A 144179-nucleotide genomic window follows, 5' to 3' on the forward strand; every position below is an offset into this window, starting at 1 on the left:
CAGACGTCTGGATGTCTTCATTTGTCAAAGGCGATTTCAGCAAGCTCATAATTGTAATGAAAAGAGCACTGACACTGGCAGTGATCAGAGCAGCACACTGTGGTGTCTTTTTCACATTTCACTCGCTGAAAGTAATTTTCGCGTAAAGCCGTTGTATTTAAAGTGAATAAAGAGCTGTGATCTTGGGATAATTTGAAATTGGACCATAAAAACAGCTTCTTATGTCAGCAGGCTTGTTAATTAGCACTTTAATTAAATTCAGTTTCAATGATAATACCAAACTGAATTTAAAAGGGTTGTCTTTACATGTGGCTCCGTTTAATGTGGATATTTCAATTACTACAGTTGTGTTTTATGAATAGTGAGAACATTGAGTCATTTGAGGCTCCATTGGCCCTGTTTGTTTCTCATATTGCACTCTGGCTCTTGTTCTTCCTGTAATTATAGAAAACTCATTTTTGCCACTGTACTGTGGCAAAAAATGAGTACTTGGTTCATTCTGAAGCTCCAATATCACACATGCTGTAACCCACTAACTAAGATGCAACACCTCAAACTTCTGCTCTATCTATGCAACCAAAAAAATAGAGCAAGACAGAAATGTGCTTAACAAATAAAAGTCCAAACTTCTCTCTTTGAATCTCCTAATTGGATCACAAAGAAATGCAGATTTCTATTGTACTTCCTTGTTTCCTGATGAACCCATTTTCATAATTGTGACCCACGGCACCTCTGGGGGGTGGGGGGCTTGTGTGCAGTGATTTGCTTTTGATGATGCACTTTCTCTGGTGGTTTGCATTTCAAAAAGTTGACTACAGTCACAGACAGACTCCAGCTGGAATGTGATCATATCAACAAAAAGGTGTCAGGTGCAAATGGTTTTGAGCTGCTCCACAACAATACCAGCTGAATTTTCAACACTTGAGATTTCCTCCGAGAGAACTATTCCATATTACCGATCTATAAAAAGAAGCAAATTGCCTGCTTGCACAACCAAACTGCCATTTGACAGGGCCTCTGGGCTGCTTCTCATGGTCGCTATTAAAGCTCTGGGTGGTGTTTTCCTCTAGGGTCCTGACAGGCAGACTTCAGACTGCCCCCACCCAGCTTTCTCAATGCCAGGAGCAGACTGCTGCTGGATCTGGAAGGCTTGTTTGCTACTTACTGACAAAGCCTGAGAGGTGCACGGAAACAAGAGTGTACAGAAGTACCAACTTCTTTACACATCTCAGCAGTCTGTGTAAGATGTGTAATTCGAGCCTGGAGGGAGGAAACACTGGGAGAGGAGTTAAGTGCTGCCTGCTGATGAGGACGCTTGGCGAATGTTTAACAGATTTCTCTGGAATGGATACAGGTTGTGCTTTTATCCTTCATACACGTTTCCTCGCCTAATGTGATTTGGGGAATGAAAATAGCCTTAAACAATTTGGAACAATATGGGGCACTAAAACTTTCCACTGACCGCAGGTGTGAAAACATTGTTTATGGTTGGTTAACAATACCATGAAGCAGGTTATTGGTACCGTAGCACTTCAGATGTACAGTGTGAGGGATTAGAGCCAAGATTTTGAAAATATGTGTGTCAAAAATCCAAATACCAGTGTACTGCACACACCCTGAGAGAAGTAATGGGCAATCACCCACTGAAAAAATAAGCTTTTTAATTTTTGTTTATATGCTTCAATAAAAAAATTAAAAATCAACTGTTGAAAGCAGTCCAAGACTGCATGCCTCCAAAGGCTGCATCTAGAAGGATATTTGAATCTGAATTATATCATATGTAACTTAATTATTGTATATATCATCACTTTGAATTTTCCCATTTTTTGCTGTAAACACAGTAAATAATCACAATAATCCTTCAAAGCCTTCCAGCTCCAGTTATCCATTTGAATTACTCCTAAGATCTACTGAGTGATGCAGACGCTGAACTTCTACTTGTTGGCTTTTGTCTGACATTGCCTTTTATTCAGAACACTTTTCACAACTTTTACACATATATGTTTATTTATTTTCAGACAGACATGTTTACATTTGCCTTGAAATGACATCTATTTGACCGTAACCCAGGAGGCAGATCAGGTCATCTACTAATCGGAAAGTTAATAGATGACTCGGGATGCAAAGTATCCTTGGGCAACATACTGAACCCCAAGCTGTTTTCCAGTTTCAGAGAAAACACACACAAAATGCTTGTGTGAATGGGTGAATGAGGTAAGCACTGAGTGCATAAGTGGAGTAGAAAATTGAACTTACTAGTTTTTAATCTCTGGCTCTCTTCCACAGCATGTCTTTTATCCTGTCTTCCTTCTCTCACACCACCCGGTCGCAGCAGATGGCCGCCCCTCCCTGAGCCTGGTTCTGCCCAAAGTTACTTCCTGTTAAAAGGGATTTTTTTCCTTCCCACTGTTGCCAAAGTGCTTGCTCATAGGGAGTCATATGATTGTTGGGTTTTTTCTCTGTATGTATTATTGTAGGGCCTACCTTACAATATAAAGCACCTTGAGGCGACTGTTGTTGTGATTTGGCGCTGTATAAATAAAACTGAATTGAATCGGATTAAATTAGAAAAGCACTATATCAGAACCAGTCCATTTACTCATTATGTAACTAACATCATATGATTTAAGACAGAAATGTCAGATGAAGAGCAGAGATGGTAAAACGTTGAGCCCAACAGAACATGAGCTGTATTAACTTTACTAATAATACATCGTGCACAGAGATAAAAACTCAGACATCCATTAGCCCAGCTGATCTCAATCAGCAGACTGCACTGTTGAATGATAGAAATTTAAGCCAGCACAGTAGATTTCACTGACACATTGTGTAATATTAATGTGTTTTCTGTTACCAGTTCACTGTCTTGTTATGCTACCCAGCAGAATCCATATAATATATTATGCACATCTTTTCTATTTAACTGCATAAGTTACATTGTTTTGTGTTTTTCCGTGTGCAGACGTAATTGAATTGTCCTAATATATACGTACCTAAGACTCTTTCCAAAGGAGCACTGATACAGAGTGGCTCATCCTGTGCAACTTGATTAGGATAAGATAATTAGGATTATAGTGTTTCTCTAACCAGTCAAACACAGAGGAAACAAACAACAAAGAAGCATACTGTGGTTTAGCTCAATGTGAACTCTGCAACAGGTTGTTGTTGTTCAGTAGCCAAAAAAAGGTAAACCTGTTTGCTTCCCATGCCTTAAGTTGTATTCATTGCCATTAAAATATTTACAACTGTTAATACTATATCACAGAAAACACTGACTTCATTAGATTCGTCAGTCCACAGTCTGCAGCAGCAGTTTGTCTCAGTACATCATGTTGCAACAGCTGTGTGTTCTTGCAGCCACTCCCTCCAACAAGTCATTGTTGCCTGTTGTGGCAGAGCACCTACTGAACCTAAATTAGTTTAAAAGGCTCTGCTGACAAAGAGCTGGTGCATGCAGTCATGCAAAGTCTCACAGCACTAACTGCCTCAGAATAACCTTTTGATTCATCGCGGACGTTCACTTATTTTCTGTTAGACTATGATTTTGTCAGAAACAAGGCCAGACAACAACAGCTTCATTACTGTCACATAATACATCTGATGCATAGTGTCACTTCCACTTGAGGATAACGGGAACCTTTTAATTAACAAATGCCATGGCAACAGTGAACATTCTTAGGTTATGTACAATCAGGTGAAACAGACACCTTCCAGTTTAGGGAGATATATCTCATTAGTCAGGCTCTTGCAGTGTTGCATGCAGCTAGATAGCCAGACTGTTACAGCGAGACAAATGCATGCATCTGATTTCTAACTGTTACACTTCAAGCATGCCTTCAATTTTTAATGCAACTTAATATAACTTACATTCTTATCCCACAATCAGGTGGTGTACATGCCCCTTAACTGCAACTTCAAAAGATCAAGAAAAGTACAAAGACTTTTAACTTTATTTCTGAGAGTGTACTCGCATCATACTTTAATATCTCATGATAAAAGTTTGAAAGTGGAAAGAATGACAAGCAGCTGCAGGATAATGAGCTCCCATCATGTCAGTCATTTTAGAGCCCTAAACTTTTCTGGACATTACATAATGAAAGTACTTAATAAAACACAAATGTCTCATGCTCAGAACGGGCATCAGAAGACTTCCTGTCTTCCTCCCCTCACCCCCAACTAGTGAAGCAGATAGCCACGCCTCCCTGAGCCTGATTCTGCTCGAGGTTTCTTCCTGTTAAAAGGGACTTTTCCCTTCCCATAATCATTACAATATCAAGTGCCTTGAGGAAATTGTTGTTGTTATTTGGTGCTATATAAATAAAATAGAACTGAATGCAAATTAAAAGTATCATTTAAATTACATGATAATTAAGGATATTCACAAGACCTACCCCAATTATACAGTTGGATCTTAAGCATTGCGTTAAAATTTTGCTTTCGCTGTAAAACCAGCATAGGGTCTGTATCTATGTATAAAAACTGTAGGGAGAGAAAGAAGCATTGGCTTACACGCAGGAGGTAAGAAAAAGAATCCTGGGTTGGTGAATGGACATATTACACACTTCATGTTTTGTCACAGGTGGCCACAGCTGCCATGTTTATGAACCTATCAGTTTCTAGAAGAATGTGATGCCAGATATCAACATATGGCTTTGCAGTATCTACAAGCAAGGCACAAGGTTTTTTAGTTTCCATGTGAACTCCCAATGGAATTTATCAATCACTCTGTGAGTGCCATGATGTAATGTTAATTTCATTTTAAGAAAAACTTTTTAAAAAATTCTATGTGTATTTAGAAATTATAGGAAATCTTATCCCAGATACTGACTGCTTCCAGCGGACATGCCAAGATACTGACGGCGCACACTGTGCTATGCCGGGATGGCTCAGATGAAAGATGGCCACAGTGAAAGATTCAGTTAGACTCACAAGGTGAAAGAGATTAAAAGTTAGCTGTGGTAATGTGATCAGTGTTTGTCTCATAACGTACTGTGTCTACAGCTTGTTTCTATGAACAGGAGTGCAGCATGAATCGACACGCTGCATTCTATAGGACATGGGACATCATTGAGATTCCCATGCAAATGAATTCATCAGTATATATAAATATATTTTCTCTTATTATAAAAGCACAAATGGATGGATTGTTGCCCAGTGTCACCTGGGATAGACTCCAGCCCACTCATGACCCTGGACTGAACATGAAAATGGATAATCATGAAGCAACTCCACTGTAAGTCAGCTACAGGGTCATCAGCTGTGAGCCACATGATGCAGATGCTTGCAGATGTTTGGCCCCCTTTTGCAGCAATAGGGATTTTTGCTCTACTACTTCCTGCAGCTTGCTGTATAGATCCTTTCCTGTCCCACTTTGCATTTATTCCTGAGCCACAGCCAGAAACTGCCTTGTCCAGACTCTTTAGCCATTCTTTCACTTTCGTACTCTGCATGGCTCCGCTAATGCCAAGAGCCTTAGTTGTTGCATGGATTTTCCAGTGACACCTCTGTAGCCACTTTCCATTGGATAGGAGAAGGCGTTTCACCCTGCTTCTGTATCCCAACAGCTTACCTGATTAAGTGACTCTGTGATTGGGATGTTGATGCACTCGTGTAATTTAGTTGTGCTCTATGTGACTCCAAAACCTCTGCCAGCTTGCACAGAACCAATCATGATGTCATCTGTATCATACCTGATTTGTGCTCTATTATAAGAGTAAACTGGGGTTATGGATGCAGTTAATGGTGGCAGTTCATTTCTGAGTCACTCAAAAGATCAAATTTACATGGACTTAAGATACATAAATAGATACATTGCTCTATTAAGGAATCTCAGACTTTCTTGTTAAATCTTCCATATGTTGGCCCATGGCATGGCCCTGCTAGTAAATATACCTCAGGTTTATGTATTTTTTCTAATGCCACTGGCTTACAACTGTAATTGTGAACATCTCGTCCTCCATACTAGTGACTTCTGAGACCTCAAGTTGTTTCCTCTCATTTGTTTTGACTTTTGGGGAGTTGGTGCTCAGCTGAGCACAACACTTCTCCTGATAATAGCGTATGTTGGTTGATTCTAGTTGTAGTTGGAGAATGTGTTTTCCAAACAGGGCATGGAGGGAGAACTTACTTCCAGACATATTTGTTGGCATCAGGGTAAGCAGGTAGGACCAGAGCTTAATTTAACTGTGAAGGTCTTCAGTCTATGTTCTCCAGGCCTTCATAAAATTATGTAATGACTGAGGAAGTCATGTGCTTGGATGAGCGCTCCAAAGACTCTTCACTGGCTGCCCTATCAGCAGTGGGATCTTTTTCTTTTCACTGAAGAAGGAGATGTTATCAGTCCTGATCCCTTTCCTAACTGACAGGCCTGACTGGTTTGATTTTCATCCTTGCCCATCTAAGGTTCAGGAACCTTGTTGTGAAATGAGCTGTTTGCAGGGCTGTGGTGATGCTGTCCATGTTATCCATCTTATGGCTGGTAGATGCCTGATTGGGATTGCATTCCTTGAACATCAGTCAAGATTATTTTGAAAACTGCTGTGAATGAATAGATGGGCACAAAAGATGTTGAAATATAGTATGAGGATTCAGCCGCTAATATATGTAACTCTGTGTGTGTGTGTGTGTGTGTGTGTGTGTGTGTGTGTGTGTATAAAAAAAAGGTAACATTAATCCAGATGAATTCAAACAATCTTCTATGAAATACATACATGCAGGACTCCATTGTGTATCAAGGACAAAATGGATTAGGTGCAATTTGCATAATAAACAAACAAAACAAACGTACAAAAAAAGCAAAAGTAAATAAACCTTGAAGTGAGTCCTTGTCTGCTTCCGTCCATTTTTATGTACACAGTTTATTAATCAATATTTGTGGGGCATAATTACAGTTGTTTTGCTTGTTGGGAGGTAATGGAGATTAAGTGACCTGCAACAAAAGCTGTATGTATAAAGGGATAATGAGCGCCGCTTTATGCTTTAATTTTTAAGTGATATGCCAAGTCATCTGAGAAAGCGGGAAATTAACTTTAGACTTTTTAATTGTGTTTTATTCTTTGTTTATGGTTGTTTGTTACTTAAAGACCCCCGGTGGGTCCATCTTTAAGCTGAAAGTCTCTGAAGCACGGGAGCAGTAATGAAACAGGTCCTGTTGTGTGAGTGGCCTGTCTCTGTGGGACTTTCTTAAGGTGACCTTCCACAGATTAAAAACGCCATTTAATGTCTCTCCATCAAATGCTATATTTGGCTCAAACATTAAAGACTCCTTTACCTATAAGAACCCAGGAAGCAATGGAAACCCACTTCCACTCAGCCTGAAACGCAACTTTTTAATTATACTTTGATTTTCTTTTAATCTAGTCATTCTGTTTTCCTTCTCCACATCTGTACATAGCACATTTATCAAAGCCTGGAAAAGCCACCCTCCCTCTGTTCTTTTATTTATATTACAATTGTGGATGTTCTCAGTAATCTTATCCAATGTTTAAAATAATGGGGTCAAAGCATGAACAAGGAAACACATGAACTAAAAGTTCAGAAATGCTCAGACAGCGTTTTTCTACTTTTGGCTGTGTATGATGTCACAGAGAAAAGATATGGAAAAGATATATATAAATCTTATAAAGTTTGTATCTGTCTTGTGTGAAACTTGTATGAAAAGCATACAAGAGTGAAAACGGATATAAGATCCCTTGAAGAATCATATAAATGAAACTTGTATGTTTTGGATACTTACTAAAACAATATATGAAAGTAATGAGAAAGTGGCCACTTTCATGAGTAAATCATGTAAGCCTTATATGATTCACTATATGAAGCAAATCTGATGCAAGTCTTTTATAAGTTTTTTCTATTTCTTTTCCATATGGGTGGTCATCTTAGTCACACGTGGAAGATGGAATTAAAACTAAATGTTTGGGGCAGAGGGTTAACTGATGGAGCTGTGCCCAGACCTACTATAAGACAGTCATAGAGGGTCTATTTTGAACTGTGGATCATGCAAAGCTTGTCTGGATAAGTCCAATAATGAGAAATCTGGAGTTAAGAAGCAGACGTCCTCTTTGAGTTTAGCAGTACGAAACAGTAAATGGCCAAAAAATAAAATAGTGATTCAGCCAGAGGTGCATTTAACAAAACACAGTAATATACAACAGACACTATATACAGTGCTGTTGGTTTAACATGTAAATTTGGCCAAATCACACACACACAATGCTGAAGCCTTTTTGTGTTGCTTGTGATACATCCAGCATCCACATAGCCAGACAAAATCTTGTTTGAACACAAATGTGGTGCTTTTAGACTCTAATAAAATTCTAACTGAATGAAGCTGAGCTGAAACAAAACATTGCAATCACATATAAGTCACACACTAGGAAAAACCAGGAAAACCAACTTTAAAGAGACACACACTCTAACTGCATTATCTCATGGAAAAGGCATACAGTCATGCACTCGGATATATGGGCTAATCAATATACACAGCTGGAAATGAAAGCACACTGGGAAAGGCAATCTGTTGAAAATCAGTAACATAACAATTAAACTACATTATAAATACTCTTGACTTCGCCCACTTATCTTTTCTTCACTTGAATAACATCATGATGAAGGATTACTAGTACTTTAACACATTATGTGTCAGCACTTGTTCAGAGGCTGTGGTTGCTTCAGATATTTCTTTGTGGTGAGGTTGCTTCAGACCCAGGGGGAGCGATGAAATTCATTTTTAAGCATATTATTGTTTATAATTGAAATAAAGTAAGTAAGTAAATTTTGTTTTTATAGCACCGTTCCAGATAAAAATGACAAGTGCTTCACAGAAGCTAAAAAAAACAACAACACAAAATAACAGTTTTTAACTGAAGGTGAAGATTTATTACGAGTTTACAGATTAGATGTTTGACTGTCTCCTCTCCACAGTGTCTGAACTGATTTCCAGAGGACCTTTAATTAAAAACAAAATCAACCGTGACATCATCCGAAAAATTAATAAAAGTTTAAATCACCAAACGCCGCGGAAGTCTGTGTTTTTCACTAGAGCTGTATTGTGTGAGTGCGTGTAGAGTTCAGCTGAGACATCCACTATACTAAAAAATCCCTTGCCCTTTTCCTGACAACATTTCCACAGCCGTGGACCTCCAGTTTGCTCATGCCCCTTAAACTCCACCTCCATCTTCGTATTGGCTCTCCATGTCTGTTGCGTTCCCTTCTTCGCGCTGCTGTTGGATAATGCCTCTGTCCGTCCGTCTAACTGACACGAGTGGAGCTTTAGTCTCCTCCCAGCGGCAGCAGACGATATTTGAGTGGAGACCAGTGGATTGTTGTACATAGAGCAGATTCAGTGTCGTCAATGGGAAGCACGCGAGACGGTGGCAAAGCTAGTTACGGTCTAGATTGAAATCCACAGCTGCACCATGCTCTCCAGGTCTCTCCCGTGTCTGTGGATTACGTTTTGCCTTCATTTATGCTTTTATGTAGACAGCGGTGAAGCACAGAATGCGAAGGAAGGTAAGTTCCTAAAGTTTTCCTCTCTTCCACCCCACTGCAGTTGGAGACGACATTAACATAAATATGTCAAAAATCAGCACATCGCGTCCTGACATTGAAAGAAAAATATCTCTTTTTGCTTTTAGTTACTCGGAATTTTAATGTCAGGTGATAACTGAGCAGGCATAACAGAATTGTCTGCTACCAGGCTTTGGTGTAAGCGGTCTCTTGGTGTTTTTACGCACGGCAACTAAACGCTGTAGAATAGGCGCAGAGGCTCTAGTTTTTTTTTTTTTTTTTTTTTTGTTCCAGCATCAGTGGGTAATCGGTACAAATAACCTGCTTGTTATAGATTAACGGTCTGTCAGGCGTAAGTGGGTTTATATCTCAGCAGCAGTCTCGCCTCGCTGGAAGTGAGTAAGCCTTCTATCAGGACGCAGTTTCGGAGCGTTATTTCCTCCAAAGTGTCCTCGGCTTTTGACAGTCGTGTCTGTTCTTGTTTCCTGGAAGGAAAATCCAGTGGAACGATGCGGAGACATGATCTGCCTTAGACTTTCAAGTCGTCTAGAGTCAAGGCAATCGAAGACTAAAATGGAAGGGAATTCAGATACACGATAACAGCTAATAATTGGCGCCTTCATTTAGCCAGAATTGAGTTAAATGACATTTTACGATCGTGTTAGTAAAAGCATAAAGTCAGCCGCAGGAACTGGTGTTCATAGCGGAAAGTACAGTGTAATAACCGTAGATGCTGGAATGGTGTGAGGAATTGTAAATCACAGGTGAATGCGGGATTTCGTAGACCTCCATCAGACGTGATTTATTTTTTTAAATATGCAAAAAATAAACAAATAAGTAAATATTCATTTTATTGATTGACTTTTCCCCCGGCGGTGCACCGTGGCCGCTTCCCTTCCCCGTCGTGATGTAAATGTCTGCTAATATTAAATACAATTGAAACAACTTCCTCCATTTTTCGGGAAGCCGCCGCGGTGCCGCTCTGCGCTCTCGCACGCGTCCCCACTGCCCTCTTCGTCGCCGCCGTCCTTTAAAATTGCGGAGACGCCGCATGTCACACATTGTTTCGCTGTAGTTTTGTGGCCGTCTGGAGCTCAAAATAGCCTTCATCTTTTTGCACTTGTAAGTCCAGGGTAATAAGAGCTACTTTCTTCGTAAGGCAACAACTTTCATGCTAAAATTACTTTTAATTTTAAAAAGGAAAATATATAAATTAGATACAAATGCTTATTTTTTTTGTAGTGATTCCTATTACATATGTTTCGTTAGTGTTTTTCATAGTGAGCTAGAAAGTTCCAAGCATGAGGACCTGTCTGCTGCAGTGTATACCTTCCTTTCTGCGTTTCTATTTTTCTGCTGGCAGAAATTAGGTCGCGGGTTTGTGCTGTATAGACGTGTGGCCTATCAGTAATTCCAAGGCCCGATGCCCTGGTGAGATTTAACCACCTGCTTCTTGGTTTCCTGTCACTAGTGATTCTACTGGACTCCAAGGCACAGCAGACAGAACTGGAGTGGATCTCCTATCCTCCCAATGGGGTAAGTCTGCAGAACCGCATCGAGTGCATGCGGATGTGCTCCATATATCTGGATTTTTTCCCCTGCTATCTGTGATGTCTCACATATGTGATAGGAATAATAATATGTATGTGCTATAGTCCTCTGCTCAAGAGAGGTCTGTCCTGAGGAAAGATGGAGCATGCAAGAGGCTGTTTTCTGCAGCTAAACTCTGCCGGCTTTTGGCATTCAGAGCACAAAGGCCTCAAGCAAACCACTTCTAACTTGCTGATTAAAGTGTGTGTGTGGGGGGGGGGGAGACTTTTTAAATAAATAATGTGAGCACCAGCAGATAAACTGAGCACCATCATTCTTTAAAGATGTGCTTGTGCGATAAACGGATAATCTACCTTCTCTGCAGTTTTTTGTATATAAAGCTGTCTGAAATGACTATATTTCATAAACCTTTGTCGTATTCGTTACAGTGTAATCACCTGCAGTTTAAGTTTCTTCATTAGACACCTATCTCTGTTATTGCTTTCACATTCAAGTTTGTTTCTGTGTGGATGCATTCATGTACAAATCTGTGTTGTGTTCTTTCAGTGGGAAGAGATAAGCGGCTTGGATGAGAACTATACACCCATCCGAACATACCAGGTTTGCCAAGTCATGGAACCCAATCAGAATAACTGGCTTCGGACTAACTGGATAGAGAAGGGCGATGCCCAGAGAATTTTTGTGGAGCTGAAATTCACCTTGAGGGATTGTAACAGCCTACCTGGTGTGGTGGGCACTTGCAAGGAGACATTCAACTTGTATTACCAGGAAACAGATTCAGAGGTAGGACGAAGCTTACGGGAGAACCAGTACGTGAAAATAGACACAATTGCAGCAGATGAAAGCTTCACTCAGGGTGACCTAGGCGAGAGGAAGATGAAGCTGAACACCGAAGTGCGCATAATTGGCCCCCTGTCCAGGCGGGGCTTCTACCTGGCCTTCCAGGATGTAGGAGCGTGCATCGCCCTGGTCTCTGTAAAAGTTTATTACAAGAAGTGTTGGTCTATCATCGAGAACCTGGCCACGTTCCCAGACACCGTGACGGGATCAGAGTTCTCCTCACTGGTGGAGGTCGAGGGTATGTGCGTGAGCGATGCCGAGGAGGAAGCCGATAACTCTCCTAAGATGCACTGCAGTGCTGAGGGGGAATGGCTAGTGCCCATTGGGAAATGTATATGCAAAGCTGGATTTCATCAGAAGGGAGACGCATGTGAACGTGAGTCACTTTCACTCATTTATTGATTTATTTTTTATGTAATTTTTGGGAGAAATTCTCAGACTTTTTTTTATTTAACAACATTTTATAAATAATTCAGTTCATTTTATAAATGAAAAAAATAAGGAAAAAAGGTAATGAACTTAATAGTATTTGTGATTAGATTATGCAAAACAGGTGAATGACAATTTAGGCACCAGTGGACGTATAGTTATGTGTGATAGTAGGATTACATGAGCTGGTTTGACAGGAATAAACTTGCATAAAGTCTAATAATTTGATTTTGTATTAAGCGATTATGAGGGTTTTAATTTATTGACATGACTCTGTTGACACTGGGATTAAATAATATCTTGAGTTTAGCTCCGCAGTTCCCAACACTTCCCTCTGTGTTACTGGCTGGAAGCCAAGACAATCACTAGCAGAATATACAGGTCTAGAGGAAGTCCAGCCAGTCACTCAGTATTCTCTGTGACCCGGCCAAATGACCCAGACAGAGTGGGAAAACAAATTGCCGCTGTCCTGTGGCATTTCGGCCTCGGGATATTTATGAAGGGAGGCTGGTTTTTGGATTGTTGTGGTGCCGAGTGTTCCACTACAATTACCGATAATGTGCTTTCTGTCACTCTGAACTCCCAGAGGATTACTTCCAGTAGACACCTGACTTGAGCGATAGAAATCACTGCAGATTAAAAGAAGGGCGACTTAGGTACTTGGGTCACGGAACCTAAGCAGCGCCCCTTATTAGCCAAACTTTTTCTTTTTTGCAAAGCGAGCAACCTCAATCTAAGCAGCTTATAAGGAGCAGCAGCCAGTAATAATTGAACGGAATGCGTCTAAGAACAAATTAGTGTCCCTGGCAGACAAGCTTTTATGCCATGCTGTCATCCATTAGGGACCCCTCTGAGGGAGGTGTGCTAATGAAATATATTAGACCATGTAATTTAGAGCAACACAGCCTGCCTCAAGTTGTGCTAATGTTAGGAGGCTATCGCTTATCCGACCCCACAAAACCCCTTCTTATTGTTCTTTTGTTCTTATACGCACACATAAGATCCGATTGTGCACTCAGGTTGAAAGAAAGCACACAATTTATTTCCATGGGGAGTGTGGTGCAGCAGAACAACCAGCTGCTCTGGGTTGTCAGAGTCATTTTAACTACCTTTTATTACATCTTGGTACAGAGTCCTCACAACAAAAGATGGTTGCATGTCTCTATTAATTAATCTGTTAAAGTGTCAACTACAACAAATAACCTGCAGATGTGGGCAACAGCACAATGAGTCTATCCTTTAGTCGTTAAAAACCCGAGGGATGGAGGCACCTTAATGCGTGTGCCGATCAAGATTCCAGTCTTGACACTGCACCTTTATGAGCTTTATCTCTACTGAGGCACGAGATGCTTTTGTATTAAGGGGTAGTTAATCTAAATAAAATGAGAATCACAGTGCACCATCAGCACTTCTTCCAGTTGCTCCACTGACATCAAATTGTCCATTCAGTAGTTTCCACATAGAACAATCTAAAAGCTATTCAAAGTATTTCTATCAGCTGAACAGCAGAGCAATAAGTCCAAGTATCTGTGACCGTAGGAAGAATAAGTGAGATCCTTGAACCAGTTTGTCTTAGTGCCGTAAAAGTAGCCTACTTTATCTTGTGACTTTATCTTTTTCTGTTGATATGTTAACTCCTGGGCTTTTAATGTGAAGAGTTAAAATGAAGCATTGCCAACATATGTCTGTTTATACATTTGGTACATTGGAAAAATTTATTATACAGAGGGGCAAAGCACAGGGAAGTTTAGTATTTTCTGTGTTGTACTACTAATAGGTTCAGTTTTTGCTTTCCCAACTCCTGACAGAGCAAACATCTGAGTGCTCGTTCATTTTAGTGGTTTGGAAAGTTTTAATGATTTTTGCAAATCTAAATGATTCTGCTGTTTAGTGAAATACACTTTGCCTGTCAAGGTCAACCAGTCCTAATCCCGAACCCTGTGATCTCTGAAGATCTTTCTAGTTATTGTTTTTGGCTGAGATAAAGCCCTATTTGTGAAAAGGATACATGTTTGAAATAATGTTATCCTTCAATTAAAGTCTCATACATGTATTTTGGCTTTCCTTTTATTCTGCTATAATCTTTTCATTTGGGTATGTTAGATAGGGACAGATTGCATAAAAAGTGACTGACACTACACCTAACCGTTAATGGGTTGTTGACATTCTAGTTGTTCCTAACAGGTTAAAGCCACTTAAGGATCTAGCCAGGATTACAGTGGTCTTGTAAACACGTGAAAATAATTTCCATTACATTCAATCTTTGCTGAGCATGTGTTGCCTTGAATAATGACAACCAAAAGGTGACTTTGGTTTGTAGTTATCTGACAAGCACTTATTGTAAAGAAAACTGACTCCTTAACACACTTCTTAACTGGCCTGTTTTAGAATGAGCAACTGTGCTATGATTATAAAGCGGGCACTGGGAGGGTGGGGGTGGAGTAAGCGAGTTGAGCTGTCACTCATGTAATTTGAGGAGCCTCTGTGTGGATGCAAAGGCCTTCTCCAAAAGTTGTTGTGATCCACTCATTCATCATCTCTGCCCCCACCCCCATCCCACCCCACCCTCACCCACACACATACACACACAAAATCCCCCCCCCTCGGTCCGTTGTTAACTCTTTTGTGGCAATCTGCGCCGTGTTCGTTCAGTGATCTCAGCGTAATGGCTGTTGAAAAAGGCCAGTTGAAGTGTCCCCGCAGCCTGCGAAGGCTTCATTTTGCAAAGAAGTGCGTGTTGGGAAAAAAGCGCCCATTCATCTGCTGGTTCTGTTTAGCGCTGGCCACTGGTGGCAATGGAGCCACTGAGTCGTTTAAACAGAAAGAGGGCTCTTGTGGGAGGACACTGGTGTCTTTGTTTCACTCAATCCCGGGAATGTATGTTGTCCAATTTTGACACATCGCATCATTGTGGTACTAAGTAACCAGTGCCTGAGAAATGATTAACTGTTGACCCTGTCCCAGAAAAGGGAGAGACTGCGGTCTGGTGGAAAACAGATAAAACGGGCCATATCTCACTGCTATCGGTGCATGCTAACTAGAGAACTAATGAGAGGATACAGCATCCTGTAAATGCTGGCACCATCCATCTTGACTGTCAGGGAGTTAGACAGAAGTTAGTAGGAGACTGATTGATGATTAAACCCCCTGAGGGAAAGGGCTGGGATCTGACCGCGACAGCTTACGTGTATGGAAGCCACCAGGCAGCCAGGTCTAGCTCCAGGCTTGAAGAAAAGGCTGTATTTAGCATTTCAAATGAGGCCAAGAAGTCAGGAGGTCCTCATACATCTTGATGCTCCCTTGATTGATAAGATGTGAATTTAATACACCAAATGGCTGTCTTTTGCCACTGCTCTGGAGCTTAATTATGCAAATGATAGGTATGTGTCGAATATCACAAGAGACCCAAATGGACCCAAATCACTCAAGATTGAAATAAATTGGTGATGGATGGGATTGCATGCTGTCACTGCCAGTGCCTGTTTCCTGTGAATAGTAGCATTCTTTCTCAGCCTCGGGCTTTTTCCTACTTGTTGTTTTGGCCTGGCAGGTAGCAGTCTGAGATAAGATGTATTATTTTCTGCTCACAATGTTTCCACCAATCCTGTTGGCACTACCTTAAAAGTGATCACTTAGGGAAGGACCCCGAGACAAAAACAAAAGCATTCAGCGCTGTGCCCAATAATAACGTAATAATTAAAGTCATTTATCAAGTAAAAAGCTAGACATCGATAGAATAGCTGATTTCATACAATCGCAGATGGAGCCATTTCTGAACTTTTGATTGAAAAAGAAATTTTTTTTTTTTAATGCAAGGTAATTTTGAAAAATGATCTAATAATTAAATTAGACCATGTCTGGAGGTGTTGTGCTTCTTACTTTAACCAAATTTTTTTTTTTTTTTTTTTGCATGAACACTCTACTCCTCATTTCTATTTTCTAGCATTTTGAGGCTCTTCAGTATTACCTCCAAACTCTGCTTCTCTGTGCTTTATATAGGTGGAGAAAATTATACAAATAGGAATTGCAGGTTCCGTAGAAAAGAAAACAGTGCTTTAGGTCAATAAAAAGGGCAATATTGTGCTACATTTCAGCTAAAGTTACACTGCTGAAAACAGATGTAGAATTTACTTCCTGACAATTCCTATCCAGATGTTCTGCTTTAATTCCTGCTCATTAGTAGAGACTAAACCACAGTTAAGGCATGAGTAAGGAAACTATGTTTGAAAATCGTGATTTGCCAAGCTGGAATAAATGGTACTTGTATAACGTTCATATCCAGAGCCTCATTTTTAAATATCCACTACAGCATGAGAAGTGAGAGCCTGGGTTAGTAAATATTAGTTTGAACATTAATATTCCGATTACTTAACTTATTCACACATCCTGAAAACTGAGTGCATGCATTAGACTCTTTGAGCAGCATTAAAAACAAGTTTCATGAAGATATTTAAGCTTTATACAGGGAGTACAGAATTATTAGGCAAGTTGTATTTTTGAGGAATAATTTTATTATTGAACAACAACCATGTTCTCAATGAACCCAAAAAACTCATTAATATCAAAGCTGAATGTTTTTGGAAGTCGTTTTTAGTTTGTTTTTAGTTTTAGCTATTTTAGGGGGATATCTGTGTGTGCAGGTGACTATTACTGTGCATAATTATTAGGCAACTTAACAAAAACAAATATATACCCATTTCAATTATTTATTTTTACCAGTGAAACCAATATAACATCTCCACATTCACAAATATACATTTCTGACATTCAAAAACAAAACAAAAACAAATCAGCGACCAATATAGCCACCTTTCTTTGCAAGGACACTCAAAAGCCTGCCATCCATGGATTCTGTCAGTGTTTTGATCTGTTCACCATCAACATTGCGTGCAGCAGCAACCACAGCCTCCCAGACACTGTTCAGAGAGGTGTACTGTTTTCCCTCCTTGTAAATCTCACATTTGATGATGGACCACAGGTTCTCAATGGGGTTCAGATCAGGTGAACAAGGTGGCCATGTCATTAGTTTTTCTTCTTTTATACCCTTTCTTGCCAGCCACGCTGTGGAGTACTTGGACGCGTGTGATGGAGCATTGTCCTGCATGAAAATCATGTTTTTCTTGAAGGATGCAGACTTCTTCCTGTACCACTGCTTGAAGAAGGTGTCTTCCAGAAACTGGCAGTAGGACTGGGAGTTGAGCTTGACTCCATCCTCAACCCGAAAAGGCCCCACAAGCTCATCTTTGATGATACCAGCCCAAACCAGTACTCCACCTCCACCTTGCTGGCGTCTGAGTCGGACTGGAGCTCTCTGCCCTTTACCAATCCAGCCACGGGCCCATCCATCTGGCCCATCAAGACTCACTCTCATTTCATCAGTCCATAAAACCTTAGAAAAATCAGTCTTGAGATATTTCTTGGCCCAGTCTTGACGTTTCAGCTTGTGTGTCTTGTTCAGTGGTGGTCGTCTTTCAGCCTTTCTTACCTTGGCCATGTCTCTGAGTATTGCACACCTTGTGCTTTTGGGCACTCCAATGATGTTGCAGCTCTGAAATATGGCCAAACTGGTGGTAAGTGGCATCTTGGCAGCTGCACGCTTGACTTTTCTCAGTTCATGGGCAGTTATTTTGCGCCTTGGTTTTTCCACACGCTTCTTGCGACCCTGTTGACTATTTTGAATGAAACGCTTGATTGTTCGATGATCACGCTTCAGAAGCTTTGCAATTTTGAGACTGCTGCATCCCTCTGCAAGATATCTCACTATTTTTGACTTTTCTGGGCCTATCAAGTCCTTCTTTTGACCCATTTTGCCAAAGGAAAGGACGTTGCCTAATAATTATGCACACCTGATATAGGGTGTTGATGTCATTAGACCACACCCCTTCTCATTACAGAGATGCACATCACCTAATATGCTTAATTGTTAGTAGGCTTTCGAGCCTATACAGCTTGGAGTAAGACAACATGCATGAAGAGGATGATGTGGACAAAATACTCATTTGCCTAATAATTCTGCACTCCCTATAGATGCCCTGGGCAGTTTTTGTTTCGTTTCCATTATTCTTAGCTCAGGTTCATGCCATTTTCACGGCTTGTCTTAGCTAGACATGCCATACATTTTTAGCCTAATTTAGTCTCTGTAGACACAGGACCAGATGGAATGCCAGTTGTACTCTACCACAGAAATTCAGACATTTTTCATGAACTGCTCATCCTAGAACATGTAAAGGTTATCAACACTTGGCAGGCAAACAACTGTGGGAAAGTGATAGATTGACACAAGAACAAGGAATTAATTAATTAATTAATTAGATCACATTGTTTCATTTAAAATGGATGCAGCTGGATCCCTTTTGATACTTCTTTTTTGTATTTACCTCTAGCTTTGATGCAAACAAGATGGATTTCTAGTTTTACTGGCTCACCATTCTGAATGGAAGACATGTGTGATTATAAGTGCAAATTGGACCAACCGGCTATTTCATGTCAGCATGGGAAAAAAAAAAATCTGACCTGCCAGTTCAAATTTGAGACCCTGCGTTGCACTGCATGAATAGAATCCGAGTAAACATTCCTCATTCTCACACAAACAAAAGCATATGGTCAGTTAAAGACTTTGTAACCACCAGAAAGGGAACGCTTTGTGATTTTGCGACAGATAGCGTTATTTCCAAGGTGACACTGGGGTCCACATTTGGCCATGCGTGAGGTCAGGGAATATTAACTTCATTTACACATGGCTGCAGACCAGCACAGCACCACAATGGAGGCCTGCCTGTTGTGTTTAGTAACGTGAGCACCCAGGCTGACAGGATCCTGTCAAGAAGAAGATGGATGTTTGCACAGTTGACCTCTGCTCACCAGCAGAGTCACCTCTCTGGCTTCCCTCCCCCCTGCATGGCAAAAGAGCCCCCCTCGCAGTGCAGCGGCCTTCATCTTTTCTCGCTCTTCCATGCTGTTGTCCTGCTTATCTACCCAAACTGTGGCACAGATGTCTTTTTTTTTGTAATTGCTTGGTGCTGACTGCTAGAGAGGGATGTGGTCAGACAGGAGAAGTCCATGTCAGAAGACATTGTCTTTGTTGTTCTCTGTTGTGTCCCCGTGGCATGAGGGTGAAAGTGATATATGACGAGGCCTGGGGTCTTGCCATCTTAAGAGGCAGCAGGGAGGGTAGTGTTATCAGTGGGGCTGCTCCTCTGGGAGGCTTCAGACCACTGGCTCTTTGGTTCAGTCTCCCTTTAAGAGGAAAATCAATAACTTATTACATAACTTCTCACTTTTTCCCCCACTTACACCCAGAGGAAGAAGAACTTAAGATGTGCTGAGGATGGCTCTGTTTCAGGAAATTCAGCTGTTTCTTTTGGATCGTTGTCTGAAAATAAACCATTCTCTGTGAAACAGGAGTTGACATGTTTAGGAATGCAACTGCTAATTATGTTCATTATTAAATTATCTGATAATTACTCAGATTACCTGATTAATTGTGCGGTTTACAAAAAGAGTCAGAAAATAGTCGTGATTCATTTTCCAACTGTTGATACAAAAGTGAACCAGCCCTGTAGGAGCAGATCTGTACAAGCACTCATCTGAGGCCAAGCTACTCCCTTTGTTTCAAGGGAACGCTTTGGCCACAGACTAGTGTTTCATTCCTTTCTGTCATAGCTCTGGAATTGGAGAGGGGTGGGTGGGGGCAGGTTAGAACGGTAGATAATGCTCAGTTGCTGACTGGGGACATTTTCAGGGCTGATTTCGCTTGGGCTCCTGGGGGGCTTTCGATCGGTCAGACCTCTGGACCCCATGTATTCATCCTGAGAATGCAAAGTCTTGGTCTCATCTGCAGTGTCTTTTAGCAAGGCTCCTTTTTAGAGGTGGCCGCCTCCTTCGTAAAGGTAGCCTGCACGGCTGGGCTTAAGGACCCACTCTCTTGTTTCCATGTGAGTTAAATGAACTAAACAAAAGACGATTAGGCAGGGACATTTTCCATGTCACTGAGAATCCATTTCAAAAGCTCACTCCGCATGATAACTTAAAGAAGCAGAGGCCTCTTAGGAGGTCTGTGTGCAGACTCACGATGCAGGCCAGGCAGTTTGAGAGACCATTCACTGATGTAATGCGTTTAATCTTCAAATACTTTTTTTTCTACCAAGACCACGAAATAAATTAGCAGTTGCAATGAAGGAGAAAACAGGTGATTGAGTTTGTTGTTTGCCATTTGTATAGCTGTCGGTGAGGGCTCTGATGAAGTCAATTCCTCTGTGAGGTTCAGCTTAGAGTTAATCTGAAAATGTAATTCTATGTTTCCTTTTCAGCAAGACAAAACCAACTACATGCTTTCTATTTTGGGGATAAAAAATAGACGTGCCCTGTCCTATAATATGACAACAAATGAATGTTATTTCTCGTGCTCAGCTGCTCAAAGGGGGAATTTTACTGAGAGTGATCTAAAACAAATATTAATGAGTTTAAACTTTGTAAAAGCATTCCTTTAATTGCCACTGTAGGAGAATTGGCTTAGATGTCTCCTGCACTTTTTAACTTTGATTTTTGTGACTTAATCAGCATCTGGCTTTGATCTTTGATGTGAACAACCAAAGCAGGCACTTTCTTCAGGTTTTCTCTGCTTTTGGAGGGCAAAGCTGCATGCCCTCCAACACAGCGTACGGCAGAGCTAATCTTCTTTTTGTTTCTCGTGGAAAGCTACTTATCTCCCACTAAGCACAGGTACCTCCGATGAATGGGCTGGTTGTGCAGATGTGTTGAGAGCAGCAGCAGCCAGACATAATCATTCCAAGTATGTTGGGGTGGGAAGGGTTGGTGGGGGAGAACCATCATAACATGACATCATATTCTTTAACCATTTTGTATGTGTTTTTATGTGGCTCCTATTCATTCTTTTTTGGCTCCGATTGTTGAATGCCCTTGCTTCCCTGCTTCTTCCAAAGCCTTTGGGAGGTGTCACTGTTCAAAATGAGCTTGTTTGAAAAGGGTTTGACATTGAAACTCTATCTCTGCCCCATGAAGAGATTTTTTTTTTTTTTACAAAAGACTTTGTTCTCATCCTTTTCTGTGTATTTCTGCCACTGTTTCCCCAGGCTGGGCAACTGCCTTGCCTCTCATAGGTGTGAGATTAACATGTCTGTGGGCAAAACCCATCTGCTGAGCGTCTCTTTTTAACTTATAAATCACTGAGGTGTAGAGTGGTGCACTGGACTCAGAGGAAAGAAGAAAAAATTCAAGAAATGCTTGCTGCTCTGCTTGTTATTCCTGTGATCACACTCAAAACCAAAATCATGTTTGAACTGGGAAAAATACAATAAAATTACAGACCAAAAAAAATTGACAGTGTTTTATTAGAGGACTTTGGATACCTCATACCTAATAAATAACGTATGTCATCCTTGAAGGTGCACTCGATTTTTCCAAAATCTTTGCAGCTAAAAAAATCCACACATCACTTCTGCAATGAGATCAATTGAACTGTCCTTTAGCTTTTAAAGTAGACGAAATATACTTGGCTTGGATTTTTCCAGGTCTGCATGTCTGCGTAGCTCTCAGATTACTCTAAAGATATACTGCCTCTTACATTGCGGCGGAAAACACCACAGGCTTTAGTCCATAAAAGAGATGCAGCCATAGTTCAGCATGCATAAAGCGCCTGATGAAAAACAGAGCCTGATGAATTCCACGTCGAGGCCTACTATTTATTGAGGCAAGGAACATAAGTCACATCTAATCACAACAATGCACGTAGACCCTGAGCTATATCAATGCATAAGAAATAAGCTCAGAGAAGGACGTCATCGGCCCGCTCGGTTTTCCGAACATGTCATCATCCTAATTGCATGCCTCGAAAGTAAAACTTAAAAACGTGTAGTTGGATTTGGGTTTTTAAATAGCATTTTATGGTTCCCTGAATATGCAGCTGAAATAGCTGACAGACCATGTTTCTGACAGTATTAATGTTAGCAACAGTAGTGCAGCGTAACAGAAGCGATCGAGAGAGAGAGAGAGAAGAAGAATTTGTTTTACAGGTGGCTCTTGGCATTGCACCACCCAAAATATGGCGGTAGGACAAGGTTAGTCAGGGGATTCAGTGCCGGAAAAATGTCTTTTACTTAAAAAATTTTATTACATTACTTGTAGAGTTGGTAGTTTTTCATCAGCAAATATATTGTGTTTAGGGAACATTTAACATGTAAGCATGGGTAGATTAAACTGCCATGGAGAAAAAAATGAGCAGTCAGTCCTATATTAAAGCCAGTTCCTCACACTATCTGGGAAAACTGTCTGGTGTTTCTGTCCTTAAATATTTTAGCACACCCATTTAGGAGTACAAATCTTATATCCACAACTCTTATGAAATAAGGGCCTTGAAAACAGATTTCAAGCCATATCCTTAAGAAAGAAGGTGTGAACAGACCACCTATTTAGGGTTAGGTTTACAATTATCCCCCAAACTCTGTAATCAGCTGCAGAATATAAATCAAACTTCCAGCAATACACAGCCTTGTGTGCCAACTGACAGTGAATGTCAGAATCATGCAGACAATGGAAAAGACACTCGGAGGAAACAGAGTCATAAACCAGAGGCGAAAGGCGCCACATATGGTACCATACCGTGCCTGTGTTTAGAGTTGATATTTATAAAGACATTTCCCTATCGCTGTGGCTTCGGCCACAGAAAACAGTGGGTTTTTTTTTTTAAATAAGAAAATAAACAGTTTCCCTTATCACACTTGACCCGTTCCACCTGGCATTCATCAGTGGCTGTGCATGTTGGTCCTGTCGGCTGCTTTCCTCCCTCTGGGTCTTTTATCACTCTAATGGGGTGCTATCTCCAGGCTGCTCTCTCCGGGTCTCTGCAGCCCAGCTCGGCTCACTTCAGCATACATTCTTTCCACATCCATCCTGACACACGGGCGGATTTAACACATAATCAGGCCGGATGGGAGGGCAGTCGAAGAAGAAAGGGGGAAGGCCTGGCCCTGACAGGACTCATCATGCGAAGACTGTGGAGACAGAAAGGCCCGCACTAGTCATTCTCACTTTGGCTCTGGCAGTGTGCAAAAAACAGACAGAGTCTCCCACATTCCCACACTCCAGCTCACTTTTAGACCTGTCTGCAGGAATATTGAGACAGATGGGGGGGAAACTCAATATCCCAGCTGCCCTGTTTGGACCAAGTTGTCCCCTCTTTGCTCAGTAGGAACAAGGATTGTAACCTTAATTGGATTTGTGGGTTGTAAGCAAGTATGAAGATCAGTTTCCAATTCTTTTAAGACAGACTATCAGATTTTTCTAATACTGGCGGAAATATAAGATATTTTTGAAAGCAATCAAATATCACATATTATTGTATGGTATACATACCTTATATGTAAAGATCCCATCTATTCACATTGATCTGCTTTGTCACACGAATCTGTATAATTATCATTTTTCCTCTATCCATATCCACACTAGTTGTCATCAATACCTTTACAGTAAGTCCTAAATACTATATATACATGGATCAGAAACAAAATATGACATTTATAGCTCATTTATCTGGGCAAACACACAGAGCCACCTACCTCATTCCTTAGAAGGACATACAGCACTAAAGATCTGCCTCTGTCTAGGCCTGTCATGGTGTCTGGTCCAGTTTAAGGGCACACCCAAACCATCATATGCAACAGTGTTTGAACTCTTGCACCACACTCTGCCTCTCTGTCTTCTTGTATAAATCCTCATTTCAGATCTGTTTTGCTCGGAATATTTTTTGTGCATCAATAATTAAACAATCACATGGGTTTTTGTACTTCATCCTAAATGAAACTCCGAGTGCCTGCATAGTAACACAACATGTATATAATGCTGCACTTCCAAAGTTACCTCAAACAAAACTCTGTCAGATTTTGACCAGCTGTTGATACTTTGCTCTTTTTAATTATTGATCTCAGAGACTCATTTCAGTTGGCACTTTACCAGTCAGCCAATGCAAACACAGCACAAAAAACAAACCCAGGAAAAGCACTAAAGGGCCGAATTTCAATTTCAGTTTGTCATCAAAGTCAGAAGATTAAGTGGAGAGAAAAATAACCATTTTCTATTTTGGCCAAAGAGGGATATGTCAGGCTGCCGAATAAGGAGCCACTACCACCCCCACACCCCCGTCTGTCACCCAGAGTGTCATGACACTGCTGAAGCCTGAGAAAAATTGGATGTAATTCAGGAATGTTAAGAAGCTCAACTTAAAGGGAAAAGGAATAAACTGAGAAATTGGAAAAATACAGAAATCTGTTCCCCTGTCTTCTCTTGTATATGTGTGTCTGAATAAGATAAGGAGACTTTGGTTTACGCTCTGGGCCAGTGTCTGCCCTGATAGAGACGCTAAAGTCACAAGAGTGTTTGATTATCTACACCCCACCTCTCCGAGGACCTTTCCTTTGTCATGCCCCTCTTCCTTGCTCTGTGTAAAATTGCTGACTGCAGCTTGCCCCCCCCCCCAAAATCACATCACTGAATGAAACTTCTTGACCACTGGATAGGAAATTACAGATGCTGGCTCTGTATACACCCGAGGAACCGACTGGAATGTAAGACTTTTCTCTCTCTCGCTCTTTCTTTGTGCTAAACCTCAGCCCAGTTCTCTAAGGACTAGCTAATTTCTTAGAGTCGTAAATAGGCTTGCTGTTGTGTCTGCTGCTCAGCTTCTTTAACGGGCCCTGTGTCAAGCTGGCACTCAGCCTTTATCTGCGCAAGAAGAAAATCAGACTTACATAAATGGGCCCTTCCCCAAAGAGTCTCTCTAAAACACTTCATCCCTACAAATGTAATTACACGACGGACTGCGAGTCGCCTTGTCAAAGTCACTGCAAGTTGTAAAGTGAACAGAGTCCAGAGTTTGTGCAGTGTTTTTACATGTTTGGGTGTCAGTGTTTGCCACTAAGGTGTCAGTCACATTGTCAGTTAAGAAAGCTACTTGGTGAACAGACTCAGTATAATTGCTTCACAGCTATATCCTTCCAAAGAAAGTGTTGCTGGAGGGTCAGTGGAGAAAGAATGTCTCACTCACTATCTTCCCAAATAAGAATGTCTCTCTTTGGCATCTGGTGCCAGGAAAAAGGGAACTTGCCAGCAATGAGTCACCGTGCTGCTGCTGGGACAGGAAAGTTGGGATAGGATGGCTGTGTTTGTACTTGTCACTCATCTCGCTGCTAGTGATGGGAAGAGCTGCAGAACCACTTAGTTGCCCATGTCATACAGGCATTCGATTTTGAGGCCTCATTTGCTGCCTTGTTGCTTCTGTAAATGCTTATGGGTGCCAAACCTGATCAGGCACACTGGTAAACACACGGGTTGTCACTGAAAAGAAACAAAAGCAGAGAAACCGAACCAAGTCCCGAGCACAAAATGCAAGTTGAGGTTATTACAAAAAAGAAAAAAATTGGGAATTATTTTTGTAGTTTGATCAGGATCTCCTCTGTCCACATTTGACATACTTAAACCCTTTTACTGTTACTTTTTCATGTGGAGGATAGCGCTACAGAATTACTTGTTGAAGACTGGTAAAAGCCCACATTAGGACCGTAGTGTCCACCTAAAATGTTAATGTCCTCTTCACATCCTGTAGTTGCTATTTTTAGAGTCTTGATTTGCTTCCTTGGTTAGGTAGTCCATTAGGTACGGGTAGAAATATACTCCCAACGAGTAAGGGAGAAGAGAAACTTTTTCTTGAGCATTAAGTCTCTATTTTCTAGTTTCTGTTAAGGTCAAGTTGGGCAATGCTGCATTGTACACAGTGCTACTAAAGGGAGGGGGTTATTGCAATGGACTTCAACATGAAGCAAAAAGAAATAAAAATTAAATCCAGAGAATTTAGAGATACATTGATGCATGATTTGGACATCTGTCGGTGTCTACATTACGACTTAAATTGTACCCGGGAAGTCCTTTTAACCCTATGCCATAGCCTTCCACATAACCTGACATGCACCTCTTGAAAAATGTAACCACTTGTCAGGTCGATGCTGCCCGCAATGACTTGAATGGCGTACAGTGTAGCTGCAGCATAGGGTTAAAAAGGTGTTTCCAGTTACGCCATAGATTTCCTCCAGAAGTCTAGATCTAGCTTAACAGGCAGTTTATGCTTGCTGTTGTCATCAGTGCAGTGTGGTGCAGTGTCCCTTGGTATTGTTTTGCCTTGTGATGCACCTCACAGTTTTTTGTAACCTGGCATACGCAGTGCAGATGGACTGGAGGCACAAGCGCTCAGGTCAGTCTCTATGGGAATTTCTATGATACAGTTGGAAAAGTGCCAGTGTGTTGACCATGGCATTTACTTAGAGGCCTTGATAAAACATTAATAAACCATTCAAAGAATATTAAGAAACAGACTTTTAAAACAAAACTTTCAGCTTTGATGGATTATAAACATGGGCTGACATTTTTATACGGTGGTTCAGGAAAATGTTTGGAGTGTATTGTGAGGCATTTTGCTGTGAGTTTTGGAAGAAACCCAAACAGGTTAAGTGGTTAGTAAGTTTATATAAAATCTCATAATGAGGTTAAATATAGTTAAATGTTTAGATGTAAGTATAGAGGGAACACATTATGATTTTTGCTCACATTTGAGCTCCTCTCACCTTTTTGTGCTTGTTTGCCTCTAACAGTTACAGCAGCTGAGTGAGACTGCTGCGCTCACAGACAGAGCTCTGCGCTTCACATGACTATATTTACGATAGCGCCTCTCTATGAAATCACACAGACTGAAGAGTCAGGGATTACTTTTACAATGGGCATTACGTATTACTCTGTCAGTATATAAATATATATGTCAGAAAATGTGTAAAAATACTGTTATAACCTCAGAACATGTTCAACTACCAACACCTTGAATTTGGGAACTAGAATCAGTAATAAATTCTAACTGATAAGAAACACTGTAACATTAACATGTGAGTCACGTTACAATAAACGAGTTATCCAGTGTTTAATTTTGAAAACTGTCCTCTTTGAAGGCCCGCATTGTTATTCTGTACTCTGGAGGGGAGGGAGGTGGCTGTGGGGGTCTCAGTCCAAGCTGGGTGTTTCCCCCTCTGCACACAGGCCACCCAGCAGTTGAGCTCTCAGAAACCAAAGGCAAACAGACACGCTGGCTTATCAGAATGTTAAAAATCCCAGCATGCTGAGCAAAGGCGCTGAGCTCTAGCAGTTTTGAATCTGCTGTAGAAAGCATCATTATCAGCATTTATGGGGAGTGTTTACACTGAGGATCAGGTACTAGACACGGTTTATTCTGCTGTAAGTCAAGTGTTGTCATGAGAACAGTACATTAAAACAACATCAACAACAATGAAGAACTTACATATGAAGATTAAACACTTCCATTGATATGTTTTGCCTGGTCAGCATTAAAGGCCCACTGCTGCCAGCCTTTTCATGGTTCTGTTTTCAATTACTGGCCAAAAAAGGTAAAGAAAAAAAGATTAAAGATAAAATCATGTTGTTTTTCATCTTGGGAAAACAACAAAAAAAAACCTTTGTTTCACAAAACTGTGGCACCTTGATAAATAGAGAATGACAGGGCTTTCATGTAGCTGAAATGGGGATACCCTGAGCCTTGGCCTCTTTTTCATGCTGCATTGGAAGTGTTAAAACCAGAAAACTCTGATTTATCTGTCTTCCTTATTACAAATCTGTCTCAAGAGACGTTGGCCAAAGGAAATTAAAAGAAAGAAAGAAAGAAAGAAAAAGCTAGCGGAACAGAATCAAGATTTGGAATAGGGGCAGCAAGCATGAAAATCATCGCTCATTTCCCCCCGTGGCTCATGAATCAGAATCAGAATCAGAATCAGAATACTTTATTGATCCCTGGGGGAAATTATTTTTTGTTACAGTGCTCCATTTTAAACCAACATTAAGACAAGACAGACAATACGCTAACTAAGAATAGTACAATATATACATATATATACATACATACATACATAAGTCACTTATAAATAAATATTTGGAAAAGAAACGTGTAGTTGTAGCAGCAAACAGTGTGTTAAGTGGATGCGTTGTACAGGGAGATGGCCACAGGCAGGAATGATTTCCTGTGTCGTTCAGTGGTGCTTTTCGGTAATCTCAGTCTCTCACTGAACGAGCTCCTGTGACTGACCAACATGTCATGGAGTGGGTGGGAGGTGTTATCCAACATTGTCTTTATCTTGGACAGCATCCGCCTCTCCGACACCACCTGTGTGTTTCTCACTGGGTTGGTATGAGTCACTATAACTGGTGGCATTACTTGGAACCAGAAAATCATTTTGTATGTGTGAATTAGTTAGGGTTAGGCGCATCATTCTTAATACCCCACAACACAAATAGCGATCAGTCATATCAGCAGCCTTCTTTGCTTACCTGCTCGGTCAGAGGTGAAGCACTGAAATGATCAATTTGCTCGAGCTTGATACAGTACATGTTCTTATCTGTCTACTGAAGAATATTTCCTCTTACAAATATGAGCTGTTGTAAACAAGTGAAACCCCTTCGCTGACCTGTGGATTCATCGGAATAAAAATGGTCTTGTTATTTCCCTCTCAGGTAGGAGTTCATCTCTGGGCAAAAGCTTCAACTTGAGATTTGCAGTGCCGTTTCACAGCTAAGCCTGCTTGATGAAGCCCGAGGGGGCAGGCTCGCTCAAATTCTGGCTGCATCGAGATGTGAACGCAGTGGTTTGTTCTGTCATGCCCCCTCCATGATGGGAATTCAGCTATGAAGCTAAGACTCTTTGAGGCTCTGTTTGCACAGGACTAATATCACCTCGAGACATTCAGTGATTTGTAATGACTGCTGAGATCATCAGTGAATATGATCCTGTGTGAACCTGGCTCAGCTGGGACATAGCAAATCAAATTCTGAGAATTTCAGAGAGCTGTCGACTTTATGGTTGGGGATGGTGACAGGTTATATCTCATACCTTGTCTTTAATGGATTATGCAGTATGTTACTCAGGAGTTGTTTGCATTGTCAGACATATAATTGATTATGTTAACTCTCAGAGGCCTAAGTCCCCCTAACCTTAATATGTATATAGTGCTGTATAAAAAGTAGTATCTATCTATCTATCTATCTATCTATCTATCTATCTATCTGTCTGTCTGTCTGTCTGTCTGTCTGTCTGTCTGTCTGTCTGTCTGTCTGTCTGTCTGTCTGTCTGTCTGTCTGTCTGTCTGTCTGTCTGTCTGTCTGTCTGTCTGTCTGTCTGTCTGTCTGTCTGTCTGTCTGTCTGTCTGTCTGTCTGTCTGTCTGTCTGTCTGTCTGTCTGTCTGTCTGTCTGTCTGTCTGTCTGTCTGTCTGCCTGCCTGCCTGCCTGCCTGTCTGCCTGTCTATATTAGCACAATGCAGAATTATAGTTACTTGTCGCAGATGGTCATTTTAATGTCTTGTCTGGTGGTAATATAGCTCAGTACTGTCAAGTTTGAATAATTATTCTATATCTGATATTACAACTGATCACACAACCTTGGTGATGACGGGTAAAAATCAATCACCTAATCCCGGACATAACTCTAAACTGGTATCTGTGATTCATATGGAAGTTTTTGAACTGCAAATATAGTTGGAAATCAGTCCGCTGAGGAGATCAGAGAGCAAAGCCCAGTCTTTTACATTAATGTGTAGCTACCTTTGCTTTCCAGTCTTGGATATTAGATATCATATATCTAGTACTGCCTTGAAATACAATTTTATAGGCTTTGGAGCTTCAATAGTAATCTACAACGAATAATCAAACCTGCAAGTGAGGAAGGACGAAGAGGAGGGGAAGGGTGTTTCTATGTAAAATGATCATTCAGAGAAAAAAGTTAGAAGCAGCAGAAAACATTTCACTTTTTCTTCTCCCACTGTCCACTCTGTCACACTCTGAAGCTTTACTGTTTGCTCACACAGCAGAGATGTATAGAGAGAGAGTGAGAGAGCTCTTCCAATCCAATGACAAAGACTGAAAAGATTATGAAAAAGGGCTGATTTTTGTAGCCAAGTGAGCAAAGATGCAGTATACTTATACTGTTCACAAAACATACTTATTACAAACTAGTCTGTGCATTCAAAGCAAAGGTAGGAAACATTGCATGCGTGGGATTTGTGTGAGACATCTCAGGTGCAATTATCACTACCCCTCCCAAACCTAAAAATCTCTGGTTTAATCTCAATTAGTTCCGAAGGAAATGGATTATAAATTGTTTATTGTTACATTTTCTTACATCATCTGCTTGCATGTGCAAAGCACAGGCACAAACAGATAGGCACAGGCTGTACTTGCATTTATATAACACTTTTCTAATCTTACTGATGAGTCAGTCTCCATCCAGTCACCTGTTTTAGTTTGTTTGAAAGAGTTAAACATTATTAACTGTCAGCTGTTTAGATTACTCGTTATTTTTAAAGCCACATATTTGCTATCTATTTAAATGTGATGTGATAACAATACGGTCTGTTCTCTGTTTTTACTGCTGGTTGGACAAAATAAAACACCTGAAGCACTGCAGCTGTTGCCCTGGGCAGCAGAGCATTATTAAGACCTTTCTGAGCGTTTCCTGACATTCTGTACAGGAAATGCATTCATTAGTTTATGAAGAAAATAACCTGCAGATCGCCAGACTTCTACACTTCACACTGTGTTTTTGATTCAGTGTTTTTTTCGCTTCCTTCCGCACAGCATGTGGTCGGGGTTTCTACAAGTCTTCCTCGCAGGACCTTCAGTGCTCTCGCTGTCCGGTGCATAGCTTCAATGACCGCGAAGGCTCCTGGCGCTGTGACTGTGAGGACGGCTACTACCGAGCACTCTCTGACCCTCCGTCTGTGGCGTGCACAAGTAAGTCTGCCATGCTGCTGTATAAACGCAGCACAGATCACATGCATTTAAACAGCTACTAATGCAAGTGGAAAAACAACACACTCCAGAGCCTGATTTAGTCCTGTTCAGTCAGCCTGCAGTGGCCTCATGAAAGCCCCAGATGTGTTCCATAGCAGTTCCTCTGCAAATTATGTTTGCAAGCTTGCGTGTCTGTTTTGTGTCTTAGCTGGTTGCTAATGATGACAGGAGCAATTTGCCATTTCCCGTCTGAAAGATTGCAATTACGGTCGGCAGTGGCAGCCCATGCAGCAACCTGCATCTTCATTTGTCCTGGCCAGTGTAACAGCTCTGTGACAGCCATCGATGGCTTATTTACACAGGCTGGGGGATGCAGTTTGAATGGGTGGGGCTCATTTGCTTCCAGAGCTGTTCTCAAACATGTTTTTTTTTCAAAGTGCTACTACTGGATGTGTATTTATTTTCTTATTTTTTCTCCTTTGCTTTGAGCTACTGTGCATGGGAGAAGGCCATGTTAGCACTGTGCTTTATCTCTGGAGGTAAACTGGATCCCTAAACATAATCTGTGCACCTTATCTGTGTGCCTTCTTTCTGCTGATAATGTATCACTGCACAGGTTCACAGTCTTCTGGCTGTTAGATTTACACTTGTGCTGTTCTTCCTTTGCTGTTTCTATTAAGGAGACCTGATAAGTTAACATTTTAAAATGCTTTGTGCATGTGTTGGACAATTTGCATGCCCAGTCAACATCCTGAACAGCATTGCATTTTTGCTGCGCACCTAAAGTAGGCCAAGTCAGAATATCTAATATCTAAGTGTGTGTGTGTGTGTGTGTCTGTGTGTGTGTGTGTGTGTGAGAGAGAGAGAGAGAGAGAGAGAGAGAGAGATAGTTATTATGCAAATACAAAGAATTTTATACCATTGCATTGGCTTCTCTACGCATTAAATCAGAGAATCAAAACAGGGATTTAAGGGATTGGAGTTAAGATTTAATGTTGCAAATTCCATATGACAAAAGGATTCTTTGTTATTTATGGGCGTCTTTAAAAGCTCAGGCTCATTGAGCAGAGCCTCTGTCTCTGCCTGCCGCGAAAGCCTTTCCATCTATTTCAACATACAGTACTGTATTTACATTGCCAAGAGGGTGTGTCTGAGTATGCAGTCCATATAGTAATATAGTGGTAATTAAGTGCACTTTCAAAAGCTAGAATACTCAAAAAAATCATATGTTAGATATTACTGGCTACAGCTGCTGCATACCACTCTTACTCTTGCACACTAAATTGGTGTGACACAAGCTACAACATCAACAACAAATGATACTGAGTCATTGATAAAAGTATTTGACGCACTTAAATTATAAATGGCTGCTTTTAAAGTTGCTGGTTTTATTAGTATGTGGCTCATGTCATTTCCAAGGATGATTTACTGCAATTGCCTCAGGACCCCAGAACTCCTAGAGACCCCCCATAAATCTCCGCTCTCAGTGTCTTGGATGTCAAACAATGAATAGCAAATTTGTTTTTGAGTACACACATCCAAATCCAACGACAGGGGTGGTGGGAACACGAGGTTAATAAGAGCCACAAGCAAATTTTTCCCTTATTCCCGTGTAAAAATGGGAATTGTCATTTCCTATTTGTTCAAAAAGGGAAATAACAATCACAGCTTGATTCTCAAAAAGAATGGGATACAAGAGGCTAACTGCTACAGAATATGAGGCAAAATGCACCTAAAATCTGCTGCTGACCTACCTACCTGCTGTCAAGTAAAATGTAAGGTTAAGACTGCACAATATTAACCTAATAATGGCCAAATCTGAAGTATGGTGTTGGTGGAGCTTGAGAACTAAACTAAACTAGGCATGTCACTGTAAATGCACTGTAAAGACAAGGACTTAACTCCAGACCACAAACCACCAATCTTTCCATGTAGCACGGAGGCAACCATATAGATCTTGTTCTAAAAGACAGGTCCATTACTCTATTCTCCAACCATCCTAATCGGACGTTAATGTTTCACTCTAACATCCCCGACTGAACCGATCGAGAGCAGGACACACAGAACAGGGGAAAGTTCCTACTTTTTTTGAGTGTCCTCTGGCTGTTCCCATTTGGGCAATCACCTTGGCCAAGTACCGAAGTAATTACTGAAGTTGCCTATTGCACACTTTCCATTATTCATTTTCATTAACTTTGGGTCTACACTTAGTGACCCCATACCATTATATGTAAATATGTATTTTTGACTTCCTCCTCCTCATTTACGCAGCACAATTTTTTTACAGCTTTGTACGTGCATTTCCTCATTCATTGTTGGATTAAGTCACTGTGACCAATAGTCACTATGATTTTCTTTTTTTAAGCCTTATCCAGACCACGAGTGAATAGTAATTGAAAATGAATTTGCACTGCCTGAATAAATAGCTTGATTGACAGATTTTTTTTTTTTATAATAAGAGTTTGCTTATAATAAGCTATCGTATTGTAGGCCTTGGTAAAACAGTGAGATGGATCTCTGGCACACAGAGATTAAGGATGTGTCTATGAGGATTTGAGAGGAAATGAGATAAAGATGTAATATGGGGACATGAAAAGCCAAATCCATGTTGAATAAAGATGAGGGAACAAGTTCCAAAAACACAGCCTCAAAAACACTGTTTCCCATGTGGTATTTGCTAAGAGGGGGGTGGTATAAAGACATGCTTTTGTTTGTTGAATATTTGTCCACGCTATTCATATGCAAATATACATATACGTGTGTGTGTATATATATATATACATTATATATATATATATATATATATATATATATATATATATATATATATATATATATATATATATATATATATATATATACACACATACATACATACATACATACATATATGTGTGTGTGTGTGTGTGTGTGTGTGTGTGGAAGACCATCAGGAGCCTTTTTCTCCAGAGGCATAGCACACAGTGGAGTTGTTGACAGGTCAGAGTACTGGGCATCAATCATGCAACAGCTGTGAGCGGTGCTGGTGCAAGCAGGGACTGAAAGGAGCATTTGTGACTCGTTTCCTTCTCCCACCCTTACCCCCCACCCACTCCTCTTAAATGTGACACCTCAACAAGTTGATTCCATCTGAGGATCCATTCTAAATAGAGTTGCTAGGGGACAGAGAAAGAGCTGTTACCTGATATAAACCTGGCATAAAGGCATTTAGTGGCATGGGGCTTTGGTAAAATGCCCTTCATTGTCATGTGTGCAATTTTGTCATTACTCAAAGAACAAAAGGTGAGAGATAATGAACTACACTTTTCATTTAATGCCGTTAGAACAGAGAGGATGATTTAAAAAAAAATGTGTAGGATTGGAGTTGGATCTACTTCACTGAACCGATAACTCGGACCGAGACGCACGTCTAAATTCCGTGCCATTATTCACTTTTCTCATCCTGGCCCTGCACATGTAAATTCAATGTAAATCTCTGTATGTGTTTGGGTCCATGCTGTAATTAGAGGAGGCTATGTAAATACAGCCTGTTTCCATAAAATAATATTCTCAAACGCTACCACGTGTAAGGACATCTAAGAGAAAGGTTTGTCACCATTGTAGTCTCACAAAATGTTCAAGCTTTTTAGCAACTGAACAGTGAAATCCACGAGCCCTGCATTTGTACATCTGAGACACACCAAAACATAAATTGTTATAACGTAGACTTAGTCATTTGTCATTCATGTTGACATGCCATCATACACTCTCCAGATACTTGAGCCAAAAAGGAGCAAATCCAATATTGAAATCTTGGCAGTGGAAGTCGGAGGCCCCAAAAAACCCTCTTCTCTTTTCCTCTTTAGCATGTCTTCCCTCAAACAGGTTCTACTGCAGCCGCATCATTAGATGGAAGGTCAGAAGGTCATAGCGCACATTTGTAGAGTGACGAATACCTCATGGGTGATTTGAATACCACTCACCCCTGCCGTTCCTCTCTCCTCAGCTCCCCAATTAGAGCACAGCCAGGTAATAGGCTGTGCTATTAGCTGTTGAGGGTTAAGTTAGCCCAGAGCACCTCTCAAGGCTGATAAGCGGAAGATTCTTCTCTCCTAAGCCCAGATTTACTTGGGTCTTACAACTCTCTCCGAGTGGAGATGAAACATGACCTAAATTCATCTAATACTATCCTGTGCTTTCTATATGGTAGTTTAATAGCTGTTGTAGACGCATTTGCACAACCGAAGCCTTTTTCCTCTTACAGCTTTTTAGAGTGAGCGGCTTTTGTTTATCCTATAAAATGTCAACTTCTGCTTTAAAATCTGTGCCATGTTGACATGCAAATGTTGTAGGAGGAAATTTAAAGTGTGCTTGTACATATTTATGTAGAACCCCCCTCCCCACCCTCCCAAAACAGAAAAAAAACCCAGCAACAGAACAAGACACATGCACGCACTTACACAAACACTCTCACCGCTGCTTGGTCAGAGTTGGAGGGCAGCTAGCAAGTGATTGAGACATTTCAGGCTGTGGGGGCTGTGGCAGGCTAATCCGTGAAATGAAACTTGACTGGGAGGAGGGGTGAGAGGAGAGAACATGAAAAGATAAGACAGAGTGGGGGAGTGAGAGACAGAAAAAAAGAGTAAAAAGAAGAGGGAGAGTGACAAACCCCTGAGCTGTAAGGATGAGCAGACAGGCTGACAGTGGTGGGCTCTGTGCTGCAGGTGAAGCTGAGGCCAGAAGAGTTTGGTATTTCTGAGTGCAGACAGAGTACACTCAGAGAAACAAAGAGACGGCAGGGCAGATGAAGTAGAGCTGTTTCCAGGCCAGCCAAAGGAAGTTATCACTGGGTCTCCCCATAGAAGGCATGCTTGGTTCCGTAGCTCCGCACAGGCTGGCTGTTACAAAAGATTTACAGAATGTAGCCATTGAAAGGACAGTTTTAGTCACTGCTACTCGATTTGAAATATAGCAAGGTGTTTATAAGGGAAAGACAAAGCTCTTAGTGTAGTGTGCATCTGAACAAGACGACAAAACAGAAAGGTCACACACATCCAGGGCGAGTCTGATCTAATTTCCTTTTGCTTGTTGTTGCTGAAAAAATCATCACTTTCACCTGAGACCTGAAAGAGAGTGGCACGAGCAAAATGAGATGTTATCATGGTAGAATAAAAGATCCCTGAGGACTGGTCTGGAGGAAGGTTGGGGAAGTGTGTTTGCATGCACATGTGAGGGGGTGTGCGTGCGTGAGTCACACCCCCTCCTTTTGTGCACAAGGAAGATTGAGAGTGTGGGTCGAGTGTCAGCGCCAAGGCTGAAGTCGAGTGGCACTATTGGCAGTCACTCCTCTCCACTTCACCTGCCACAGGTGGCTCTTTCATCTTCCCAGCCCATAGCCTGGTTCTTATCTCGCCTGGTAATCATGAATATAGACGTTTCAGTCGAGCTGTTGATTCTAATGGGTAGAAAAAAGAAAAACAACCCAGTGCCGATTTAATAAGCTTGAATCTTGTGATGGTCCATAGGTTTTGCACTGAACGTATCCATTTTGTTAGGTAATGTCACAAATTGAATGAATCGAAGCGTCACCTAAGAAAACAGCACAGAATGAAGATGTTCACTAAAACATTCATAAACAAAGAATACAAGTTATATCATCTTTACTATGTCAGGGGGGATTTATTTATGTCAGCACCTGGGCCATAAAACCCAATAGTCTGGAATGTGAGAGGATGAAAGCAGCCGTTTGTTATTCATTGTTTTACAAGATGAGCTAATCTTTTCGCTTGTTATGTTAATATTTATGGGGAAATGGTCTGTGAGTGCTGCAGAGGTAGTCGTTATTCTAGTATATCAATTTGATTGGTATGCGACAGTTACAGGGTGGTAATAATCCAGGTTTAAATCTCGTTAATAAACGTTGTGGGTGAGTCAGGCTTCTTGAAAGCCACTACGTTTTATTGTGCTGCTGTCTATGTGATATAGTTTTTCAAAGGAAACCCTGGAAAGCCACTGTCTGCGGCTGGGATATTGGCTCCACGGCTTCTGATTTGCTGCTGAGTCTGAGGAGTAAACCATGCATCAATCATCAATCATGTCAGCAGCAGGTTTATGCTGTCACCAACAATCATTGTGTAATCAAAGCATTAACAGGGACAAATCACCAGCTATGAATGTGTGTTTTACAGCTAATACAGCTAATGCAGCTATACGACTTTAGGTTGATTCAAATTTAAAATAGGACAATTTGTTCATTGTGAACACATTGGCAACTTCAGAATGTTTGTAGCTTTTAACAATGGAAAGTGGTGAATACCTTGATTAATTATAATCAGATTTGCTAGCAGTTATTTAAACAGAACTGGTTAAAGCGCAGTCACAAAATCGTTGGCACTTAAAATGCATATTCTCCTGAATATTCTGAGATAAAACACTGATAGTTTGAACTTCTGATATTGCCATTTTTATTTGATTGCTGGAGAACACAAAAGGAAGAGGAGACTTGAAACCCCCTCACAATCCCACAAAATAAACAACAAGCAAACAAACCCAAGAAAAACCCAGTGCTGTAATATATCCTGATCTATTTGGATTGATCAGGATTGGACTTGCCACTTCACAGAGTCAACAATGCTAATGAAATAATGAAATAAAAGTGAAGTAGGTGTGCGCTGCTGCCGGTGTAGTAAGGAAAAAAGGAAGACATAGAAATCTGTCAAACGATCGTCTGCTGCTTGGATTCTCACTGACCTGACCTTCACTTCCTTTCATTATACCTGAATGACTTTTTCTAGATCTGAGTCTTATTATAATTGAGTGTCAGTGTTTGGATCTGGGGCTGGAGCTGGCCGTCCTCTATTAGCTATTTTTTCAGAGAACAATTAAAGTACATATCCAGCGAGTACAAATGCTTGACTGTCACTTTCCTTGGCACTCACTTGCTTTCTTGGCGTCCACCTCTGACAGGACCTCCCTCTGCACCACAGAACCTGGTCTACAACATCAACCAGACCACAGTTAGCCTGGAGTGGAGCCCACCGGCTGACACCGGCGGTCGCAACGACGTCACCTACAGGGTTATATGTCGCCGCTGCAGCTGGGAACCCGAGGAGTGTGTTCCGTGTGGGCTAAATGTGGGATACTCTCCCGCGCAGTCAGGATTAGTGGACACTTACGTGACCGCTGTGGATCTGCTCGCTCACGCCAACTACACTTTTGAGGTGGAGGCTGTCAACGGGGTGTCTGACCTCAGCCGCACGCAGAGGCTGTTTGCTGCAGTTAGCATTGCTACTGGCCAAGCAGGTAAAGAATTTTATTATTTATTTTTAATAATGCTGTCTTGCATTTAAACAACTTTGAACTGTGAGTTTTAATTGGTTAAAATTTTATGGAAATGCTGTGGAAAAAAATTTGTAGTGTTTCCTTTATTTAAAGATACACTCATCAAGCACCTAACGCTTAAATATTGTATCCTGTTTGTTTATAGTCTGTTGACACACACAATAACAAGTAGAAACTCTGAAAAATCTTTGTTTTACAAATGGTCTGATTATTTTCCCAAAATGTGGAAACAATTTCTTTTAAACTCAAGTTAAAAGTGTTTGTCTTCCACTAGCACGGAGCTCAGCCTTTGCTCCTACTAAGAGTGCATTTGACATTAGTACCGTGACGATTGACAGTATTAATTCTGAAAACCTCTCAAATGCTAACTACGTTAATGATTCCCCATTAACATTAATGGTCCCAGTCTGATATAATCCATAATATTTTTCAGTATGCATATTACCAAGATTAATTTAATGTGTATATCAGCACTACAGTGGCAAACGCTATTAGCTTAGCAAGGATGCTGTCTCCCAGCGGTACCTAAAGAGCTAGTCGTGTCTTTGCAGCTCATTCTCAAGGGAATCAGCCGTAATTAAAATGCTGTGTTTTGTAGTGACAAACTCTTAAGCCTTTTTTATTCATTATTTTTATGGATCCACTCAACAAGATTCCTCTTTCATGCTCGAGCATCCGTGAAACACAGTTGGCCCAAAAGACTGTAGTAATAAAAAAATAAGACTGCAAAGACAGTGTTGATGCTTTAGCTGCCAATATAACGTCTTTCTCTGGATAACTACACCTGCTGCTTTTAAATCACCATCATTTTAGTCGTTAGGAATGCTGCATATTTATCACTTCTCTCTTTGTAAATGCCTGCCTGCTGTTGTCTGCTATCAAAAGCAGAATCTTTTCTCGTATACAAGCTCTAGTGACAGAGGTGATCAGCTGAACGCATGTGCCCAGGTTTGTCAAAGAGACCTAAGCTAGAATGTGCCAGGGTGTTGAATGGCCAAGGACACAAGGACACCAGGAGGAGGATAATCACATGCTCCTTTGGACTTGCCCGTAATTATACGTGGCATGTTGACAACACACAATTACTCAGTTAACCTGGTGGAATATTAGGCCATTAGCTATTGTGAAAAAGAGCAGTGTTCTTTGCCAAGATGTTGTCATGTTCATAATTTTGAGTAAGTAGCAGCATTTAACATGCCTTAACTCTATAAACACAGCATTTGGGCTATATGAATCGACTTTTGTTGGTTAATTCCTTGATGTTTCAATATTAAATGCTTTTTTTGCCTTTGTTTTATGGCTTGGGTTTGGAAAAGTCTCTGAAATTTTATTTCAGCCATGACGCAATACTAAAAGTCTTCTTTGAAACCCAGACTAATCAAATTCATTCAGGGTTAGCAGTTCTTCATGGCAAGACGACCCTCTCCATCTGTTCAATGGTAGGACAGCAGGACAGAATAATACCTTTAATATGAAGGCTGGAATTACAGAAGACTGCACTGAAAAGAATAAATTAAGTGTGCAGAGGAAAAATCAGCACTGGTTTAATATGTTTTTTTTTTTCATTCACAGCATAACTGAGTGATGTATTTAATAAGAAGTCAGTATTTGTCCAACATTTATCTAACCCCAGATGACTTTTTTTTTCAACAAGTGTGCCAGAGTGATAGAATGACTGAGACTGAAGTTTGTTTGTGTCACGTGACTTCATTTTACCATTGAAACCCAACTATTTAACTCTTGTCTGGCCATTTTGTGAAGATTGGGGTAAGAAAATAGTATTTATTCTCTTAATCAGTATTAATTAAGGACATGAGTAAAGTTCATGTAGAAATTAGATCCTCTATGAGATTTATTGTCTCTGGGATGTTTAATGGAAGCTCTATTTTTGCTTGGTTTAATAGAAAGAGGGTCAAAACTTGCATTAGTTTAAGCCCATCCTGTCAGCACTTGCTTTAACTGGGAGGCCTTATATAGATGTGAACGTTCTCATTTACACTCTTCAGCAGATGTTAGCTCCTTTTTGCCAGACTCGCAGTTCCACTGCTCTCTGGACTATTGGGGAATGCTTAAGATTTCAGAACTTCTTAAAATAACTGGCAAGCAGACATGGCCACTTATTAGAGAATCACTGCGATATTAGAGTCATTAGAGTCTGAATCATCATTCAGAGTCGACTAAACTTTAGAGAAGGACCATATCAGTGAAAGAACCTTGAAAAGGAAACGGCCCTCTCTCCATCCCTCCCATTGCCTTCTGCTAAATGATAATCAGCAAGCACATAGACTCGTAGCTAGGGACTGGGGAAATGAACGAGTCTGTGAATACAGATGGTGATCCATCTGATGAGGAATTCACACCTCCCGTAATTATACCAAAGGAAGTGTCTGGAGCAAGGCTGGAGCTACATAAGATTCTGACTGCTTATTGTTCCCAGAAACCTAATTGCCTCTCAGATTTGTCTTAAATGAGTTTAAGTAGAGGCTGTAAGTTAGTAAGCTTGATTTCTTCAGCTCCGTCTTTGTAGTTTCAATAGAAATTCTTCAAGTTGAGGATTTTTGCTATCGTTGCTGCCTGCTTTATGCTGAAAGTTAAGAGTGTGATTCAATCAGCACTCCATTGTGAGCTGACTGTGCTGCACAGCCAACCTCAGAGGCCCGCAGAGGTCCTTCGTGCCTTAGCTTTCCTCGAGCACACTTATAAACAAGGCCTTTTGTTCTACCAGCCACTTGTAAGTTGGCCCTGTTCATAGAATTACCATTAATATTTATTCAAGCGAGGTGTTCGCATGTCTGAGCTAGAAAAATCCACAGTAGAGAGGGGCACAGAAATAGGATCGAAAATTGGTTATGGGAACGGCTGCAGGACCTGCGTTTGTGTGTACATGATGTGTACACCTGTTCAGCACAAGACCAGTGTAATGGGGTTTAGGTGCAATCAGTTACTTGTATAAACACTATGGAGTGGAAGGAAGAGCCCGTGGAAATTGATTTTAATGTCGAATGCTTGCCAGCAGCACAAAGCCTGTTACCCTCATACAGAAGCTGTTACAATAGTGCTCTAAACTATTCACAGGTTTATTCATAGCAGGGAACAGGGAATGCTACTTAATGCTGTAATCTTGACTGCCATGAGTTTACCTAGAAATCCTTTAATGCCATCTAATAAGAGACATTTCAAATATCTGGTGCAGATACAGACAAACATAATGATTAAGACATGTTATTTTGATGCTTGATAACATTTTATTTAGACATAAGTATTTGGTATTAATGCAGATTTAGAAGGGTTTTGTTTTTAGCATACCTCCTTAACAACAGAATGTCTTTACTTTGAAGTAAACTGCACAGAAAGCAAAGTAACAGTTTACCTTTTCTATATACGGGGCCCAATGCTTACAGAAACCAGGTCCCAGCAGTATTAATGCATTAGTTTAAATGAATCAACACCTTCAAGTCATTCTGTCAAAATCCCTGAATCACAGGTTGAGGATGAGGAGTGGCTGCAATCTTTTACTCTAGCTTATCAGTCAGCCAAAGACCTGGACAGTTTTTAAAGCCTGACTGTTAAGGCCTTTACAGAAAATTGAAAATATTTTTTTCGGACTCCCCTGCTCTTAATGCAGCCATTTACACCAACTTCGTAATTTTACTGGACAGTAGAATTAAGATAAGATAAGATAAGATAAGATAACTCTTTATTGTCATTGCACAGTCATACATAGTACAGTAGTACAATGAAATTGGAAAAACTGTCCTACGTCGGCACTACATATAACACAACACGACACGATATGACACATCACAACGTAACAAACAACACAACACAGTATATTAACTTAGTATAAAAAAGAAGAATAAGTGTATGTGTATTGCACACTGTTATTATTGCACATTAATTATTATTGCACCTTGTTATAAATATAAATATAAATATTAATATAAATTAACAGATATAACCAATCAGATTACTGCATTTGGCAACAAGTGTGCTTGTAATTCAAAAAATGTGCGCCAGTATTGTATACAGAATGAGATGGAAGTAGTAAGATAATCCTATTTTACTTCAGACACAGCTATATGCTGCTCCAGGTCAGTCAGCTCGGATGCAGTCCCTTCAAGGTAAACCGCTAAAGTTGAATCACATCATTATACAGCAGTGTTTTGTTCTACAGCTCAGTACAAAGGTCAGCTTATTAGGGGGGCTAATAATATTTTCTTTCGGAAAAAATTCTGCTATTGTGTGTATGCCTTCTGAAAAATGTGTGTTTCAAAAAGCTATGTTAAAAAAAAAAACACTTAATATTTCATATGGGGATTCATAATTTTGTCCTCATCTTTAGATGGGAAAAGCAAGCACAGGCTTGTAAATAATAGCACTTAATTTTTATTAGGGTTAACTTTAACTTTGTATTTACCTGAATAAACCAAAGTCCTGCTTTGTAGTACACACCTCTGGAAGCAACTGCTAAGAATTAGCATTTTATAAAAGATATTAAAATTCAGTTTAAATCAAATTGAACTGGATGCTTGAAATCTTATGTTGCATACAACTTTAACTGAAAGAGTTCAACAAAACGAGGCATCCCTTGGGGTCCCGATTACTCTTTCTGCCAACTGTCCAGATAAAGATAAAAGAAGACCACTCAGAATGTTTCACATTGATTATCAGACTTTATGTTTTCTCAATGAATAAAAACCGATACTTACGAATTGGTGTACTAAGCAATGCTACTAATTCCATGTCAAAAATGGCCTGTAATGAGGTGCAGGTGATGGGATTTCTGCTCTGTGCTCTAGTGACTGTAGTTCTGGCAGCATTGGGACGAAGCATGAAAACATCTGGGTGTTTTCTGCATTACGAACTAAATACAAACTAAATGTGAATTCTAGTGACTGTGCAGTGCACAATTTGCACTGTTATAGCTTTGCAGCTGGGCACAATGCATGGGATTTGCTCCAGTAAGTGGAAGAATTGATGGGTGGATGACACTTTTTGGGGCTGTGGCTCGGAGCCTGGCCTGGTTCGGCTGTGCATTAAGCATGGGTTGCCACAGTGATATAGCAGGGTGAAGGGACTGAAGGCTTTGTGACACTGAGGATTTTGACTTTCCGCTCGCCATGCTTGACTCATTGTTTTTAATTTGTTTTAACTGTGCTTATTTTTCTGTTTTGTAATCAATAATAATAATAATAATTATTATTATTATTATTATTATTGCTGTTGTTGTTGCTTGAATGCCTTAAAGGAACTTTGAGATTGACTTTAAATCCCTAGAATATTATGATCATCATTGCAAGACATCGGATGAGACTGACTCTTAACTTTTACAACAATCACACTTTTCTCATTACACGAGAAGCTGGGTTATCTTCTGTTTATTTTTAGCCATTCTTCGGTTCATTTGTTGTGCAACACTGTGTGAATGTAGGATGATGTTATAGTCCCCCTCATGTACAAACCTACTTAAACATTCAGAGAGAACAACAGGCTATTTCCTTTAGTACAGTCTCTCAGCACAAAAGGAAAAAGAAGAAGAATTGCAAAGAGGCACATAAGAATGTAAGCAGAGCATTTTACTTTGATCTGAAAAGGCTTTGTGCCTTTGCACTGCGTGAGAAGCAAATATTCCCATTTAGTTTGGCCGTTTTCTGATTCACTGTCCTCCAGCAGTTTAGAAAGGACGATAGCGTTGTTTTATACATGGTTTGATAATTGTTTACAGCTACGAGGGATGCTTCGTGTGCAAGGAATCGATACTCAATGGTAACCTATATGTCCATTTTATATGCATTCAATCATCACTAAAAGGATATTGTTCAGCGCATTTGTGAAAGTAACACTTGGGGAACAATAAGAGCATTGATTTATCCCTTTTTGTGTTCTAATCTGCCGTGGTGGCCTTAAACAGAAGGATTGATTGATTCTGAGGAGTCCCCACTGACCAGTGCCAGCCAGTGTAATTTTCTAGTTAAGCGGATCCCCCTTTGTAGCATTTGTCCCCGGTTTTACGTTACCTGGGAACCCATTCTTTTTAAACACGGCCCCTGCCCCCGCCCCCCAGCATCCAACATGCTTGCAGTAATTTGATGAGAGCCAGGCAAAGCACTAAGATTCAACAGCTGCAATAAAACTGCGGTGGTCTCAATGCAGCAGCTCAGAGCACTTAACCTGTAGCTTTTCTGTAAATGCCTCCTGATTTGTCTGTCACCCAATCCGTCAGCAATGAATAATTTTCATGGAAGGTGCACTTTAATTACTTTCCCATTTTAAATGGCATTATCGTGGCCTATCTAGGTAATTAATCTCACCGAGTATCCTGTTTCAGCCTTTTATTGCTGGCAGACGAGCTCCCTAAATCCCCCCCGAATCTGCTGTGCTTGAATGAGCCCTCCCTCACAGAAGCTGGCGTCGCCTCTTTCCCCTTCACTTGGTCCCTATCGGAAGCGTTGGACAGTTCTTTCTTTCGGAGCAGGCGGCCTGTCAGAGCAACTGGCTGTTTCGCCACCTTGGAAAGGACACAAACAGACACATCCATGCAGGGCTGCAGGAAAGAACTGGCCACAGTCACAACGGATTTAGTGAGCCGATTCAATTTTATGTTGGTATTCAGGATCCGTCAACAAATTGCGTGAAAACTCCCAACAATGAATATACCCTTTTAACAAGTCTCCTAAATCTTCCTTCTGTGTGTGACAGAATTTCACTTTTGTCTAAAACGAATAAAACCAAATCATGGCAGCATCTTTCTACATTACCTCGAATGCACAAATTGCACTCGATATGGACTATGTCTCACACAGCTTTAAGTATCCACTTAATCACCAAATATAGATTCTTGCGCAGCCAAAAGTAGTTCCTGCAATGTTTTTCTTCTATTGGTGGTACCCAGGCATTTAAAGCAATGGTGGACTCAGGAAATGTAATGCATTGAGAGCAAGGCTAAAACAAGGAATCAGCTGAATATATAGAAATCTCTCTATAACAGCTGGCTCATGGGTCTCAGATTATTGGAGGTGAGGCCTGGCATGCAGTGGTTGTCTTTTAATGCTTTTTTGTCAAAACTTTACCCCGAGTTAGAAAAAGTCTTCCCAGTTAAAGTGGATGTTTTGGTTTGACAGCATCATTAGAGGAAAGGTCACAGAGAGTCTGAAATAGAGAGGCTTTATTCCTTGGGGAACATTAGTGAATTTTAGAGAAACGCTGAATTTTGGGGAGTGACTAGAACTTAAATATAAGTTCTAGGTGTCCGCTTCTATTCCTGGCTAATGTCCTATCATTTTCTACATTCTCTGTTATAATAACATTTCAAAGAAAAACATACTGAAATTTCCTTTCTATACAGAAAGGAAATTTCAGTATGTTTTTCTTTGAAATGTTATTACTTTCTATCGATTTTGTTTCCATACATGCTCTGTCTGCTTTTCTGTCTACTTTTGAATGCAGCATTATTAATTTGGTACATTTGCAGGGAGAGCAATGACTTCATCCTGAAAATTCTGATGTTTTAGGTTTAGCTGGAGTGCTGATTCACATTCATTTTCATCCTATAGGGTCCTTTCCCCTGGAGCAGACACAGAAACACCTTAAATTATTCAGGGCTATGCAAGGCACCAGAAAGAGATTGAGGCAATGTTTTTGTGTTTATTTTTTGGCAGTCTATCTGCGTTTACCTTCCACGACTTTCAGTTAGACCCTCACCTTTCTTGAATCACTTCTTTTCTTCTCACAGATGGCGGCTGCTCTCATTTATCCGCTGAAACATTTGACAGGTCTTTCTTGGCCACTAAACAACTTTCTGTACACTCGCACTTATCAATATTTAGGGAGCATTACGTTTTTGCTTCTGTAGTCTATGATATCTTAAACTCTTGTGCAAACAAAGATTTATCTGGCTGCATAAAGCAGGAAGTTTGGACGTGGACGTGTTTGACTAGACTCGGCTGCACATTTATATTCTGGCGACGGGCTGGCCAAATGACAGGCCCCAAAGTTAAAGGTTGTGAATCCAAGTCGCAGAATATTCTCTTGAAGTGTCTTTAACGGTTAATCTGCTCTCTTGCTGTGGATAATTGAGGCAAAGTATTCAAAGTGTCAGCAAGGCTCAGATTGTTATGGTCGCTGTGTCAGTAGCTCTGTCTTTATGTCAAGCAAATCTAATCTTCTCATGGGAAAAGAAAGATTCTTTGGCTTTGTTTTTGCATGTGAGATGCGACGTTTTTGGTATTTTAATTGCAAACAATTAGTTGATAAAGGAAGTTGATAATATTACCTTATTTGTGGGAAAACTATCTGTTTATATATATTTATTCCAGGGAAGAGGCAGATTTGGCATATGACATGGAAGCTATGATTTCTTGTTGAATTCAGTGTTTGCCGGGCATTTTTATCAAATGAAAGTACATGGTACATGGGAGTGATAGCAGCCATACTGAGAGATTGTACAGACCGGTCGTACCATCACTGGAAGTAGCCTTAGAAAACTCTGAATTTATGGGGGACTATGTTACTGTTAAGGCTGTGAGGATGACAATATCCAGTTCACCTTTTTTGGGGATGCATAAGAAAACTGATTTTTAATATAATGCTTCATTAAAGTGTAAAGTAAGTAATTCATTTAAACAAGCTTAAAGAAGCCTTATCTAAATAAGGCTTCTTTAAGCTTATATAAGAGCAACAGAAATATGTTTCAGCCTGAATTTTCCAGATTAAGTCACCTCGGCCCTGTCTGTGCCACCTCCACCTCTGTGGTGACAGATCACGAGCAGAGTATTCTCTCTGTGAAATTACAGACCTGAGGGGCAGCTGATGAGAAATGTCACTGTCGACAAAAATGGAACTCTAATATATTCCATCACAGGTTTGTTGGACACTTATTAATGTCTCTCAGTGAGTGCTACTAATTAAGGCAGTCAGTCTGGTGCAGCAGATGAGGCGTGGGACAAATAACAGTGTGACCTGAGAACAAAAGAGCTGTGATGAGACTATACATATTTAGCAGAGCTATGAAGCACCCAGAGCACAGTGTTCAGGCTGACAAAAAAAGCCTTTTCCTGTGGTGGAGCAACACACCTGATATTCATAATCTGTCTTAAAACGTCGGTCTTTGTTAGATGTTTTCATTTTTTACGACCATTATTGTTTTTCCTCTCTTATTAAAGAGTTGTATTGCTACCACGTGTTACTGTTATTTCCTTTATTGTGATGAGATTTAGCTGCTTTAATGTGGTTTCAAATCTGAGATGCTGACACATCGGAATTAAAGAAAAGAGATGGGAAATTCATGGAAATTCACTTTCAGACAATGCTGGCTGCGGTTGCAGCGCTGGCCGGTTGCTGTGTGCATTATTTTTTATAGAAAGTTACAGATACTGCAAGTTCTAACATTACAGTTCTAACAATATTTTAAATTAATTCTGATAACATATTAAACATTTGAGCAAAGCCTAGTTCTGGAAGACGTGTTGATTCACTGCTTTCCTTCTCTTTGATTTTATAGTGAAGCATATCTTCAGTGTTTACCCCACGGCCGCATGCAGCAATCAATTTGTAGCTCACTCTAGGCTGAATCAACCTATGATTGAGGCTTTACAGACTAAACAGTTCATCAAGTAATCAGGAAAGAATTTGATTGGTTACTGGCAATGGTGCAGCCAACCAGTTTTAAAAATGTGAACTGGAGTTTCTATATTTAAAGCGTCTGTGTTTTCGAGTGCTGATCAGCCAGTGAAGGCAGCCTGCTTTGACTGTGGAATGCAGCTGCCCTCTGTTTAGTGCCCGTGGGTTGCCGTAATGCCTCGGTAACTTCCCAACTTTCCCTCTTTGTCTTTCTTTATCTACTCACTTGCTTGCACTCTGTCTGTTCTCTCATATGTATTCTTGCTGAAGTGCACAAACCTATCACACACACCCAGTCAGCGTGCACCTGTGACTCCTCGAGCCTCTCTTTATATGGAACACATGCTCAGGAATGTCACAGCACTGGCTGCAAATGGCTTCGGCACTTTGCGATAGAGCCATTTGAGTGTTTCATTTCCTGCCGAAGGAGTTAAAAGGACTTCCAAGGGTAATAAAAGCCAAGTGGGATTGCATGCCGTAGGTGCCCATAGCAGAGAATTCTCCTTACTGGACAAACACACAGCAGGAATCTTTCATCAACAGCTAAACTTTGATCATAAGGGAGGGGGGGTTGTGTGTGGGTTTTTGTTTTTTTAGGTTTTTTTAGATTTTTTGAGTGTTTACAACCTTTTATCTCATTCTTTTGATTCTCTACTGTACATTATCCCCCTACTATAAAGGCTGGCAGAAGAAGATGGCACATTTAACACCTGAAGAGTGATATATTTATTACCAAGATGTGTTGCTGAACAAAGCATGCAGTTTGTCGTTTGTCTGGCTTACTTTGAACAGAGTTATTTATCACCTGTAGGCATCACAGCTGTGGCAGAGAAACAAGAACCTCTGTAAATGTCAGTGTTTTGGGTTCCATAACAATAATAGAGAATCCACTTGAGCATATTTTTACATTTATTTTCAAAGTATGGCGTTACAGTAATAATCCAGCTATAGAGCATTCGGAAACATTTTGGAATATGTTAAAAATAAATGTTATGTGAATAGCTGAAGAATAATATGTCACTGAAACAATGAAAGAGACAATAGGATAGGAATAAATAGTGGAGCACTCGTTTGGGTCTGTAAGTAGGAATGAATAAACATAACCTTTGTAGAATCAGTTGATATTATTTTGAGATGCATTTATATTTGTGTTGACTCCCTTCAACATGCTTGTTTTTCCTTCTTTCATAAAGTCTATGAAATAGTTTGCGGTTGCAGTGCTGGCAGAGGTCGGCATTGTGTAACACAGTCATGCATTGTGGTTGCAGGGTGGGTGTGTGAGGACTTTTTTGGGGGGTCTGTGAGCATTGCTCACTGGTGCTTTGTGAGATAAAAAAGAATGGTGGGAGACTGACAGCTCGGCTTTTTTCCGTCTTTCATTGTCTCATCAGCATACTGTCTCCTGCAGTGAGGAAAACTAATTATGTCTTCAACCCCTGCTTCACCCCCCTCCCCTTTTATTCAGATCATCACACTTGGAAATCATAATGAGTTTGTGTCAGACCACTTTGCCTTTTAGAAAGGAAGAGGGGGAAAATTCCGAAAAGTCCATTTGCCTTCGCTCAAACAAGCTGCCGGCAATTACAGGCAACCTTTCAACCCTCCGAAGCTGTCGTCTCGAATTCTTTCAGGCCCCGACCAAAAAAGTTGTGGACCTGCACACCTGCTAGCTTCCTTGTCTGCGGTCGTACGCCTTTAAACCAGAGCTGTACCAAAACCTTTTTGTTATCAAAGCAGAGGAAGTGTGTGACAGCCATCTGGCAGGCTGCTTTTAATTATTTATATAAAACAACAGGAAAAAAGATTATGGCAGCTGAGGATTTGAAAGGATGCTTGGGCTTCACATCTGGGCTATGGGAAGTAAGCGAGGGCAAGAGGGATGTTGTGTCCAAGAGCTTCCCAGTGCCTTTGACTCAGATGATTTCCTACTTCCTTGGACAGCTGAGACAAAGACTTTGTGAGAAGTCTTTGGCTCTGCCTGAGACAGAAGTCATAGTGCTGGGAGAAAATAATTGCTCATTCAACCTTGTGATTTCAGAGATTGAAACAGATCAGTCACCTTCAGAGAAACAGCACACGGGCAGGTGTTTAGGCAGAATATTTGCTTATAATACATTTGGACATTTTCCCAGGGCTACATCTTTGCCATTTGTAATACTTATTGGCTCTTTTCTTTAACCTGCTTTTTTACTTTTACCTCATTTAATGTATTCCTATCTTCCCACCACACTTAATTTGGTGTGTAGTTTAATGATCTATTAAGGCTATAATGAGTGTAGAAATAGATTCTAGTTTCTGCTGTTCTTGGATTTCTTCCCATAAAATTGAACGACGAGTCTAGAAACCCCCCGCGCACCTTTTGTTGATCATAATTTGGTTTTTAGGGTTTATGTTTGAGATTACTGAAGCATTTTCTTGTGTAATTGTATGGTTGGTTATTTATTTTTAAGGATAAGAAAAATAGAGCACTAAATAAAAAGGGACGAGGGCAGCCAGGCCTGTTTTTAACCATGCTAAACCTTCAGAAGTATATTTATCTTTTAATGAAGATTTATTTAGGGGTGGAACGGTGTAAGCATTCGTCAGTGCAAGACATTCAGTGTGGCAGACTTTTTCTTGGTTCACTACACCCTCTGAAGCAAATAATTACTGTCAAGTGAGCCCAATACACTCTAATTAGGCCAATTTCTTAGCACTTGTAGAACACAGTAGAGCTGCAGTTATTAGTTAATGAACAGATTAGTCAATCGACAGAAAATAATTAGGCAATAAATTGAAAAATGGATTCATTGTCGTCAAGTCCTTTTCTCTAAATCTGCAAAATGCAATCATCTGCTATTTTCTTTTGATTTCATAGTAAACTGAATGTATTTGGCTTTTTTGTTGTACAGAAGAGCAAAATAAAGAAAATCACTGATAAATGTATATTAGAAAGCCATGTGTTTTAATCATGCAACACTCTGTTTTTTTTCTTGTCTTTTTTTTGCCAATTAACTGAAGTTTTTGGTGAAACAACAACTGTCTGTGAAAAATGAAGAGTGTTGCCCATTCTGTTAGCACGCTCTCCACAAACCATAAATGTTGAATATCATCACGAAACGTATTCTGTAACATTTCCTTTTTATTGTTTTATCTTATTTAAGTTACATTCACACTCCAACATCCACTTGTTTAGGGGTTTTGAAGATGCATTGGGTTAAAATACACCCTTTCAACAATGCACACATGCCTCGACAGCCCGCCTGGCAGAAAGCTTTCTTTATGTTGCATTTACACTCTCAGGAAGTGAGAAGCCACGTTCTATTTCTTGTCATCGGGTAGTAAAGACAGAGAAGAGCTCTTCTTCTGTGACAACTGTGTGCTGAAGTGTATTCTCAGAAGAAAGATTACATCTAAATGAAAGTTCGAAGAGCCTGTATCCTCAGAGACTGAGCTAATTAAATTTGTAAATTCCTCCCAAATCATCTCCCTATCACGCTGGTAACTCGATGCTGCCAAAAAGCGTGTCACAATGTGTTAAGACCAGTATACTGGCAGAAGATATTTAGATGAGAGATGAAATTAACGGCCTGCAGAGACCCCTGTTTTTTCAGCAGGTTTGGCTTTTATAAAACGACTCCTTAAGAAGAGAGATACTCGCTTATTAATGTCATGGCATTATTTGATTTAGCCTGCTTTGCAAAATTAAATTACATCGAGCTTGTGAGATCCACTGATTTAATGCATTGAGTTGATGTATTTCAGCTGTATGGGGTTGTTAATCTGACATATTACAGATAACATCCTCTGCTTTCTAGCTGAAATGAAATCGCTGTTGATAACATGAGATGAATTCAGTCTGGAAGCTCTGAAAGTGTACAGCATCTGACAGCCACTGTAGACAAGTGCAAGCACCCCACGTACCGAGCGAGTACACGCATTGTGTGCTGCTGTAGGGGAAGACTTATTCCCAACACTGCTAACACAGTTTTTTTTGGCCACCTTAAGCTAGCTAAAGGTGGCTCGCTTTTTATTGTATGAACGCGATGGCATCTATTTTGGAATAACTCATTAACTCTCCAATTAACTGTGGACAGCGTGGGTGGAGGATCCCTAAGTAAACATGCCGGATGTCTGAGACAAAGAGGCAAAAGCCTTTGCAGTCTCGCATTGTCCCAGGAGTAATTGGGTTGGGGGTCTGGGAGAAGCTCGGCACCCTGAAAAGCAAACTCTTACCAGACCCTCCCACTAAGTCTTAAGCCTCGTCTCCCTGGCCTCCCTATCACACAGAAATCACCAATTACAGTAATGGCAAATCCAGCAGCCGATACACAAAAGCTGACAATGATGTGACACCTTGCTGGCCTTAATCAACATGTCAGGCTTCATCTCTCAATTTGCAGGGCCTCTGCCACTTGCTTTCCTGTGTGACTTTAAGCTGCTTTGGCCCAATTTCACATGGACCTATTATCTTCTCTGGGCTTTGTTAAGAGAGAAACTGCCCTAAAGACAGTATGGCTTTGTGTATTCACAGCTATTAACTCTGATTGTGTAAGTGTCATGTTAAAAACTTTTTTTTTCTCTTGACACTTTTGTTCCTAAGTTTGCTGCCAAGTATTATTATTAGTATTATTATTATTGGGCTTAATGTTAAATACTTTGGGGAAAGTATTTTAACCTCCTAAGGCCCGAACTCTTCCACAGCATGCATTTTTAATTTCTTTTTGATATTTGGGCTGATTGGGGCCTGATAAATGTAAAAACAAAGAATTAGGAGGGGTTTTTTTTTAACCTAATTTTAGTTTCTATAATATCCTCGTAAGTGACTATCAGGCCCTTGTAGAGCAAAATTGAGTGTTTTGGTCTAAATAACCCAAAATGTGATGTCCACATATGTGGACGCCAGGTCCTAGGTTAAGGTATATTAAGGATTAGGGTATAGGGTGAGTGAGGTTTAGTGTAATGAAATTCATAACATTTTAGGGTGAAAATATAGTTTAAATAGAACTTTTATACATGCATACAATAAGCAACTGAACTGACATCAAAAAAGTATTGACAGTTTTTCCATAAAAAGGTTTTTGGTTTCTCTCTAAATCATACAGGCTTGGCAGCTGATGGGTTTTAAGTGATAATGGCCTTGAATGGACCAAAAACAGAGGATTGGGTCTAATTTAAACGACTTATCATTTATCAAGATGTGCAGTACGTGTCACATGTCAGACGTTGTCTCAGTTAAACTGTCCAAAATTGTTAAACGTATTATTTCAGTTGGTCAAAGAAAGAATGGAGGCTTATGAATTTGACCAGGAAATGATAGATTCATTTTGTACAGATTCCATTCTGAGCACCGATGGCCCATCTAAATTTACAGCAAGATTCACTCAGCCCTCTCATAACTTTGTTAATGCAGGCTGAGGCAGATTGGCATCTCTGCAGTTCGCTAAAACACTAAACCTCCTTCCATCACATCGGCTGGCTGATGTACGACTTATAGTACAAGGCCACGGGATAAAACGGCATACTGTATGAGCTGTGGCGTGTTGTCTGCGTGTTTGCGCTCTACACTGCCGGTGGTCCTTCTCTAGCAGGGAATCTGCATCACAAACAGCAAGCATGCCGCACCCCCACTCCCACCACCCCCACCGCCCCCTGCTGCTGCTTTCTGAGTTTGAATCCACACGTCTCCACTAAGCTACGGCACGGCTCAGCCGCCCCATATAGATATAAATGATCTCACCATTTATTCTTGAGTTTAATAGTGAAGGATTAAGGCAATTCAGGCAGATTACAAAGCTGGGCCAGCTTCTTTAATTGTCTCTGTGTGACTAATAGGAGTTGTATTAGGCCAGGCATTTTGAGAGACAACACAGTGCGTTCATGGAATTGACTGCTGATTATTTCCATGTGGAGGCTGAGATATTTATGTGACCGGCGCACTTTTTTTTTTTTTTTACTGCGGGGACAGATTAAGAAATACCTTTCTTTTTCTTTTGTGCATAGATCTGCTCTGACAGCATCTCTTTACCCTGTACCTGTTTCTTTTCTCCCTTTCAACTAAAACAGAAATAAGATTACCAGCAAAAGAAAGAAAGCAGTTAGGGTGCAGACTGAGCTCTTTTTTTTCTTTGTGTCTGGCCAATCTTCAAACCTTAATCAGTGCGCCGACTTCAAGGAGGTACAGTGCTTTCCACGCAGACTTCTCCACCCAGTAGGGAGAGCAATTTGTCTGCTCTCAGTTTTTATGTGGCCATTCCCTGCTTCTATCGTCTTAAGCAGCTGAGCTTACCACAAAGCCACGGAACAGCCAAATTGAGAAAACATTATACAGCTAATAGAGCTGTTGGAAAAACTACCTCGCTGGATTGCTTAATGCCATGAGGTGCCACCTTGAGTGCACTGGGAGCATTATGTTGCTTAGCTCATCGTAGTGTTTTGAAATCCTTTTCAATATCACTGTTATTTTCTTCCCAGCTTCACTGATGATCTCTGACATCCCATTAGATTGTCTGTTATTTGTATTACCCTCACTGAGAAATTGTGGTGGAAATTGTGAATTAAATTTCTGTAACCATCCAAAGAAGAAGAGAGTCATTATCAAGTCCAATATACAGTTGGCAGCAAACAGGGAGACTTTGCTTGAAGGAGAAAGTACAAACTATGAGATTGTTTCCCAAGATACATTTTCAAGGCTAATTATCTTGCAATAATGACATCATTAAAATGATGGGAAGCCAGGGCTCAGGCTGTTGAAGAATGGAGCTTTGCTCGCACAATACTTACTCATACTTCCATGCACAAGAGTTTTAGTCTGCTGAAACCATATCATTAAACAGATAATGACTGAAAAAAAAACTGATTTCTAAATTTTGACATTAGAAAATATTCACCACTTTTTGGTTTTTTGGACATGGCTCAGACTAGTAGTTAACTTCACTTCCCAGACTTTTTGACAGCTCACTGAGAGCTTGTGAGAACTTTTTTGTTGTCAGCTGCAGGTTTTGTGCACAGATGGAAAGAAAGTCAAGACAACGTAAGAGTCACGACCGCAACTGAAAAGTGACTGAAAGATTCTTGTATTCTTTTGTGGCTGGGGAGACTGGCATCCACTGCCTATTCCATTGCGGAATAGTGAAACAGTTATTTGGTAAGGTGCATACTAGACCACTGTATTCTGTTTGAATAAGAAAATAAGCCATGGAACTACCGGAACACAAATTTTCCTAGAGACAAGCCACTTGAAGTGTCCTGAAAAGAAATAAATGGGGAAATGGAATTTGTTCTAATATGTCCCCCCTTAACCCCCATATTCACTGACCATAAACTGTATTAGAGTTGGACATGACTTCTAGATCCACATTTATGAAACTTGACATGAAACAAGAAATTTTTCTAAGTAAACGGTTTGCTTTTTTGTTTACAGTCTCATTGCCAGTTTGTAATGTAATGTTATATATATATATATATATTTGTGTATTTGTGTATTTGTGTATATATATATAGATATGAGCTCATTAATGCGTTAGCGCTGTGCAGCCCCTTGCACAGGCGTTCCGCGTTAACTCGCTAACGGAGATTTGCCGTGTTAATAAGGTTATGGTATTAACGTCATTTTAACGAGATTAACGCTGACAGCACTAGTACATACTCAAGTACAGATAGCTGAAAATTCCACTTAGGTACAGTAACAAACTATTTGGACTTCCCACTTCTGTTCACCGTCGTTATCAGACATATCTGTGTCCTGTACAGGATTACTTTTATGGATGTCTGAATTGATGGTGGACAATTCATATAAATAATCTTTGTGTGGTTCAGACTACATTAAGTAAACTTCACACTGAGGGATGCAAGGCAGTGATTTAGGGAGCACTTGATTTACTTTTGCTTTTCATTCCATTGGCGAAGCACACGTTTTCAGTATTGGTTGATCGTGTTCGTTTATTATGAGAAGCCAAAATCATGATTGCGATTAAAATTTGATCAGTTGTGCTGCTCTAATAAGCGTGAAGTCTCCTCGGTTTCCCCTCCCACCCCAAGGTCATGATGTTGATCTGTCACAGTTTGTGGGACTAGAGCAAGCGCGATATGCAGCTACTTAATGCGAGCTTGTTAGTGTTGTGAAACATTGCTCATATGTAGTAGCAATAATCCTATGGGATTAAAAAAGCTTTTTAAATTTTATCCTTGGTAAAGAACACAAATAAAACACATCTTTAAAACACACTTGACTGGTTATACATTCATTGGTTAGGGTCTTTCTCAGTTTTTATAAAGGTGCATGGTCTCATCAAAAGGACTACAGTATCACAAAATTTGCCTGTAAGGATTTTGATATAGTATGGCTTGCAATTTATCAAAATAGCTGGGGCCCCTTTGCATAAGCAGTCTCTCCTGCACATAAGGCTGATGTAGATGGGACAAAGGACAGTGTCCATGCCTTTGAAAGGCAAAGACAGAGAAGCTGGGGGCAGATCTGTGCCCAGTTCAGCTGGGCAACCTGAGAGCTGGCTTTGTTTCCACAAGCAGCCGATCACTCAGCGCAGTTTTGGTTGAAAGCTGTTCGAATGTTCAGGGTAGAGGGCAGTCTGGGAATATTCAGCTCTTCTTAGACTTTGCAACCTTTTAGTAGCATGAATGGCTTTAACATGACACTTGATGATAAATCACAGTTATAAATTTGATTAAAACAAACTTTTAAATTGCTTTAAAAGCATGAAAACACACCCACATATAGTGTCTGTCTCTGTTCTTAGAAGTCATCAATCATAATGAATTGGCCGTTTTCATAAGATAACATAAAATGTAAAAGAAAAGTTGCTCAGGAGGTCAGCCATTGAAAAGATCAGCTCGTTCTGTGCGCTGTTGCACATGAGCAATTGGTTCAGAAATGACTCTTTCTGGACAAATATACTTGGCATGCATTTTTGTTGAGCACAAAGTGACACGCCCAGCTGTAAGGATTCGTGCGCTGCCGTCTGGTTCCCTTAACATCCTGTCATTTGGTTTTTGTCTGAGCATAAAGAAGACATCAAGTGAGCTCATAGCAGACAGTTGAGTGATAGAACAGCTCATCCCGATGACAGACACAAAAAGCCAGTCCCTAAAACTGTAGTCAACTGCTAAGTAGGCCTTTGTGCAATCTTATTTTTTTCTTTCTCCCACATGCTGTCTGGCTGGAGGCCTGTGTAGAGTGTCTGGCCCGGGGGTTACTCATCATGAGTGTAGCTGCCAGCATCAGGCCGTCCCCTTGATTACAGGGCTGCTGCTGACTCGGTTGGGTGTTCCAGTCTTATCCCTTTATCACCAGGTGCATTTATGCAGGCTTTGCACCACTCGGTTTCCTTTAGATGCACTTGCTTGACTGAAACTGCGTGTGCAGGCAAATGAGTTCTGCATTTTCCACGTAAGGTTGTTGCCAGCATCCAGTGTCTGGTTGCTCACACAGAATTAGATGGCGCTACACAGACACGGCAGATGTAGACTGGATTACGTTAACATTAAATGCACCTACTGGCATATTAAATGTGGCATCTATGCAGAAATAACTTCAGACACAAGGTAGTTCTAAAATAGAGACGTCAGTGACACGGGCATCAGGAGTCACTGCATCGTTAGAAATGTCAGTTTCTACTAATTTGTTATCATTTAGGATCTACTTTTTTTTTTTACCCTCAAGGCTTTTCAATAATTCTGCTCCACATTGACTGGCTAATTCAAATATATTCCATATCCTTGTGAGCACAGTGTGTGAAATGGAATACATACTTTGGAGGGTTGCATATATGGATCAATATGTATATGTGTACTCACTAGCTGGGCTCACATCCTCGTTTTAGGTTTGACAGATAAAGGCGAATGCCTTAAGCATGAATTGAGCTGCGGTTTGGGGAAGGCCTCGGAGGGGATTGGCGCCGGGTCCTGGGCCTGGCAGATCCCCATGTAGTAATGAAAAGGGAAGAAGTGTAAGAATTGCAAAAAGGGAGGGAGGGTGGAGCCCAAAAACGAGAAGGAACAGCTTGTAGACCTGGGAGTCATATATACATAAGAACCGGAAATTCAGATCATCTCCAACATATTGATCATATATGTATACATCAGTATCTATCAAATAATCTAAGCCCTATTTTCACCTTCACATGAAAAAAGAACTGAGAAATAAGCTGCAGAGCTCCGCAGCTTTTACATAGTTTGTGTTGTTTTAAGAACCTAAAGCTCTGTTTTTGTGTTTTTCCAATCTGTACTGAAATATTCAACCATTTACTATTATTATTACTACTACTATTATTATTTTCTCTCCTTGCAATACAAACCTTAGCTTATCAGCAAGACCTGACAACAGCAGTGCTTGTCGTACTTCACTTCGCACCATCATTGGCGACTTGGCAGTTACTGTACTTTGATACCCTTTAACACTGTCTTTAACAAAACATCTATGGGCAGTCCAGCTTGGCTTTGCATTACCGTTTCTCCTCGTATTGCTTCACCTCTCTCTCTCTGCTTTGTGGATTGGGTGAGCAATGGCAGTTTCATCTTTTTCAAAGCTGGAACCAGTGGTTAGATTTTTGGGAGGGGTGCGCATAGTCACATTTGGGACAGTGTGGGATGAGCAGCTGATCCCAGATGAGGACTTGATGCCTGTCGTGCTCCTGCCTTTTAAATTAAGAGCAAAAAGCCTGAAAATGTAAACTAAAAGCATCAATATTTCATGTTTACTGAACAACACTTAATAATTTAGAAAGATAAGTCTCAAAGCTAGATATGTCATAGTTACTTGGTTGACAACAAAAAAACATTCAATTAAATGGAAATGTGCAGACACATTCCCTTTATATCCACACTGTAATATATGGTATCATTGAGATATTCAAAGAAAATATGAGACATTTGTATAAGCTTGATTGCAGAGCTTGAGCTGAGGCGTTGGTGGAGTTAAAGAATTTAGGATTTGCCTATTTTTTCTATTTGTCCTGGTTGTTTTTTGGGTTTTTTTCTCACAATGAAGGTGATCCCCTTTGAATGACATGCATTAGCACTCATGTAGATTTGTTCCACTTGCTGTGTGGCACATTGTTTTTCTGTACTCTTGCAAAATGAAATATCCAAACAGAAGTCCAGTGCTGAAATACCCAGACATAAAATATGCATCTGTCACTTCATCTCGTGGAGTGCTGAACTTAAGGTTCTTGCACCAGGGGAGCACACATACACCCTCCATCGCTGTCCATAACAGGGGAGCAGGATCATTTTCACTTCTATTGCGCTGCATGCTAATTTAATTGTGTGGTGTCTTGAGGAACTGCAGACCTGGACTAGCTCCACTGGCAATCAGCAGTGTGTAGGGTGAGAGAGCGCCATATAAAAATTACAGAGGTGGCTGGAGGGGCCTTGGATGTGATTTCCCTCAGATGGTGCCTGTCCAAGACTGTGATTAAAGAGCACATGAGCACTGATTAATATGATCATTTTCCTAATGACAGATGTATTTCTATAATAGATGGATGTTTTGCTGCTGTGACAAAACAAATTTCCCACGTGTGGGACTAATAAAGGTTATCTTATCTTATGTTTATGGTGCCAGCCCTGAGCGATCATATGTCCCCCCCATTTTGCAAAACAGCAGCTGTGGGTCTAATTTGAAATTTTAATATTTCTCATTCTGGATGCCAAACATTTGGTTTATTTGTAGATGATAAGGAAATGAAAGCAGCGTTAGGAGCAGCTGCCTCTGTGTGAAACCACTGATAAGTGACTATAGGGGTTGCAACCTCAAAATAATAGCACAGCCTCAGGATTCTGACCCGGTGAGTGCCATCAGTCCACAGCACCACTTTTTTTTGTAATTTATCTCACTTATCAATTCCTGTGGAGCTCAGATGTCCAATCAGGCTTTCAGATTGGAGCGCAGGGCCCTCAGGCTGTGCTTTGACATTTAAGCAAGGCAAAGAGGTGGAAGGCCGTTTGGCTGCTTAGCAGCTCCAGTAAGCATCCAGATTCACCACGCTGTCTTTTTCCCTCAGCAGCCTTTGTTTCATTAAGATAAATTATAAAAATACTGCGTATGCTAACGTGGATTTCTGTTTAGCCTGGTCATGTATTTGAAAAGACATGCCTTCCAGCCGCTTGTAGCAGAAAGGTCAGCGAGGCAGCGGAAAAGCAAAGCCAAGCTTGTACATTATAACGAGTACCAGTGCTTTCATTTCTCATCTGGCCTGTGCCTGTTTGTTTTACCGTATATTCTCACTGACAGTCCATGTACTGGGCTGGAGTTAGATAGCATCATTATAACACAGCTTACCAGCAAAAAGGGATTTAGACAAGCGTGGCATATTTTCATGACTTCATCAGGCTGTCTGGGCAATGAATTCTGCTGATCTCAGGAAATTCAACAATTAAGAATGAGAATATCAGGCTCTACATCACGCAGCCAGGCAGTTCCTGGGGATTTGTACTGATTAAGTGGTTTCAGATGGAAACAAAACTCTGAGCGTTTCCTTCTGTTTTTGACTGTGTCGTGTCTTTCCAGCATCCTCCGAGAAACAAGCCTGCGTATCTTGAGTGTTCGTTTGCATCCTAACACTCCTCGCCACCTCACGTTACGTCACATTACATCCAGCACACACATGCGAGCCTGTTGTGTAATGTCACGATAATTGCAATTGCCAAAATAAGTCAACAAACATTCGTATTTGGCAGCCGGGGACAGTTATTACAAACGACCGGTCCCTGTGATTCTCATGTGAGCGGCTAAGGATTTGAAATCAAGCAGCACAGTTTTATGCCTGTGGTAAATACATGGTTTTGGCACAATCAAGCTGCAGTACACATTTAGTTTATGTTCCATGTCAGTGTTCTCTGAGTCACACTGCCGTTTTCTTTCTTTCCAGCTAATCGTTATGGCTTTCTAAACATGACCTGATTTCTGTGAGGCAGAGGAGGAAATTACTGTTCACACCTGGCATTATTAAAACAAGTCTTGATTTGATTGCATGCGATCATATCTGCTTCACTGCCTATATTTTATATAGGAACTTATGGGGAAAAAGAAAGGAAATGCACACTTGTAGTTGCAGAGAGGATTGCTTTGGCTTTGCTAAATCTGGTCATATGTGTCCCTGAGAATTTGGCCTCAGCCTTTGAATCTGAATTAGTCCAGTGAGATTACAGCTATGAGGCATGAGAGGAGAGGTTTCTGACTCACTGGTTTGTTTTTCACTTTGAACTTTATTTTCTGCCACTGCCACTCGAAGTACCGTTTGAAGTTTTCTTGACCCTCATGTAAACACCAGAAACAAGCTGAGGCTACTTCCACTTTGACAATCAAATCCTGTCATCTTTACAGAGTTTAAAGCTCTGTTTATAGTTAGCTGTTTAATAGCTATATTAATTATATTATTATATTATACATGTCATATATATATATATATATATATATATATATATATATACATACATACATACATACATACATACATACAGGGAGTGCAGAATTGTTAGGCAAATGAGTATTTTGTCCACATCATCCTCTTCATGCATGTTGTCTTACTCCAAGCTGTATAGGCTCGAAAGCCTACTACCAATTAAGCATATTAGGTGATGTGCATCTCTGTAATGAGAAGGGGTGTGGTCTAATGACATCAACACCCTATATCAGATGTGCATAATTATTAGGCAACGTCCTTTCCTTTGGCAAAATGGGTCAAAAGAAGGACTTGACAGGCTCAGAAAAGTCAAAAATAGTGAGATATCTTGCAGAGGGATGCAGCAGTCTCAAAATTGCAAAGCTTCTGAAGCGTGATCATCGAACAATCAAGCGTTTCATTCAAAATAGTCAACAGGGTCGCAAGAAGCGTGTGGAAAAACCAAGGCGCAAAATAACTGCCCATGAACTGAGAAAAGTCAAGCGTGCAGCTGCCAAGATGCCACTTGCCACCAGTTTGGCCATATTTCAGAGCTGCAACATCACTGGAGTGCCCAAAAGCACAAGGTGTGCAATACACAGAGACATGGCCAAGGTAAGAAAGGCTGAAAGACGACCACCACTGAACAAGACACACAAGCTGAAACGTCAAGACTGGGCCAAGAAATATCTCAAGACTGATTTTCTAAGGTTTTATGGACTGATGAAATGAGAGTGAGTCTTGATGGGCCAGATGGATGGGCCCGTGGCTGGATTGGTAAAGGGCAGAGAGCTCCAGTCCGACTCAGACGCCAGCAAGGTGGAGGTGGAGTACTGGTTTGGGCTGGTATCATCAAAGATGAGCTTGTGTGGGATGGAGTCAAGCTCAACTCCCAGTCCTACTGCCAGTTTCTGGAAGACACCTTCTTCAAGCAGTGGTACAGGAAGAAGTCTGCATCCTTCAAGAAACATGATTTTCATGCAGGACAATGCTCCATCACACGCGTCCAAGTACTCCACAGCGTGGCTGGCAAGAAAGGGTATAAAAGAAGAAAAACTAATGACATGGCCACCTTGTTCACCTGATCTGAACCCCATTGAGAACCTGTGGTCCATCATCAAATGTGAGATTTACAAGGAGGGAAAACAGTACACCTCTCTGAACAGTGTCTGGGAGGCTGTGGTTGCTGCTGCACACAATGTTGATGGTGAACAGATCAAAACACTGACAGAATCCATGGATGGCAGGCTTTTGAGTGTCCTTGCAAAGAAAGGTGGCTATATTGGTCGCTGATTTGTTTTTGTTTTGTTTTTGAATGTCAGAAATGTATATTTGTGAATGTGGAGATGTTATATTGTTTCACTGGTAAAAATAAATAATTGAAATGGGTATATATTTGTTTTTTGTTAAGTTGCCTAATAATTATGCACAGTAATAGTCACCTGCACACACAGATATCCCCCTAAAATAGCTAAAACTAAAAACAAACTACAAACTACTTCCAAAAACATTCAGCTTTGATATTAATGAGTTTTTTGGGTTCATTGAGAACATGGTTGTTGTTCAATAATAAAATTATTCCTCAAAAATACAATTTGCCTAATAATTCTGCACTCCCTGTGTGTGTGTGTGTGTGTGTGTGTGTGTGTGTGTGTGTGTGTGTGTGTGTGTGTGTGTGTGTGTGTGTGTGTATATATATATATATATATATATACACACACGTGTGTGTGTGTGTGTGTGTGTGTGTGTGTGTGTATTGTGAACAGTGCAGATTCCATTATGTATTGACTTTTACCACCAAAATGTAGTCAAACCACTGAGGATGGCAGGACTTGTCGTTTTTTAGCTGTAATTATCAGGCCCATGCATCATATTAAATAACAGTCTCATTATTAGTAGCTAAGGTTTTTTTAGACTTAAATATTGATTGGGTTCTGGCTGTAATGCAAAATATTCTTTTAAAACAATGATCTTATCTAGTCTTATTTACAGTACGATTTAAGCCCAGTGTGTATGTGGGCTTGTAAAAGGATCACACCATGTGGCTAAGTTTGCCATTTCACCATTGCAAATGTACGCTCATGCAAATTCCATACACAACACACTGGAGTGAAAATGACACTATTTTTGCCTTGCATGAGCAAAAATAAATATGGCTCTTGCAAACCGGATTCTAGCTGACTTGAAGAAATCATCAAGTGCTGTGAGCTGCTGATGATAGGCTGCCAGCCTTGCTCCCTAATTTGGACACTGACACAGGGAAGCTGAGTGCTTCTTCAATAAGCGGGGTCCCTGCTGGTTTAACAATTATGTAACAAAGCTGACCAATGATTTCTGCATCTGTTACACTACTGAATGGCATTTTGATATTATATGAGAGTGAGCAGCATGAAACTCCACTGTGGGTAAAAATGAACTCCCTGTCAGGAGGCACTGGAGGGGTAATCATGCACAGTGTGCCTTGTGTGTGCATGTCAGTGTAGCATGAATGCAATTTCCCCCACTGACCTTCCACTGCAATTCCGATTCTTGGCTTCACAGCAGCACATAGGGCTATACTTAAGCTGTTAGGGGTGTGTGATGCACTCAGTGACTCACACACTTAAAAAAAAAAAAGAAAGAAAAATGCCTGAGTGCAGAGAGAATTCAAGGAGGGATTCTATTAAGTGAATAACTTCTCATTTAAAACAAAAGTGCTCACTTGATGGTCAAACACACCCAACATCATTTCACATCAGCTCTGTCTGTTACTTTTAAGAAAAAACATAGCTGTGAATATGATAGTGGCTCCTTGAACTGGGAAATAATTGTGCAGGTCAATATCACGATGGTTACTTGGACTATCAGCAGGGAATTCATCTGATGTTCCCATTGCTAATAATCCCTCTCTGTCAGAGCTGTCAGAGCCTAGGTCTCTTTCACATCAGGCCAAACTAACTGCTTTCAAACGGAGCATCCTTTGACCTCCCAGCATGGTCACTAAAAGGTGTCCCTACTTCAGCCAGCATTGTTATGCAGGGAACACTCCGTCCTCTTTAAAAGTGCTTTCAAACGCATTCGATTGAAGGGTACATTTTTACACCTTACCATCTGCAGTGAATAGGAATGATTGGACCATCAACATGTTCCCGAAATATTATGGTTAGCCAGTGATGAGTAACCATGCTGCAACTTTAATTATGTCAGACCAAAATCCAGATGATCGATGATAGGGAGCCGAAATTAGGATAATGAGATGGAATAAAAGATTCCAGTTACCATTTAACCTTTAAACATCAATAAGGTGCTCAGCAGTGTGATTTGATTTAGATGCTGATGATTTCATTTGTTTTTTGTGGGCTTTTTTGGCATACCATTCATTCAACTTGAGTTTCTGAAGTTATTGTTGGCACTACCTCTAAACCACATTATTCTCCCCTAAATCTGTAGAGTATTCTAACTCCACCACTATGTGGTTTATCTGTGGTCTTGTGTATGCTAAGCAGTTGCAAAAAACAGAAACAGGAAAATCATCTGATAAGTTAGTCTATGGAGAAGTGACTTGGCAGCAGCTGGTGAAACTGACTCCTATGGTGGACCAGAGGTGGTGCTGTCCACGCCACACCAGGGACTGCGTCTGCAGTGAGTTTTGTTGTAAGATGGAGGCGCTGTAGAAAGTACTACAGCAGGGCAAGTCTGTAGGCAGTTGCAACATTACAACATTGGGCAGCTGACGATGTCATCAGCTGGGGTCGCATGAAATTAGGCAAAATTCAAATTGTGAACTTTTCTCAGGGAGAGGCAGACATTGTCCACCAGGAGAGGACACAGCCAGGAGCAAGTGGCAGAAGGCTGATGGAAAAACAGATCGGCAGAAATTGGGGCCCTCTTTCAGTGACCCGCGTACTATTCTCAATCGATGCAACCATTTTTTGTGCAGCCAGATGCCAGATTTAACCAAGAAGACAACTTGACCAGAAGGTTTAGCTCTGACCTTCAAGGAGAATTCCACTATATTTTTAAAAAAGGCTCCTATCTCATTCTAACTAGTATGTTGACATCTGGTAAAAACTAACTTACCCACAGATATTCATAAACAGCTAACTGTTTATAGGGATCAGATTGATCTTAGTTTGTTTAGTTACAAACAGACAAAATAACACATGAAGACCTATGAGTTGTACTGAGTGATATGTTGAAGACTGTTAGTTAAGTACAGAGGGGAAAAAGTCAGACAAGTCAACCAATCAAATACTTAAGATTTGTCTAAAAAGTCCAAATTAAGAATAGACTGAGAATAGACTGATGGAGAGTCCATATAAATTGGCTTTGGTTGTAAGTTTGTAAAAATAAGAATGTCATACTAACATCAGAATAACATTCCTTCAGCTGAGCTTAGCACTGACAGGCTGTTTCTGATGAGCTTACTCTTTGGACTTTAAGTCCAACTTAACTTTTTCAAGTTGCTGCATTAAAAAAATCAGTGGAGATCAATGTTGTCCCTACTGCTGATAAAAAAGAATTCGACTCAGGGAAGGGACATATAAATGAAAAGAGAATGCATCCCCTCCAGCCAATCACACCTCAGATTATATATCACTATTCTCTGACACAGCCTACAAACAATATTCAATAAATGTGTGATTTGAGCTCAGCATTGTGATGACTTTGGCCACAGTAAAGCAATAGCTAGAGCCAACATTTATCTTAATGTGCAGTAATCCGATTTCAGATTAATGATTTGTATCAATAACAAGTAATCGACATATTTCTGATAATTTGCAAACATCAGCTCTTAAAAGCTGGTTTCTCTTTATCTGCTAATGTGTAACGGCACTCGCTTTTATCTCTGTTACGGGAGTCACAACATAAAGTAGAGTTAATCTTGATTATGTCATACCTCATTAGTGTCGAACCAAACTGTGTCTGGTTATTTGTTCCCAGGCTGCTGACGATGAAGTGTTAAAAAGCCTTTGGTGTAATAACAAGGCTGCCCTGTAAATATTTGTTTCTGCAGTGATGAAAAGGGAGACTGAATAGACCCACATATTGTGTTAAAGGCATCAGTTACTGCCAATGTGTGAAACACTTGACATGCTGGAGAATAGAGTCAGCTGAACTGTACTTTAAAGTATATGTCAGAATCAGAATCAGAATCAGAATACTTTATTGATCCCTGGGGGAAATTATTTTTTGTTACAGTGCTCCATTTTAAACCAACATTAAGACAAGACAGACAATACGCTAACTAAGAATAGTACAATATATACATATATATACATACATACATACATAAGTCACTTATAAATAAATATTTGGAAAAGAAACATGTGTAGCTGTAGCAGCAAACAGTGTGTTAAGTGGATGCGTTGTACAGGGAGATGGCCACAGGCAGGAATGATTTCCTGTGTCGTTCAGTGGTGCTTTTCGGTAATCTCAGTCTCTCACTGAACGTGCTCCTGTGACTGACCAACATGTCATGGAGTGGGTGGGAGGTGTTATCCAACATTGTCTTTATCTTGGACAGCATCCGCCTCTCCGACACCACCTTGAGGGAGTCCAGCTCCATCCCCACAACATTGCTGGCCTTACGGATCAGTTTATTAAGTCTGTTGGCATCTGCGACCCTCAGCCTGCTCCCCCAGCATGCAACAGCATAGAGGATCGCACTGGCCACAACAGACTCATAGAAAATCCTCAGCATTTTCTGGCAGATGTTGAAGGACCTCAGTCGCCTCAAAAAATAGAGACGACTCTGGCCCTTCCTGTAAAGTGCTGTGGTGTTTTTAGCCCAGTCCAGTTTATTGTCAATGTGTACTCCAAGGTATTTATAGTCCTCCACAATGTCAACACTGACCCCCTGGATTGAAACATATTAGAATATCCAGTTAAAAAAAAAGAAAAACCTGCTGTAAACTTTTAAACACTGCTAAACACCAACAATCTCTTGCATTTCAACACAGATGGTGCCGTAGGCGTTAAGATACACAAGCACATCTTGAAAATGGCAGTAATTAATATATGAGTTTTTAGGATTGCTATGGTCCATGAGGCAAGCATAGAGGCAGATAAAGACGCTTATGTAATGAACTACCTCCACTCTGCTCTTTGCATCAGATTCAAAGTTAGATAGTGGAATGAAAGAAGAGGATATTAGAAATGCAATGTCTAATGTATTCATAAGATGATTCAAATTCAGAGCATGGTGGTGACTGGCTTCTGGTTCAGTTACCTTCTCAGAAGGTGTTCAGGGTCACTAACACATTTTCTAATATTGCAAAATAAATGCACAAATGCTTTTCAAAATGGTCTCTTTAAGACTGGCATGACAATTATACAATTTTCCACTGTGCTAAGCAGCACAGGTAGGCTAAAAGTGTGAGAGTGGCTGGCTGGTTTGAGTCTCCATGACATCAAGTCAGTCATTAATGGCTGTCACACAGTGCCGCCTGACTGATTCGCGGGGGAGGCAGACAGAGCCCGAGGAACATGTTTTTTTCCTTTAGAATTAACGTTCAACTGTGGTCTGGATTCATATCCCTGAGAAATGCAGAATGACTTCTTTTATCATTCAGAAAATCACCCTGGTGGAATGATTACCTTTAGCCCATGGAACATCACATTTGCTAATACTGTTCACTGATCTCATGATCTCTCAGGAAACATAAGGCCCCAGCTCTCTGTCACCCATGAAAGGGTAAAGGAGGAGGTGGGCTTGACCTGAGCAATTGCTAATACATCCACAGGCCAACAGGGCTAAATGGGGCAGATCTAGTGCCTGAGCTCACATCACATACTGGAGGGAGAAGAAGCTGTGAGGGAAAGTAGCTCATCATGCTTTATGTTAACTTTGTAGATCAGGCAGTATTACTGCCTTTGCATGAGAATAACAGCTCTCATACAAGTACACAGTTGAAGAAGAGAAGAATGCTTTGTCTCTCAGCAAGAACTGTATATTTTAAAAACTTAAGCACATGTTTGATATTTTGGTTGCATATTACATATTTTGTACCCTCGGACAAGAGCCTGGTTTGCATAACCAAAACCATTATAAAGCTGCATAAGGAAAAGTGCATTTTAGAGAATATCCCTTTAGAAGAGGGAAAGTAAATAACATCTGATATTAAGAGAGGCCCAGTCTATCCTTGGAACAAATCTGAGTTTTGCACACGGTTGAACTATCCCAGGGGTCGACAACCTTCAACATCAAAAGAGCCATTTTAGCTCCTCCTACCAAACAATGGACGAAAAAGATCCACACAAATGGGTGTTGATGATGGATGTAACTAGGACAGGAATTAATGCGCAGAGTGTATGTATTAATAAGGTCATTTGTGGTTAACCCTAACCCGAGTCACATGTGACTCTTTATAGGTGATATCCTTTGCAGGCAACCAATTAGATCCAGCTTGTCACCATTTTCCTGACCTTTCCTGACCTTTTGACATTTCATAAGTCCAACCAACTTGTAGAATACGAGTGAAGAAACTCTGCAATAGCACATCTGTTTGGCCCTTTCAAGTGAAGTTGTGTAATAAACACTGGGAATTAAGGGATTCCAATTTATTTTTAGTTTACCTCAAAAGGATATCTCAGGATATTCAAAGCACAGAGTTTAAACATTTAAGACACCCGGTCTCTGTGGTGTAACTAGTGTATCATGGGAGTTATTAGGTCTGACGTCTTTGGACAGAGGTTTAGGGAATAACAACCTTTTAACATTCTTTTCAAAAGAATAACATTCTTTTGCCTCTCCAATTTTTATCACTGTAGAGTGATGGATGTATTATCATCCAACAAAAAGTTTTCTCTATATTTGGAAGCCATACAGCAGCATGCCACCTGCAATACAGTCATGGATCATTGCTCATTTTCCAGTTTATTTCTCCAAATTGCATTTTTTCTTTGTTATTGATTGCATTTAAACATAAAAGTAAAACAAAAGTCACAGATAGTGTTACATTTCAAAATATCATAGAAAGAAATAAGCGCTATTAGAGGCACTTGAAATATGTCAAAAATAAAGACTTAAAACACTTGGGGATGAATCAAACAGGCAAGAAACATAGTTTTAGACCTATACACCTGAACCAGAATTGGAATGGGGGGAGAGAAAGCAGCCAAGGCAGCAGTAACTGCTTGTTGTGACTTGTAAGAGAGAGCTCAGTCATCCCTTTGACTGGCTAACTGTGCTGAGAAAAGACACATTGTTTCTCTGTTTTGGGTGGATTATGAGGGAACATGTCACAACAGCAGGTTTTTGACAAGGTCTCGGGTGTTTGCTGTCTTGTGCATTACTGTTAGGAGCGCTGATGAGGCCTAATGAGGTTTTAATCCACCAAGAGTCATTAGTGGCAGGTCATCTTAAAACAATCTAAGGTCAGACTGTATTAAAGGTAGAGAGGTTCAACTCCCATGGGGTCACTGAGCATGACAGAGACACTTAGCAGCTTCTGTTTGTTCACAGGAAGAGACTGTCTCTACTGGGTTGACGCATTTTTTACATATTACAAACAGCCAAAAGGCAAGGCAGTTGTTGTTTTTCGTTACATTTGTACATAAATAAAAAATTAAGTCAATAAGTACATTTCAGTTTGTATCTTTGTTCTTCATTCATACACTTTTCCTTCATTTCAAAGCTTGTTGCTGATCTAAAGACCAGGCAAAGAAATCCAACCACAGCTTTTGACAGGTGGCTTTTACCTTACAGTTCAAATCTTCCCCAGGGCAGCTTTCTCAAACTTGAAAAGATGTGTTAATTAATATGTTTTGCCCCTAGAGGAGTGTGAGTCATCAAGATTTTACCGTATGTTTACAGAAAGGATTTTGGGGCTGTTTAGAGTGCAGATTTGCAGAAAGCATATTTTTTGAAAGCATCATCTCCTCCGGGTGAAGCTTGCTAATCCAAAAAGCTTGCCCTCTTTTTTCCTCACTGGGGTCTTTATGAAAAGTGCTGTAAAATTACGGTGATTATAATCAAAATGATGATAATGATGTACTGTAAAGGTAATGGAAGCTGTAGGAGAAGCTGCAAACACAGCTGCTGAGCTAGAAGACGTTCGGCGTTACAGAAAACTTTGTTCAAAAGCTGATTCTACTGCAGTTTAATACCAGACAAGGAAAAGGTGAAGTGGTCAGCGTGTGTTAATACATCTTGCACAGCATATTTTACCCATCAACAGATCTAATGAAATGACGGTTCCAAAACCTGACCCAAACCCTTTCGGTTTTTTATGCTACATTTCAGCTGACTGGTTTGAGCTATGGTTTTATGAATTTTAAACCTGAAGGACAATAGCTGTAGATGAGGCCACAGCATTACTATATAGAAAGAGCAGGAGTACAGCAAATACACGGCCCAAAAGTTAGCTTAAAATCTGTCTACATATGTGTGTATCATTTATCCTTTGTTACTGGCATGAACAACTGAAAAAATCTCTGTGCACTGTTTAGCAAAACTAAATGTAGCAGCAGTAAGTGACAGCCAGACACTTAAAATAAGTCATGCAAAGAGCCCGAGATAATTGGTGTGCATATGACTGGTGTCAGGAGGTTACAGGTACACCCCTCTCCCTCTGAGAGGCTTTCTGAACAGCTCTGTCATGAGGGATAGTAAGTGTCTGCTTGTTCCACTAGAAATGTTGGGAGTAATTGAACTAAACTGTCATTCACAAGCTACAAATCGTGGTTTTCTCCTGGCTGGAATAATGCCACCTTCTGCTGTTGGTGGTGTAATTGAAATTTTGATCATGAGGTGTAAACATTTAGAAGCGTCCATGTGAATATTCATCATGTACAGAGGGCCTGCGAGTGTTGGTGGAGGAGCTGGTGCGGCTCATTTGCGGCTGGCCTTATGCCTGTGCATGCTGAGAGGGTTTGCCCTGCACTTATTGACATGTTCTTCTCTAAACAGCTCCGTCCCAGGTCAGCGAGGTCATCAAAGAGAGAGTGCAGCAGCACAGCGTCCACCTCTCCTGGCAGGAGCCCCAGCAACCCAACGGTGTCATCACAGAATATGAGATCAAATATTATGAAAAAGTAAGTTTGCGCTACATTTGTTTGTCTGTGTCTCTTCCCGAAGCACCATTTCTTTTTTTGCCCACTCCAACTCATTTTGCATTCTGTTTGCACGTGGCTGTGAGTGGAATGCACAAGATTCTGCAAGTACCTTCTTTGTCTCATAATTGCAATAATGAATGAGATGCTCATAAGATTTTAATCAGGCTATAGTCCTTCACAGCCACCCCCACACACATGTTAGCACACGCGCAATCCATGGCTGCTGCTCTGCTAGAATTAGTAATCTGTTACTGTTATCTCCTTTCCCGTTCTGCATAGATTATGCTACTGTTTCACTGTTTCAAGTCTGAGCGCATCAGCTTTTTGCTGCGAGGTTTAACGAAGCGAATTTAACCCAGCAAATCAAAGGCAGAGTAGCAGAGCGCTGATGTCAGTCCTGCTGGCCGCAGTCTCTTGTGTACACTGACGAATCAGTCTTCTGTGTCACGTACTATGACTGTGGTCTGCCCAGCTGTAAAAGTGGAAAGTTGGAAGAAATGACCGCACCCGTAACAGAGCCTGGCATTCCATTTGGGCTTTTGCTGAGCAAAACATTTACAGATCAACAGCAAAGCACACAGCGCGTGCAGCCTGTGAATCCAAATGTATTCCTTGATGGAAAAGATATTTTCAGATGCCTTTATGTTCTCCTCGAGGCATGCTGCCTAATGGTAGATAATGATTTCAGTTAGAACTTTTTGTCTTCTAGAATCTACAATCAGAAAAATGTGATGTTCACCATTTTCGTGACATAAATTCTGAAAGTCGTAACAAAGGCCAGGCTAAAACTACAGTGATATAACTCAGTCACTGATTATTCTTATTAATAAGCTTCATTTGCCTTAACTTTGTCATTTTAAAAAGTTGTGACTCACGTAAATTTGAATGTAAATGTCATCAGCAGTAATGTGAAAGCATTTCAAAATGCTAATAAAGACAACTTATACTATATAAAATGGGTAAAATTACCTTTTTTTTTCCTGTGCAGGATCAGAAGGACCGGATTTACTCTACTGTGAGGTCAAAGTCCACATCAGCTACGGTGAACAACCTAAAGCCCAGCACAGCCTATGTGTTCCAGATTAGGGCTTTCACAGAAGCAGGATATGGCACCTTTGGGCCTAGACTAGAGATAACCACCAAGGAAGAGGCCACAGGTAGGGCTTAGTGTTTCTGTCACCATGCTTTACAGTTTTATGCATTGTTGTAATAATCATTGCAAGTAGAAATAAAGCCTGTCCTCTATAACTTCCTTAGATTTCACCATATTCCTGAAGTATTAATGCTGACCATATTTCACTTTTTGCAATACTCAAGTGTAGCAATTTAGAGTACCTGACTTTAAAACTTAGAATAAAACTTTCTGGCAGTTGATAACTTTTTTTTCTAGTTGGTAAGACTGCCCATTGCTTAATCAAGTCATCACAAGGACTAACACTCCAAGGCAGTGAATCTTTATAGAGTCTATGACCTAATTTATGTAAGCGGCCTAGTCATGGTCTTGTCCTGGTATTTTATGTACTGAAACAAATATAATGCTTGGACTTTTTTCCTGCCTGGGTCCCCAATCTTTGTTTATGATTGTTTATGTCGTAGTTAGTTAGTTAGTTAGTACATTAATCGGGGGGTGCACATCACGTTAAGTTGTGGTGGAGTTTGCGATTATGATAAAGCTATGGTGAAGTTTTCACCCTGAAGGATAAATCCTCACTATAAGACTACACCAATATTTTGGAGACAAGTAAACATGACTTTTTTCCTTTTGGAAACAATTTAAATCATAGGTGTCAAACTCTGGCCCGCGGGCCAAATTTGGCCCACAGACTAATTACATTTGGCCCATGAAGCCATACCAAATTACTATTAGAGCTGGCCTACTGGTATTATACAGCTAATATATATATTGTTTAGTATTAAGCTTTGCTTGTTCCATATTCAGTTTTTCAGCAAAACGTGTTTGAGTCCATAAGAAAAGATTCATTCTTATATCTGGAGGAATAAATATATTTCAATAAATATTAATGTTAGCCTGCGACTTTGTTCCAGTTTTGAATTTTGGCCCACTGTGTATTTGAGTTTGACACCCCTGATTTAAATAGTTGGTGATGTTTGTATCACTGGCTATTTTTCCCTGATTGCCAAGAGTTGGAAGAGCAATTATACAATAAAAAACACAAAAACTACATATTCTGATAGCATAGATTTAGCTTTAGGGCCCTCACCAATGAGGACTCTCATCTTCTCTGTGTTACTTTAGCAACATTTATAGGGTGATATAAGAATGTGATAAATGGCAATTAGGTTTGCACAATTTATTACTTTATTTTAGATCAAAATGAACCACATAGGGTGCCACAGTAGCTCACCTGGTTGATTAGGTGACCTACATACCAACAATTACTGCAGAGGCCTGGGTTTAAGCATGTGTCAGTCACCCACATTCTTTCTCTGTCAGCCCTCCTTTCCTGTATAACAAAGGTAAAAAAAAATCAAATATTAAAAATAATTAATTAATAAATTTACACTTAATTGTGGTTAAGCATCGATCCATGTGGGCGGAAGCAGTATGTGGTTTAGTTAGGCGCAGCAGTATGACTCCAGTTTAACTGATGCTGGGCCACAGCAGTGCACTAACTGTAAACAAAAGATAGATTTTCAGTCTGAAGTGAAGGCGCTACGGAAGTGTGTGAAACCTGCATTCTCTCTAACGGCCAGCAGGGGGCAACTCCTGTCTTTTTGTTTTGGTAATGTTATACAGATTGTATGGAATTCTATAGTAAAAATGACCCCCAGCACCCTTTAATCTCTAGTTTCATGGTGAGTTTATGATTTTCTCTGATTAAGTCTGAGATCCCTATTAGAGTCAAAAAAGATGTTTTGGGTGTGTCGAACAAACCTATTTCAAAACACCTAATGACGAAAATATTCAGCGTGAGCTTTATAAGATGGGACTCTGTGGCTGTAACACAGTTTTCCCCACTCAAATATTTAGGCACAACTTGTTAATATTTCCTTCTACTGTAGTAATAGCCCAGGGAAATTAGTTGCTTTCAAGCAATGCAAACACAAATTGCTTTGACTTTATGCTGACAACACATCATGGGAAAAATCGCTAAGCACAAGGACAAACTGCTGTAGTGTCGAGAGGATAAACACATTACATTAGCTCAGCCCTGAGTTTTAAAGTGTGTTATTGAAAGTCTGGCGTTATACAATTTTGTGAAAGACATACACGAGGTAAGGTCGCAATCCCTTCTGTTGACATAGAAACATTGCCGGGTTACTGTTAATGCCCTTTTTTTTTTTTTTGTGATATTTATAAATTTACTATAATATTAAAGAACAAATGATATGCTTTTTAAACAGCAGCAGCAATAGTTTGGAAGTTATTCGCGGTTATGAATTTGAATAAATCTTTAATGAAGGAGTTGTTACGGAATAACACAATAAATGGATATTGGATCTTTAACGTGTTTTCCGAAATTAAGCAGGCACACTGCTCTTTCTGTAACTGCCAAAGGGATTTTCTTGGCAACCCAAAATGTTGGAGTATGTAAATATTTATTTTATTTTTTTTAGCATTAATAAAGCTTGAATTGTTTCTTCTTTTTTTTTTCCTTTTTGTTTTCTTTTTTTTAAAAAGTACCCAAAAACAAAGTTTCAGTTTTTTCCGCATTTAATCCTCTGTTTGCATTAATTTCTCTTTAGTTTTGAGATCTACCATCCAGCCTGTTCACCCAAAATTACACCCTTGCCCATTTTACATCCAACATTTCTGCATAAAAGGACACGTTAATTACTCATAACCACATGCCGAGTGTGTCCTGTATCAAGGTTAGAAGTTTGCAGTCTAGGCATGGTTGTGATAATGTCCTTGACCGAGACAGTGAACCACAGCTTCCAGAGGAAAACCTGCAAGTGTGTAATATGACAGTAAAATTCTTCTCCAAATAGATGATTGCTAATATTGATTTTTGATTGGACAAAAGGCACATGACAGATTTTTTTATAGCTTCCACTTTTTTCCTGATACTGCATTTCTCAGTATTTACACAGTGCGGACCCACTTGATCTGAAATGCACAAGTATCCTCTTTTTACGATTGCACTCACCAGTTTGTCAGTGCAAACTGTCTGAGCACAGTGAGAGCTGTGCATGGGAAACAATTCAACCTGAATGTGTCTTTGTTTGAGATGAAGGGCATCGCTGTCGCCGTCTGGGACTATTAAGCCCACTTTCTGAAACAGTAGAGCCGTGTGTATAAGGACAGCTCAAAAATAGAAACGTCCCTCTTCCACTCTCTCAGAGGTTAGGAAAAGGGTGGGGGGTGGGGCACGTTATCAATCTCCATGCTACTCAATGGGCTCAATTACCAAATGTCCTGCAGATTGTAGTCTGATGTGCTGAAGTTCACTCAAAGTGTTTCCGTTTTTCTTTGGTGTGTGTGTCCATTTCATCAGCTGCAATCGTCTCTAGTGAGCAGAACCCCGTCATCATCATTGCAGTGGTGGCCGTGGCGGGGACCATCATACTGGTGTTCATGGTGTTTGGCTTCATCATCGGGAGAAGGTACGCTCTCGCGGGCCCCATTGACTCTCCGCTCCTGTGAGTCTGCGCTTGTCAATTAGCTTTTCTGTCACTCACAAGACCTCCACGCCAGTGGAGTCGTCACTCACTCACGCACGCACACACAGTGCACACGCATACACACACATCCACCCGTCATCTTGTGGCATGCTGTGCTAATGGGCTATGAGGCATCATTTTTCTTTTTTTTCCACTCTAAACAAAATTTAAGCTATTTTTTGCAGTACCATTATGAAACAAGCACTCAACAATGAGAAAGCTTTGGCTCTGCATTCCTGTGTGTGAGTGTATGAAAAATCCTGAGGGCAAAATGAAGTATGGTGCTGATGTTTTTTTCCACCATCACAAAGCACCCAGTCCACTGTCATTATCACCATTCCCTCACACATTTTATCTGTTTTCATCTATACAAGTGGAATTTCATCCATGATTCATGATGGATTCATCAGAATCGGAGCATTCTAATCCAAGGTGGGCTTTTTGTGTCAAAAAAAAAGTGGCTCAGCGCTCACAGGTAGAATCAGCATGATTTTACATGACATTAATAAAGTGAGCTCTGACTGTGGTAACATCACCCTTTCTGTGTGCATCACATTAGTGATGCAAATGAATTAAACCGTTAAATGATATTCATGAGAGCATCCCCCATTGCTTGCAAAACTAAAGGTTTCTTTTTAAAATATTTTTTTAATTATTATAACTTTGTTGGTCATACTATTAAGTACTAATGAAGTTAGTTAGTTCATACATCTTCAGTCGAGTCATATGTCATTATTTTAACTATATACAATATATGAAAACATACCGATGAGTAAGTCACATTGTTAGAAATATGTGTTTTACAAGATACAGAGCATAATTATTTTTTCCTTTTGCTTGTATAAGAAAAAGCATAAAAAATAAAATAAATACATAAATAATCGCTGCTTCAGGTCACTGTATAAAACACCATCTTCAGAGTTGTGTCTTTGCCACATGCTACCTAAAATATCATTATAGAGTTGTTGCAATTAATGAATTATTTAAATTTTGAACTATTTGAGGAGCAGATAGTAACATAGGTCCCTACCTCCAAGTCTCTGAAACTTGATTTAAAAGGTACCAATGTTTATGTGTTGGAGCTGTAACTGTTGTTTTGGAAATTGTGTTGATTTTTTTAGTAGTTGCCTGAAATGCAGCCTGACCGCTAGGCCTAAGAGGTTTGCTGTTAAATGCTAATTCAATTCAATTCAATTCAATTTTATTTATACAGCGCCAAATCACAACAACAGTCGCCTCAAGCGATCATATGACCCCCAATGAGCAAGCCCTTTGGCGGCAGTGGGAAGGAAAAACTCCCTTTTAACAGGAAGAAACCTCCGGCAGAACCAGGCTCAGAGAGGGGCAGCTATCTGCCGTGCCCAGTTAGGGAGAGAGAAGGAAGGCAGGATAAAAGACATGATGTGGATGTGGAATGTTAAGTAGTGAAGTCTCCACAGGATTCTGCTGAACATGGCATGTGCACAACATAAATTGGTACTTTTACTTTGGGATGTTCTGTGTAAGTTCCTTCAATATCTCTTGTCTCAAAAAAGCAACAAACAATACAAGCTTTATGAGACTGCTAAGGCTCAGAATGTCCCATCAACATATGTCCTACTATGTATGTGTGACAAATAATTTCCACTTAAACCTACTCACAACATACATAACGTGAATAAGACCATCTAACACCATTTCTGAGTAGCATACTCCATTTCTGGATAAAGCATGTCAAAAAGATCAGAAGTCTTCCTTGAATTTGGAGACGGACGAACCAAAATACTTCACTTTAGACAGAAAAAAATTCTCGAATCTTAAAACATGTAGTAGAAACAAAGGAGACATGCTTTGCTACATACGTGAGCATTTTCATCCACAGTAAGTGCATGTCCATCATTTGTGGCTTATTTAATCTTCCTATGTCATTCACCTTTTTTCACAAAGACCAGCCTTGTCCAGCAAATCACTTGCTTAAGGGAACCTTCAACACATTAATATTGCAAGACGTGTTGAAAAGTACATTACAGTGCATGTATTATTGGATATCTTACATGATTAGATGCTTGAGCTACTTTTCCTAGTTGAGGCTGTTGGGTTCACAGCTCCTGCTGCTCAGCTGGGTTTCTTGAGGGATTTGTCTTGCATTAAAATTCTTGTAAATTAGGGCATTTATTTCCTCTGCACAATCAGTTGATTCTGCTGCTCTCTTCGTCTTCCGCTTGTACAGGCACTGCGGGTACAGCAAAGCTGATCAGGAGGGAGATGAGGAGCTCTACTTCCAGTGTGAGTGCCTGCATTCCTTATCCGCAAACACACTTACAGCACCTGTATGTAGATGGTATACACACACGCACGTACAAATATTGCATCGATGTCTAGGCCTTAAAATCTTTTAGCACTTCGAGGCATGTCTGTTTCATCCCAACTCATCTATCAAGCAAAATCTGTTGCTGATTTGCCAGACTCAGCCTGTTGAGATAAAGAAGTCAGGGGCCAAAAACACATGAATCTGACAGCTGCCAGGCAGGGATAAAAGGACTGACAAGCATACAAAAGGGAGTCCTTTAAAAATGTAACCATAAGGCAGGTGGTTTTAGTGGTTGACAGGGTTTTTGGTGTGCACACAGTTGTAGCTGCTGCTTTTATCATTTAGGTATTTTTTTTAAAACTGATACACCACCCCTAATAATAACCCTGGAGCTCCAGCTGCAGACAACTTTCCCAAGTGGAACCATAATGATCTGCGCTGTAGGCAAACTGCTGATTTGGAAACAAAGGGTCAGGGGTGTCACTAAGTGCATTGCTAGAGCAGAAGCAGTTCTAGGTTGGCTACTGCTAAGTATCTGATAGATCCACCTGAACAGATCACAGCTCAACCCAACCTGCCAGGGGAAAAAGCACTGGGAGAAAATACAAACAATGCTAGATTTGGGCTTAATGGACAAGATCTGTGCAATATCAAATGACGGGAGACTTCCAGGGTGACAGAGAAGCTAGATAGCACATAAATCCAACATGTAGACCCAATTTGTCTGCCATGAAGAGGCGAGGAAGTCATGATAAGACATCTCCTATCAGATCCCAGACGTCTTGGATGGACGAAGCAATTATCCGAGCAAGTCGAGGGAAATCTCAGCTGCTGGTGTCCCCTTGCCGGAGCACAATGCTTTAGCTGTATTTACACTGGTGCATTGAATAGACTGCTTTTCAGAGAATAATTGTCTCTCCGATTGAATGTGCTCGTTGTGCTGTTGTGTTGTTTTTGACCAGAGTCTTATAGCTGTAGTGTCTCATTAAATTTTTTAAGTTGACAGGTTATGTTGTTATCAGCATAAATTTCAAATACACACTGTAACAACCCCCAAAAGTGGTCTGTTAACCTAATAGTGCATAATATTGTAATTTACTGTTAATTTGGAGAGCTGTTTGAAATAGTAACCCCCTCCCTGCCCCCGTCCTCTCCCTAACCTTGTTTTGTTTGATTTATTTCCAACAAACTGTTTTTGGTCTTACGTAATGGATATTCATGAACCGTTCCCTTATCACTGATGTTGGGAATTGCACAGAGTTAATTTTAAGACGTTCCCAAATGCCTAGGGTGCCAGAGTCTAACAAAAGTAGCAAACCTGTCTCAAAATCTCATTTAGCTTCATTCATTTCTTATGATGGAAAATGTTTCATTTGCATCAGTTCTTTACCATCTCATCTTTCCTTGATGTTCTTTTCTATTGTCTTTTTCAAAGCATGTCATTGTGCATTGTCAAATCAAAAAAAAATTGATCGACTGATTTTCCAGCCTAGAGACAAGTTGTCAGGGTAGCAGCAAAAATTCATTAAGACTGTTATAGGGAGAGACTATGTAAGCAAAAGGTGATGAGCATTTTAAAAATATATATATTTCAACAATTTTCATACTGTTAGAAGATCTCTACAGGTGGGCAGACTCATTCCAGAATATTAATACGTCTTTGTATGTCTATTTTTGGTTTGGGTGACCTTTATATGGTATAGTTGCATTTGAAATGGGAACTTTATATGAAATTAGGCAGCTCATAGCAAGCTAGTTTGAAACAACACATTATATGTAGTTTGATTTGACCTACTTGAAGACCCAGATATTTATTTCAAGTGGTCCAGTTTCAGTAACTTACCTAAGTATATTCTTTAAGTCCTGGTGGTAAGGGTTTAGATTTGGGATATCATCCAAGTTCCTTAATCACCTGACGTACCTCTAAACCGAAGTACTTCTCTAAAAAATTGTTTAATAAATTTACCACAAAAACAAATTTATTTACATTTGTTTACAAAACATCCTTTACATTTCTAACATATGGTTTGGTAAGTTTACTGTTACTCTAATTATCAATGATGGCCCTAATCCCAAATCCTTAACTTGTGTTAGAATATGCAGTTTTTGGCCTTTAAGGGTGTTTAGGGATTAGGGCTATAATAGAGATATGTAGTGCTAAATCTAGACCTCAGTTTTAAATCCATTTGGTCGTGGGTAAAGTCAATAAGATGTCGTTCAAAAATTTACAAAATTGAGATCCATCATAATTAAAGATTAAACGTTTTAACATGGATATCAGCATTAGGACTGTGATAGGTCTAAACAGAAGTGTCAGCAGCTAATAAGACCGACTTTAACAGACTTCAGTTAGTCCAGAGTAAGGCAGCCAGATTAGTGTTAGGATGTTCATGCTATACCAGTATTGGATCAAATGCATAATAAACTTTTTTTGCTTCCAGTACAAGCTAAATTACACTACGGCTTACTTTTATTTATAAAGAAAGCAACACTGTTAAACACACCACATTTTTTCTCTGCTCAGCTGCAGTATCCAGATGAAATATATGATTTTTAACAAAAGCGCAATATAGTAATTCCTCAAGCCAAAAGTAACGTTTTGAAAAACTGTGATATTTAGAGCATCTTTTACGTGGAATAAACTGGCTTATGCAATTAGAGAACAAGCTACTATTCCTAATGTAAAAAAATAAAATAAAGTCTATTTACACAGTTTTTAATTATTGTAAATATTGTAAGAGGCCAGTGTTGTGACCTGTTTTTTATTCTTGTGTATTGTGCCTAATATCAATAACATTGTAACATATATTTTTACAATTACAAAACCTCACTGTGGCTGTAAGAGCCAAATGATGTGGATATTTTTTTAATCTACTTTTTTACTGTGTAATGCTGTATTAGATCATACTTCATCGCTTGGGCCCCAGAAAGACCACTATTGTGGAAGCTAATGGGGTTCCTTATAAATAAAATAAATACATAAATAAACACCTTTGCTTATCAGTCTGAAAATTATACAGTCCAAAATAAAGACACTTAAATTTCTTTGATAAATTCCTGAACCCTGAAAACCAATGTCATTTAGCAACTGCAGAACTTCAAAAATGGGTCAAAAAATTCAAATACATGCAAAACCCCCCAAAACAAAACGTGCTCACTGTTGGCTATAAAGCTTATTGTTATGAGCAAACTGATGGGAGATTTAAGAGTGGGATAGCCCCGCACCCACTCAATCACACATAAAAATACCCCGCTATCCATAGAATGATATCATGGATAGAAAAGCACCGAGTTGAATACAGCCGGTCTCTGCAAAGAGGTGAAATGTAACCAACAACCTCATAAAAAGCACAACGCACAGGTTACTCAAATCTTAGCTTCCCTTTTTTGACACCAGCCGCTGACTGCTCAGCAATTCCCTCTGACTCACTGGCCTTACCAATCGTTTGCCTGTCAAGCACCCGCTGGTGCGCAGTGTGCATATTTAATCATTAACAGTAATCCTCTTACCTTTCTACAGTTAAATTTCCAGGCACCAAAACCTACATTGACCCCGAAACCTACGAGGACCCGAACAGGGCTGTCCATCAATTTGCCAAGGAGCTGGATGCCTCTTGCATTAAAATCGAGCGGGTTATTGGAGCAGGTGAGCCCATCCCATGTCTCTCAGCTCTTTGTGTTTAGTCAGTCGGTGCTCTCGTATATCACACTGACAACCAAATATTTACACCTTGAATGGGGACACAGCTTTATGCATCGTGTATTGATGGAGCAATTGCAAAGAGGGGAAAAAAGTTCATTGCAATTAATGTGTGGGCTACATTTGGTAGAGGCAATCACAGCGCTACCCACAGCTGAAAAATTGCTGCCACATGGGTTTTACAGAGGCGGTCAATGACAGTATCTATGCATCTCTAGCATGTCTTATTATAGGTGTGGGCTGCATTCCCCTGAGTATAACAAGGTGTCACACTCCAATTTGTATTCCTGCTCTGCACAGCTGCTTTGTCTCAAAATACACTAATAAATTTGTCATCTTGAAGTGCTGCTTCTTCGTTTTTTTGTACCCACTCTCCACCTCACTCATGAAGTTTCACCTCACGCAGGAGAGTTTGGAGAGGTGTGCAGTGGCCGACTGAAGCTGCCTGGAAAACGGGATGTGTCAGTTGCCATCAAGACACTCAAAGTGGGATACACTGAGAAGCAGAGGCGTGACTTCCTGTGTGAAGCCAGCATTATGGGACAATTTGACCATCCTAATGTCGTTCATCTGGAGGGAGTCGTGACGAGAGGTAAACACAATGTTTAAAACTCTAAATGAAGGAGTTCAAACATTCTGTAAGACCTGCATTATCAGAATAGATTTAGCTGGCAAAGTTCGACTGACGTACCACATGAAATTAGTCGCATTTCCTCATTTAGATGCAGTAATAAAAGGAGCAGATGGTGAGCTTTAATTAAATGCAATGAAATGTATGGTTAAAAATAACTGCTTTTTATTAGGGAGTACTTTGTGAGCAAATAAAATGTAGGTGTTAATTAATAATCCCCTTTCTTTTTTATTTCTCCAGGAAAACCAGTCATGATTGTCATCGAGTACATGGAGAACGGCTCATTAGATGCTTTCCTCAGGGTAAGTATAACCTTCGATGTGCAGGAGGCTCTGAGCGGCATCTTTTGTAACTTTTCCCTGCAGTTTGCTGGAAAATGTCTCAGAGAGTGGGGAGTCTGCAGCAGAATTTGTGCAGTGCATAAATATCATAAATCTTGTGCTGAAGCTGCTGCAGTGCTGTGACCTACATTTCCATCATGGTCAGTGAAAATGGCTGACCTGTCTGTGTTTTACTGTGCCATGCAGAAACACGATGGCCAGTTCACAGTCATCCAGCTGGTGGGAATGTTGCGGGGTATAGCAGCGGGAATGAGATACCTTTCCGATATGGGATATGTCCATCGTGATCTGGCTGCACGGAATATCCTGGTCAACTGCAATCTCGTGTGTAAAGTGTCTGACTTCGGCCTGTCGAGGGTGATAGACGACGATCCCGAGGCTGTCTACACAACAACCGTGAGTCAATTAAAGCACTTGCTCTCCCCACCAAGAGCCCTGTCTGAATTCTCTAATCAAGTCACTGCTTGTGAATGTTAGAGTGAGCACCAGCCTACTCTACACCATTTTTAGTATGTGAAACTGTGTATTTTACCACAACTTCCTAACAGGACGGTCTTTTGGAATGCTTTAAAGGTGTAAGTCATTAAAATCGAATATTTAATAATGCTTTAGAGTTCAATTATAATTGTTATATAAATGAAAATCATTAAAATGTCTGGAATTTTAAATGCTGTTATTAGTGGCCATCTGGCGAATTCACAACAGGGAACAACCTGAATTCTTCAATAATCAAGAGACCCTTAAAGTGAATCAGATTAATTTGTAAAATTGTAAAATGGCAACACTAAAAATGGATTTTACTCATTAGCATTATGGTGAAGGGAAGGACTGGAAATGTCCTCAAGAAAAAGATAAAAATGTGTAATGTAATATTTAGGGTGGTTCGAATATATGATGGACATTCAATTGCAACTCCACAAAATACCAAGCCAGTACTTCAAGTGTGTAGTCTTTCAGCTGATATCGGTTTTGTGAGCAGCAAAACAGTAAAAATGGTAAAACATTAAGTTTGCATTACATTTTTTTACATTGTAAAAAGAAGAATGGATGCACTTTCGTCAAGGTTCTCAGAAGCAAAAGAGCAAGACCAGCCAACTATTTACACTAAGCTTTATGACATTGATAAAGGATTTAGTAGCTATTAAATCTTATAGCTAATAACTAAAAGTCGGTAAAAGTCTGCTAAAGCTGTTTTGTGTCTTATGTGTATTTTTGCATATAACTGAAAAATGCATAAAAATCGTTTGATACTGTTTTACTGAACAGGGTGGAAAAATCCCTGTCCGGTGGACTGCACCAGAAGCTATTCAGTACCGTAAATTCACCTCTGCAAGTGACGTGTGGAGTTACGGTGTTGTCATGTGGGAGGTTATGTCGTATGGAGAACGGCCTTACTGGGACATGTCCAACCAAGATGTAAGTTACTTCTGGATGTACGTTCATAACATGACTGACAGGAAAACACATTCACTGGTTTCAACACTTGTAATAACAATAATAATGATAGTCACAATTAGATCTTATTAATGTAAGTGACCCAAATTATAAACCAGTGTTAAGGGTCTCAGTGCACTGAAGTCTGTGCATTACTTCCAATCAGATTCTTGAATGAAAACTACTATTTCACAAAATATTATCTGAAGCCAGACACGAGTTGTCAGAGTATGACAATTTCCCCAGAAGTTCACCCTTAATTATGACTAATAAAGTCCTCCCATTAAAACATTGAAAAAAATCACAGACAGAAATTCTGGTTCGCAATTCTTTTTTGAGGTTTCTTACAAGATCCTCATGAGAGCAGCTCTGCGATGACAGTAACCTTGGGCTTAATTAGTTCAAGAAGTCTTGCTATAATCATGCTGCTTGAATCCATTTGAAGGAGAAACAAGCCTGAAGTGGGACATGCATTGAAATGAAGCCCTGAGAGCATGGATTTGGTAGTGTTATTAATATAAATAACAGGAGTGGAAAACACTTGTCATGCAGAATGCTTTTGATTCAAACGTCTTTAAAAGTTTATAATGACTTATGGTAATGGGAACCAATGTGACTAGCAGTGTTGAACCAATTACACTGCAAACAAGTCAGCAATGAGAGCAAAGACATTTGCTTTGCTTAAATTTTAAAGAACTCCTGCAAAAACATAAATGCCTATTAGGGGTGCAACGATATTCGTATCGATATTGAACCGTTCGATACAGTGCTTTCGGTTCGGTACGCATATGTATCGAACAATACAACATTTGTAATTTATTTTATCAACTTTCCTTCTGACGATGCTGTCTGTGTTGAGCGCTCAGTGAATCTGCGTTCGACTACTCCGCCTAGGCTGCACTATCGAGCGCAGATCCACTGAGCGCTCAACACAGACAGCATAGTCAGAAGGAAGAGCGCAGGGCAAGCTAGCAAGACAGAAGTTAAGCTCTCCTTGCAACATTCAGATCTGGCGTTTGGAATTATTTTGGTTTTCATGTGACGTATGACCCTGAAGGTAAGCGAGTCATGAACTAAAGTAAAACAGTATGTTGGATGTGCCATGCAATGCTCAATTACATGGGTGGGAACTAGTGTGTTAGCGCAGTTAGCTCGTTAACATGTAGGCCGTCTAGCCCCATGCACGGGGCGATCGGCGGTAGCTCGTTAACGGAGATTTGCCGTGTTGTGGCGTTAAGGTCATTTCAACGAGATCAACCTGAAAGCACTAGTGGGAACACAACGAATATGACTGCACATTTACGCCGACATCATCCTAGTGCAAAGACAAAAACAACAAGCATGCTACTAACTTTAGCCGAGTCATTTAGACAGCTGTTAGCACATGATTCTCCTTATGCTGCTGAGAATATAGCCCAGAAGAAGCGGATAGTATAGCTTTTATTTTGGAAAGAGACATTTCTCTGTAATAAACTCTCTTTTCCAAAGATGAGTGATTCCTCAATCAGATACAGGGCTTGCAATATCGCTAGCCCGACGTCCCGGGGCTAGCAATTTTTTCAGTCGGGCTACCAAAATCTATCTCTTCCCTGCCCGTCGGGCTATTGTAGGAAGGAAAAATATATGTCAATGCTTTTGCATTCTTTCGGAAATGTAGCTGGGTAATTATGTCATTGGCATTGGTGAGCCACTGTCAATATGTGACATATTGAAATCAGTTTGAATTTGCGCTTGTTTTTTTGCTTTCACTTTGCAATCGTGCTAACTGTGTATAGAGAGCGACAGCACTGATCTGTGAGTGATGATAATTTGTGCACCAATTCCTCTGACATCGTCTTATTAATCGTTAGCTTACTATGCAAACATGACAAGTGAAATCTCCCGCAGCTTAAACATGTGAGAGGTTGATCGTGCAGAGAATTGCTGAGCTTATGTGAGTGTGTGTGTAAAAGCAGCACGATATATATTTTAGTTCTGCTGAGCCAAATAAGACAGGTCAGGGTGAAGAAGTGACAGCCAAAGAAAAGCTTACCACAAAACGGAGAAGTTATGACAAATCAGACTATAAGGCAAAAAGAAAGTGCAGCTTTATGGTTTCATGGACAAAATAATTTCTGTGGCTGCAATATGACGAGCTAAATAACCAGGGCTGCACATAAGTGGTCCGCAGGTGCGCATTCGCTGTCAAAATAAAAAACACGCACAAGGGTTAGGGTTAAATTTAAAAACTGTACTTTTGAGTTAAAATATATATTTATAATTTTAATAAATGACAAATTAAAAAGGCATGAACATTTTTTTTGTATCGAAAAAATATCGAACCGTGACACCAAAGTATCGAACCGAACTGTGAATTTTGTGTATCGTTGCACCCCTAATGCCTATGCATCTCAGCAGTATTGCAACTACTGTGAAAACTGTTGTATTCTCTTTGCAGCAATACTCGGGTAGTTTGTGCCTTGTAGGTGTCAACAAGTAATTTCAAGTAAGAGAGCTGAGCTGAAATGTAATATCTTCTGTACTTGAGAAGTGTGTGGCTAAAATAGAACCAACCAACTAAGTGGTTTGCTGGTGACCTGGTGGAAGTTATACAATCAGTTATCTGTCTAGCTTTCCTAAGTCCCCTGGTTATATTATACTGCAAACTCTGTAAGTTAGTTTTTGTAGTAAGATGATGACTTATTAGTGAGTGAATAGAAAAATATTGGCATAATAATAAATTCACAACACACACTGATTCTTATATAGCACTTTTCTACTCGACTTAAGCACTCAATGTGCTTTATATAACATGTCTCATTCAAGTAAGCATGGTCTTTCTACATCTATCACCTGCTCACACTCCAGTCATGAGCAACTCAGGGTTTAGTACCTTGTCACCCCAGACATTGAGTGTCTGTGACTCTGGCAGTCAATACTACACAAGTTTTAAAACTTGTGAATACACTTACACAAGATCAATTAAGGATCAATTTATCTATTGACGCCATGATTTTTAGATAAAAAGTTAATGCAATGGAATATAACAACCACTAAGCCGGCCTTTTCTCATCAAGCAGTGCATGCCTATGTCTATGAAGGTTCTCAGTCATCCAGGTCATCGTAGTCTAAGGAGCTTGGAAAGAAAAGCGTCTGGACTTCTTTAAGTTTCTTGAAGACGGGAGGGGGGGGGGGGTCCGTGACCTTCTTGGCGGACACTCCCATAGGGCTTAAAATCTGGGACTCTCCATCATTTGCTCTTAGAACTGAAGACTGTTCTCAGATGAAACATCAAACGTCTTCAAGAAACCTAAAGAAGTCCGGACGCTTTTCTTTCCAAGCTTCGTAGATCAGTGTATGCCTAGAACACGGTGACAAAAGGAACTAAGGAACAGCAACATCAAATGCGTAAAACAGCTGCTGCTGGACAGTCAAGTGTGCTTTCATAACCTGAAGTAGTGCCTGTTTATCAATCACTTCGTATTCTAATAATGTGGTTTTGACTGTTCTTCTGAACTTTGTAATGTAGTTAATGTTTGTTTGTAATTGTTATGTTATGTTATGTAATTATTTTTGACCCTTATTTGTTTAAGTTTTTTAATCCAAGCAGAAATACTTTCCCATCTAAGTTTCCTTTGAATGTTTCAAATGTTATGGAGCAACCAGGAAAAACTGATGAAAATTAACCTATAAGGTTAAATCAAAGCACATTTATATGATGCACTAGTGTCCTCATTAATTACTAAATGATCACTGTACCTTTTTTTAAATCAAATAAATGTGAACATAAACACATTTGTAAGCATCCCAAAGTAAAAGAGGAAGTAGAGTAAAAAGATTTCCCTGTGCTGAAGCCACAAGAACTGCAGTCTAAAACAAAGGCTAATGTAATTCAACTCAGTGTCTCAGAGCTAAAGATCGCAAAGCTCTGTAGGGTACTCCTAACACATGTGTTTTTAAAGTGCAGAGGAATACCACTTACTTGACTCATGAACCACAGACTTGTAATCATGATTCATTCTTTTACCCATCTTGCAGCCTCACCATCAAGTAAATTCAAAGTCATCTTCCTGACTCTGGACATTACCCACATTTTTCTACCTTTATGAACAAATGTGGGGTTTTTTTCAATCCCGCTCTTCACTTTACAAATGTCACAAATTGCTATAATGACTGACTCACCCGCAGCTCTCTGAGTGCTGTTGCCTTCTTTCCTGCCAACTCCCACTGAGATAATCCAACAGTGCCAGACCATTTGAAGCTGTTCCTTATTCTCAGACACTTGACACATTTTGATTGATAGTGAAAGGCGAGTGAGTTCTGGCTTTAAGATTCCTATATGGCTTCCTGTTTTAGCACCCACAGCATCGTAGCTAAATATGATTAATATTCTCCTGCGTTCCAAAGCAGAGGCCTGCTGATTGAACAATCAGATGTTAGAAATGCTAAACAAGATGGTTGGGCGTGAAAGTGGGATATGTGGTGTTTTGACCGTCTGCTGCTTGACAGACATCAATGTCAGAAATTTTTTCACTTTGTCAAGATGTCAGCAAACATCCTCCAGGGATACAGGAAGAACATTATTTGCATTTTTCCCAACGGTTTCAGTGTTTTGACACTGGTTCCCTCCATGACTCATTCTTGTCTAAGCAGTCCTGACAAGAATAGCTGATGAATATATGCAGAGATATAAACATCTCAACACATTAAAGGAAGGAGAGCTTGTTGCATAATGTTCCTGTTGCACCTACAATTTTTAAAAACCTTGAATTTTTATTAACTCTGCATAAAACGATATGTGTAAATTAGGTCAAAAAACGTTGCAGAAGTTCTTTTCTGTTTATTGGTATATACTGTACAAGAGGTCTTTGTTTAGACATATGAGGAATAGTACTCATGAGTTGAATAAAATTATCCAGCACTCCCCACCCACCCTAATCTAAACCCAATCTGTGTGTGTGCTTGAATTATACATTAAATAGTTGTTTAGTATGGGTGCCATTGTGTCCACAGTTCAAACTGGTGAAAAATGTGACCAAGATAAGGCCAACTTTATTCAGTGGGTAATTAGTGAGTTTAGTATTACACTTCCATAAAGTCGAGGGGGAGACAGACTGAAATAAAGATAATCTTCATTGATGCTTTAAAGGCCAAGATATCCCAGGTCCTACAAAAAGTTACATGCAAATATCTCTTAGTAATACACATACTAATTATGTAGCAAATTTGGTAAAGGTCAAGTCTATCTACAAGATGCCCATTGCTTTAAAAATCTTTGCTTTAAGTTTACGGTATCTTAGCTCTCAAGCTGGGTGACAATCTTCTGCACATAAATTGAAAACACTTGGCCACAGATAGAATTTGAGATCATTAACCATTCCAGAAAGAGGTTATATAGCAGAATGATGCTGCTTATAGCTACTCTAAATTGTTCTGCATTAAATCCTCATGATCCCATTGACTGTAACAAAGCTGGCACATGATAGACAATTTTTTCTCAGGTCTAAGTGTTTTAGGTAACCATGACATAATTAAGGTACAATACTGCTATATACCAAGAGCTTAGTGAGCTTGGCTTGTGGTAATATTATACTATAGACTAATGCTAAAGGGTTGTGGGTTAGGGTTTAGAGTTAACGTGAAACTAAAACTGGACTCTGAAGGGTTTCAAATGATAGTCAACGCTGTTAGTGAGAGTACAGGGCAGGAGGTTGGGATTAGGTTGATGCTAAAAGCTGGTGTTAAATGGCAAAAAGCTAGGCTGAGACTGAAGGGTTTGAGGTATGGGTTAGAGGTTTTTTGTTTTTTGTTTGGATTTAGGATGATACCAAAGGCTGATGCTACTTTCTTCGTCTGTTTTAAATTTTACAGGTCATTAAGGCAATAGAGGAAGGATACCGTCTTCCAGCCCCCATGGACTGTCCGCCGGGTTTACATCAGCTAATGCTGGACTGCTGGCAGAAAGACCGAGCCGAACGCCCCAAATTTGATCAAATAGTTGGCATCCTTGATAAGATGATACGTAACCCTAACACACTGAAAACCCCAGTGGGAACGTGTACAAGGTATGGAAATAAGACCCCTAATGATTTATTATAAAATGTAGGCTTCATAAGCTATAGAACTTCAACTTATCACACTGGTAGATGATCTAGAGTGTCCAGTGGATGATTTAGCCTCTCAAGTTCAAAGATGAAAGATAAATCCAAGGGGATCGATAGCCCAAAGCAGCTTTCATGCCTTTATGGTCAATAGCAGGGCTTTTAAATCAATCTCTATAATGAGTTTCTAGTACTTTGGAGTGCAGTGGGAACTCCGGAGCTCACTCTGACGTTTGTCAAATGAATTCTTCTCGCAGTCAGAACATGCTTTCCACTGTGAGATGAGGCTCAGAGGTTATAACTGGTTAAAAAGCATTTTCTGTACAGAGACTGTACGGGGTATGTTCCTGAGAATGTATTCAAATCGAAAGGATATTGACAAAAACATTTTTCAGAAGCAGAGCATGGAATGCAACATCTATTTGTGATATTCTTATTGACCAAAGCCTCCAATCAGCAAGTTTTTCCCCTGCTTATAATTTACCGCACTGCTGGATGCCTTTGGTCACCGCTCTGTCTCATCTCTTGTTTGATTGTGTTTTCAGCCTAACGTTTCCTTTTTGCATAAGACTTAACCATTTTTCTGTGCTCATCCCACAGACCAATTAGTCCCCTGTTAGATCAGAGCACACCAGACTTCACTTCTTTCCGCTCAGTGGGAGAGTGGCTGGAAGCCATCAAGATGGAGCGATACAGAGACAACTTCACAGCAGCTGGCTACAGTTCCTTGGAATCTGTGGCCAGGATGTCAATCGAGTGAGTAGATAGGAAACCCGAAGGGGTTTAAGCATTAGTAGGGAACATTAAAACCAACTATGCTTAAACTGTGCTCTCCTCTACACTTTATTACTTGTCCTTGAGTAAAAGCTTCAGCTGTATTCAGAAGTAGAATTGTTGCTAGAATGTGTTTTGAGTTTCTGTAACCCACCATAAAGTGGCTAATACTAGCTTTTATTTCACCAAGAAAAAACAGTTCTTTTTCTGAACCACATTGTCTTGGGAATAAGCCTATTTTTTTGTTTCCATATTGTTTACCTGTGATCTTGATAAACTCATTACCAAGTATATTTTGATAAAAAGAGCTCCAAACTTCCCAAAGGGGAAAAAAAAAGACTACTTTAGATTATGGGTTTTGCTATCTCACCTTGTGAAAATTCATTATTAAGATTCATAAACAAGCCTGCTGTGTTTAGCTGTATACTCACAATAATGGAAAAGCTGAGGCTGTGATGGTGCACTGACTCATAATGTTGTCCTCTTTTCCAGGGATGTGATGAGCTTGGGGATCACTCTGGTGGGCCATCAGAAAAAGATCATGAGCAGCATACAGACTATGAGAGCCCAGATGCTGCACCTCCACGGCACAGGTGTCCAGGTGTGACGATCTCTGACAGGCTGCCTTCGGAGAGGGCGAGAACAAAACTTGACTTGGGACATAAATGGAATAATTGTCAAAGCAAACAGACGTATGATGTCTGACTCTTCTGGCTGTGCCTGGAGTGAAATCATTCCTTTGTTTCTCAGTGAATGATTGTGGTCCGCCTCTTTAAAGGGCACTAAAGAGAGGAAAAGGGCAAAAAACGGCAACAAAAAAGAAACTACCTGGATGAGACAAATGTATTTTTCCCTTCTTTTTGTAGAAGCGCGTACAAACTAAACCACATATCAAACAGCGCATTGGAAAGGAGTTTGCCGCTTATATTTCTCTTTATGTGCACACGTTGTCTAAGGATTTCCTTTATACGAACTACAACACCTTGAAGCGGTTTTAGTTGTTTGTTTTTTTTCGTTTTTCTTTGTGTCTGCCACGATGACACGTTTTGGCACATATAAAAGTTCTTTTTCCTCTCCTCTTTGGATGTGACAACAGGGTAACTCTTTTATCCAAACAGAGACAGAACTTTTTAGGTGCATATTTCAAAGTACTTTTTGTACTGGACTGTTTGCAATGACTTTTGTTTTCCTTCATGTGCTGTTGAAGTGAAAATATTATCCTCACACGCTTGTTTTGCAGCCTGTTGGAGTGGGTTCTTGACCTGGTTTCAAATTTTCAGCATTTTTTAGCAAACAATTTTCTGATGAGTGCAGCACAGATGGAGATGCAGGAAGCAAACTGTTCTTTAAATCACCAGAATTTTTTTCTATCAGAGTAGCAATATCCTTCATCTATCCTTCCCTTAGTGTTCACTATGGGATACACTTGGTTGTTGAGTAGAATGTGTCAGCACGTTTGAAAGATTGTATTGGAGTTGCAGCTGTGCTTTGCCATCATTTTGCCTAAAATGTTTTACATAGTGGTTGTTTTGAAGAATTGTTTAGCTGCGAGTGCGTTCAAGAATTGACGAGACGTAATACTGCCTTAAAATGTGTTTAAGTATTGCCACTATTTTAGGCACTTCAATGGCATTGCTTTCTGTGGCTCATTTCAGTGTTGTACTACTTCCTTTTTTTGTGTGTTTGTTTTTAGCATGATGTCTTTTTATCTTGAACTTGTGTGCACAGACTCTGTTTTATGCCACAAGTGACACAGTCAGTGAGAAAGAGTTGGACTAAAAAGAGCAATAATTACCAGGTAGAAATTGTCCTCGACTGGGACTTTTTAAGGTGCTAGATGACATAGAAAGCATGGGTGTGCTATTCTGAGACAAAACCTTTGGAAAGATTCAGTCACTGCTGCAAAAGGAAACAAATGTACCTCTTTGACCTGAAATGGTTTGGAAAAAATACCATGCCAACTCATCAAATGAAATAATCATGTTGTATTTTGCCGCTATGATATGTTAAACATGTGATGAGACTCTAACGTGGCATGAAAATGTTGAATTGAGTGACTGCAGAGATAAAACACTTAAATGGTGCCAATTAGCCATGCTGACATCATTTTCTAACAAAAAAAAAAAAAAATCAACAAGCCCCTTCAGGGTCTAGGTATGAAAATGCCAGACCAAACCATGGAGCTCCTCTCAGACACGGACTGTGTTGTTAAATCCCTCCGTCCCGGCTCTGCAGGCAGCCATGCAGCCTCCTTGTTTATTCATGCGTCTTTGCAGCTCATCACTCACAGGAGCAGATGTGACAGAACATGCATTAAAGTGTTTCTTAAGATTCCTCTTCTTTTCTTCCATATGGCTTTCTATGGAGAACAGAGAAGAGGGGGCTGTGCAGAGGATGTGCTAAAAGCCAATCAACCTATTTGGTGCCATCTGTCTCCACTTCAAAAACAAACAAACAAACAAAAAAGACTCCCAAAAAAAGGAAAAGTTTCAATGTTGAATTTGTTTTACTGCACTGTCCTTTGATACGAAAATGTAGGTATTCAGCTGTCACATAAAGGGAAGTGGTGTTCTTCTCTCACTGCTGCTGCGACCTTAAACATAACTCTGTGTTTTCAAAGCTTTACTTATTTTCTCACCATAGAAAAAAGTACAACCAAATCAGGAATCAACCTGGAGCTCGCTAACAGCCAGTAAAACCAACTGAAGCTTTCTTCATTTTTTCCTCTGTCATCTTTGAAATGTCCACATTGGGCCACAAGCACTAAAAAAGGGTTCTTTTTTTACCTTTTGTCCACCCTAAGCCTGTGACTGAAATTGGTTCAAAAATCTAGAAAAGACAACAAAAAAGGCCTCCACAGACATTATTGAATCCTGAGCCTCACCAAAAAAGGCTAAGATATAGTCTTGACAATGGACAACACACAGGGTTTAGAACTTCAGCTTCTGTAATCAATTAAGTCATTTCAAAGTCACATTTTTTCTGTACTTTCTCAACCGTTTGCTGTATTGCCACCTGTTAGTTTGACATATTTAAACCATGCTTGTGTGGATGAAAAATTCCTTCTCAGTTTGAAAAACATGCAGTTTTGTCCTAAAATGAACAACGTCATCTGGCTTAGTGTGGATGCACTGTTTAAATCCATTTTCACAGTGGGATTCATCTTGGGATGAGACGCCCAAAATTAGCCCTGACCAGCCCATTATGTCATACACAACCTCCCTTTATCCATACAGCAGACCTCAGCAATTGGGCCTTTGAATTGAATACTGGCATAAAGTCATTCAGTCAGCACAAAACTCCCCAGTTCACAGGCAGCGCTCTGTCTCTCACCATCAACTCCCTACACCCTGCTCTGATTTTCAAAGCAGACCCCTGGAGAAGGCCCCTCACACCTACTGTAGGATGCCTCTGTCCCTCTTTTCTTTCTGTTCTGGGAAGACAGCAGTTTGAGCCAAACTGAGATTAAGGCCAGGATGCAATCAATACAATGTTTCAACTTGAATCATGCTGAACTTCAGGTTGCTCAACTCTGGAAAAAACAGGAGAAAAAAAGTTTAGTTGTGACTCTGTTTCATGGAGAAAAAAAAAGTTTAAATGAAAAAAGGCAAAAAATAAAATAAAATAAAAGGAACCTGCAGGGTATAGAGTGCTGGCTGAAATTTAGGAGTAGCAGATAGAATACAAACATATTTTTTAAATCTTGTGGTTCAGCAGTTGGAAATTTGTTTCTCCACTTTGGCAAGGTGGTGGATGCTTCCAAAGAGTGCAGCACTGTCAACTGTTTGAGAAAGAGCTGGGGTTTGAGGACATCTTTGTATATGGTCTAATTGTAAAACTTGTACATTTTATTTATATTGATTTTCTTTGGGGTTTTTTTTTTTTTTTTTTTTACTTTTTACACATATTACTCAGTAGAGAGCTCTGGATACATTGAAAATGCACTATATTTTTCTATTTCACAGATGAACTATTGTCACCCACAAGATTTCAGTTGTACATATTTTGTTCATTTAGGACCAAAGACAGCTAATAGGATTCCCATCTTTCCTTTGACTGTTTTGATTTTGCCTTCTAGTTTATTGTACAGTAATATAAATGTTGATTCATTATTTATTTTTCTGTGATCAGAGTACTGAGAATATTCACTGGTCAAAAGTATTTTCCCCAAAAGCAGAACTGTAAGATCATTTAATTAGACAGTTTCTTGTTACATAGACAATTCTTTTTGCTTTGTAACCTTTGTAATAGACTGTACATATATTTTTGGAAATATAATACAATCTATATAATTTTCAAGTCTCCTTTGCAGTGTTTTTTTTTTCTTTATACGCCGTTTATCCTATCCTGTGTTATGTTTTTTTTGCCATTTTTAGTTGTGGACACAGGTATTCAACATCATTGCCCATATGGAAAAGATATATATAAATCTTATAAATTTTGTATCTGTCTTTTGTGAAACTTGTATGAAAAGCATATAAGAGTGAAAACAGATATAAGATCCCTTGAAAAATTATATAATAAAACTTGTATGTTTTGGATACTTACTAAAACAATGTATGAAAGTAATGAGAAAGTGGCCACTTTCATGAGTAATCACATAAGTTTTTACTATTTCTTTTCCATATGGGTGTTCTCTGTTGAGTCTTTATTTGATTGGAAACACCAGGGCCCTATTTCAGGAAGCCGGTTTAGAAAACTCAGAGTGAAAAACGATACTCAGGGTTGAGTAACCCCGAACTGTCCAACTCGGAATATTCGGTTTCAGAAAGGCTGATAACAATTAGTTCAATCAACGCGGAGTTGCTTTAACCCCAAGTTAAGCGCACGCACGAGGATACATAAAGCCCTGATTAGTGGAGCACAGATTAAGCGAGTCACCATGGAGACGGAGGGAAAGAAGGCGCGGTCAATGTATTTTACAGCGCTTGAGGCCGAAATTCTGATGGCAGTATATGCCGATAACATGCAAATTTTGCAGAAAAAAAAAGTAACACAGCCTCAGCTGCAAAACAAAGGGAGCATGCATGGCAAAACATAGCCGACAGAGTCAATGTGTGAGTGTTAATTTAAACATTGATCTAGGGATTTCCACCCATTTAACACGTTATTTTATTATATTTTATTTTATTTTTTATTTCATACATTTGATTTTGTGATGTGATGTGAGCGCAGGTGCAACCCAACAGGCCCCAAACGTTCCTGGCAGCAAGTAAAAATGAAATATAAAAATATAGTCCAAACAGGTAAGGTGTAATTGTATTATGAGCCATAGTGCTTGGTCTGTTTGTCCGATGTAAATCAATTGCAGTTAGAGGCTACATTAATTTCCCCTCTGTAAGCACTTATTGAAATTATCTGAGCATTACAAGTACATATTTGCTTACTCTGTATGCTCAAATGTGACCCGTTATGGCCACTAGAAAAAAAGCGGAGGCCCGAAAAACAGGTGGGGGTCCTCCACCACCACCACTCACAGAGCCTGGCCACTTGGCTTCCACATTTGTGATAATGTTGGCAGCATCACATATGATCTTCACAGTGCAGAGAACACAAATTAGCATCCATTACTAATAATGAAATAATTTGTTAGTTTGAAATGCTACAGGGAACTATGTACCTGCACATTAATGCTGTGGAAAGACTTCCTGTTCACATAGTCTCCTTCATTTACTGAAGGAGCAATGATTGGAATGTGAGTGCCATCTATACAGCCAATCACGCCTGGGAACCGTGAAAATAAATGTAAAATTTAAGTAGTAGTTCAAATATCACCACATCATGAATTAAGTTTTGTTCATCCTGCTACCTGCAATTTTGTGGCATCCCTCTTTGATGAATCTTGTGGGTCTATGACCGGGGAACACCACAAACGAGTACAGGAGACGTTTCAGTGCAACTGTAACATTCCTGACTGCCCGACAGACGGTAGCCTTGGAAACGTGCTCAGCGTCACCAATATTATACAGAAAGCTCCCGTTTGCAAAAAACCGAAGTGCGATACAAATAATATGTACAGAACTGAGAGGATGTCCACGATGTGTCACATGAGCAATATTAGGCCTGAGGATGTTATTCAAATAAATTGTAGATTGTGCTGAAAAACGGTAACGTTCACACAGGAAATCATCAGGAAATGATAAAATGTCCGAACGCGCTCTAATCACTCTCTCCCGGCGGAGAGCTCTGCGGAGAATTTGGGCTTCAACATCTACTGGCTCTTCAAGGAAGGGACACGCCATGTCTGACACTTCCTACAGTCAGGTTTCTGACAAAGAGGCGGAGAACGTCAGGGTTAGTTGAAGTAAACCTGCTAGGGGGCAGGTTAGCTTCACGGAGTGTGTCGCCATAGTAACTCACTCAGAATTAATCTAAACTCGCTTTGTGAAACCGAAAACCCAGAGTTTTCGTTAACTCAGGGTATACTTACTCAGAGTTTGCACTAAACCGGCTTCCTGAAATAGGGCCCAGGCATTTGTAGTCTTGTTTTACTTAAAGAACAAGGATCTCATCTTAAAGTGGCTTTGTGCAGCTCTTCTCTTTGTACTCTGGCTAAGACAGTGTTTTTTTAGTTCTTCCTTCAAACTTCCAGTCACAAACTTCTCCTCCAAAGCCACAGCTGTTAGCCTGAAATGACAATATTAGGGATATCTCCTGTCATGGGTATACACAGAGAGAGTATAACAAAATGAAAGAAAACTATTTCAATCTCCTCTGTGATTTTACAGACCACTCAAGATTTCATTGACGTTTGATCAACATCAAGAGACAACAGTCAATGACCCCAGTAAAGTTTGAACCCAGAACCTCTTTACTATTAGTCTATAGTGCTAACCTCTACGCCATCATATTGACCATAGGGAGCCTTTAAAAAAAAAAGTGTAAAGCTAATATTTAATCTAGTAATAAAAAAAAAGTATGTATTTTGGCTCTGAAAATGTCACATGGTTCCTGCACTTGCAGTTTCCAAGGATCAAAAATGATGGGAACAAATTTTCAAAAGATATTGTTCAAAAAGATCTACTGATTTTTAGGGGTTCGGGTGGGGGGCACTCACGAATTTTCCACGGAATATATAGAAAGACTTCTCTGAACTTTTTGAAAAGTTATATTTGTCAATATGAAATTAAGTGCAACAGGTATTGAACCTTCCCAGTCCTGCTTCAGAATTACATTCCCACACAGGTCTTGTCCAGCACACTACACGCTGAGTCTAAACACAAACTTTTTCCTTCTCTGATTTCGCTAAAAAGGCCAGAGGGTACAGCTGGTTACAGGCCTTGAAAAGTGTGTTATTGCAACCCTTCTGACAGACGCATCAGTTTTCCAAAACTCTGGATCCATCCAAAGCTATTTTTTTGATAATTCTCACTATAATATCTGTGCATATTTCTCTTTGAAGTAGGACAAAGGTAAGGGTATCATTATGAAATATCTTGTGTTCAGGTTCAACTAGTCTACATTTCCTAATATTAGTTCAGAAAACTAAATATTCCGTTACAAAAAAAAGTTTGTGGTAGTTGCATATAAACCATGGTTACAGATGATCATCCAAAATTCCATCCTTCCAGAGTCTTTCTGCTCCCATGCCACCAACAACCAAATAAAAAAAATAAAATAAAAAATAAAAATCTATAAAACACGGTTTAATTATAAAAACTCACAAAGAAAGCATAATATAACACTCAACTGCACATACAAGCAAATCAGTTAAATTTGGGACAATAGGTCGGTCTGTCTCAGTAACAAGTTTAATAACTGATCAGCATTATGGTTTAGTTTGCCTCGCCTGGTTAGAGGAGGATGAATATATTACTTTAAATGAATCAACACCCTCTATCAGAATACTCGAAGCAAATGCCAAGGAGTTCCTGCAATCTTACTCTCTAGCTTGTCAATTAAAGAAAGACCTAATGTCATGGATCGTTGTGCGGCAGGCAGGAGTTGGACCCAAAATGCAGGACTCACAGACTCAGGGGGTGAACTCAAAATCACGGCTTTATTTGCTGGCAGGGAAAAAACATACAAACTAAACTAGGGAAACAACAAACTAAAACTCACAGGGAGATCCACACAGCATGAGGGATGACACGACACTGACTCAGAGAAACACAGAGTTTAAATACACTGGGAAGTAACGAGGGGAATGAGACACAGAAGGAGAGCACAGCTGGGGGAAATCAGAACTGACGAGACAGGGGAGCTAAGCTGCACACACTAACATAAGACAAAGACTTTCACAATAAGACAGGAAACAAGAATTACTAAACAAGATGCAGACATGAAACTGAGAGACAGACTAGACACTGAACAGAACTGCAATACACATGAGAACCCAAAACCTAAGAACTAATCCCTCACCAAGAATAACAGAAACAGATCTATAATGATAATAATAAACATAGCACCAGAACATCAGAAAACAATCCATAATGCAAAAATAAACCAAAACATAATAAACTCAAAAAACTGGGTCCAACGGACCCAGAACCGTGACACCTAGACTGACTTTTAATTCACTTGAAAACTTTTTGTATTTGTGTTTCTTTCTCTAATAATAGAGTATCTTTACCCAACACTATAAAATGCTTTGACAAGATTGTTCCTATGAATTGGTCCTATTTAACTGAATTTAATTAAATTGAATCAAATCAAGCTGAAATCAAACATTACAGTATCTGACATGGGCCACTTGAAGTCATAGTTTAATAAACTAGTTCCCTCCTTTTATCATTAATGCTTGTTGGCACATGCAAAATAGTCAGTCATATATCAATAGAAATCCCTGAATATCATAGATGGATAGATGCAGTAACACTGTAGCCCATTGTTGTGATCATCACAATTGCGGGACTTCTCAAATAAACAAAGGGGAAGCTTCTCTATGCATGTTCTGTGGTTCATGTGCCCACTACCATCTCCTTTGCACATTCTCATCCAGTTTTATGCTAGATAGTAGGGGTGCAACAATACACAAAATTCACGGTTCGGTTCGATACTTTGGTGTCACGGTTCGATATTTTTTCGATACAAAACAAATGTTCATGCCTTTTTAATTTGTCATTTATTAAATTTTCACGGCACATTCTTCTCCGGTCAATTCCGCTGAGAGTAAATCTAATGTCCCGCTCTACTGTACAAGACAATGGTTACCTGGAGGGATGTACCAATGTGATAGGGGTGCTGCGGAATAGTCCAAGTGGTAGCAGCTTTAATTTCCCGCTCAACCATAAATCGATGGTTTTTCAACGTGATTGTTGTCACCTTGTCAACTATAAATAGATCAACAATCAACGATGACAGAACAACAGTGAATCAATGTTATTTCAATGTCAGTGTAAGGTTTCATCAGTATTTCAATGTTGTTTCAATATTGGTTTTGTGTTGACATTTCAATCCTGACGATTCTGATGGTTCAGATGGAAAATCAACATCTGGGCCCTGTTTCAGGAAGCCGGTTTAGAAAACTCAGAGTGAAAAACGATACGCAGGGTTGAGTAACCCCGAACTGTCCAACTCGGAATATTCGGTTTCAGAAAGGCTGATAACAATTAGTTCAATCAACGCGGAGTTGCGTCAACCCCAAGTTAAGCGCGCGGACGAGGATACATAAAGCCCTGATAAGCGGAGCACAGATTAAGCGAGTCACCATGGAGACGGAGGGAAAGAGGGCGCGGTCAATGTATTTCACAGCGCTTGAGGCCGAAATTCTGATGGCAGTATATGCCGATAACATGCAAATTCCGCGGAAAAAAGTAACACAGCCACAGCTGCAAAAGAAAGGGAGCATGCATGGCAAAACATAGCCGACAGAGTCAATGCCTGAGTGTTAATATAAACATTGATCTAGGGATTTCCACCCATTTAACACGTTATTTTATCATATGTTATTTTATTTGTTATTTTATACATTTTATTTTGTGACGTGATGTGAGCGCAGGTGCAACCCAACAGGCCCCAAACGTTCCTGGCAGCAAGTAAAACTGAAATATAAAAATATAGTCCAAACAGGTAAGGTGTAATTGTATTATGAGCCATAGTGCTTGGTCTGTTTGTCCGATGTAAATCAATTGCAGTTAGAGGCTACATTAATTTTCTTTCTGTAAGCACTTATTGAAATTATCTGAGCACATTACAAGTACATATTTGCTTACTCTGTATGCTCAAATGTGACCCGTTATAGCCAACAGAAAAAAAGCGGAGGCCCGAAAAACAGGTGGGGGTCCTCCACCACCACCACTCACAGAGGCTGAGCAGTTGGCCCTCAGCCAAAACAGTGGGCGCCCTGTGGCCGAAGGCATCTCTGTGGGGACATCCTCTGAGTCAATAACCCCGCAAGACACAAGTGCCTACATAGGGGGTAAATCCAAAATAATACATGATGTGCATACATCCTTTCTTCACAGTCACCTTTGCAGTGCTGCTCATTCATTTGATAAACTCTTTACCATAATGGATTATTTTGTAGTGAAGTTATTTTCCTACTGATTTTGCCTTCCCTCAGTCTTGGTTGTCTTTGAGAGCATAATGACAATGAAGTGTAAGGTGATTGGTATGTTTGTTAATTGCCATTTGGTCCCTTGTAAGTTATAAGTGACCTGTATAAACCTCATATTCTATCAGTTGATGGTGGTGGTGTACTGCATCTGGTGCAGCCTCCTGTTGAGCCAGACCAACATGCAGTTGTGAGTAATACTCCACAGATTATATGAGTTTACAGTAGAACAGCAATGTTGTTTATTTCTTTACTACAGGAAAATAATGAAGAAACATTGACAGCTGTTACAGAGGAGGAAGCAACAGAGACACTTTATGAGGTTTACATCTTTTAATACTTTGTGTACAGGAAATACAGGCGACCAATAAAGCCAGTTGAACAAAAAATCTGTTTATTCTTCTTTCAACATGTTGAGGTGATGGGTCAAAAGAAATGATTGTGACATATGGTGTCTCTGACTGCTCTTCCATCTTGTATGTCCGTGGGAGGGTCAGGATGTTCATGGTTTGGATCACTGCTGATGTTTGGTTCAGAAGGACAGTGTTCTCCTCTAATTGTGGCAATGTTGTGAAGAATCACACATGCCACAATAATGTCACATGCCCTTTCTGGGGTGACCCTGAGTCTTTGCAGGCACTGGAACCGGGCCTTAAGCATTCCGATAGTCATTTCAATTCTGGCTCTTGCCCTGCAATTAGCCAGATTATATCGCTGCTGTGGGCCCGGTTCAGGGTCAGGGTAAGGGGTAAGCAAATAGGGTAAACATGGATACCCCCTATCACCAAGCAAGTAGCCAGTGAACTCTCCTAAGACAGAAGGATACACTTCAGTTCAAATGTCCCTGAAGCAATTGGTCTTTATATATTTTACAGTATTCTCAACTCACCATGTCCAAATTTTGTGCTCAGTGTACATTCACGGAATATTTGTGAGTCATGGACAGAGCCTGGCCACTTGGCTTCCACATTTGTGATAATGTTGGCAGCATCATATATGATCTTCACAGTGCAGAGAACACAAATTAGCATCCATTACTATGATGAAATAATTTGTTAGTTTGAAATGCTACAGGGAACTATGTACCTGTACATTAATGCTGTGGAAAGACTTCCTGTTCACATAGTCTCCTTCATTTACTGAAGGAGCAATGATTGGAATGTGAGTGCCATCTGTACAGCCAATCACGCCTGGGAACCGTGAAAATAAATGTAAAATTTAAGTAGTAGTTCAAGTATCACCACATCATAAATTAAGTTTTGGTCATCCTGCTACCTGCAATTTTGTGGAATCCCTCTTTGATAAATCTTGTGGGTCTATGACCGGGGAACACCACAAACGTGTACAGGAGACGTTTCAGTGCAACTGTAACATTCCTGACTGCCCGACAGACGGTAGCCTTGGAAACGTGCTCAGCGTCACCAATATTATACAGAAAGCTCCCGTTTGCAAAAAACCGAAGTGCAATACAAATAATATGTAATGAACTGAGAGCATGTCCGCGATGTGTCACATGCGTAATATATGGCCTGAGGATGTTATCCAAATAAATTATAGATTGTGCTGAGAAACGGTGACGTTCACACAGAAAATCATCAGGAAATGATAAAATGTCCAAACGCGCTCTGATCACTCTCTCCCGGCGGAGAGCCCTGCGGAGAATTTGGGCTTCACGATCTACTGGCTCTTCAAGGAAGGGGCACGCCATGTCCGACACTTCCTACTGTCAGGTTTCCGACGAAGGGGCGGAGACAGTCAGGGTTAGTTGTAGTAAACCTGCTAGGGGGCAGGTTAGCTTCACGGAGTGTGTCGTCATAGTGACTCACTGAGGCTTCATCTGAACTCGCTTTCTGAAACCGAAAACCCAGAGTTTTCGTTAACTCAGGGTATACTTACTCAGTTTTTCCACTAAACCGGCTTCCTGAAACAGGGCCCTTTTCAATGTCTCCTTGCTATCTGGGTCCGCACCACATCTCTGTGCGTTCATCATTTGTTTGAAGCCAGCTCACCTCCTGCAACTACTTTTCCGAGAATACGTGCTTCTTTTGTGGTTCGGACTCCTTCTGACATTTCTTTGGAGGTGGAGGAACATCACAGTAATTGCTTAAAGGAGCTTGCTTCTTCGACATCTTTAAGAGTTCTAAATAAATGTCTGTCCTCCTCCTGAAAATCTTATGTATGCAAACACGCGTTGCAACTTCATATCTTGTGCCCGTTTTTTATTTTGACAGCGAATGCGCACCTGCGGACCACTTATGTGCAGCCCTGGTTAATTCGCTTGTCATATTGCAGCCACAGAAATTCTTTTGTCCATGAAACCATAAAGCTGCACTTTCTTTTTGCCTTATAGTCTGATTTGTCATAACTTTTCCGTTTTGTGGTAAGTTTTTCTTTGGCTGTCACTTCTTCACCCTGACCTGTCTTATTTGGCTCAGCAGAACTAAAATATTGTGGCGAGCTCAGACAAGGAGGAGACGGAGGTATCGTTTGGTCTTGCTTCCCGTGAGCTAGCCAGGGAGCACAGCCGTTTATTGACATCTGCAGAAGAACACTGCCGCTAGCTAACTGCTCAGCGCGGCAACAGCACAGCAACAACAACAACACCACACAGGGCGCCCTCTGACCCCGGAAGGACACACCGTCGCAGCGAGAGGGCGTCACCCGTCACTATGGCAACATAAACAAAACATAACTGTACAAACAGAACCCCGAACAGCCCTGATCCGCTACAATATATATCCTGCTGCTTTTACACACGCACTCACATAATGCTCAGCGATTCTCTGCACGATCAACCTCTCACATGTTTAAGCTTGCTGCGGGAGATTTCACTTGTCATGTTTGCATAGTAAGCTAACGATTGATAAGACAACGTCAGAGGAATTGGTGCGCAAATTATCATCACTCACCAATCAGTGCTGTCGCTCTCTATACACAGTTCGCGCGATTGCAAAGTGAAAGCAAAAAAACAAGCGCAAATTCAAACGCGATTTCAATATGTCACATATTGGCAGTGGCTCACCGATGCCAATGACATAATTACCCAGCTACATTTCCGAAAGAATGCAAAAGCATTGACATAGATTTTTCCTTCCTACAATAGCCCGACGGGCAGGGTAGCCCGTCTGAAAAAAATCTCTAGCCCCAGGACGTCGGGCTAGCGATTTTGCGAGCCCTGTATCTGATTGAGGAATCACTCATCTTTGGAAAAGAGAGTTTATTACAGAGAAATGCCTCTTTCCAAAATAAAAGCTATACTATCCGCTTCTTCTGGGCTATATTCTCAGCAGCATAAGGAGAATCATGTGCTAACAGCTGTCTAAATGACTCGGCTAAAGTTAGTAGCATGCTTGTTGTTTTTGTCTTTGCACTAGGATGATGTCGGCGTAAATGTGCAGTCATATTCGTTGTGTTCCCACTAGTGCTTTCAGGTTGATCTCGTTGAAATGACCTTAACGCCACAACACGGCAAATCTCCGTTAACGAGCTACCGCTGATCGCCCTGTGCATGGGGCTAGACGGCCAACACGTTAACGAGCTAACTGCGCTAACACACTAGTTCCCACCTATGTAATTGAGCATTGCATGGCACATCCAACATACTGTTTTACTTTAGTCCATGACTCGCTTACCTTCAGGGTCATACGTCACATGAAAACCAAAATAATTCCAAACGCCAGATCTGAATGAGAGTGGGGGAGGTCCATGTTGCAAGGAGAGCTTAACTTCTGTCTTGCTAGCTTGCCCTGCGCTCTTCCTTCTGACTATGCTGTCTGTGTTGAGCGCTCAGTGGATCTGCGCTCGACAGTGCAGCCTAGGCGGAGTAGTCGAACGCAGATTCACTGAGCGCTCAACACAGACAGCATCGTCAGAAGGAAAGTTGATAAAATAAATTACAAATGTTGTATTGTTCGATACATATGCGTACCGAACCGAAAGCACTGTATCGAACGGTTCAATATCGATACAAATATCGTTGCACCCCTACTAGATAGCTATCAACATGCAGAGTACCTGGTGTCTCCAAGTAAATGGTGAATGGACTGGTTCTTACAAAGCGCTTTTCTACTTTGAGCACTCAGAGTGCTTTATAAAACTTGCCTAAGTCATCCATTCACACTCTGTGCCCTTTTTCTGTACTTTCTCTAGGTAAGTGCTTTCTATCTACATTCACTCTCTAATAGATACATTGGAGAGCAACTTGGGGTTAGTGTCTTGCCCAAGGATATTTGGTATGCAGACCAAACCACCAACCTTCTGATTAGTAGATGACTAGTCTTTCTCCTGAGCTACAGCCACTCCAAGACTGGGAGTCATAATATTACTTGATTAATTTATTAGTCTAATAATAGTCCCCTATTTAAAAAGCAGAGGTAAATTCAGAAATTTATATTCTGTGTCCCTCCTGCCTGAAAGTCTGTGCTGACCAACTGCCCCCCATCACAGGATTAAATGATTACAGGCCTGTCACTCTGACATCTGTGTTCTCCTTGCTGCTCCCCTCCCTCTACACTAATGACTGCACCTCAGGAGAATCATCTATGAAATCCCTGAAGTTCACGGATGACACCACAGTCTGATACAGAACAATGACGAGTTTGCATACAGACAGGAGGTTGACCAACTTGTCCACTGGTGCAGTAAGAATCACCTGGAGCATAACCCGCTTAAGATTGTGGAGATGCCCTCCCACTATCCCCCTCCCACTATCCTCAACAATACAGTACCTACTCTAGATCACTTTAGATTCCTGGGATCCACCTTTTCACAGGATTTCAAGTGGTGCTCACATGTAGATTCTGTCTAGAAGAAAGTCCAGCAGAGGTTGTGCCTCCTGTGACTTGGATCTAAGGCAAACTTACACCCGCAGCCAGCCATGGTAGCCTCGATCCACGATGAGGACCCAGCCTCTGAAGCCCAGGCTCAAAGCCAAGCCTAAAGTACAAGCCTGCTCCCTGCTAGCTCCTGCCAAACCCTCGATTGTTGTCCAAGGGGAGAGGAGATGGGGAAGAAAATTATCCTGGACTTCTTGGTAAGTAGCCAGACTTCACAAAAGAGCTCAAGATGTCCAGAAACACCAATCAGAGCAACTCAAAAGAGACTTTGAACACTTATTCTGCTCACTAAATAGACCTGTGGGTCACATTTCCGTGTCTGGTCCCATCCCTCCCCTTCTGCCCACAGTGTCTCCTTCATCATCAATTTCATTCTATTGGGAACACAGTCAACTAATCAGATCCAAATGAACTTGGAACAAAACTTCTTTCCACAAACATTTCCTATGCCATTTTCCATTCTGCTACTCTCATTGCAGCAGGTGAAATCAGTTCAGCTACTACTGACATCACCTGGGTCCTTGACCTAATTGATCCCCACTATCATTATAAAGTCATGAAGATAAAAATATAAAGATAAAATATAAAGTTTTCAACGTGTACACTACCGTTATTGTCATCATGTGATGAAATTATTGATCACATTGCTCCTGTTAAAACTATTAATGTACGCCGTCCACCAAAAGCACTCTGGAGAAACAGCAATATGGTAAAGGTGGCAAAAAGACACTACAAAAATAAACTACAAATTCATTTTGAAATGTATAAACATGTACATTTACTGGTCCAAAAATGCAATCATCCAGACATCTCCCAACTGATCAACAATAACCAGTCTAATTCAACTTTTTTGTTTTTATCCATTCACAAAGTATTTAATCTCTCCAAAACCATAAAATTTGAATTTCAGTCTGAGCAACTAAGTGTAATGAATGAGCATCTTTCAAAAAGAGCAAAGTTTCTAATATTGGATGTAATATCTTAGCTTAAGTAGTCTACTAGAAATCGATCTAGCACATAACCTCACATAATGATCAAATTACAATGTCCATATTCTCACCTGTAATTTCAAAATATCTGGAAGACGTTATTTATCAGTTAAAGTCTTGTAACCCTGATCCCCACCAAACTATTTAAACTGTATCTCTTTGTTTTAGAAATCACTAATAAATCACTGATATATATATACACCAGTCAGGGTTCAAAACCAACCATAGCACAGAAACAGCTCTTACTAAAGTCATCCAACAGTGAGCCACAGAGAGTTTGAGTTTCAGTGCTTGACCTCACTGCTGATTTTAACACTGTTGACCATGACATTCTAATACAAAGGCTTTGTGACACAGTTGGTTCAACAGGTTAGATTCTTGACCGGCTGTCATTGTATCTAAGGGGTAGAAGTTTGAATGTTTCAATTAGCAGTTTTAGATCTGCACAAATAAAAATGTAATCGGGGTTCCTCAAGGGTCAATCCTTGGTCTATTACTGTACAGGGAGTGCAGAATTATTAGGCAAGTTGTATTTTTGAGGAATAATTTTATTATTGAACAACAACCATGTTCTGTCACGGTTCTGGGTCCGTTGGACCCAGTATTTTGAGTTTATTGTGTTTTGATTTAAGTTTGCATCAGGGATTGTGTTCTTGTTCTCTTGTCGTGTTATGGTAATGTTTATGTCTATTATTAGAGTTCCATGTTTCTGTTTATCTGGGTTTAAGATGTGGGTTTAGTTTCATATGTCATTTCAAGTCTGTCTCTGTCTAGTCTGTGTCTTAGTAAAGTGTGTTTTGTTTCCTGTTTTATTATGAAGGTCTGCGTCTCATGTGAGTGTGTTCAGTTTTACCTTTGTCTCGTCTTGTTGATTATTCCCAGCTGTGTCCACCACCTGTGTGTAATTCCCCTGTGGTTCTCTGTGTATTTAAGTCATGTCTTCCGTCATTGTTGTTGCTGGTCCGTCTGTGTTTCCACCCTGCGTCATCTGTGTGTTTCCCTGCCGTCACCATCTTGTACCGTCGTCCACCTTGCTTCATGTTTGAGTTCCGGTTTGTATTCAGTAGTTTAGTTGTCTCCAGTCTAGTTTAGTTCGTGCTCCATTTGCTGTTTGTCTATATTTATTTCGTGTCCAATAAACCACCTTCACTCCTCCACTACTGCCTGCAATTGGATCCTCATTTATTATTTTTATACGGCTCATCTCACTCGCCGTGACATGTTCTCAATGAACCCAAAAAACTCATTAATATCAAAGCTGAATGTTTTTGGAAGTACTTTTTAGTTTGTTTTTAGTTTTAGCTATTTTAGGGGGATATCTGTGTGTGCAGGTGACTATTACTGTGCATAATTATTAGGCAACTTAACAAAAAACAAATATATACCCATTTCAATTATTTATTTTTACCAGTGAAACCAATATAACATCTCCACATTCACAAATATACATTTCTGACATTCAAAAACAAAACAAAAACAAATCAGCGACCAATATAGCCACCTTTCTTTGCAAGGACACTCAAAAGCCTGCCATCCATGGATTCTGTCAGTGTTTTGATCTGTTCACCATCAACATTGCGTGCAGCAGCAACCACAGCCTCCCAGACACTGTTCAGAGAGGTGTACTGTTTTCCCTCCTTGTAAATCTCACATTTGATGATGGACCACAGGTTCTCAATGGGGTTCAGATCAGGTGAACAAGGTGGCCATGTCATTAGTTTTTCTTCTTTTATACCCTTTCTTGCCAGCCACGCTGTGGAGTACTTGGACGCGTGTGATGGAGCATTGTCCTGCATGAAAATCATGTTTTTCTTGAAGGATGCAGACTTCTTCCTGTACCACTGCTTGAAGAAGGTGTCTTCCAGAAACTGGCAGTAGGACTGGGAGTTGAGCTTGACTCCATCCTCAACCCGAAAAGGCCCCACAAGCTCATCTTTGATGATACCAGCCCAAACCAGTACTCCACCTCCACCTTGCTGGCATCTGAGTTGGACTGGAGCTCTCTGCCCTTTACCAATCCAGCCACGGGCCCATCCATCTGGCCCATCAAGACTCACTCTCATTTCATCAGTCCATAAAACCTTAGAAAATCAGTCTTGAGATATTTCTTGGCCCAGTCTTGACGTTTCAGCTTGTGTGTCTTGTTCAGTGGTGGTCGTCTTTCAGCCTTTCTTACCTTGGCCATGTCTCTGAGTATTGCACACCTTGTGCTTTTGGGCACTCCAGTGATGTTGCAGCTCTGAAATATGACCAAACTGGTGGCAAGTGGCATCTTGGCAGCTGCACGCTTGACTTTTCTCAGTTCATGGGCAGTTATTTTGCGCCTTGGTTTTTCCACACGCTTCTTGCGACCCTGTTGACTATTTTGAATGAAACGCTTGATTGTTCTATGATCACGCTTCAGAAGCTTTGCAATTTTGAGACTGCTGCATCCCTCTGCAAGATATCTCACTATTTTTGACTTTTCTGAGCCTGTCAAGTCCTTATTTTGACCCATTTTGCCAAAGGAAAGGACGTTGCCTAATAATTATGCACACCTGATATAGGGTGTTGATGTCATTAGACCCCACCCCTTCTCATTACAGAGATGCACATCACCTAATATGCTTAATTGGTAGTAGGCTTTCAAGCCTATACAGCTTGGAGTAAGACAACATGAATGAAGAGGATGATGTGGACAAAATACTCATTTGCCTAATAATTCTGCACTCCCTGTATAACATCAACATGCTCCCACATACTGTCATAAAGAATCATAATATAACTTAGCATACTTGTGCAGATGGTACACAGGCGTACTTATCTCTTTCCTCGGATTATATCATAAACTGTATTGATAACATTAACTGCTGGATCTCTCAAAACATTTTAGAAATGAACAGAGGCAAGACAGAAATACTTGTTATTGGTCCAAAAAGTCAGAAACAGCAAATCTGTTCATACTTATCAACCACTTTGATTTGTGTGTGTAAGATAGGTTGAGAAACAGTGTAGACACACTTGCAAACTCGTTTGTATATGCATACATGATAAGACAGGCAAAATTCTCCAAACATTGCTGAAAACATTCCTTTTTTGTATCATAATCTTCCATAAATTCTAGTTCTTTAAAGGAGATTGAATGGCTTTCTTCTGATCACATCTTCAGCAGTTCTAGTATTTATTTTGTTAAGTCCAGTAGTGGTTCACCATGCTGTCTCCAAGCCTGCTCGCCTGTGTCTGTGAGGTACAAGTCTGGATTTCATATGATTTTAGCATGCCTCTTGGTGTTTTTTGTGTGTGGCTATTTTTCAGTTCCCATGAATGTTATTCAGCTTCAGTGTTTAGGTCATTTTTAGAAATGTGGAGAGAAGAAAATCTAAAGACGAATACTTTAGTGGATAAAAGACGTATTCATCATCTGTGATCAAATGGGAGTCACTTTGGTCAGTAGTCCCACTCTTCTCATTTTTTTCCACTGTCTAAAACTTTCAGGGACAGTTTAATGGCTGACAAGCTACAGCTTGGGTGAAGCCAATTTGGATCTGTCTTGTAAGTTATCAATGACATAAAATAATGTACAATGAGAAACAGATTCAAATAACCAAAAAAATGAGAATTGAAGAATAGCACTAACCAAAGAAACCATATGCTCATGGTGACTGTGACATTGGTTTGGGGTGGTGAGCTATTGTGTCACCAACACTCCCAATGCCACTGCTGTGCTAAACCTGGTGCTTTATGGGGGGAGGGATGAGGTCCACTCAGATCATAGTCACCCCTATAATGCATGATATATTGAATCTTTATATTTCAGACTACAAAATGTCTTTATCTACATTTCTCAATACACTGACATACTGCCATAAAGAAATGGAGGAAACTGGCAGACAGCCAGAGAAAGATAAGACCGTAAGAAATGTTTTGTATTTGGCAATTCTGCAATATTCCTGAGCTCAGCTTCATCATTATTACAGTATCTGACATTTTGCATCTAATATAGAAGTCAAACGTGGATATGGTGATGAATGGTCTTAAACTGTATAAATTGATTAGAGGATGAAAGTGCAGGCCTGCCTTATGGTTTACCTGCTGGACTCCACAAGGATAATACATCACAAACCATTTGCAAAACATAAGCTTTGCTTTTCACAGTTTAGGTATAGCCTTTAGGGAAATATTATGTGGTATTTACAGATGCAACAACATAGACTTCTCATGCCTAATTTTCTGCTCTTTTCTTGAAGAAAAATTGAGGTAATTTCTGGGAAAGGTGCCCTGTTTCCTAAAAAAGTGAGTACTTCATCAAAGTTTATTCATGACCTTAGCACTAGGAAAAGATCACTCCATTCTCATTATGTTCATTTGTATTATGTAGAAAGTGATTTTGCTGATCAGACCACATTGGAAATACTTTTCAGATAAGAAAAATGCATCCTCACCATCTGAACCATACAACTCTAAGAGCAAATCTATATAGAGAAATCAGACTTGTCACGGTATCATAGTATAGCACAACATCATGTAGTGCACATAGTAAAATATAAAAAAAGAACAAATCAAAACAATATGAAACTCAAATGTGCTTGAGACTCAAGCACATTTGAGTTTTGCAGCTGGACAATGATTTTGGCACGGTCAGCTATACACCTTCCTTGGTCTCTTGTGTTCTGGGGGCCTCTGGATGTCTGGAGTTTTGATCTCCTCCATACCTGCTTCATGCCCTGGAGGACGGGGCTGTGGCCCCCCCACACCCTCTAGCAGATCATTACATGAAGGAACCTTTAAAAAAAAAAAAAAAACAAGCGCGTCCTTGCTCACAGGTGTACACATGGGTGATCACACCCACAAACTACATCCTTTTTGGCTCCTACCTCAAAGCACACTGTGTTCTGTTGATCTTATGTGCTGCACAATAATGTTTAATATTTAGTATTTACTGTCATATTCCCATATATCATTGTGATGTTGTTTATTCTATAATTCTTGTTCTCTTCTGCTTGTTTTCTTTTTTCTTTCTCAACAGGTGATCCAGGGGCCTGTTCTTCGTACGTCGCTTACTACATCCAAGATCAAATGACACATCCAAGACCAAACTATCGCGCTAACCGTGAGCTCGCTAATCCGGTTCCCCGAACACACCTGCTGTTGACGATTAGTACAGCTGGACGCAGTAATGTGACATCACTGGGTGTCGTAAAAGGGGCTACGCATCGATAGTAGAAACATTGATCGGCAACCCGCTGATTGGTCGGCGAAAATGTCGAAGGGGCGTGCACGGTATTTTCCGGCAGCAGAGCAAGAACTCTTGATTGAGGGATTTCAGGAGTTTCAGAGTTTAATTAAAACGCAAGAGAACACTGCAAAGGCTGCAAAAGCAAGGAGAGAGGGGCTGGCAGAAAGTTGCTGACAAATCAAACTCGTAGGTAATTTAATAATAATAATAATAATGGATTGGGTTTATATAGCGCTTTCCAAGGCACCCAAAGCGCTGTACGATACCACTATTCATTCACTCCCACATTCACACACTGGTGGAGGCAGCTACGGTTGTAGCCAGGCTGCCATATCGCGCCATCGGCCCCTCTGGCCAACACCAGTAGGCGGTAGGGTAGATCTATCATATGACACTATATTGTCCAATATCATATGGCATTATATTATATTATAATATGTTATATTATATCCCCTTTCACATTAGAGCCACAACAGGACCCACAAGAACATGGGAACAAGTAAAAGTGGAATACAGGAGTATTCTACAGAATGGTAATATTTATCTCTTAGATTGCTTTTCGTCTCTTGGCAAGGTAATACTGGCCTGTAATACTCTGTTAGTTTGTTCATAACAGCAACCAAGAAAAGGGCAGAGGAAAAAAAGACAGGTGGTGGTCCTGCACCCCCTCGTCAACAAGTTGGTTAAGTAAATAATACCCTCACGGGAATATCGATATCTCTCAATGAGCACACTGTCGCGCTGAGCTAAAGGATCCTGTCTATCCCGCAATATACGCTGAATTCTGAGGACTCTCCTTATCAATCTTGCACCTTCCGCAATGGGTTGGTCGCGTATACGGACAGGACATGGCTGCGACAGGCTTCCCAAATCCACCTTCGCTTTTATAGCCGTGGTCTCCCATCTTGATTACACGAAGTAATTTACAATTACTACTCTGAAATATGAATTACATCTGTAATAATCACATACATGTAATAGAATGTTAATAGTACATTTCCCTTTTTTAGGAAATGACCTGTATGTATCTGTGTGACATCAATAAAAGGATCAAGTGCTGCATTATCTTTAGTTACATTGATGTTATTTATTTATGGTGAAACAGTGGTGGAATATCGCTGTTGCTTTCGTATAAATGAAGCGGACATACCTGCGTGGCCGCGATCTAATCCTGTTTACATAAAGTAAACCTGCTCCCGAGCAGGTTTACGCTTATGGCTCTGTTGCTATGACAGCAAGTCCCGGATGAGCTTCGGGGAACCGAACGATCCAGGATCACGCAAAATCGTCAACAATCTAATCCAGCTAACTTACTTAGCGAGGTACGAAGAACAGGCCCCAGGTGATCGATAGATGCATTTTTTTTTTCCTGCCCATTCTGTTGGTTTTTGTTTTTTGCCCTTCTCCCCCGTCCCTCTTCTCAGCTGTTTCTCTTTCCCTCTTTCTTTCTCCCCTTCTTTCCTCCAGTCAAGTCTGTCCCGTATTCAGCAAGTGAAAATAAAATAAACAATAAAAGGTGAATCAAATGGACCATTACGGCAAGGCTGGGATGGTCAATTTGGTAAAGTAAATCTGTTGGGCATCTTTCTTTGCCTTTAGACAATAATTCTGATGGCAAAAGTGCCAAACGGGACAGGCAAAAAAAAAAAAAAAAAAAAAAAAAAAGCTATACACCTTACAGGGTAATTACCTTTTTTTTGTTACATGGCCAGGATGCTTTGGTTAACTTTTTTCCCTTAATAAATTAAATCATTATTTAAAAATGCATTTTGCATTTACTCGGGTTACCGTTGCCTAATATTAAATATTAAAATAATATATTGTTTGATGATCTGTGTGACAAATATGCGATAAACTAAGAAATCAGGAATACTTTTTAATGGCAGTATAAGTGATACTGAATAAAGAGCTACTCAAGTACTCAGTATCAGATGTCAAAAAATAGTCTGACAAGCAAACATACTGTCTCATTTGAATCTTCTTTCTGGTTTTGTATTACTTGAACACTAAAGTGGCCCTCCAATGAGATGACAGTGTTTGCAGTGGCCCACAGCTCATTTAAGTTTGAGAACCCTGATTTAAAGGGTAAACAGTTTCATCAAAAAGTACATTTCTCTGAAACTTTGAGGAGTATCTCTCTGAAACTGCTCCTGATCAACAAATTGGGATAAACATTTATTTTGGAGGTGACTAACCAGCCTGAGTAACAGCTTGAAGACCACCTGAGCAGCAACTGCTTTTATTATTGTAGGGTCTACCTTACTATATAAAGCACCTTGAGGTGACTGTTGTTGTGATTTGGCGCTGTATAAATAAATTTAATTGAAATTAAGAAAAACTGAGTGAATAATGAGCATTGGAGACACATCATCAAATACAGTCTTGCAAAAAGAAGTTATCAGTTACCACATAAGCTATGAAATTATTTCTAATAAATAGAAAATTGCTATATTTTATTGTCTGGACAACCAATACTATACGGATCATATGGTAAAAAGTACCTGTATTTTGAGATTTTCCAATTATTTTATTTATTTATTTTTATTTTTACGTGGAATTAGATTAGATTAGATTAGACTGATAATCAGATAGGTGTGGTAAGACTTACCTTTTACTAACTAAACCCATGGCTTGAGTATAATGCCTTTTCGACTATGCTCATAGCTGGACTGGCCATCGGGCATACCGGGCAAATGCCCGGTATGCCCGATGGTGATTTTTCGTTTTTATGGGCAGATGATTGTTTTTTATTATTATTATTTTTATAACAGTATAAACAATGAAAGGTGGTGGATTGGCCAGATGCTGGCCCATGTGTAAAAATAACTCAGTTGTTTGGTGGTGGCTTTGGCAGAGCTGCCACAAGAGGCCAGGTGGATGAGGGAAAGGGGAGGCAGGAGGATCAGAGACCCGAGGCAGCCACCGGTCCGAGTGTCAGGTGAACTGAACTTCAGGTAAGAAGTTATGACCTGCAGTCTATCTGGGTCAGATATAAACCAAGTTTAGGTGCAGTTTATTTTCGTTGTGCTGACTTTTTACCGTCAGTTACAATAACTCGTACTGCGTACTAGCTAGCATGACGGAGTTTCTATACAGCTGTTCGGTTGTTATGATGTTACTGATAGTGAACTTTATTTTATTCATAAGGTTAGTTAGTAGAGATGCCAACCATCCCCTAAAAAATGGAATCGTATTGAGGTGAAAAGGAGCACAGTTTGTCCCGTACTTCAGCTAGAATGGAAAAAAAGACACAAAGGTGGATTTATTCTGTGTCTTTACACTGTCAGCTGCCTCTTCTTCTCTCATTCAATCATGAAACTGATCAATGATCAGCTAATCGGCTTTTCTCGTTTTTTTATTGCCCACTTTGCACCAGAAAGAGGAAACCAGTGAATGTCACGCTAAACAACAGCAGCACGTTTAAGCTTGATCAGCTGTTGTTAGAATTTATTTATTATTAATTTCTAGTATCAGCTGGTGTTTGCTGGAGCCACAGCTGTAAAGCTGCTGGTCATGATGCCGGTTTGGATATGTGGTGAGAGGGAAACATGAAGATGAAACCAGGAGATGCCCTTACTGAATCATCAAAGCTGAACAGGTGATGGAGAAACAGGTTTACATTTTAAGTGACATGAATGAGTTGAAGGGAAGTTATGAACTGTTTCTGAGAGACAAATAACACCAGGATCCTTTTCTATGTAGCTGACAGCTGGTAACTGTGCAGGGGCGGGTCTAGCAAAGTTTTGCCAGGGGGCCAGGTAGGGCATTAACAGGGAAAGGGGGGCACAAAGAAATACTTTTCTTTCTTATTCTCATTTAAAATGTCTAGCTTTTATTAAATAATTATCTGAATCTTACAACCAAAATTTTTATCTGATGTAAAATGTATAGAAATCATTCATATACCAACAAGACAGTGTACATCACTGTCACAACAGTGTTTGTTTTCATTCAAAGGCTTTATGTTTTTTTCCTATAATACCTGGTGGGCCAGTCTCTAGTCAAAATGCCCGGGCCGATTTTTTGTCCCAGTCCAGCCCTGACTATGCTGCTTGTCAGGGTTCCTGGGTCGTTGACCCAGTGATTTCAGTTTGTTCATGTTCAGTTTAGTTCGCCACATTAATGTTTCACTTCCTGTTTTTTCCCCGTGTCAGCTTGTCTCTCGTGTCATGTTTCCAGTCATTGTCATCATTCAACCTGAGTATTTAAGTTCCTCGGTTTCACCAGTTCTTGGTCGTGTCATTGATGTTAATGTCGTCTCTCCGTCTGTATGTTCAGTTAGTCAGCCATTCATCCAGTCTTTCAGCCAGCCAGCCACTCCATCGTTCCTGCTTTGTTCATTCACCCGCTCCAATAAATCCTCTTCATTTCTGCACCGTGAGTCCTGCGTTTGGGTCATCTCTTCCACGCCTCCACACACAACCTCTGACAGAATGACACGACCCGTGCCAAGAAGACACGCTTTTGACCCAGCGGACTCGGACCTTTTCGAGCGGCAGGACGCAGCGCTCTCCATTTGGGCGGAGAAGCTCAGGTGGAAACAGCGGCTCTTCTCAGAGAGGGAGCACGTCTTTGAGGGGACCCGTCTGGCTCTGGGCGGGCCTCGGAGACGCCGCGGTCCTCCACTTGCTGCCTCACCTGCATCGGAGCATTCGCCGCAGAGAGTGGGCGTCACAGGCCAAGCTTCGGCCACTCGCTCTCCCGCTGCTCCGCTCCTCGCTCGCCCGCCAGCCGTTTTACTCACCGGACCTTCAACCTCGCCATGGCCCAGCGGCTCCGCCTCCCACCTCGGCTCAATGGAGGCTCCCGTGCCAGAGGCTCGGCTGTGTACCCCGCCCGCTGTCTCTTCCCGGAGAAAGCGGCGCACACGCCACCATAACATGGACTATTTTCAGGTGGTGAGTTCCAGTGACTGTCTTCCACCCTCCACATTCGACTCTTCACTTAAAACAAATAACAAACTTATCTCTGATCCGTGGGGTGTTTCCCTCCTGGAGGAGGATGTGGACTGGGAAGAACTTTTCAGCTCTGCTCCCTCTGAGCTGGGATTTATTAAGGACAATATCCGCACTTCAACACCCTCGAAGACCGTTCAATTAAAGACTGTAAATAGTGGTGGCAGGAGGACCAGAATAATCCCAGAGAAACCTTCCAGTATCACACACCCAGTCACCATTTCCACACCCATCACTCAGCCTTTTCCTACCAGCGCAGCGGCCCAGATTCGGCCTTCCTCTTCAGCCGTTTCACCTCCTCAGATGACTAGGGCCCAGCCTACACCCACACCAGTGCCAGCTCCCAGGAGGAGGGCAGCTGCGACCCAGTCTACCTCCACATCCGCTCCTGTTTCTCGGGTGGGGGTGACTGACAGCCACCTTCCGTGCCTGTCCCAGCGCCCAGGCTGAGGGCAGCCAGAACCCAGCCTGACCTCCCTAGAGGCTTGGGAGCTAACCGGTCCATCTGCTACTTCACCCCTTCATCTACCTCCTGATCCAGTTTTTCACGCCCTCGCACTATCACTGGTAAAGCTAGCTGAGGTGTCCCCTGCTCAGGCACCAGCTTTATTAGCCCAGGCTGCAGTTTTGTCCCCTTCACTAGCTCAGTCTTTAGCTCAGCCATTAGCCTCACCGACCTCTGCTTATCCATTAGTCTCCTCAGTCCAGTCAGTTCACTCACCTGCTGTTCAGCTTACAGCACCGTCAGCTCACACGCCTGCTGTTCAGCTTCCAGCCCCGTCACTTCAGTCACCTGTAGTTCAGTCTCCTACTGTCCTCCAGTCTCCTGTAGCTCAGTCCCCTGTCCAGTCAGTCCAGCCTGCTCCTGTCCAGCCTGCTCCTGTCCAGCCTGCTCCTTTCCAGCCTGCTCCTGTCCCCCAGTCGCCCGTCCTCCAGCCTGCCCATAGTCCAGTCTGTCGTCCAGTGCCCTGTAGTCCAGTCGCCCGTTGCCAAATCTCCTGTTCAGTTCCCGGACCTGCAGCCACAGCATCCAGGGCCGGCTGCGAGCTCTCCCGCTCCTCAGCCAGGGGTTTCCGCACCCGCTGGCCCGGCCGCTCCTCAGCCAGGGGTTTCTGCTTCCACTGGCCCGGCCGCTCCTCAGCCAGGGGTTTCCGCGCCTACTGGCCCTGCCTCTCTCCAGCCAGAGGCTTCCGCGCCTACTGGCCCTACAGCTGTGGCTCCGTCACCCCCGGCTCCCCTGCCGTCGCCTGGTCGAGCATCAGACTCAGCCTCTGCCTCGCCTGGTCCAGCATCAGACCCAGCCTCAGCTTCGCCTGGTCCAGCCGCAGCCTCAGCCTCAGTTCGCCTGGTCCAGCCTCAGCCTCTGCTTCGCCTGGTCCAGCCTCAGCCTCTGCTTCGCCTGGTCCAGCCTCAGCCTCTGCTTCGCCTGGTCTGGCCTCAGACTCAGCTTCGGCTTCTGCTTCGCCTGGTCTGGCCTCAGACTCAGCTTCGGCTTCTGCTTCGCCTGGTTCGGCCTCAGACTCAGCTTCGGCTTCTGCTTCGCCTGGTCCGGCCTCAGACTCAGCTTCGGCTTCTGCTTCGCCTGGTCCGGCCTCAGACTCAGCTTCGGCTTCTGCTTCGCCTGGTCCGGCCTCAGACTCAGCTTCGGCTTCTGCTTCGCCTCGTCCTACAGCTGCTCCTCAGTCTCCGCAGGTTCCCGCGCCGCCTCCTGCAGCTGCTCCTCAGCCGCCTTCTCCTCGTCGCCGGCGTGGTTGACCACCGGACCGGCTGAGCGGCCGCCGCCGTCTTCCTCGTGGCTGCCCACCGTATCGGCTCAGCGTCCGCCGCCGTCTTCCTCACGGCTGCCCACCGGATCGACTTCAGCGTCACTGCCGGCCACTTGGCCGCCCACCTGAACTGTTTGGGCTCAGCCACTGGCCGCCTGGCCGCCCACCTGAACTGTCTCTGTTTGAACTCAGTCCCTCCGTCCTGGGCCCCCTCCGCCCGCCCTGGTCTGGTCTGGTTTTCCTTTCTTTCGGCCATCAGGTGCCGGCCTTTGTCAGGGTTCCTGGGTCGTTGACCCAGTGATTTCAGTTTGTTCATGTTCAGTTTAGTTCGCCACATTAATGTTTCACTTCCTGTTTTTTCCCCGTGTCAGCTTGTCTCTCGTGTCATTAGTCAGATTATGTTCAGCCCTGTACTCACCTGTTTCCAATCATTGTCATCATTCAACCTGTGTATTTAAGTTCCTCGGTTTCACCAGTTCTTGGTCGTGTCATTGATGTTAATGTCGTCTCTCCGTCTGTATGTTCAGTTAGTCAGCCATTCATCCAGTCTTTCAGCCAGCCAGCCACTTCATCGTTCCTGCTTTGTTCATTCACCCGCTCCAATAAATCCTCTTCATTTCTGCACTGTGAGTCCTGCGTTTGGGTCATCTCTTCCACGCCTCCACACACAACCTCTGGCACTGCTATTACAAATAAGAACAACATACAGCAAGTTTCTTGTTTAAGGACCAGGTATACTTTTAAAATGTCTTCATTAATTTATCTTAAACTATTTCAGTTGCAGGGAAACTTTTTTTCTCTTTTTGAATTTGGTAAAGAATTGATTGGTGAATACATGTAAGTCATGATAATGATCATGTAAATAAAGTCTATGTGTATCCATCTACAGTAACACAATTGTTTCCCATGAGTAAATTTCACAAGTTGTTGACAAGTTGATGACATTTGTTTCTCTCAAGTCAAATGTTAATGTGTTTCTACTGCAACTCTGAGCTTCTTACCTTAAAGAAAACTAAGTTTGTACCCAACTTTTCTACTGAAAAAAATGAAAAAGAAAAACACCCAAAGAAATCCTGATCCTGATTAAGTGTTGCATTTGGAGTCAGATTAATCAAATGTCTGCATTGAGAGTGTCTCAAGACACTTTTGGCTGATTGAGAGTGGCCTAGCCCTGTGGATTCATGGAGTTCTTTTTTTATAATCAGGCCTATGGCACCTTCCTGCATTAAGTAGGGAGGCAGTAAAATATGGCTCCCCCAGCTGTGGGCCGCAATCCCCTAGGTAGATGATCAGTTTCACAGGCTGGCAAATGCCTTTGTGGGAAAGGTTGATGGATTTGGCAGATACAATGGTTTCTTCAAAGACACAGTGGAGCAGAATGAGTGATGGTGCTACTGCCATTTGCTCACTGTTTGCTGAGAGCAGCAGTGAGCTTGATTTCCTGCTCAAAACCTCATCTCAACCCTTAGTCATAAGAGGCCACCACTACAACGATTACAAAAGAGCTACTCTGTTTCCAGATTCATAAAGGCTCATTCTTAAAAAACAAAACAAAAAGAAAACAAAGGAAACTTTAATTTCTTCTGTGGAAACCAAAGTTTCTTTTTGTTGGAGGCCACTCAAGCAACACTAAAAGGAGTCACATGAAATAAAGCAAAAGTGTTTTAGCAGAGGAATAGCACCACAAAATAACAATATTGAGGGCCTCTAAAGGCAAAGACATTAGTGCAAATTAGCAGTGAGACCAATTGAACATTAAGTCTAGATGTATTGTCAGCATGTACACCAGTCCTTGTCGACTGCTTTCATCTTTGTTCTTTTCCAACAGCTTGCATGGCAGCAGTCTGTATTAATGATCTGATTTAATGACTAATTGACTTTTGTAGTACCATGGAGCAATATTTGGAAAAGTTCCACAGATTACGGGATGGCAGTAAGACACTGACAGTTAGAAAAACTAAATAGTTATTGTGTTGATATATTCAGTATAATTAAGAGTGCTCGGTGTGTGGTTTGATTTTAACTTAAAGTGGGGATGAATGGGTTTTGGAAAAAACCTCTTCACATCCTAACACACTGGCACCGGCACTGTCATGAGAAATAGGCCAGGCTGAATGGAATACACGTCACCAGTGTGTGAATGTGTGTGTGAATGGGTGAATGACTGAATGTAGTGTAAAGCGCTTTGGGGTTCTTAGGGACTGAGTAAAGCGCTATAGAAATGCAGGCCATATCTGAAAAACTGGAGTTGGACCATTAGTTTTAAGCCATTACTGGTTCTTTGACCGATAAATGAAAAGTACTTTATCAACCATTACATGAATTAGTATGCAAGTATTCTTACTTAGTCCAATGACTACGGTTATCATTCCCAGGTAAACATAATATGACAACACTGGCACTATCATGTAGACTGGTCTGCCCAACCAGTCTACATGTGTTTTGTGGACTCGGAGAAGGCATTCGACCGTGTCCCTCGGGGTGTCCTGTGGGAGGTGTTGTGGGAGTATGGGGTGTCTGGCCCATTGCTACGGGCCATTCGATCCCTATACAACCGTTGCAAGAGCTTGGTTCGCATTGCCGGCAATAAGTCGGACTCGTTCCTGGTGGGTGATGGGCTCCGCCAGGGCTGTCCTTTGTCTCCGGTTCTGTTCATAATTTTTATGGACAGGATTTCTAGGCGCAGCCAAGTGGCGGAGGGCTTTCGCTTTGGTGGCCTCAGAATCTCATCTCTGATTTTTGCGGATGATGTGGTTCTGTTGGCTTCATCGGGTGAGGGCCTCCAGCTCGCACTGGAACGGTTTGCAGCCGAGTGTGAAGCAGCGGAAATGAGGATCAGCACCTCCAAATCTGAGGCCATGGTTTTCAGCCGGAAAAGGGTGGAGTACCCACTCCAGGTCGGGGATGAGTTCCTGCCCCAAGTGGAGGAGTTCAAGTATCTCGGGGTCTTGTTCGCGAGTGATGGGAGAAGGGAGTCGGAGATCGACAGACGGATTGGGGCTGCAGCTGCAGTAATGCAGACGCTGCACCGGTCCGTCGTGGTGAAGAGGGAGCTGAGCGTAAAAGCGAAGCTCTCAATTTACCGGTCGATCTACGTCTCTACCCTCACCTATGGCCATGAGCTGTGGGTAGTGACCGAAAGAACGAGATCGCGGATACAAGCGGCAGAAATGAGCTTCCTCCGAAGGGTGGCTGGCCTCTCCCTTAGAGATAGGGTGAGAAGTTCGGCCATCCGGGAGGGGCTCAGAGTAGAGCAGCTGCTGCTCCACATCGAAAGGAGCCAGCTGAGGTGGTTCGGGCATCTGACAAGGATGCCCCCTGGGCGCCTCCTGGGTGAGGTGTTCCAGGCATGTCCCACCGGGAGGAGGCCCCGGGGCAGACCCAGGACACGCTGGAGAGATTCTATCTCTCGGCTGGCCTGGGAAGGCCTTGGTATTCCCCCGGATAAGCTGGAGGAGGTGGCTGGGGAGAGGGAGGTCTGGGCCTCTTTGCTTAGGCTGCTGCCCCCGCGACCCGGCCTCGGATAAAGCGGATGAAGATGGATGGATGAATGGATGGCACTATCATTAAGTACAGCTTTATAAATCAGTAGACTCCCAGGGCTCTGTGTAAACTATGCAAATGTGATTATAAGTTCAAACCATCTTGAGACAGTAGGAGAGGCCCAGTTAACAGGACATTTTAGGGCATATTACAGTGCAAAGTGAACAGATTGCAAATGTGGACAGAGGCCACTGACATCTTTTTCCCTCGTGTCTTTTGATTTGGCTATGACCAGCGTTACAACTGATAGTCAGAGACAAGACCTGTACCCTACAGATTCTGTACAAGTGGTCCATCTCAATCAGAAAAAGACTTCATGATGGTGGTCTGAATGTCATGGTCCGGGTGAGTACGGGGTTTTTCCACTCCGCTGGGCTCCACCTTCAGGCAGAGACTCCAATCAGCTTCCACACCTGGTTCCAATCAAGTCACCAGCATATAAGAAAAGCATTCACAACAGACCTCTGCCAGATCTTCTGCTAACTCACGTTAGTGCTAGGCCGCCAAGCCCTTGTGAGAGCCCTTAACTACTGCTTTTCTCCTCACCGTGTTTTCTTTGTCATAGGACCCACCTGGCAGTCGCACTTCCCAAGCTAAACTACTCACATCCAGAACCTGGACGCTGGTTCTGTCATCTGGTTGCTTCCTTTCCATCATTGGACTACACCTGCCTGCCTCCCTGCCAAGTCCCTCACTCCAAGTATATTCTGGACCCTCTCTGGACACTCCTCACCCGGAACCCCTTGGACACCCCCTCCTCGCATGACTCTTTAACCTGCAACACGTAAGCCCTAACTACCATAGTCTAATCCTTCAGCTGTGATTCACTAGACTGCCACTGACTACTCTTCTCCTCTCATTATAGTGACTGCGTACCTCCATCCAAGCCGCTGCACCTTTTTCCATTCCCAGGATCCACCCGTGAAATCTATCACCTAGTCATAGCACTCAGAGTTTCATGTTCATAGTTTGACCTCATAGTTCTCAGTTCATAGCTTCCACGGTTCATAGCATTCTCCGTTCATAGCATTCATAGTTTCCTGCTTTGTAAGTTAACTAGGCACTGTAAATAAAGCTGTGTCTGCATTTGAGTCCACACCCACAGCCTGGCCCTCTCGGTTGTAACACTGAAGGCCTAATGTCTAGTGCTAATTGCACAAAAATGAGGACAAATGGAGAGTCCTCTTCACACACTAAGGTTAATTATGGAGTTAACAGGGTTCTGTGCTAGGACCAATTCTGTTTACATTATACATGCTTCCAGTACCGTCAGAAGGCATAGCATCAATTTTCACAGATATACAGATGACACACAACTTTATCTATCCATGACGCCAGATAACACACACCAATTACTTAAACTGCAGGGTGGAAGACCTGGATGACCTCTAATTTTCTGTTTCTAAATTCAGATAAAACTGAGGTTATAGTACTCAGCCCAGAAAATCTTAGTAATATGGTATCTAACCAGATTATCCTAAATGGGCATTCTTAAAGTCAGCAAAGAGGCACAGAAAAGAAGATCAGACACCAGCGAGGGAGGATAAGAAGGACAGACGCAACAACATTGTCATCCCCTATGTAGCCGGTGTATCAGAAAAACTCAGGAGGGTTTTCTCCAAGCATGACATCCCGGTGCATTTCAGACCCAGCAACACGCTCAGACAAAAACTGGTTCACCCGAAAGACAAAACTCCAAAACACAGACTTAACAATGTGGTGTATGCTGTACAGTGCAAATTCAAATTCAAATTCAAATTTTATTTGTCACGTACACAGTCATACACAGTACGATATGTAGTGAAATGCTTGGACAACTGCTCGTGACCTAAAGAAAACAAAAAAAGGAAAGGCTATGAATAAGATAGGAAATAAATATGAAAAATTAAAAAGGGTAAATTTAACTAGGAAGGAATAAAATATAAATTAAGGTTAAAAATGAAATAACTGTACAACACAAATTAGAATGAAGGGTAAATTTAACTGGGAAGAATAAGATAAAATATATAAATTAAAGTTGAAAATAAAATAACTGTACAACAAAATACACAATACACAATATAGAACTATATAAGAATGTATGAAGAAATCTAAATATAAATAAATATATACACAATAACAGCAGCTGTACAAGTATTAACTGGAAATGAAGAATATAGTGACCAGTGTTGTGCAAAAACAATGTCCAGAAAGTCCAGTGTGTGTGTAAGAACCATATGTGTGGGTCAGTACTGTGTGGTGGTGTGATTGAGAGACCGTATCGCCTGCGGGAAGAAGCTCCTCCTCAGTCTCTCTGTGTTGGTCTTCAGGGAGCGGAATCGCTTTCCTGACCTCAACAGAGAGAACAGTCTGTTGTTGGGATGGCTGAGGTCCTTCACGATCTTCCTGGCCTTACTCCAGCACCGCCTGCTGTAGATTGAGTGCAGGTCAGGGAGCTCGGAGCGGATGGTGCGCTCAGCTGACCGCACAACCCTCTGTAGAGCTCGTCTGTCCTGCATGGTGCTGTTCCCGAACCAGGTTAAGATGTTTCCCGTCAGGATGCTCTCTATGGTGCACGAGTAAAAGTTCCTGAGCACCTTGGAGGGCAGTTGGAAGTCTCTCAAGCGTCTGAGGTGGTAGAGACGCTGACGGGCCTTTTTCACCACGGTGTTGATGTGACAGGACCATGACAGGTCCTGCGTGATGTGAACTCCGAGGTATTTGAAGCTGTCCACTCTCTCCACTGCAGGTTCTAGGTTCTTTATTATTTGTCACATGCATAGTTATACAAGTATAACACACAGTGAAATGTAGCCTGACACGCTCCTCGACATGTGCAAAAATTGGGGGGGGGGGGTGTAGAGGAAGAACATATATATATATATATATATATATATATATATATATATATATATATATATATATATATATATATATTTTACAGGATAGACAATATAAACATATTTAAAATTAAAGGAATTGAAATGTACATTGTGCCTTGGTTTAGTGTCTGGAAGAGTCCTGTCTCAGTCAATTATAGATGATGTGAGAGGGCGGGTGTGTGTGTTTAGGGCACGGATGGCTTGGGGATAGAAGCTCCTCTTGAGTCTCTCTGTCCTTGCCCGGAAGATGCGGAACCTTCTACCAGATTGCAGAAGTTGGAACAGTTTGTTGCCAGGATGGGACGGGTCCTTCAGTATCTGCGCTGCTCTAGTCCGGCATCTCCTGGTGTAGGTGTCCTGAAGCGGGGGGAGAGCAATCCTGCAGCAGCGTTCTGCTGTACGGATCACTCTCTGGAGAGCTTTTTGGTCCTTCACACAGCTGTTCCCGAACCACGATGTCATGTTCTGTGTGAGGATGCTCTCCACAGCGCCTGTATAGAAAATCCTGAGGATCTTTGGAGAGACCCTGAACTTCCTCAGTTGTCGTAGGTGATACAGGTGCTGCCTAGCCTTTTTGGTCTGGACCAGCGAGGAATGCACATTGGAGAGACCAAACAGCCACTTCACAAGCGCATGGCACAACATAGAAGAGCCACCTCCACAGGACAAGACTCAGCTGTCCATCTGCATCTTAAGGATAAAGGACACTCTTTCGAGGATGCCAATGTTCACATTTTGGACAGAGAGGACAGATGGTTTGAAAGAGGAGTGAAAGAAGCCATCTATGTCCACTGTGAGCGACCATCTTTGAACAGAGGCGGTGGTTTACGACACCAACTGTCTGCCATCTATAATCCAGTTTTGAGTTCCCTCCCCAGACGCCTTAACGCCCACTCACATCCTGGGCCATCTGACCTCAGGAATTCGCATGATAAGGTGGGGCCAGGTTTCACAATGAACTCACCCGAAACTCTGGCTGATTGGGACCCACACCCAGTTTCACATCTTAGCTCAGGCGATTAGAGGATCATCAGGGGGTCCTTTTGTCCCTCTGTGGGGGGATACTCCCACTAGGTTTATATCTGGGACTCTCCACCATTTGACCTTAGAACTGAAGAAGCTTCTCGGATGAGAGGTGAAACGTCTTCAAGTAACTTAAAGAAGTCCAGACGCTTTTCTTTGCAAGCTCCTTTGACTAACCAGATTCTTACTCTGGATGGCAGTACCTTGGCCTCCAGTAACACTGTGAGGAACCTTGGAGTCATTTTTGACCAGGATATGTCCTTCAATGCACATATTAAACAAATATGTAGGATTGCTTTTTTTTTCCATTTGCGCAATATCTCTAAAATTAGAAATATGCTGTCTCAGAGTGATGCTGAAAAACTTCATGCTTTTATTACTTCAAGGCTGGACCACTATCAGGATGTCCTAAAAACTACCAGAAAAGACTTCAGTTAATCCAAAATACTGCTGCAAGAGTACTGACAGGGACTAGAAAGAGAGAGCAGATTTCTCCTGTATTGGCTTCCCTTCATTGGCTCCCTGTTAAATCCAGAATTCAAAATCTTGTTCCTCACATACAAGTCTTAAATAACCAGGCCGCATATTATCTTAATAGCCTTATAGTACCATATCACCCCATTAAAGCACTTCGCTCTTACACTCCAGGCTTCCTTGTTGTTCCTAGAGTATTTAAAAGTAGAATGGGAGGCAGAGCCTTCAGTTTTCAGGCCCCTCTTCTGTGAAAACCAGTTTCCAGTTTGGATTCAGGAGACAGACACTATCTATACTTGTAAGATAAGGCTTAAAACTTGGCCACCCCTCTCGAGCCTGGTTCTGTAGAAGGGTTTCTTCTGGGTAAAAGGGAGTTTTTCCTTCCCACTGTCACTAAAGTGCTTGCTCATAGGGGGGTCATATGATTGTTGGGTTTTCTCTGCTGTATTATTGTATGGTCTACCTTACAATATAAGTGCCTTGAGGCACTATATCAATCAATCAATCAATCAATCTTCATCATATAATCATGCCTCCCCTATCTGGGTGGGATGCCGAGGACCTCACTGAAATAAGGGATCTCAAAAGCTAAAAAAGCAGAGAGATCAAAGAAACACTGCAAATAAACATTTTCTTGTCTGGCAACACTGTGTGCATCAAGTCCTTTCTGTTACATTAACCAAAACAAATCCAAAAATACAATTGTAACCTGGACACAGATTACAGCAAAAATATTCCACATTGTATTCCTCTCAGAAAGCCTAATACCCTGGCAACAACTGGGCCCTATTTCAGGAAGCCGGTTTAGAAAACTCAGAGTTAAAAATGATACGCAGGGTTGAGTAACCCCGAACTGTCCAACTCGGAATATTCGGTTTCAGAAAGGCTGATAACAATTAGTTCAATCAACGCGGAGTTGCTTTAACCCCAAGTGAAGCGCGCGGACGAGGATACATAAAGCCCTGATAAGCGGAGCACAGATTAAGCGAGTCACCATGGAGACGGAGGGAAAGAAGGCGCGGTCAATGTATTTCACAGCGCTTGAGGCCGAAATTCTGATGGCAGCATATGCCGATAACATGCAAATTTCTCAGAAAAAAAGTAACACAGCCTCAGCTGCAAAACAAAGGGAGCATGCATGGCAAAACATAGCCGACAGAGTCAATGCGTGAGTGTTAATATAAACATTGATCTAGGGATTTCCACCCATTTAACACGTTATTTTATCATATGTTATTTTATTTGTTATTTTATACATTTTATTTTGTGATGTGATGTGAGCGCAGGTGCAACCCAACAGGCCCCAAACGTTCCTGGCAGCAAGTAAAAATTAAATATAAAAATATAGTCCAAACAGGTAAGGTGTAATTGTATTATGAGCCATAGTGCTTGGTCTGTTTGTCCGATGTAAATCAATTGCAGTTAGAGGCTACATTAATTTTCTTTCTGTAAGCACTTATTGAAATTATCTGAGCACATTACAAGTACATATTTGCTTACTCTGTATGCTCAAATGTGACCCCGTTATAGCCAACAGAAAAAAAGCGGAGGCCCGAAAAACAGGTGGGGGTCCTCCACCACTCACAGAGGCTGAGCAGTTGGCCCTCAGCCAAAACAGTGGGCGCCCTGTGGCCGAAGGCATCTCTGCGGGGACATCCTCTGAGTCAATAACCCCGCAAGACACAAGTGCCTACATAGGGGGTAAATTCAAAATAATACATGATGTGCATACATCCTTTCTTCACAGTCACCTTTGCAGTGCTACTCATTCATTTGATAAACTCTTTACCATAATGGATTATTTTGTAGTGAAGTTATTTTCCTACTGATTTTGCCTTCCCTCAGTCTTGGTTGTCTTTGAGAGCATAATGACAATGAAGTGTAAGGTGATTGGTATGTTTGTTAATTGCCATTTGGTCCCTTGTAAGTTATAAGTGACCTGTATAAACCTCATATTCTATCAGTTGATGGTGGTGGTGTACTGCATCTGGTGCAGCCTCCTGTTGAGCCAGACCAACATGCAGTTGTGAGTAATACTCCACAGATTATATGAGTTTACAGTAGAACAGCAATGTTGTTTATTTCTTTACTACAGGAAAATAATGAAGAAACATTGACAGCTGTTACAGAGGAGGAAGCAACAGAGACACTTTATGAGGTTTACATCTTTTAATACTTTGTGTACAGGAAACACAGGCGACCAATAAAGCCAGTTGAACAAAAAATCTGTTTATTCTTCTTTCAACATGTTGAGGTGATGGGTCAAAGGAAATGATTGTGACATATGGTGTCTCTGACTGCGCTTCCATCTTGTATGTCCGTGGGAGGGTCAGGATGTTCATGGTTTGGATCACTGCTGATGTTTGGTTCAGAAGGACAGTGTTCTCCTCTAATTGTGGCAATGTTGTGAAGAATCACACATGCCACAATAATGTCACATGCCCTTTCTGGGGTGACCCTGAGTCTTTGCAGGCACTGGAACCGGGCCTTAAGCATTCCGATAGTCATTTCAATTCTGGCTCTTGTCCTGCAATTAGCCAGATTATATCGCTGCTGTGGGCCCGGTTCAGGGTCAGGGTAAGGGGTAAGCAAATAGGGTAAACATGGATACCCCCTATCACCAAGCAAGTAGCCAGTGAACTCTCCTAAGACAGAAGAATACACTTCAGTTCAAATGTCCCTGAAGCAATTGGTCTTTATATATTTTACAGTATTCTCAACTCACCATGTCCAAATTTTGTGCTCAGTGTACATTCACGGAATATTTGTGAGTCATGGACAGAGCCTGGCCACTTGGCTTCCACATTTGTGATAATGTTGGCAGCATCATATATGATCTTCACAGTGCAGAGAACACAAATTAGCATCCATTACTATAATGAAATAATTTGTTAGTTTGAAATGCTACAGGGAACTATGTACCTGCACATTAATGCTGTGGAAAGACTTCCTGTTCACATAGTCTCCTTCATTTACTGAAGGAGCAATGATTGGAATGTGAGTGCCATCTGTATAGCCAATCACGCCTGGGAACCGTGAAAATAAATGTAAAATTTAAGTAGTAGTCCAAGTATCACCACATCATAAATTAAGTTTTGTTCATCCTGATACCTGCAATTTTGTGGCATCCCTCTTTGATAAATCTTGTGGGTCTATGACCGGGGAACACCACAAACCAGTACAGGAGACGTTTCAGTGCAACTGTAACATTCCTGACTGCCCGACAGACGGTAGCCTTGGAAACGTGCTCAGCGTCACCAATATTATACAGAAAGCTCCCGTTTGCAAAAAACCGAAGTGCAATACAAATAATATGTACAGAACTGAGAGAATGTCCACGATGTGTCACATGCGTAATATATGGCCTGAGGATGTTATCCAAATAACTTATAGATTGTGCTGAGAAACGGTAACGTTCACACAGAAAATCATCAGGAAATGATAAAATGTCCAAACGCGCTCTAATCACTCTCTCCCGGCGGTGAGCTCTGCGGAGAATTTGGGCTTCACGATCTACTGGCTCTTCAAGGAAGGGGCACGACATGTCCGACACTTCCTACTGTCAGGTTTCCGACAAAGGGGCGGAGACAGTCAGGGTTAGTTGTAGTAAACCTGCTAGGGGGCAGGTTAGCTTCACGGAGTGTGTCGTCATAGTGACTCACTGAGGCTTCATCTGAACTCGCTTTGTGAAACCGAAAACCCAGAGTTTTCGTTAACTCAGGGTATACTTACTCAGTTTTTCCACTAAACCGGCTTCCTGAAACAGGGCCCTGGACACAGAAAAAAACAAAAACAAACAAACAACCAATGCAGATTTAGATGTCACAAAGCAGACCACACAGTCATGACAAAAAAAGGCAGAGGAACACAAATGCCAATTAAAACAAAAGCTGTTTATTTTACATGGAGAAACAGGAGAGACCTTAAAGTCAAAGGAGCTTGCAAAGAAAAGCGTCTGGACTTCTTTAGTTGCTTGAAGACGTTTCACCTCTCATCCGAGAAGCTTCTTCAGTTCTAAGGTCAAATGGTGGGGAGTCCCAGATATAAACCTAGTGGGAGTATCCCCCCACAGAGGGACAAAAGGACCCCTGATTATCCTCTAATCGCCTGAGCCAAGGTGTGAAACTGGGTGTGGGTCCCAACCAGCCACTCACATCCTGGGCCATCTGACCTCAGGAATTCGCATGATAAGGTGGGGCCAGGTTTCACAATGAGCTCACCCAAAACCCTGGCCTACACTAACAGGCCTACATTAGTTAGGCTTTAGAAAAAATGGCCTCAGCATTTATTTCACCTTACTCTATTTAGGAGCATTAAGTACACAGAAGAAACAAGATTAAGATTTACAGATATATATTTAATTTTTAAGATATAGTTTTTCTTAAAAGCTTGGTTGTGTTTTTTGGTGACTCTATTTGTTTTTCAGTAATTTTGGATTAGTTTGAATGTGTAGTTCTTAGTGCAATGGGCCTATGTATAGATGTTGTCTTTAGTCTTTATGTATATAATTTACGTTCAGTTTTAACACAACAGAAGAGCTAAAGAAATATATTGTGTGTATATTCTAAGCATGGATTCACATGTTTGTAACAGGATTTCAGCAACAATGCAATTAGAGAGTATTATGTTCCCTGGGCTTTGAAGACCCTTGTCCTCCATGAAAATGCAGTAGCCCTAACAGCAAGTAAAAACTGTAAAAGAACTGTCAGCTACAGCTTAATCAATTTTGTTAAAACACTGATTACCAACTGGCATGTAGCTTTTCAGGTTCCGATTCAAGTCAATTTCAATTTTATTTATAGAGTGCAAAAAATCAAATCTCAGACATACGCTATGAAAAATGTCTGAATCTTTTTTGTGCTTTAGAGAAAGAAACATTTACATTCCAGGTCTACAAAAACCCAGGTTCAAAACATATGAAAAGCTGAAATGTGTGTTTTATTGTGTTAATTACTTATTGTGGAAAGTAACAGTCAATGATATAGTAGTGATTAAAATGTGTTCAGAATTTGCAAATTGCGAATTCATCTCATAAGTCATTGCACACTACTCTCCCCCAATTAACTGCCTGAATAACTTCGGCAATACTGGCCCTGTATTTACTTGGTATTGGATCGATACCAAAATTTGTAGTACTACTGTGAATGAGGAAAAATGTGAATGTTAAATGTTTTTGTTGAAATGTCCAGGCAAGTATGTATATATTAAATGACAAAATGACAAGATGTACGTGTTCAAATAGCATCAATTAAACAACTTCAGGTTTTTTTTAAATTTCTAGATGATAATTCTTTATAATTAAACAATAAGAACAAATAGTCTGATGTCCAGATAGCCCTGTTTTCAAAAGATGGCGCCAGTGTGTTCGGCAGGCCGTCTCCACTGTTCTCTGCTGTTTCTTACCTTTCTGCTAATATGCTATTCAGGTGGCTCTGCATTGCTAACTTATGACTGGCTTACTCTTCTAAGTCTCCGGCCACCCTATACTTAGGGGTCATACTTCCATGGATCGAACCCGTGGTGGAATTTAGGAGATACCACTCTGCCGCGGACGGATCACCTCTCAGGAACGTACCGCCGATCTCCGCTTCCTCCGCTTCCTTTGCACAGGAGACGCTACAGGAAAAGGGGTAAACGGAGTGGTGTCCTTGTCCACATTAAGACTTACCTAAAGGCACGGTATGTGGCTGGCTTCGACATCAATGTGGATGCTCTCTGCCTTCCCCCAACTTTCTGGGAGCACTTTAGATTGTTTAGGCATCGATGGATTCGCCATGCTGAGTTGCAGGCCCGCCCTGCCGCCACAGTGGTTTACTCGCCGGCTCGATGTTGGATTAAGCCCCCTAAAGGCGGCGTGTGCTATGGCAACCTATGCCGCCCGAGATGTGCTTCCAACTGCGACTCGGTGTCTTCTACTCGGATGGCGCTATTAAATGTTAGGTTGCTGACGAATAGGACTTTTATTGTGAGCGATTTTTTTACTGCTACAGGACTGGATTTACTATTCATGACGGAAACTTAGATTCGTCCCGGTGAGTCTTTCCCTTTATCAGAGCTCCTTCCTCTGAATTGTGCCTTTTTTAACTCACTGAGACCTTCGGGCAGGGGTGGAGGACTGGCAGTGGTCTTTAGGAATAAATTCCGAGTACGGCACCTGCCTACCCCTATGTTCCCCAGCTTTGAAGCTCAGCTGCTGGAACTTGCTGGTCCCCCTTTGACTCTCTGTGTTGTGATTTACCGTCCCCCGAAATATAATAAGACTTTCATTAACGACTTTGGTGACTTTTACCTAAATTATGATTGTGTTCTTATCACTGGCGATTTTAACATTCACATTTGTTGTAAAGATGATGTGTTTGCCAAGGATTTTCTAGCCTTAGTTGACTCTTTTAATCTTATCCAGTGGGTTAATGCACCTACCCACCTTAAAGATCATACCCTTAATTAGATTTTTTTCTTATGGACTGGACATTAGTATCAGGGACATCAGCAACATTGGAATCTCCGATCATTTCCCAGTCATCTTTGATGCTGAGTTATGCAAATTGGACCAGAACTTTTAGGGTCCTTGACGTCTTGTGCGCATAATCAATCCTGGGACTGTGGCTGAATTTTTGGCTGCTTTCTCTAAATCTGTTCTCCCTGACTTTGATCGTTCTACACCCTCTTCAGTTGATGATTTTGCTAACTCCTTTCTCTCTACCTGCTCCACTTTACTGGACGTTGTGGCCCCTATGAAAGAAGCTGCTCTCAGCCATGGCTAAATGACTCTTTACGTGCTTTACAACGCGTTTGCCGCCAAGCTGAGAGACAGTGGAAAAAAGATAGGCGCCAGGTGTCTTTTGATATCCTTCGCAGGACCCGCCTGCAATTTCAGAAATCCGCTAAGTTGGCTAAAGCGGCTTTTCTGTCAGGTGTCATTGCGGATAATAGTCACAACCCACATATTTTATTTAAGACTTTTAACTCATTGATCAATCCTTGTCCTGAAACGCCTAGATTGGCTTCCTTAGCCCTTTGTGAAATTTTTTTAACTCATTTTACAGGCAGAATCTTATCTCTAAGAGTCTCACACCCCCCTGTGATGAGTCAGGCCCCAGCATTACGATGCTCTACTAACCTCAATCAGTTTGATCCAGATTCGCTCCCTACTCGTAAGGGTATAATTGATCACCTAAAAAACTCAAACGCTGCTCATGACATCCTTCCATCTCGCATTATTAAATATGGGTTTAACATTATTGGGCCCTGTATTTTATCATTAATTAACCTGTCACTGTTATCGGGTTGTGTTTCGGCTGCTTTTAAACAAGCTGTAGTGCAACCTATACTTAAAGAGTTCCCTTGATCAGAATGACCTCGTTAGCTTTCGACCCATTTCCAAACTCCCGTTTCTGTCTAAAATCCTAGAGAAGATTGTTCATTCCCAACTTCAAACTTATTTGGATGCAAATAATATTGTGGAAAAAATTCAGTCGGGTTTAAGCCACGCCATAGCACGGAAACTACATTACTGAGTCTTTAATGATCTTCTCTCAATTGCTGACTCAGGGCGCCCTGTGGTGTTAATTTTGCTTGATTTGTCCTCTGCTTTTGATTTGGTGGACCATAATGTCCTTTTAATGAGGCTTGAGCATCTGGTGGGCAACACGGGCAGTGCCCTTAGCTGGTTTAAATCCTATCTCTCAGAAAGGTCCTTTTCTGTCACCATGGGTACCTACGCCTCCTCCATTGCCCCTGTTACCGCTGGTGTCCCCCAGGGGTCTGTGCTGGGTCCCATGCTGTTCTCTTTATACTTGTTACCCTTGGGCCGAATCTTTGATAAATACAATATTTCTTTCCACTTTTATGCGGATAACATTCAAATCTATTTTGAACTAGCTGAGGATGTCACGTCGTCGTTGCAGCACTTCTCCAATTGTATGAACGAAGTTAAAATCTGGCTACTGAGCAATTCCCTCATTCTAAATGATAAGAAGACTGAAATTGTAATCTTTGATACTCTCTTCTCTCGGGCTGAACTAATTGGTATTTTTGGGCCCTTTGCTGACTCCCTTTCTGACACTGTGAGGAACCTGGGTGTTGTCTTGGACAGTTCCTTCAAGTTGGACAAACATGTGTCCTTTGTAGTTAAATCGAGTTTCAATCAATTACGTCTAATCTCTTTCTCCAGGCCCTACTTACCACATAAGGACCTGGAGAAACTTATCCATGCCTTTGTTACATCAAGATTAGGTTACTGTAATTCCCTTTATACTGGTCTCCATTCTGCCCTTGTTCACAAACTGCAGCTCGTTCAAAATGCGGTTGCGCGTCTTTTAACTGGAACTGGCAGGTTTGAGTCTATTACTCCAGTTCTGCACTGGCTCCCTATTAAATTTTGTATTGATTTTAAAATCTTATTGCTCACTTTTAAAATCATAAATAACACCGCGCCCAGCTATCTTACGGATCTCCTCAGCTTTTATACCCCTGGGAGAGCACTTAGATCAGCAGGCCAAATCCTCCTGGTGCAACCTAGATCTTGGCTCAAGACCAGAGGTGACCGCACATTCGCCGCTGTCACACCCTACCTCTGGAATAACCTCCCTCTAGCTATTGGGCGTCTGATTCAATTCAATCTTTTAAATCTCGATTAAAAACGTATTTGTTTAGCCTTGCTTTCCCCGCCTCCTAGAGCCCGCATTTTTGGTGTACTGTAAGTTATGTTTTTCGCTTTATTAATGTTTATAATGTTTTAACCTTCAGCCTTTCGGGTTGTGCCTACTATGCCTGGTTAGTTATGTCACCCGCCTGTTAGTATATTTTATTTGTATTTTGTGTTTTGTATTTGTATTTATTATTGCTCTAACTTGTTCTGTGAAGCACTTTGGCACTATACCTGTGTTTTTTTAAATGTGTTATATAAATAAAATTGTATTGTATTGTATTGTCCTGTAATCATTATGAAGCTGTAATTTGAAATACAATAAAACAATACGTTTTTGTACAAATTATCGGTATCGGATCAGTATCATCGATACCACCCTGAATTTTACTTGGCATTGGATCGGAAAGGAAGATTAGTGGTGCACTTACCTGTTCTGAATTATTATTTTAAGTGTGAATTTTATCATTTTTTTTATTGTATTTTATTTTGAAAACCCAGAAACCGGATCTCACTCACAGCGTTTAGAAGCTGCTAAGGCTTCCGCTCATCACAGCGCGCGTTTGCACTGTGATGGTAAGTTCTGTAATGAAAGGCTCTGGCATTTTTATGGTTTCTGGTGTGAATGTTGTTACATAAGTTGTACATGTCGATGTATATAGGTTCATATTGATGTTAGAAAGTTTCTGTGTAACCGAAACAAAGGCTGGTTGCTGTTAACCAGTGTTTCGGCCGTATTTATGCTCTTTGGCAGTAAGCTTTTGCCAGCCCCCTAGTGGTTGCTGTGCATAGCAGGAAATGTGTTTGGATTTACTGTTTTTCTGTGCTTTTTGTGATGTTGTTTTACATTGTAGGAGCTACAATTGCTGGTACCATCAGAAGACACCTGTTGAGTGTGTTATCCTGTTATTTTGTTTTATAAGATTGTGAAATGTATTTAGTCATAAAATTTACTTTTGTATACAAGTTCAGTGTGACAGACTGTAAAATGGGAAAAAATATTATTTTCCATCTTTTCTTTATAAAAAAATTAATTGTAAGTCTGTCAAGACAGCGCGCGTTTGCACTGTGAGGGAGCTACAATTGCTGGTACCATCAGAAGATACCTGTTGAGTGTGTTTTACGTCTTCTGCAGGAATAAACTGTGAAAAGCCAACCTTTCTGAGTGTCTGCGATTTATGAAGAGCTGGAAGCGTTACATTGGAACAGAAACAGGAAGTGATATTCTACCCCAGAGAGAGTGAACACCAAGTGACAGCGCCACCCTAAAGAATGTTACTGTGAACTGGAAATTCCCAGCACTCTTGGCCAGTCTGTTGGAGGATTTAAGAGCAGATAGAGAATTTAAAATCTTTAAATGTAAAACTAAAATTTACGTTTTCAGCCAATCCTCTGGCTGAGTATGCACTATAGACAACACTTTAGCTTTGTTATTAGAAAAAACATTTTAAAAAATGGTTGTGTTATTTATAGGTTTTATACTTGGGAGGTAAAGTGGGCTGGTACTAGTGCAGATGTCCCTAAGCTGTGTTCACGGTACTTCAGTTTTTTTAAGTGGCAAAATTTCTGTCATCTCGGCAAACACACAACCTGTTTGTGTGCAGTTTGTTGCAGTGTGTTGCTAGCTAAAGGTCCAGCTGCTTATTTCACAGGGAGAGAAAAGAAAGAGAGCTAACTTTAGATGGAGAAAGATGTAATAAAAGACAGGAGAGGAAAAAAGATGTTAGATTTAAAAGTAAGCTCACCCGAAACCCTGGCTGATTGTGACCCACACCCGCTTTCATACCTTGGCTCAAGGTAGAGGATCATCGGGGTCCTTTTGTCCCTCTTTGGGGGGATACTCCCACGGGGTTTAAATCTGGGACTCTCCACCATTTGACCCTAGAACTGAAGAAGCTTCTCGGATGAGAGGTGAAACGTCTTCAAGCAACCTTTTGAATTTGAATATGGGATGTTTTAAATGGTATCATTAAAAATAATTCTGGACAACAAAGTTATCCTCAATACTTTATCGACAATGGCAATATTATGGAAAACACTGCTGATAAGGTCAACAGCTTTAATCATTATTTTGTAAATATTGGACCAAAACTGGCAGAACAAATTCCTGAGTCACTGCCATCAGTAGACTGTAGTGAAAACCTGATTGATAGGAACCCTAACTCAATGTTCCTCACATCAGTGGAGGAAAAAGAAATAATTGACATTGTACACATGTGTAAATATAAAACATCTACTGATTTTAATGATATTGACATGAAAATCTGTCATTGAAGGAATTGTAGGACCTCTAACATATATTTGCAACTTATCATTTCAGATGGGAAAAGTGCCAAACAAAATTAAAATAGCTAAAGTTGTGCCGCTGTATAAAACCGGGGATAGACGCCACTTCACAAATTACAGGCCTGTTTCTTTACTACCACAATTCTCCAAAATCCTAGAAAACCTGTTTAATAAACGATTAGACAGATTCTTAGATAAATATAAATTACTCTCTGACAGTCAATATGGATTCAGATCAAAAAGATCAACATCTCTGGCATTAATTGAATCAATTGAGGAGATTACGAATGCTATAGATCAGAAACAGTATGCAGCTGGAGTATTTCTGGATCTCAAGAAAGCATTCGACACAATCAATCATGACATATTAATTAATAAACTGGAACGGTACGGGAGCAGCGGGGTTGTACTGCAATGGGTGAAAAATTATTTAAGTGACAGGAAACAATTTGTGAAGCTGGGTGTCCATTCCTCATCATGCTTGGACATTGCTTGTGGTGTTCCACAAGGCTCTGTACTGGGTCCAAAATTATTTATTATTTATATAAATGATATTTGTAAGGCATCTGATATATTAAAATTAGTATTATTTGCAGATGACACAAATATTTTTTGTTCTGGGGGGAATCTAAAGGAGCTGCTGGATACAATTACTTCAGAAATGTGCAAAATTAAAAAATGGTTTAACAGGAGCAAACTATCGCTAAATCTAAGTAAAACTAAAATTATCTTATTTGGGAATTCCTTTAGAAATGCACAAGTGCAGATTCATTTAGATGGTGTGGAAATTGAAAGAGTACTTGAACATAAGTTTCTTGGTGTGATTATAGATGATAAATTAAACTGGAAGTCTCATATAAATCATATACATAACAAAATTTCAAGAAGTGTCTCAATCTTGAGTAAAGTAAAACACATTCTGGACCACAAATCACTTCACATTCTCTATTGTTCCCTGATTGCACCGTATTTGAATTACTGTGCAGAGGTTTGGGGCAATACTTACAAATGTTCGCTATCATCAATCTTTATATTACAAAAAAGGGCCATAAGGATAATCCATAAAACTGGTTACAGAGATCATACAAATCCACTATTCTTAAAATCAAAAATTCGAAAATTCACAGATCTGGTTCATTTTCTCACAGCACAAATTATATATAAAGCAATAAATAACCTGCTTCCTGACAACATTCTAAAAATGTTTTCTAAAAGGGAACGGGGATACAATTTGAGGGGGGAATTAAATTTAAGACATCCTCGTATCCGTACAACATTAAAAAGTTTTTGCATCTCTGTGTGTGGAGTGAAGCTGTGGAACAGACTAAGTAAAGATATGAATATATATATATATATATATATATATATATATATATATATATATATATATATATATATATATATATATATATATATATATATATATATATATATATATATATATATGTATGAACGAGTGAACGAGTGAACGAGACATCGATTCACTGATCCACACTACCAGGCTATACAGCAATGACATTGGAATGTCATTCGGACTGGAGAAGTGTAGTCGGATGGTAACAAAGAGAGGGAAGGTAGTCAGAACTGAGGGGATTGAACTACCAGAAGGCAACATTGCAGACATAGAGGACAGTTACAAGTACCTGGGGATCCCGCAGGCGAATGGGAACCATGAAGAGGCCGCTAGAAAAGCTGCAACCACCAAGTACCTGCAGAGGGTCAGGCAAGTCCTGAGGAGTCAGCTGAATGGTAAGAACAAGATCCGGGCCATCAACACGTACACCCTGCCCGTGATCAGGTACCCTGCTGGGATAATAGGCTGGCCAAAGGAGGAGATAGAAGCCACTGACATAAAGACAAGAAAGCTCCTTACCATGCATGGAGGGTTTCACCCCAAGTCCAGCACCCTGAGGCTGTACGCTAAGCGGAAGGAAGGGGGCCGGGGACTGGTGAGTGTCAGCACCACAGTCCAGGATGAGACAACGAACATCCAAGAATACATTGGGAAGATGGCCCCAACTGACCGAGTGCTCAGTGAATACCTCAGGCAGCAGAAACCCAAGAAAGAGGAGGGAGACGAGGAACCATCATGGAAGGACAGGCCCCTGCACGGTATGTACCACCGGCAGATAGAGGAGGTGGCTGATATCCAGAAATCCTACCAGTGGCTGGACAAAGCTGGACTGAAAGACAGCACAGAGGCACTAATCATGGCAGCACAAGAACAAGCTCTGAGCACAAGATCCATAGAGGCTGGGGTCTATCACACCAGGCAAGACCCCAGGTGCAGGCTGTGTAAAGATGCCCCAGAGACAATCCAGCACATAACAGCAGGGTGCAAGATGCTAGCAGGCAAGGCATACATGGAACGCCATAACCAAGTGGCCGGCATAGTGTACAGGAACATCTGTGCCGAGTATAATCTGGAAGTCCCGATGTCAAAATGGGAGATGCCCCCAAGGGTGGTGGAGAATGACCGAGCTAAGATCCTGTGGGACTTCCAGATACAGACGGACAAAATGGTGGTGGCTAACCAACCGGACATAGTGGTGGTAGACAAACAGAAGAAGACGGCCGTAGTGATCGATGTAGCGGTTCCGAATGACAGCAATATCAGGAAGAAGGAACACGAGAAGCTGGAGAAATACCAAGGGCTCAGAGAAGAGCTCGAGAGGATGTGGAGGGTGAAGGTAACGGTGGTCCCCGTGGTAATCGGAGCACTAGGTGCGGTGACTCCCAAGCTAGGCGAGTGGCTCCAGCAGATCCCGGGAATAACATCGGAGATCTCTGTCCAGAAGAGCGCAGTCCTGGGAACAGCTAAGATACTGCGCAGGACCCTCAAGCTCCCAGGCCTCTGGTAGAGGACCCGAGCTTGAAGGATAAACCGCCCGCAGGGGCGTGCTGGGTGTTTTTTTTTATTTGTAGGTTGTGTATCCTTGAGGTGTTAATGGGGTTATTGTGAATGTGTATATGTGCGTATGTGTATATACGTATGTATGGATAGACAGAAACATATATGTATATATATAAAAAAAAAATACACATGACATATAATGTAATTGCAAGGAGGTATTTCTGTAGTCTATTGATACTAGATAGTGGAAAAGGGGTGGGATTAAATAAGCTTATGCTTCTTCCTGCTCCTTTTTGAACAAGAACGTTATTTGGAGTTGTGGTTGCTCGTTTTCCTTTTGTTTTGCTTTATTCATTTGTCTCTTTTAATTCTATTTTGTTGTACTTTTTCAACATGTTCAAAATAAAGATTCAATCAATCAATCAAACCTAAAGAAGTCCAGATGCTTTCCAAGCTCCTTAGACTACGATGACCTGGATGACTGAGAACCTTCACAGACATTTAAAAGTAAGGACTGCAAGTTTAAAGTTTACATGTAAAGTCATAATTTTGTAACATATCAGGAATTCCTGTAAAACACAATCAGCTATATTAACTTTGTGTTATTCATATGCAGCATGAAAATACTCAGTAGTTTATATGGGATAAAGAGATTAGCTTGCTGTACTGTGGTAAATTTATTGTAAGGCACCGTGTTGGACTGGTGCACAATGGCTGTGCCCATGGTCAGTGTTTGTTTACATTAACTGCAGTAGACTAATTTACATCTAAGATGCTGATTGTTAGATTCATTCACTAAATTTCACCTTTATACCAATTGTATACTGTGTTGTATAAAGACAATACACAGTATATTATCAGTGTAGCAAATGGAAATCAGCCAGGATAGCTGTGAAACATCTGTTGACATCTAGTTAAATTCAGTTATGTAAATACACAAAGAGCAGTAAGTCAGCTGGTCACAGCATGTACACATAAGAAAATCTATTGGAGCTCTCAATAGAAATTATTGCGTTGTGGTTTTTTTCCATGCTGAAACACTACACAGATCTTAGGGTTCCCTCACCTGCTGAATCCCAATGTAACCTTTGATTGTACTCATTTTACTATTCATGTCACGATCCTGGGTCTTATGACCCAGTGTTTTGAGTTTTAGCTCATTTTGATGTTTATAGTATGTTTAAGCTCATTAGGTGTGTTCATTTGCTTATTAGTTCCCCCTTGTGTTTTCAACCCCTGTGAAATCTCCCTTGCCCTTCATGTGTTTCATGTCTGTGAGTCTCATGTTGTCAAGTTCATGTTGTCATGTCATAATGTTGTCATTATGTTTCCTGTTTTATTTTGAAGGGGTCCTGTGTTCCTATGTTCAATGTTTTTAGTTTTACTACATGGGGCGATCGTGGCTCAAGAGTTGGGAGTTTGCCTTGTAATGGGACGGTTGCTGGTTTGAGCCCCGGCTCGGACAGTCTCGGTCGTTGTGTCCTTGGGCAAGACACTTCACCCGTTGCCTACTGGTGGTGGTCAGAAGGCCCGGTGGCGCCAGTGTCCGGCAGCCTCGCCTCTGTCAGTGCGCTCCAGTGTGGCTGTTGCTACAATGTAGCTTGCCATCACCGGTGTGTGAATGTGTGTGTGAATGGTTGGATGACTGGTTGTGTAAAGCGCTTTGGGGTCCTTAGGGACTAGTAAAGCGCTATACAAATACAGGCCATTTACTCTCCTCTTGTGACGTCGTTATGTTCATGTGTGTCAGCTGTTTCCCCATGTGTTTCCGTTTCCCTCATTATCCTCCTGTGTGTATTTAGTCCGTGTGTCTTCAGTCATTCTTTGTCAGGTTGTCTGCTCATCCACGACACGACTTCAGGTATCCATGTCAGTTCACCATGTTTAAGGTTTTTTCATGTTTAGTTTTAGTTCACCCAGTTTAGGTTATTGTTTAGTTTCACCTATGCCCTTTGTTTGTACCTTGTTTCCTAGCCTCAAACGGCTTGTTTTTTGTTAAATCCACATCACGTTCAGTTTTTGGTTTGCGTTTGAGTCCTCTCTTGCAAACACATACAGTCTGCCTCAGCCAGACTGTGACAATTTAGGCATGGAGGCAAAGTCACCCTGTACAATGTGGACAACAAAACTTCTCAAATTCTCTTTCGCTGCTTGTGTCCCACATTCATTAGAAATGGTACATAATACAAATATTTTAATCTAAATTCTAATATTCCTTTATTATGCTATTGATATAATGCAAGGTTCACTTACCTGAAAAAATGGTTAGCACAATTGTCCTTCAACAAGCTACTTCTTACTTTCTTATTTTTCCTCTTTATTTTATTCTTCTGTACTTTTTCACTTTTACTTGAGTAAAAAAGTTAACATGAGTATCTGTACTTCTAATTAAATAAATTTTAAAAAAAAGTCTGTACTTTTGCCACCTCTGACTATAATACATGAGTAGAAAAAGAATGCACATATAGAGGATGGAGTTTGATGGAGAGGGGTGGCATTAGACTAAGGGCCCATAGGATCATTGTCTCCAAGCTAGACCCAATAAGGCTTCCTAATGAGGGTTATATTACTCCTAGCACTTCAAGAAAGGGTGAGCTACTGAGCCCTTGTTTCACAAAGGTGAATTAATATAGTAAATCTTGATATAGTATGGCAGCTGAGAAGTTTCCTTCTTAAAAGGAGGAGTCTGTGACTACTTCCCTCTACCTCAGAGTAAGTGCACACAGCAAACAGCTATGATATATAGTCTACATGTCTCCTAATGACCTTGATGTGGTATATTGAATGTAAACTAGCTTCCTGAATGTGCTTGCACATAAAGTATGGCAGATAAA

General features: G+C 40.9%; 1 protein-coding gene across 3 annotated transcripts; it reads left to right on the forward strand.

Moving 5' to 3' along the window:
* Positions 1 to 9320: 9320 nt before the first annotated feature.
* On the forward strand, positions 9321 to 95269 carry epha7 (eph receptor A7). Of its 3 annotated transcripts, none has more exons than XM_085372233.1 (17): positions 9321 to 9510; positions 10979 to 11043; positions 11605 to 12274; positions 31016 to 31171; positions 38117 to 38452; positions 71381 to 71505; positions 72515 to 72683; positions 75987 to 76131; positions 78362 to 78417; positions 81963 to 82088; positions 82549 to 82734; positions 83014 to 83075; positions 83301 to 83570; positions 84381 to 84530; positions 90399 to 90592; positions 91229 to 91384; positions 91895 to 95269. In XM_085372233.1, exons 1-17 carry the CDS (start codon positions 9417 to 9419, stop codon positions 92007 to 92009), a joined length of 3075 nt encoding a protein of 1024 aa, XP_085228359.1. In that variant the 5' UTR covers positions 9321 to 9416; the 3' UTR covers positions 92010 to 95269. The 3 variants fall into 3 exon arrangements, with proteins under 3 accessions (XP_085228359.1, XP_085228357.1, XP_085228358.1); XM_085372231.1 differs by having other exon boundaries at positions 83301 to 83510; XM_085372232.1 differs by having other exon boundaries at positions 75987 to 76095; positions 83301 to 83510.
* The last annotated feature ends 48910 nt before the right edge of the window (positions 95270 to 144179 follow it).

This window comes from Diplotaxodon limnothrissa, linkage group LG15, assembly GCF_057381915.1.
Source record: "Diplotaxodon limnothrissa isolate DT_005_m linkage group LG15, D_limnothrissa_male_GT1.1, whole genome shotgun sequence".
Taxonomy (NCBI): Eukaryota; Metazoa; Chordata; class Actinopteri; order Cichliformes; family Cichlidae; genus Diplotaxodon; species Diplotaxodon limnothrissa.

Coding starts and splice junctions, on each gene's coding strand:
- epha7 (XM_085372233.1), top strand. CDS start 9,417: ATGCTCTCCAGGTCTCTCCCGTGTCTGTGGATTACGTTTTGCCTTCAT. Junction 12,275..31,015: donor GAAGGGAGACGCATGTGAAC/GTGAGTCACTTT, acceptor CCTTCCGCACAG/CATGTGGTCGGGGTTTCTAC. Junction 82,089..82,548: donor CGAGCGGGTTATTGGAGCAG/GTGAGCCCATCC, acceptor CACCTCACGCAG/GAGAGTTTGGAGAGGTGTGC.